Source organism: Manis pentadactyla, chromosome 16 (assembly GCF_030020395.1).
Source record: "Manis pentadactyla isolate mManPen7 chromosome 16, mManPen7.hap1, whole genome shotgun sequence".
NCBI lineage: Eukaryota > Metazoa > Chordata > Mammalia > Pholidota > Manidae > Manis > Manis pentadactyla.
Genome location: NC_080034.1, coordinates 57,779,245 through 57,923,423, shown reverse-complemented (window position 1 = coordinate 57,923,423; position 144,179 = coordinate 57,779,245). Strand labels below are relative to the sequence as shown.

The 144,179-nt window shown below is 40.6% G+C and overlaps 3 protein-coding genes across 4 annotated transcripts in view; 1 reads left to right on the top strand and 2 right to left on the bottom strand.

Annotated features, from left to right (window-relative positions):
* Positions 1-23,940: 23,940 nt before the first annotated feature.
* Positions 23,941-33,540, bottom strand: GCM2 (glial cells missing transcription factor 2). Its single transcript, XM_036888762.2, has 9 exons — positions 33,425-33,540; positions 33,232-33,367; positions 32,657-33,054; positions 32,440-32,553; positions 32,073-32,199; positions 26,572-26,824; positions 26,285-26,397; positions 25,748-25,873; positions 23,941-24,855 (listed from the first exon to the last, which is right to left on the bottom strand). Exons 1-9 carry the CDS (start codon positions 33,538-33,540, stop codon positions 23,941-23,943), a joined length of 2,298 nt encoding a protein of 765 aa, XP_036744657.2.
* A 95-nt stretch (positions 33,541-33,635) lies between these two features.
* SYCP2L (synaptonemal complex protein 2 like) lies at positions 33,636-129,163 on the top strand. The gene is made up of 29 exons (XM_036888761.2): positions 33,636-33,896; positions 35,819-36,220; positions 37,371-37,439; positions 39,028-39,165; positions 39,455-39,574; positions 42,448-42,552; positions 42,979-43,007; positions 43,490-43,571; positions 43,682-43,770; positions 45,566-45,600; positions 46,465-46,607; positions 48,735-48,787; positions 49,405-49,450; positions 51,014-51,106; positions 51,206-51,266; positions 61,114-61,259; positions 62,414-62,504; positions 63,009-63,106; positions 90,174-90,396; positions 91,000-91,049; positions 92,931-93,060; positions 94,113-94,186; positions 94,333-94,402; positions 118,674-118,775; positions 119,803-119,909; positions 120,746-120,837; positions 122,580-122,679; positions 122,781-122,839; positions 129,109-129,163. The coding sequence occupies exons 1-29, from the start codon at positions 33,636-33,638 to the stop codon at positions 129,161-129,163; spliced, it is 3,123 nt and encodes a 1,040-aa protein (XP_036744656.2).
* Positions 129,164-138,314: 9,151 nt separating this feature from the next.
* Positions 138,315-144,179, bottom strand: part of ELOVL2 (ELOVL fatty acid elongase 2) — a 17,692-nt gene continuing 11,827 nt past the window's right edge. For both annotated transcript variants that reach the window (XM_057493926.1, XM_057493925.1), the window contains 3 exons: positions 143,626-143,750; positions 142,982-143,116; positions 138,315-141,284 (listed from right to left, as the gene is read on the bottom strand). In XM_057493926.1, the coding sequence (XP_057349909.1) occupies positions 141,162-141,284; positions 142,982-143,116; positions 143,626-143,750 (383 nt within the window). In that variant the 3' untranslated portion in view covers positions 138,315-141,161. The remainder of the gene's footprint in view (positions 141,285-142,981; positions 143,117-143,625; positions 143,751-144,179) is intronic.

Genomic DNA, 144,179 nt, shown 5'->3' with positions numbered 1-144,179 from the left:
AATAAAAAACAGGTCACACACATATGCTCAGGAATCACAGTGGCAGCTGAGGCTGGAAATGGGGAAAATATCTGAGCAAATGAAAACCAGAGCAATGCCTTCAACATCTGAGGAAAAACTGATTTCTACGTTGAATGTGACCCTCAAGCCATCCTGCAAATTTGACATGTGCGCTTTTTCTTCTATGAACCCACCCATATATTCTTCCTTTCTCAGTATGCTCTTGGAATGTGATCCACCAAAAAGAGAGAGAAATAGAGAAAGAAGATATAAGATCCTGGATAAAGAGGATCTAACACAGGACAGAGGACAAAACTCCCAGGATGATGGTAGAAGGAAGAAATAGCTGCCAGGAGAAATGCTTGAAAGATTTGTAAGTATTTGCCTCAGGGTAGTGGGAATCAGATATAGGGAAAGGTATCCTACGGCTGGTAAGCTTACTATACTATGGGGCACAAAATTAAAAGTAGTTTTGGAAAAAAAATAAAATTAGCTTTCAAAATGTAATGGCTGCCTGGTTGCATTACCTACAGTAATGGGGAGTCTGGGGTCACAATACAGATTCCAAGGAATTCTTTATGTTGTCTGGCTTTTCAGTGAATCATCTTGAAATTAGCTGAAATATGTTTAGAATTTGAATACTGTAAACATTCACTGCTATGAATCTTCTTCAATAATCATAGGGTTATTCATAGTTTCTATTTCCTTTTGCATCAATTTTGGTAAGTTTTTTTCCTAGGAAATTTCTCATTTCAACTCAGTTGTTTAATTTATTGGCTTCCAGGTGTTCATAGTAGTTCCTTACTTCCCTTTTGATTGCTGCAGGTTATGTTTTTATTGTGCTCTCATTTTTGAAAAACATTTCAACTGGATATGGAATTCTGTGTTGACACTTCTTTCCTTTCAGAACTTTGAAGATATTATTCTGTCCTTCATTATATCTGATGAGAAATCAGAAGTTGTGCATATCATTTTCCCTAATTTATCTGAAGATTTTAAGCTCTTTCTCTTTACTCTTGATTTGTCAGCTGTTTGATGAAGATGATCCTAGGTGAGGTTTTCTTTATATTTATCTTTCTGAGATGAAACCCAGCTTTTTGAATCTGTCCGTTGATGTTTTCCACCAGTTTTAGGAAATAAAGTGCCAATTTTAAGTAGTCAATTACATTACCAGCTACTTATATTGAACTTGTGGCTGTTTGTATTAGACTTTTAAGGATGGGTTTGTTTTAGTTTTGCCATAAGATGTAGAGTAAATTCTTTAGACCTAGGACATAACCTCTACTCCCTAGGGCCCTTCTAGGGTTTTTAAGGAAAGCCTAGTGTGTTTACCAGATCCTTTCAACTTGGTGAGACACAAACTCCAAATTCAGTCTCCCTTGCAGTGGGCGGAAGAGGAGTTTGTTGCTCTGCTTTTGCAGCTTCCTAGCTGTTACTCTCCCCTAGGCTCCCTGGAGTCTTGTCTACGCAGAGTTCAGGGGTCAGGCAGATTTTAAAGTGAGTTTATGCACAGATTTGGGGCTTTCTGTCTGTGGCTTTGTCTTTTCCAAGACTCCCCCATCAATTTCCAGCTGCTGAATCTATCCTTTGCCAAGCCCAAAACGCCAGAGCATTGCACACTAGTTCTAGCTGCTCCATGTGGCGTGGACTGGGCTGTGCTCACAGGAGAGAAGCTTTATAAGCAAGACCAGCAGCCAGTGTGGTTCCTTTTTCTCAAGGGTCAAATCCCTTCCTCTGTCTACCTAAATTTGGTGGTTTTTCCCAGAACCTTCAGATAGTTAAACTTTGTATTTATCCAGAGTTTATAATTGTTACCTGAAGGAGAGTTAGTCTAATACAAACCACTCCACCATTTCCAGAACTAGAAATTCAGAAATTTATTTTTAAGTATTGATACTCCAAATATTTCAGAACAATATTGTATTTTATGAGCCTGAGTATTTCTATTTATATTTTTATGGATTGGCATGTAGATATGTAGAAGCAAAATGGAAAATATGTATTTTCTTTTTTGCATTTTGAGTGTTTATTACCTTTGCTTTAAAAAGTAATTTATTCAAGTTTACATAGCTTAATTTTTGTATTGATGTATAGTTGACATAATAGTGCAATAGTTTAAACTGTACAATATAATTCAGTACTAACATTATAAAATGCTCACCACTGTAAGGTGGTTATCAGTTTTAACCACATAAAATTATTACAATATTATTGCAAAATATATATGCTAATCCTCAACAGAGTATCAATATTGTGGTTTAATATAACCATTATTCTTTGGATTCCCCCATATAGCATCATCCTTGCATTTTCCATAAATTGTTTTATATTCAAATAATCAACTTTTCAATGGTTAAATCTTAGTAGAGGTTTCTTCTAATTCTTGTTGTAGGATGGAACGTTCAAAAGTGTGTATATTTTTAAACTACCAGCATGTTTCTTATCAAAGATTGGCAGTGTATCCTTCAGTACATGATGGCTGTCCCGACAATGGCTGACCTAGCAGCTTCATGCTTCCTTAAAACTGTGCATTTCACCTTTGAGCTTCTCAGTTCCCAGGAAGATAAGCATTCTTGAAGAAGATGTTATTACACGGCCATCTGAGAACTTCCAATTGACAATATTTTGCAAGCTTAAAATAAGTTGAGAACTTCTGAACTTAGTGTTTAAGATCAGCAAGAAAATAGTTGAGGAGTAGAACCAGAAAAACTGAACACTTGCATATGCCCTATTCTCCAAAAAGAAAAAACTGTGTTGCCTCAAAAATATCTTTAAAAAGAATCTTTGCTGTTCCATACATAGGGGTTAGTGGGCCAATGATGGCTGCTGTGTTATATTCATGAGTGATTGCTAAGTAGCAACGTTTTATACTTGAAGAGCATTTTACTATCTGCAAATGCCAAATATTATTGCATGCTGATTCTCAAATTAGTATCTCCAAGTCTGTGTCTCCATTCTGAACTTTATAGACTCATATCCAACTGCCCTCTATACTTCACTTAGAAATCTAATAATTTGAACATAGAATGTTCAAAACTGAGCTCTTTAAAGCTCTCTCCTTCCCCACTTTCCCAGCCTGCTCCTCCCTCAGCCTCCCCCACTTCAGTTACAGCAATCAATGACAACTCCATGATTTCACCTGTTGGATCAAATATTTGATGTGTTATCCTTGAATCTTCTCTCATTCATTAACAAAACCCATAGGCTTTCCCATTGTAATATGCCCTAAGCCAACCATGTCCGACCACCCCTGCTGCCCCAAACCCTAGTCCCAGCCAACCATCACCTCTCACCTGCTTGATTGCCAGGACCTTCTACCTAGACCCCATGCTTCTACACTTAGCCCTCCTCAGTCTATTCCCAACACATCAGCCAGAGTGATTCCATTCAAACGCACATCAGGTCTGAACCCTTCAGCATTTTCCTATGTCACTTCAAATGGAAGACAGCTCTTATTTGGACCTACAAGGCCCTGCCTTACCTCTACTGCAAGCCCTTCACTCACCTGGCTACAGAGAACTGGTTTCCAGATGTGCTGAGCACTGGTTGTTTCCTCTGCTGGAGTGCTCTTACCCACTAACCACATGGCCAGTCTTGCATTTTCTGCAGACTTTTACCCAAAGGTCCTGTCCTTGGTGAGGTATCCCCTGAACTTTCTATTTAGATTTCCTTCAAACGTACACCTTCTAATTCCCCTTGTCTGCTTGATTTTTCTTCCATAGCACTTCACTATGTGACATACTATATATTTTCTCATTGAGATCTTTTGTATTGTTAGTCTCCATAACTAGAAGATAAACTCATCAAGAACAGGAATTTGAGCTGGTACCTGCTCTTTCTCCAGTGCCGGACAGTGTCTAACTCACAGTAGGAGCTCCAAACATATTTGTTGAATGAGTAAAGTACTTTCTCACATATTGCCATCGCTGATCCTACAACAATTCAACCTCTACTTTACTGATGAGGAAGTTCAGGGTGATTACATGACTTAATCTAACGCAAATGTCAATTTCAAAGACAATAAATACACAACTTTTCTGATTCTGGATTCAGAGGTATTTTCATGGCACTATGTTGCTCCAGTCCAAACTCAAGACCAGTGTGGCTTGTGAATCTTCTGAATCCAAAGAGTAAATGCAGATGCTGTTTTTTATAAACTTCCTCCCTCCCTCACTCCCTCCCTCCCTCCCTCCCTTCCTTCCTTCCTTCCCTCCTTCCCTCCTTCCTCCTTTTTTCAGATCGTGCTATGACAATACAGAGAACAAAGTCAGAAGAAAACTTAGAGAACCCAAATTCCTGTCTGTGAATCACTTTCTTCTTTTCTAAACACATATTTTCCTACCATGTTTATTGCACTGTGGCTAAGCTCTAGTACTTTTAGGGCTTTAGAAGAAAAATATCTTCTAATAGCACAGTGAGACATGCATTTTTTTGATGTATGGTTAGTTATTACTACTTGTAGCGTATTTTTTATATTTACATTAGAATTATTCATAAATTGTACTTCATAATATCTGGTGTCTGCTAAGGGTTCCCCTTAGTCTAGGCTTTCTGTAATTTTATATTTACAAAGTCTATTTATTATTTATTTGATTAATTATATGTTATATAATGTATTGGTATTTTGTATAAATACCGTTTATTCTTGTGAGTTTGTCTCAAGAACTTACCATACTCTGTCCTGTCTTCTGACCTCTGAGGGGTTCAGTTTCCCAAATGCCATCTCTGTTTTCCATCTATCAAATTCTCTCCACACCCCAAGACCCAGGCTAACATCTGTGAGGTTCTCATCAGCAACTCAAAGTGTCACTGATTTTCTTCTCTCTCTGAATCTCTTACTGCTCTCACTGTCTGCACCACATGATTAATCCACTCGGTTACACTCTGTTCTGTCTTGTTCATTATCATTTCATCACTAGCTGCTCTGGGCCCCACTCCCTTTTCTATAGACTGAGAAGATAAAACTAGTTGCTCTCTAAAGTCTCTTCCAATTTTGAAAATTCTGATCATGTGTAACCTTTTTTCTTCTTGAATCATAAACTTGACATAGATACATTTTTTTAATCCCGTGCAAGGGTTGCACTCTAGTAAGCACAGACAGTATTTGGTATATGACTACTCATCATTAAAGAGGGATGTTTATGTGTGTTAAGGGGTGTGATATGACTTCTGAAAATGATAATGATCTGCTTGGTTAAATTAATAGAGTTAAAATGTCTAGTCTTGGAAGTGGCAGTCTTGTTACTGGTGCTGCTTAAAACACCCAGAATAATGTGTTCTATTCTGGCAGGCTTGTGCTAAGACAGAGAACTTTTGATTGGGTACAAATTAAGTTATGGAAGACCTAGCCTGGATTAGGTATGACTAATAGGAGACAAGAAAACTGTATTCAAATGCTTAGAGCTAGAGAATGAGGAACATAATATTTTGGGTGGTCCAAAGATAAATCTAGGACAAACGGATGGTTTTTCAGATAGGGGTGATTTCAGCTTAGCATCAGCAACAACATTTTCATGAGTTTCTCATAAATGAGCTATTTAACAAGAGAATTAGCAACCTGCCTCATTGGCTCTATTAATTAATTGTATAAATATTTATTGAATGCCTACTATATACCAGTACTGGTTTTGATGTGGGCAAGTGGTAGTCATGAACCCGCTATAATGAAATTTACATTCTAGTGCAACAGAGAAATGGAAAGTAAAACAATTTCCATGAAGAAAACAAGATTTCCCTGAAGAAAAGGCACCACGCCACCGTGATAGAAGGGAGGTGGAAAGGGAGCTGAGCAAGAACCGGTAGGGTGGTCAGGGAGCCCCTGTGACCACAGCACCTGTGAGTGTTCCAGGCAGTCAGCACAGCAGGGCAGGGAGCCGAGGGCCTCAGCCTCTGACCCTGTGATGGTGCAGATGTCATGGGCTAGGCTCTGGTGCACAGTTGTTCAGTCAAACATTAACCTGGATGTGCTGAGAAGCTAGTTTGCAGATATGATTAACATTTACAATCAGCTAACCTTAAGAAGGTCAACTTCCAGAGTATGGTGGGTCTCGTCTAATTGGTTGAAGGTCCTAAAGGCAAAATCTGAGATTTCACAAAGAAGAAAGGATTCTTCCTCAAGGCTTTAGCATCAAATCCTGCAGAGTTTCCAGCCTGCCAGCCTTCTCTGCAGATTTCAGACTTGCCAGCCCCCGTAATCACAGGCAATTCCTTATAATAAATCTAACCCCTTCCTGGGAGCATCTCACTACCTGGAGTATCTATGGCCCCGCAGCTGACTGAGTGGCTGTGGAAAGTAGACTCTAACAGATATGATGCCAGAATTCCTTAGGGGCCAAAGAGCTCTAAATGCAGCATTCAGAGGTGTTCCTATTTCACAAATATTTCTGCTGTCTATTGAATCCTACAGTGTAGTGGGGTAGCCCACCATTGCAAATGCCCAATGAAAAATGGAGAATTCATCCCTTACTCTATTTCTATATTGTAGAATAGATTTCTTCATTTAGAATTTCCCCTGGAGAACAACTAAAGAATAAAAGGTAATTGTGGGGGTTCAAACTAGTTTTTTTTCCATTCTTTGTTGAATTATTTAGACATACTTATATTTTTTAGAACAACTTTTATATTTACAGTCCAAAGACACTCTAGAAATTCAAGGTGGAGTCCATGATGTTACCAGACAGCAGTTTTGATTTATAACCTATTACACATATCTGAAAAATCACCTTGAAATTATTTTCATGGCATTTGCACAACTGAGACAAGTCACTGATAACATGTACTACTCTCTCACCACTTGCTACCCCCTTCGCATTTACTAAATGCCTTATATAATATTTCAGACTAAAGGTGACTTGTTCTCACTGGAGAACTGAATCTCCAGGGTCTTCTGGCCGTAACTGACAATCATAGGTATGTTTCCAGTATTTTCTACCAGCATTGCAGAGTGCAAAAAAATGTCATTAGTTACCAAATAGCTAGTAGCAGAGTACAGATTACAGATTGCTGTGGTATATTTACCACTCTGAGAAGTAGACAAAGCCTTTTCTAATAACTTTTCAGATTAGTCCTTTGTTCTTCTCCATATAAAATATGTTTTAGTTTCATAATGCATAATCTTGCCTAATCAAAATTATGCTAATTGTCAAAATAAATCAAAACTTCAAAATATGAGTATTCTAAACTATGTTTTACAGCTAGGCAGTTTGTAAGCTTGAACTGAACTTTTGTCTTGAATGAATCATGAAGGAATACAAAACACTAGGTGTGTGATAGGCATCGATATTTGCAACATTGTAGTCTCACCTCCTATCTTTAGTCTAAAGATGTACTGAGTCCCATTTTCAGAGAATTTAGCTTGATCTGTGGATTCCAAGGCCTGGAAAAGGTTCTATGATGGCAAAACGTTTTTGCTCAACCTGATGCATTTTTCTCCAGTCTTTTCCTCTGTACCTTCGGTGGGGTGCTTCTAAGCAAACTGCTACACTGCCTTCTGTGTTCCGGCTCATCTTTCCTCTTATTTCAGATTGCAAAGCATGTATTTCCTGTGTTCCTGTACAAGTCTTCCAGGTAATTTAGATCATTTGTCCCTGAAGAGAGATTTTAGGTACTTTGAGGGGAAGGAACTGAAGCTCTCAAATCGTCCCACAGAAGGAACTGCTTCCCCATCTTCACAGTGCACAAAAGTGCTGGGTTCAAATCCCAGATCCCATAAAAGAGCTGTGTGAGCCCAGCAGCATTCTTTCCCATGCTCACTATTTTCATTTCTGTCTGAAGACCATGCCCCTAAACTCCACACTAAAGTACTTAATCCTATCTCTGTCTAAATATTTCTAGACTTTATCATGTCCCATCTGAGTTTTTTCCTCTAGGTAAATATTCCTGGTTCATTTAATCCATCTTTGTCAAGTGTGATTGTTAAATTTATGAATAAACTTTGCTGGACTGTGGTCCCCAGTTGTTTGGTCACACATTATTCTAGATGTTTCTGTGAAAGTTTTTATAAATGTGATGAATATGTACATCAGTAGACTTTGAGTAAAGCAGATGACCCACCATTATGGGGATGGACCTCATCTAATCAGTTGAAGGCCATAATAGGAAAGATTAAGGTTGCCAGAAGAAGAAATTCTACTTCAAAACTGTAATGTAGAAACCCTATCTGAAATTCTAGCCTGCTTCCCTGTGGAATTTGAACTCAAGATTTGACACATTTCTAGGCTGTGGGCCTGCCCGACAGAATTCTCACTTGCCAGACCCCACAATCTTGTGAGCCAATTCCTTAAAATTCCCCCACCCCTCTCTCTCTCTTCTCTATGTGTGTGTAAAATATGTTACAGTATATAGTATATATGTAACTTATGTATATTGTATAATACATATGTAAATCCCCATCTAGATATATAACCTATTGGTCTGTTTCTCTAGAGAACCCTAATACATTAAACAACTAAATGTTTTCATTTTTCTCATCCTCCTCATTATTTTCTGAATATGTTTCACATTATTAATACCTCACCTAAGACACCTCAAGGTGTGATGAGTGCAAGGCAGAGCAATATTACCGCCTTCTTATCCTAGCTCCAGTATAAGTTATGATAAGAGCAAAGTCTTGGGTATGGAGAGAGCCAGATTTAAGCCCCACCTTACCATTTTGTGACTTAAACAAGTTACTTAACTTCTTTCAATCTGTTTCTGTAAATCTCCAGATGAGGATGATAAAAGTAACAACACTGCAGCATCTTGTGATGTGAGAATAAAGGGACTCTACCCAAGTGGCCGATGGTGCGGAGGGCAAGTCCAGTGCAAGATGGCAGAACTGTGGGAGTGAATTCCTTCATGAAGGATGTTCATTGGAAGCCACTTTCCCAAATAGCCATTTCTCTGAGTTTGTGTTCTTTATTTATAAAGCTTACAGTAATTACTCTTGGATGGGATGGGTTTTGTTTTTTAAGTTTTGAGGATTTCTATGAAACTCTGGGAGGCTAGTTTTCATTTACGTTTATAAAATAAATCATCTTGAGGAATATTCAATTTGTCTCTGCCTCAAATATCAAAAACTACTGTTGCAATGGAGTTGGGCAGAAAGGAGGCTATTTGCTGGGGACGATGGGGAGCATTGACCAGTGGAGATGGGGAAAATGGGGGTCTAATTTACATTCTTCACGAATATTTCCTAGTTATAAAAATACACATAACATTTCCCCCATTATTGAGAACATATTTGTCACAGAGAAATGTAAGCTCTATGGAGCAAGGACTGTCCCTGCCTCCTATCACTTTATGGTCAGGATCTAGAATAGTGCCCAGCACACTGCAGGTGCTCAACAACTTGCACGAATAAATGGTCTTAAGTATGTTCATGACTATCTTCAAAATATAGATTCCTTATAAATAGGAATAATGTCCAATTCATTCTTTAAAGCATGTTCTTCTTATGAGTGTATTAAAATATCCATAATCAAGAAGATTATATTAATGAACATAGTCACTGGATATATTCATATTCATGAAAAATGTTTCCATAAAGAATATTTCATGGAAAATGTTACTTCTGAAGTAATTTTGTGTATATGAAGAGTTTTTGAAGAACATCTTGATAAGAAAATACTCTTGAGGAAAATATTTTTATAAGAAAAGATTAACAATGAAGAAAATATTCATGGAGAATGTTGCTCGTCTCTCCCCTCTCTGCCTCTGTCGTTGGACTGTCCTGACTGCCCCCTTGATCCTTCGCTTGGCAGAAGGCCCCTTGCCCAGCTCCTCCAGCTGCAGAGACGAATTCAACATGCACAATTTTAATGTTTTCAACAATCCTAAAATCAGTGAGGAAAAATTCTTAGAAACATCATTATATTTCCAAATGTAAAAAATGTTATAATGCATGTGGTAATGTGGCCTTAGCTGCTCTTTAACACGCTGTTTGGTGTGTCTTATTTCTCTCGCTTACTAGAAATCTCTTGAATGCGCAGACCATGTTTTATGCCTCTCTGTGTAATTCTTATGGTGAGTGCTTAACTTATAGCTGCTGAAGGAATGCATTCTCTTGACTACCTCATGATTTTTTTTCTATAATTTTTGCAGATATATTCTCTGAGCTTAACCTGGAATTTTTTTTTTTTTTTTTTAAATAATTATTTTTTATTGAAGGGTAGTTGACACACAGTATTACATTACATGAGTTTCAAGTGTACAACACAGTGGTAGAACATTTATATACATAATTCTAGGTTCCAGCTATCACCCTACCAGGCTGTTACAATATCTTGACTATATTCCTTATGCTATACATTACATCCCGGTTACTAATTTATTTTACCATTGGAAGTCTGTCCTTTTTTTTTTTTTTTTTTTTTTTTTTTTTTTTGTGAGGGCATCTCTCATATTTATTGATCAAATGGTTGTTAACGACAATAAAATTCTGTATAGGGGAGTCAATGCTCAATGCACAATCATTATTCCACCCCAAGCCTAATTTTTGTCAGTCTCCAATCTTCTGAGGCATAACAAACAAGTTTTTACATGTAGAACAAATTCTTACATAATGAATAAGTTACATAGTGAACAGTACAAGGGCAGTCATCACAGAAACTTTCGGTTTTGCTCATGCATTATGAACTATAAACAGTCAGTTCAAATATGAATACTGATTTGGTTTTTATACTTGATTTATATGTGGATACCACATTTCTCTCTTTATTATTATTATTTTTAATAAAATGCTGAAGTGGTAGGTAGATACAAGATAAAGGTAGAAAACATAGTTTAGTGTTGTAAGAGAGCACATGTAGATGATCAGGTGTGTGCCTGTAGACTATGTGTTAATCCAAGCTAGACCAGGGCAATAAAACATCCACGTATGCAGAAGATTTCTCTCAGAACGGGGGGGTGAGGTTCTAAGCCTCACCTCTGTTGATCCCCAATTTCTCACCTGATGGCCCCCCTGCGACTGTGCCTGTCTTAGGTTGTTCCTCCCTTGAGGAATCTTACCCGTCTCTGGCTAACCAGTCATCTTCCGGGGCCATACAGGGAAATGTGAAGTTGGTAAGTGAGAGAGAAGCCTTATTGTTTGAAAAAGTTAGCTTTTTACTTCTTTGCATATTTATGCCCTGTGGCTTCTATGCCCAGCATTTGTCTTGAGGTATCTTTACCACTTGGAAGAATTATGATACTCGGTAAATTTGATATGAGGCACGAATTCTATTTAAGGGTTGTAATTAGGAAGGAAGAAGAAAAGCTATAGAAGTAGCAGGCGGAAGAAAACATGGGAAGATTGATTATTTCTTTGATATATCTTCTTGTAGAGTAACTTCAGCATGTATAGGTTTTAAGCTACTACTTAAATTGCACACACCCATTAACATAATAGGAGTATAGTTACATAACCAAAGCATATCTGTAATTACCAGCCATCTCCAGTGAAACCAAGAAAACCAGTTAGGCACCTTAGGCATTTGTGAAAACTTATCTAAGATATGGTGGATATTGTCCAACTGAACTTGAACAGTCTGAGAGAAATCAGACAAATTAAAACAACCCATTCCTGGGGACTGTTCACATGCCATATGTTCTTTTAACAATAAATAGTTTGTAGTTGTAAGACTTTGGAGCGCTACAATTTGCACTTCTCCAAATTCTTGGTTGAGTTCCAACAGTATAGATCCAGTCCAATTTTGTTGTTTTACTGTATGCACAGGCCAGTTTAGATATCTCCTTCCTCATTCCCATGGCAGGTCCAGGAACTGGTGGGATGAGTGCATCTACAGCTGTAGCAGTGCGTGGATCTTTGTTGGGGTTTTTTGATGATCATCTTCTGGCATGAGTCTTCCAGAGGGTGCAGATGTTGGAAGTTCTTTTTCATATCGTATCTTAGTTCATTTTCGGGGTAGCCCAATTAGGCTTTGATCCTCTGTATAAACACAAACAGACCCTTTGCCTACACTTTTATATGCCCTTTATACCCTTGTGTAGAACTCGTTGGAGGTTACCACACAGGAACTGCCCTTTTTTTTTTTTTTTTTGCTATCACTAATCTACACTTACATGACGAATATTATGTTTACTAGGCTCTCCCCTATACCAGGTCTCCCCTATAAACCCCTTTACAGTCACTGTCCATCAGCATAGCAAAATGTTGTAGAATCACTACTTGCCTTCTCTGTGTTGTACAGCCCTCCCTTTTCTCCTACCCCCCCATGCATGTTAATCTTAATACCCCCCTACTTCTCCCCCCCTTATCCCTCCCTACCCACCCATCCTCCCCAGTCCCTTTCCCTTTGGTACCTGTTAGTCCATTCTTGAGTTCTGTGATTCTGCTGCTGTTTTGTTCCTTCAGTTTTTCCTTTGTTCTTATATTCCACAGATAAGTGAAATCATTTGGTATTTCTCTTTCTCCGCTTGGCTTGTTTCACTGAGCATAATACCCTCCAGCTCCATCCATGTTGCTGCAAATGATTGGATTTGCCCTTTTCTTATAGCTGAGTAGTATTCCATTGTGTATATGTACCACATCTTCTTTATCCATTCATCTATTGATGGACATTTAGGTTGCTTCCAATTCTTGGCTATTGTAAATAGTGCTGCAATAAACATAGGGGTGCATCTGTCTTTCTCAAACTTGATTGCTGCATTCTTAGGGTAAATTCCTAGGAGTGGAATTCCTGGGTCAAATGGTAAGTCTGTTTTGAGCATTTTGATGTACCTCCATACTGCTTTCCACAATGGTTGAACTAACTTACATTCCCACCAGCAGTGTAGGAGGGTTCCCCTTTCTCCACAGCCTCGCCAACATTTGTTGTTGTTTGTCTTTTGGATGGCAGCCATCCTTACTGGTGTGAGGTGATACCTCATTGTAGTTTTAATTTGCATTTCTCTGATAATTAACGATGTGGAGCATCTTTTCATGTGTCTGTTGGCCATCTGTATTTCTTTTTTGGAGAACTGTCTGTTCAGTTCCTCTGCCCATTTTTTAATTGGGTTATTTGTTTTTTGTTTGTTGAGGCGTGAGAGCTCCTTATATATTCTGGACGTCAAGCCTTTATCGGATGTGTCATTTTCAAATATATTCTCCCATACTGTAGGGATCCTTCTTGTTCTATTGATGGTGTCTTTTGCTGTACAGAAGCTTTTCAGCTTAATATAGTCCCACTTACTCATTTTTGCTGTTGTTTTCCTTGCCCGGGGAGATATGTTCAAGAAGAGGTCACTCATGTTTATGTCTAAGAGGTTTTCGCCTATGTTTTCTTCCAGGAGTTTAATGGTTTCATGGCTTACATTCAGGTCTTTGATCCATTTTGAGTTTACTTTTGTATATGGGGTTAGACAATGGTCCAGTTTCATTCTCCTACATGTAGCTGTCCAGTTTTGCCAGCACCACCTGTTGAAGAGACTGTCATTTCGCCATTGTATGTCCATGGCTCCTTTATCAAATATTAATTGACCATATATGTCTGGGTTAATGTCTGGATTCTCTAGTCTGTTCCATTGGTCTGTGGCTCTGCTCTTGTGCCAGTACCAAATTGTCTTGATTACTATGGCTTTATAGTAGAGCTTGAAGTTGGGGAGTGAGATCCCCCCTACTTTATTCTTCTTTCTCAGGATTGCTTTGGCTATTCGGGGTCTTTGGTGTTTCCATATGAATTTTTGAATTATTTGTTCCAGTTCATTGAAGAATGTTGCTGGTAGTTTCATAGGGATTGCATCAAATCTGTATATTGCTTTGGGCAGGATGGCCATTTTAACGATATTAATTCTTCCTAGCCACGAGCATGGGATGAGTTTCCATCTGTTAGTGTCCCCTTTAATTTCTCTTAAGAGTGACTTGTAGTTTTCAGAGTATAAGTCTTTCACTTCTTTGGTTAGGTTTATTCCTAGGTATTTTATTTTTTTTGATGCAATTGTGAATGGAGTTGTTTTCCTGATTTCTCTCTCTGTTGGTTCATTGTTAGTATATAGGAAAGCCACAGATTTCTGTGTGTTGATTTTGTATCCTGCAACTTTGCTGTATTCCGATATCAGTTCTAGTAGTTTTGGGGTGGAGTCTTTAGGGTTTTTTATGTACAGTATCATGTCATCTGCAAATAGTGACAGTTTAACTTCTTCTTTACCAATCTGGATTCCTTGTATTTCTTTATTTTGTCTGATTGCCGTGGCTAGGACCTCCAGTACTATGTTAAATAACAGTGGGGAGAGTGGGCATCCCTGTCTAGTTCCCGATCTCAGAGGAAATGCTTTCAGCTTCTCGCTGTTCAATATAATGTTGGCTGTGGGTTTATCATAGATGGCCTTTATTATGTTGAGGTACTTGCCCTCTATTCCCATTTTGCTGAGAGTTTTTAACATGAATGGATGTTGAACTTTGTCAAATGCTTTTTCAGCATCTATGGAGATGATCATGTGGTTTTTGTCTTTCTTTTTGTTGATGTGGTGGATGATGTTGATGGACTTTCGAATGTTGTACCATCCTTGCATCCCTGGGATGAATCCCACTTGGTCGTGGTGTATGATCCTTTTGATGTATTTTTGAATTCGGTTTGCTAATATTTTGTTGAGTATTTTTGCATCTACGTTCATCAGGGATATTGGTCTGTAGTTTTCTTTTTTGGTGGGGTCTTTGCCTGGTTTTGGTATTAGGGTGATGTTAGCTTCATAGAATGAGTTTGGGAGTATCCCCTCCTCCTCTATTTTTTGGAAGACTTTAAGGAGAATGGGTATTATGTCTTCCCTGTATGTCTGATAAAATTCCGAGGTAAATCCATCTGGCCCGGGGGTTTTGTTCTTTGGTAGTTTTTTGATTACCTCTTCAATTTCATTGCTGGTAATTGGTCTGTTTAGATTTTCTGTTTCTTCCTGGGTCAATCTTGGAAGGTTATATTTTTCTAGGAAGTTGTCCATTTCTCCTAGGTTTCCCAGCTTGTTAGCATATAGGTTTTCATAGTATTCTCCAATAATTCTTTGCATTTCCGTGGGGTCCGTCGTGATTTTTCCTTTCTCGTTTCTGATACTGTTGATTTGTGTTGACTCTCTTTTCTTCTTAATAAGTCTGGCTAGAGGCTTATCTATTTTGTTTATTTTCTCGAAGAACCAGCTCTTGGTTTCATTGATTTTTGCAATTGTTTTATTCTTCTCAATTTTATTTATTTCTTCTCTGATCTTTATTATGTCCCTCCTTCTGCTGACCTTAGGCCTCATCTGTTCTTCTTTTTCCAATTTCGATAATTGTGACATTAGACCATTCATTTGGGATTGCTCTTCCTTTTTTAAATATGCTTGGATTGCTATATACTTTCCTCTTAAGACTGCTTTTGCTGTGTCCCACAGAAGTTGGGGCTTAGTGTTGTTGTTGTCATTTGTTTCCATATATTGCTGGGTCTCCATTTTGATTTGGTCATTGATCCATTGATTATTTAGGAGCGTGTTGTTAAGCCTCCATGTGTTCGTGAGCCTCTTTGCTTTCTTTGTACAGTTTATTTCTAGTTTTATGCCTTTGTGGTCTGAAAAGTTGGTTGGTAGGATTTCAATCTTTTGGAATTTTCTGAGGCTCTTTTTGTGGCCTAGTATGTGGTCTATTCTGGAGAATGTTCCATGTGCACTTGAGAAGAATGTATATCCCGCTGCTTTTGGATGTAGAGTTCTATAGATGTCTATTAGGTCCATCTGCTCTACTGTGTTGTTCAGTGCTTCCGTGTCCTTACTTATTTTCTGCCCAGTGGATCTATCCATTGGGGTGAGTGGTGTGTTGAAGTCTCCTAGAATGAATGCATTGCAGTCTATATCCCCCTTTAGTTCTGTTAGTATTTGTTTCACATATGCTGGTGCTCCTGTGTTGGGTGCATATATATTTAGAATGGTTATATCCTCTTGTTTGACTGAGCCCTTTATCATTATGTAGTGTCCTTCTTTATCTCTTGTTACTTTCTTTGTTTTGAAGTCTATTTTGTCTGATATTAGTACTGCAACCCCTGCTTTCTTCTCACTGTTGTTTGCTTGAAATATGTTTTTCCATCCCTTGACTTTTAGTCTGTACATGTCTTTGGGTTTGAGGTGAGTTTCTTGTAAGCAGCATATAGATGGGTCTTGCTTTTTTATCCATTCTGTTACTCTGTGTCTTTTGATTGGTGCATTCAACCCATTAACATTTAGGGTGACTATTGAAAGATATGTACTTATTGCCATTGCAGGCTTTAAATTCGTGGTTACCAAAGGTTCAAGGTTAGCCTCTTTAGTATCTTACTGCCTAACTTAGCTCGCTTATTGAGCTGTTATATACACTGTCTGGAGATTCTTTTCTTCTCTCCCTTCTTGTTCCTCCTCCTCGATTCTTCATATGTTGGGTGTTTTGTGCTGTGCTCTTTCTAGGAGTGCTCCCATCTAGAGCAGTCCCTGTAAGATGTTCTGTAGAGGTGGTTTGTGGAAAGCAAATTCCCTCAGCTTTTGTTTGTCTGGGAATTGTTTAATCCCACCGTCATATTTGAATGATAGTCGTGCTGGATACAGTATCCTTGGTTCAAGGCCCTTCTGTTTCATTGTATTAAATATATCATGCCATTCTCTTCTGGCCTGTAGGGTTTCTGTTGAGAAATCTGACGTTAGCCTGATGGGTTTCCCTTTATAGGTGACCTTTTTCTCTCTAGCTGCCTTTAACACTCTTTCCTTGTCCTTGATCTTTGCCATTTTAATTATTATGTGTCTTGGTGTTGCCCTTCTTGGATCCTTTCTGTTGGGGGTTCTGTGTATTTCCGTGGTCTGTTTGATTACTTCCTCCCCCAGTGTGGGGAAGTTTTCAGCAATTATTTCTTCTAAGATACTTTCCATCTCTTTGCCTCTCTCTTCTTCTTCTGGGACCCCTATAATACGGATATTGCTCCTTTTAGATTGGTCACACAGTTCTCTTAATATTGTTTCATTCCTGGAGATCCTTTTGTCTCTCTCTATGTCAGCTTCCATGCGTTCCTGTTCTCTGATTTCAATTCCATCAATGGCCTCTTGCATTCTATCCATTCTGCTTATAAACCCTTCCAGAGTTTGTTTCATTTCTGCGATCTCCTTTCTGGCATCTGTGATCTCTTTCCGGACTTCATCCCATTTTTCTTGCGTATTTCTCTGCATCTCTGTCAGCATGTTTATGATTCTTATTTTGAATTCTTTGTCAGGAAGACTGGTTAGGTCTGTCTCCTTCTCTGGTGTTGTCTCTGTGATCTTTGTCTGCCTGTAGCTTTGCCTTTTCATGGTGATAGGAATAGTCTGCAGAACTGGGACGAGTGACGGCTGGAAGGACTTCCCTTCTTGTTGGTTTGTGGCCCTCCTCTCCTGGGAGAACAGCGGCCTCTAGTGGCTTGTGCTGCGCAGCTGCGCGCAGACAGGGTTTCTGCTTCCTGCCCGGCTGCTATGGAGTTAATCTCCGCTGTTGCTGTGGGCGTGGCCTGGCTCGGGCAGCTACTCCAAAATGGTGGAGTCGCGTTGGAGCAGGAGCTGCTGGGAGGCTATTTATCTCCGTAAGGGGCCTCCCTGCTCCCTGCAGCCCAGGGGTTAGGGTGCCCAGAGGTCCCGGATTCCCTACCTCTGGATTAAGTGGCCCGCCCTGCCCCTTTAAGACTTCCAAAAAGCACCCGCCAAAACAAAACAACGACCACAAAAAAAAACAAGAGAAAAAATTTTTTTAATTAAAAAAAAAAAAAAATTTTTATTTAAAAAAAAAAAGGTGGTCGTTTGTTTTTCTTTATTCTCCGGTGCCAGCCTCAGGCCTCTGCTCACCGGTCTTTCTGCCCTGTTTCCCTAATATTGGGGTCCCTGTCCCTTTAAGACTTCCAAACAGCGCTCGCCAGAACAAAGCAGCAAAAAAGCAAAAAAAAAAAAAAATGGTCGCGCGCTTTTCTTATGTCCTCTGTCGCCCAGCCTCCAGTGCCTGCTCACTGTTCTTGCTGCCCCGTTTTCCCAGTATCGAGGGCCCTACACTCTGGCCCGGATGGCTGGGGCTGGGTGTTCGGCAGCCCTGGGCTCCGTCTCCCTCCCGCTCTGCCTGCTCTTCTCCCGCCGGGAGCTGGGGGGAGGGGCGCTCGGCTCCCGCGGGGCCGGGGCTTGTATCTTACCCCCTTCGCGAGGCGCTGGGTTCTCTCAGGTGTGGATGTGGTCTGGATATTGTCCTGTGTCCTCTGGTCTTTATTCTAGGAAGGGTTGTCTTTGTTATATTTTCATAGATATATGTTGTTTTGGGAGGAGATTTCCGCTGCTCTACTCACGCCGCCATCTTCCGCCCCACTGGAATTTTTTTTTAATTGCAAAACCAAAACATAAAGTTGTACCATTATTTTCAAAGTCCCTGTCAGCTCCATGATGACCATGATATTCTTGCAATAAGGATAGTAACACCCAAAGCAGAAAGAGATGGCTTCTGTTCAGAAGCCTGCAGACAGAGACAGCATAGATCACTTCTGCATGTGGCTTTCCGGTGTCACGATTCTGGGTGGACTTAAATTAAGGGATTTTATTGCTACATCTTGGCAATATCCAGAAAAGATCTTTAAAAGCATAGTGCTCACAGTGGTTAAGAGAAGGAATTCAGGTGGTTTATGGAAACCTGGATCAGTAATATAGTCTAGTGAATTAGGTCATTTCAAGGCAGAAGGTTTTTTTTCAATTGGGGTTTTTAAAACCTTGCCCTCAAGGAGGCATTAGAAAAGAGAATGTCTATTTTCCACAGGTAGGGGCCTCCCTCAGCAGCTAGGTGGCATTTTTATTCAAGAGTGCCCTTCTGGTCCGGCGGTAGGGAGAGTCACAGGTGGCTGAGGTCTCAGAGGGGCTTCTTCAGTCTCTTCTCCCCCTGCCCACAGCCCTGGAATGCCTCATGTCTAAAAAGATTTATCAGACAAACCATAAAGCACAATGTTGGTTGGGTAGCTCAGCTGCCTAAGAGAGGACCAGAAGATGCAGCTCTAATGGGAGGATTACTGGAAAATCCATTACTGTAGGAGGATATGAAGAATGCTTTTTGACTTTAATCAAGTGGTACGGAAATGAATAAAGAGGGTGGCTCTAAGCAGGAGAGGTTAGTGGTAGGGGCTCTGGTGGTCTGTCCAGTGTGGCTTGTAAATAGAAATGTTAAAGGGTGATCTTTGGCTTTTTAAAATCTTAAAGTTTATCTATGATGTATGTAAAGGATGAGAAAAACATATTTATTCTCTCCCATTAACTAGACTACATGGTTAAAATAAATATTATTTCCTTATAAACATTCAGCAACCAAATCATTTTATGTAAAGAGATTTTTAACTTCTTAGCTCATCAAATGTCATTTCCATATTTTGGATGAGAATGAAATTAAGTTATAATATTCCCGCCAAGTAGGAATGTCAGATAAAATTAAGGACATCTAGTTAAATTTGAATTTCAGATGAACAATGAATAATTTTTGTATTTATTCCATGCACTGCTTGGAATATACTTACACTCAAAATTTACTTGTTATTTATGTTATTTCAAATTTTACAGGGCATCCTCTATATTATTCGCTAACTCTGGCAATCCTACCACCAAGGCAAGTTTCCCTGGAAGAAATCTGAAGTTCTCAACATAGTTTTTAATCAAGCACACAGACTCTTATTTATACTGTAAATCAACTTTATGTTATCCATGGAGTAGACATGGTGTCTCTGACTCCTTGCTTCCCATGGGCTCTCAGCCCATTCCAACCTGCCCGGTAGAGCCCCACCACACTGCAGAAGCAGCTTGTGTCATGGTCTCCGATGGTTTCGATGTTGCCAGATGCAATGGACACTTTTCTGTCCTCATCTTAACTCCTCAGCAGCATGCAAAGATGTTGACCTTCCTCCTTATCTTGCAATTTCGAGTTTTGGCTTCTGGGACTCCTTCTCTTCTGTGACCACCCAGGTGGAGCCTGGTTTTCTACCTATCTGACCACTAGGTCTCATCTCCTCTGTCAGATCCTCCTGCTGTAACTACAAGTAAGGAATCCAAACCAGGTTCCCTTTTTTTTCTCTCTCTATCCCAACACTATCCACTAGAAATTTCTGTGAGGATGGAAATGTCCCATCTATGCACTTGTCCAAATGCAGTAGCCATATGGCAACTGAGAAATGTGGCTGGTGCAGTTGAAGAATCAAATTTCTAATTTTATTTAATGTATATTACCACACATAGTGAGTGGTTACCATATTGGACAGCACAACTCTAGGCTATCTTACAAGGTGAATCATTCTTGGCTTTAAAAAATAGCTTTAGGCTTATGATTTCCTGAGTTTTATCTGTAGCTCAGATCTGCCCACAGAGTCCAGGGTTATATCCATCTGATCATTTGGACAACTCACAACATTCAGTGATTGTAACTGTTACTTTCTCAGCTGCCACTATTTCAGAGAATGGCACTGCCAGCACCTCAGTTTGCTGAAGGTAGAGTTGTTCTTTATTTTTCCCTTTTCCTTACTATCTCACATCCAAACCATAAGTAACTTCCATGGGTTCTACTTCCAAACTTCATTTTGAATCTGTCCACTTCCTTCCCTTTCCCTGCTACTGTTTAATTCAAACCATTATCATTTCTTGCCTGGATGACTTGCAATAGTTTCCCTCTTTCTTAAGGGCAGCTTCAATCCATTATCTACACAGTTTCAAAATGATCCTCTCAAAACATGAGTTGGATCATGCCACATTTCTGCTGACAGTTCTTCAATGGCTTGCCGATACTCTTGGAATAAAATCTAAATTCCTTATCTTGGACATCAAGACATGAACCTGCTTTCCATTCCCATCCACTTTACACCATGTTCCCTCTTGTCCTCTGCCCTGGGTCTTCCAGCACCACGTGTGCTCTGCTGCTTCAGAGCCTTTGCACTTACTGTTTTTCTGTCTGCAGTCTCTTCCCTGGCTGTTCACCAGGCTAGCCTTTCTTATCCTTCAGGTGGTAACTCTCAGTACCTCAGGGAGCACTTCTGTGGATAAAGTGAAGGTTCCTGTGGCCAGGATTCTCACCTGGCCCTGGTTGGCTAGGTCACTACACACATGTGGGCAATATGTTGTTATTGACTCTATATAAAGAGCTCTTGGTCAGTGCTCTGGGTGATATGGTGCATGGCTGCAAGGCTGCAAGAGAGCAGAGATGAGACTGGAGTAGTGGCATTACCCAGGACAGAGACTGAGATGGCTGCAGGGGTAGAGAGGCCCAGAGGCAGAGACCAGCTTGCTGCATGCAGACTCACTCTGAGTGGACAGCATTCTAGTGATTGACCTGCCACCATGGAAATAAGTTGGGTATAATCCTTTCACCCCAAGAACGTTCTACTGTCATTTCTTTGGTCACATTGAATCCATAGTGAACTTGCCCAGGGCTGAAACCCTCAAGTGAGACACTTGGTGAGATACTCCTTATTGTCCATGTGCCCACTGGCCTATGAGTCCTACAGACAGATATAACTCACCTCTGTGTATCTAATACAAATACATCATTGATTCACAGTGGAACTCAATACATATTTGTTGAATGAATGAATGAAAGAGCTCATGATTTGACATGTAGGCAGGGTATTATATTTGATTTTGTTTCCTCCAGTTTTTAATTTGATTTTAAAGAGCAATATGCCAATGACTTGTCTCCTGCCAACCTCCTTTTATTGTTAAATGAATGGAACAGTGGTTTATAGGAGAAAGTTAGATATGATAGATTAACTCCTCTGAGAATATGATTGTGGATAAAGTGAAGGTTCCTATGGCCAGGATCCTCACCTGAACCAAAACTACTTGACGATGTAACTGGCCTGCTGCTAGGCTACTGCTTTCACGCCTGTAGGCAATTAACTATTATTGACTGAGTCACTATATAAAGAGCTCTGCCCAGTGCTCTGGGCAGAGACAGAGATGATGGTGGATTACAGACCTACAGACTGCTGGACACCAACGCGATTCTAGTGCTTGACCTATCACTGAGACTAAAGCCTCATTAGTTTCAACCTATTGCTGGGAGAACAAAACCAGGTAGTAAAATTGGTTAAATTTAATTTTGGATTTGACTACCAAAAGCAAACACAACAAAAACAAAAATAAACAAGTGGGATGACATCAAACCAGAAAGCTTCTACATAGCAAAAGAAACCATCAACAAAATGAAAAGGCAACCAACTGAATGGGAGAAAATATTTGCAAATCATGTATCTGATAAGGGGCTAATATCCAAAATATATAAAGAACTCATACAACTCAATAGTAAAAAATGAACAAAAAAAATTTTTTTAATGGTCAGAGGATCTGAATAAACATTTCCCAAAGAAGATATACAGATGGCCAACAGACACATGAAAAGATGTTCAGCACCACAAATCAGGAAAATGCAAATCAAAACCACAATGAAATACCACTGCACACCTGTTAGCATGGCTATTATCAAAAAGACAAGAGATAGCAAATGCTGGTGAGGATGTGGAGAAAAGGGAACCTTGTGCACTGTTGGTGGGAATGTTTAAGTGGGTACAGCCACTATGGAAAACCACTGTGAAGGTTCCTCAAAAAATTACAAATAGAACAACCATATGATCCAGAAAATGCACTTCTGGGTGTTTATTCAAAGAAAATGGAAACCCTAACTTGAAAAGATGTATGTACCCCCTTGTTCATTGCAACACTATAATAGCCAAGTCATGGAAACAACCTCACTGTCCACTGATGAATGAAATAAATAAAATGTGGTGTATACACACACACACACACACACACACACACACACACACGAATATTATTCAGCCATAAAAAAGAAGAAAATCTTTCCATTTGTGACATGGGTGGATCTTGGGGCATAATGCTAAGTGAAATAAGTCAGAGAAAGACTAAGACCATATGATCTCACTTATATGTGGAATCTAGAAAAAATAAAAACAAAAAAACTGAGCTCATAGATACAGAGAACCGATTGGTAGTTGCGAGAGGCAGGGTCAGGGTGGTGGGCAAAGTGGGTGAAGGGGGTCCAGAGGTGCAAAAAAAAACCCCAAATTATAAAACTGTCAAATAAACAAATATGTTTTAATCTATTATAGCAACTTTTTCTCAGGTTGTAATATGAACAATATTTTTTCCTATTTGTTTTGAAATAACTCAAGCATTTATTAAATTACATTTAATTGAACAACATTACCAATTACATTTATAAGGAGTAACAAAGGAATAGTAAAGCTATATTTGAATAAAACTTCTCAATGCTAATTTTGAAACCTAATCAGAAAAAAATATAGTTTAGTACAATAGTGATCATTAAATACATATCATTAGTCTGTCTCTGTTATGAAAACATCCATCAATATTAAGTAAATGTATTCAACTGGTACTGGAAAACAAAATTCTATAAAAAATAATTACACTTTATCATTTCAACATTACAAATTTTTTAAAAACTATAGATATACCCTTTGGAGATAAGATGATCAAAATTACTTCCTGAGGCTATTTTTAAGAGGTTGTAAATGCTAAATAACAATCTTATGAAATAACCCAGGAGATAAAATTGTAGAGCTCTCGTCCTGAAGCTATTCTGAGGACCTTTAAGGGCCAAACAAAGATTTGTGAAATTCCCTAATATGGTCAAATGGGAAAAGGCTTAGAATGAGGACCAGGATCTTGACTTTTACGTCAGCTAATAAGCTAAGTGAACTGAGCTTATTAATCTTTATGGTCTCCAGTTTGCTTACTTGTGTGTTTTTGGAGTCACACTCTAGATCTAATTCTCTGTAATGTAGTGGCTTTTAAACTGCTGTGCAAAATTCCCCTATACTATAGAAACATTTCCAGCCCATAATTTCCTCAACTAATCAGCATTTTTACTACTATATATATATATAAAATATATATTACATATATAAATATCTTTGCATACTAGGTCAATCTCCCAACTGCACAAGAGATAGTAACTATTTCACATCTCACTGCCTGCATGGACAACAGTATTGTTGTTCAAAAGTCCTCATTATCGTAGTTAAAGAATGGACTAACTCTATCTGAAAAATTGATGGCAGTGCCCAGCCCAGAGACACACACATCCCAAAGATCTGCTCCATCTGTCCTGGAGAGAGTTGACTCTTGAGGAAAAGCCAGAGTGGATCTGATGGCCCTGCAATCTCCTAGAACTTTTGAAGGAAGTGATCCTGGTGGAGAGGCTGCCCTGGCTGTTCCAGCTGGAAGGTCCAGTGCTTGCGGGTAGATGGCCACTGGGGTGTTTTCAGAAGCATAGTTACACCCCGCGAGGCTCTTAACTTCCCGTACATTGTCACAGTATTTCAGGGCAGGGGGCTGGTAGGCCTGGTAGGACACTTTGGTGGTGGTGGTGATCACAGTCTGCAGGGCCGGAGGGCCCGCTGGGGGAGTGGTGAGGTACCTGCAAGGACGCTCTGGGTTATAATAAGGGCGAGTGGCCATGGCCTGGAACTGCCCATGTTCAGTCCTCTCCGCAGTGCCAGATTTCCCAAGAACTGGTTTCCAGCCATGTTGTTTACTGGTGAAATCAAAGCTTCTCTCAAAGCTGCTGTATGAGTTGACATCATATTGTAGTGCATTCAGATGAGACCAGTCTGTGTCATTAGGGATATTGCCGGAATCTTTATAAAGGGTGGGATATGGGCTCGAATTTGTGTAACCAGGGCCTGCCAATTCATAGCTGCACAGTGGCCTTGGCAAATAGATTCTTGGATTTAGATATTTCTGAAAAGTGGCTGGGTCACAGGTACCTCGGCACACATCAGAGTTTGGGGAGGAAAAGCAAGACTGCCCTGGAATAGGGATGCCAGTGTCAGTAATTAAGTCAAAGTCTTCTGGATTTTCCAGGGGAGGTACATTGTTAAAATGTCCACCGTTGCCTTGATTCCCTCCTACCTAAAAAAATGATATAAATTTTTATTTGTAGACAAAAATGTAAATGGCATGGGTACCCTCACTTGTAACAGCAGCCAGTCAACCAAATAAAGACACATCTCCATGTGGTGGGCTCTTCGGGCATGTGGCCTGGGGCCTGCCGGGCTGGAGTTCACTCAGGCATGCACACCATGCTGCTGGGTGGCGAGGCTCCCCGGTAGTTAGCCAGGGTGGGTCTGAGGGGCAGATGGTCCTGTTCTCTTCCATCCTATGTTCATAACAGGGGGTACTCAGGAGTCTCCACATAGACTTGGGGCAAATCCTGACTCTGTCCCTCACTGATTGAGCAAGTTATTTAACTTTTCTGAGCCTCAGATTCCTAATTCTTTAAATGGTCCTCAATAGTAGCAACCTCCTCTTAAGGTTTCTGTATGCATTTCATGTGTGAAACTCTTAGACCCCACGGGCTTGGCACATCGAATTGTCTCTAACAATGTCAGTTAGCTTATCCTCAGACTCACAATGTATGCCTGGCATGCTTTGGTTGAAAAGCCAAACTGGATTAAGTTGCCAAAAGAAATTTTATATGTTCTGTGTACATAATGTAATGGACCCTCTCAAGGATGCACGGTAAAGTCACTGCCAGGTGTGCACATATTTCTTCCTTTCTTACCATTGGATAATTGCCCTGCATCAGGATGTCAGCACACAGTCTCACTATATCACTGACTGTAGAGTTTGCTTGCTTTTTTTAAGAAGAATTAGAAATCTTATCCAAAATGTTGATTCAATGATATTTTGTTAGAGACATACAATTTTCACATATGACATTCCTATTTCACATAATTAATTAGCCATGTATTTCATGATGAAAATGAACGTAGAGCATAGTGTAATGTAAGCTCCCCATTACCTCTGGTTCTCGAATTCTCTTTTTCTGGGGCTGGTAAAAAGAGGCCATTTGTCTCTTGATAGCACTTCTTCTAGCTTCTGTCTCTGATTTACTTTCTGGTCTTGGGTGGTCGTGAACTCCCTTAGCCTGCATTTGTAGGAAATGAATCATTTATTTGTTCTTCTGAAAGCAGCTGGCAATGTTGGTCAGAAATTGGTTATGCCTTTCCCAGATTGTTGTTTATTTTTTCAATTGACAGAGAAAAAATTTTGAATAAAGCAGCATCGATAATAGCTCTCTTAAAGAATTACCTAACAATCCCTTCACCATATTAAATCAACTGTAACTATAATTTGGTTCCCTATCTCTCGTCCTTACAGAGCACACAGTAGTTGAGCTAATTCCTAAGAGCGTGGTGAGGCTCTGGGAACCCCAGCACCTCATATCTGGCTGCCGGAGCTGTATTTGGTTTTGGACGGAGTTCCTAAGGCACATGGCAGGTTGTTCCTATGGTCTGATGAAAATATCCATCAGGAACTGTGATGTCTCCCCACCTACCTGAAAAAATATCATGTTGCCATCAAGCCTCCAGAAGTTGGTTACAGGGTATCCGCTGTGCCCTCGACAGGGAATCAACTCCAAGGCAGAACTACAGTTGGGGCATGCTTTTTCTGCAAAGCCAGAGGGGGCGAAATATTAATAACAACGTAGACCCCAGACTCTTTTGGAAGAAGAAAGCCTATTCCCCATTCTGACCCCAAGACCCTTTTGAAGGCGGAAAGAGGAAACTAGGGACAAGGGAACTCCCGAGTGCAAGGCCAGCCCCATCCCGGCCCCGCCCTCACTCTGCTGCTTCAGCCGGGCTTTGTCGCAGATGGCGGGGCGCAGCTGCAGGCGGGAGCCATCCGGCAGGGTGCAGGCCCTGGCACACACCACCACACCCAGGCAGGACTTCTTGAGAATGTGGCCGTTGTGGTTGTTGGTGTTACGCATGGCCCAGCCGCTCAGGTGGCGCTGCGCCTTCTTCTCGTCGCTGCGGTAGATGAAGCGCACGTAGCCATCGGGCCATTCGCGGAAGTGGTCAAAGTGCCCTGGCGCCTGGAAAGCGCGCACAAAAGGGGGGTCAAGTTTATCAACCCTAAATCTGACACATCATATTTTTTATTTTCCCCAAGCACATTATAATAAAAACTGGTACTTTCTAACTCCAGAAATGTAAAACCTGGAAACTATGCTGTCACAAAATATCACTCGTCTTGTCTGTGTATGCCTGACAACTGGTTATTAATTGATGTTTATATAGTACTTACCTCCTAAATGCTGTCAGTGTATTAGTTCATCTAGCCTTCAAAACACACACAGACAATAGGTTACTATTATTATCCCCACTTAACTGAATAGTAAATGGAGGCCAGGGAGGTTAATTGATTTGCCCAAGGTCACACAGCTAGTAAGACCCCGATTTGAGCTCCAGCAGTTTCACCCCAGAACCTGTTCATATTACCATGTTACACCACTTGCTGGTGTGTTTAAAACTGAAAACATTTTCCAATTAAGTATCAAAGTACCAGGGCAAAAAGTGATTGGAATGCTCTATCACTGAAATGCAACTCAGTCTGTAAGATATGTACTCTACTTCGAGCCAGTGCTCTTTCTTCAGAAGCTCTTGGCTTCTCAAACCTGTCAGCACATGAGCAGTGATACTCAGAGGAACATCAGAGTGGTAAGAACAGCTTCCCTCCATCCTCCCCACTTAGATCTCCCAATTTGCAAGGGCTTTGTGAAGAAGGTAAATCGAGCATTGGGTGAAGCTCCTGAGCCCTGGATTCTCCCCAGAACGCTATGGATGGTCATTGTTCCCAACGAAGAGCCATGTGGCTGAAATAAAATTACACCTAAAATGCTGAGCACTGTTTTACTATTCATGTTTGGGGGTCTTTGTCCATATAATGCATTATTGATACTGTAATATCTTTGTCGTATATTAGTTTAATATAAAACTACCTTTTACCAAACACTATTTACCCAGGAGTCTCTAGGGCAGAGCTAGAGACAAACTAAGGCCCATGGGCCAAATCCAGCCTGCCACTCGTTTCCATGCAGCTCACAAGCTAAGAATTATTTGATATTTTAAAAAATGTAATGCTTGGTTCTTCAACGAACTGGAACAAATTGTTCAAAAATTCATATGGAACCACCAAAGACCCCAAATAGCCAAAGCAATCCTGAGAAGGAAGAATAAAGTGGGGGGGATCTTGCTCCCCAACCTCAATCTCTACTACAAAGCCACAGTAATCAAGAAAATTTGGTACTGGCACAAGAACAGACCCACAGAGCAGTGGAACAGAATAGAGAGTCCAGATATTAATCCAAATATATATGGTTAATAAATATATGATAAAGGAGCCATGGATATACAATGGGGAAATGATAGCCTCTTCAACAGTTGGTGTTGGCAAAACTGGACAGCTACCTGTAAGAGAATGAAACTGGATCATTGTCTAACCCCATACACAAAAGTAAATTCAAAATGGATCAAAGACCTGAATGTAAGTCATGAAACCGTAAAACTCTTAGAAAAAAACAGGCATAATCTCTTGGACATAAAAATGAGCGACTTCTTCATGAACATATTTCCCCGGGCAAGGGAAACAAAAGCAAAAATGAACAAGTGGGACTATATCAAGCTGAAAAGCTTCTGTACAGCAAAGGACACCATCAATAGAACAAAAAGATATCCTACAGTATGGGAGAATATATTCATAAATGACACATCCGATAAAGGGTTGACATCCAAAATATATAAAGAGCTCATGCACCTCAACAAACAAAAAGCAAATAATCCAATTAAAAAATGGGCAGAGGAGCTGAACAGACAGTTCTCCAAAGAAGAAATTCAGATGGCCAACAGACACATGAAAAGATGCTCCACATCGCTTGTCATCAGAGAAATGCAAATTAAAACCACAATGAGATATCACCTCACACCAGTAAGGATCACCACCATCCAAAAGACAAATACCTTGATTTAGGGAAGGTCACAAATGAAATGTATAATGATGTTTTATCAACTCTAGTTTATCTCAATGCTAGTATCTTGTTTTTTAAGTGAACAATTAAATTTAAGGGCTTTAGTAACACATAGACAATGTTGGTGAGGTTGTGGAGAAAGGGGAACCCTCCTACACTGCTGCTGGGAATGTAAATTAGTTCAACCATTGTGGAAAGCAGTATGGACGTTCCTCAAAAAGCTCAAAATAAAAATACCATTTGACTCAGGAATTCCACTTCTAGGAATTTACCCTAAGAATACAGCAGCCCAGTTTGAAAAGGACAGATGCACCCCTATGTTTATCACAGCACTATTTACAATAGCCAAGAAATGGAAGCAACCTAAGTGTCCATCAGTAGATGGATGGGTAAAGACGAGGTGGTACATATACACAATGGAATATTATTCAGCCATAAGAAGAAAAGAAATCCTACCATTTGCAACAACATGGATGGAGCTAGAGGGTATTATGCTCAGTGAAATAAGCCAGGCGGAGAAGGACAAGTACCAAATGATTTCACTCATATGTGGAGTATAAGAACAAAGAAAAAACTGAAGGAACAAAACAGCAACAGACTCACAGAATCCAGGAATGGACTAACAGTTACCAAAGGGAAAGGGACTGGGAAGGATGGGTGGGAAGGGAGGGATAAAGGTGGGGAAAAAGAAAGGGGGCATTACAATTAGCATGTATAGTGTGGGGGGGGCATGGGGAGGGCTGTGCGACACAGAGAAGACAAGTAGTGATTCTACAGCATCTTACTACACTGATGGACAGTGACTGTATTGGGGGGTTTGTGGGGGACTTGGAGAAGGGGGGAACCTAGTAAACATAATGTTCCTCATGTAGTTGTAGATTAATGATACCAAAAAAAACCCGAAATGCTTGGGAGAAAAAATCAAGAAAATTATATTTTGTAACACACGAAAATTATATGAAATCCACATTTCAGCATCCATGAATAAAATGGTTGGGACATGGCCATGTATGTTTGTCTACATATTGTCTATGGCTGTTTTCACACTGCAATGCAGAACTGAATTTTTGCCAAAGACAGTATGGCCCACAAAGCCACGTTATGCAGCATCTATAAGCCTCATAACAACTTTGCATGATGGGCATCTTCACTCTTATTTAATAGCTAAGTCATGGAAGTTAGGTAGATAACCTTCTACAGTAGCATGGCTGGGATTTAAATAGAAGATCTGTAGCAGCCAGGCCCCCTGGCTTTATTGGTATGATAGAGACTCAGAAGAGTATCACATAAGCCAGTTGCACCTTCTCCTCCTCCAGCACCCCAGGATAATTAGACCCATTTACAAAGCAAAAACATTCTTAACTGGACAATTCAGATGTGTGTACATCCTTGGTAACATACATTCTAATGGTAATAGGTTAACTGGCAATTTTATTTCTAAAACCACAGGGGTATTGTTTAAATAGTTATTATTACTAATAGGCATTATTTATCTTTTCTCAGAAATATAACTGACGTGAATTAATACCTTGACTTAGGGTAAGTCACAAGTGAAATGTATAATGATATTTTATCAACTCTAAATTTATCTCAATGCTAGTATCTTGTTTTTTAAGTGAACAATTCAATTTAAGGGCTTTAGTAACAAATAGATAATTTTCCAGAAGAAAGTATTTCTTTTGTGCTTCCCCGTGAGGGTACAGACGAAATTCCCATGTCTCACACCAGCTACCAAAGTAGTGAACTGACAAGACTGAATTTTTAAATCAAAGTGAGAAGGGAAGACTCTGGGGTTGGGTTTCATTTGCTCTCCTGGGTGGCACAGGCAAGCGCATGCACCTCCCATCCTGACCCCCCCCGAAAGATGACAGCAGATCCGGATGAGAGTTTAAGATTGTTATCTAGTTCCATCATGTCATAACAAGTAAGAAGTCTGAGATTAAGGCAAATTCAGGAGCTATCTCAAGGTCACACAGCCAATTTTGCTCTTTCTCCTTCAGTTAGCCAGGGCAGGCTAGGACCCTAAATTTCTGCACTTTTCTTTCTATATCCCAGTGCACCTGCCCGTCTGGGAAGTTACACACAATCACTGCTTAAGAACCAGTCTCCCAAAGGAAAAAATAATTCACAGTTATATAGGAAGTCTAGAAAATGCTTGAAGGGAGCCATCTTTTCGCTTTTTGGATGTGGCTCTTTTAAAGGAAAAATGACGGTTTCTGTGGACAGAAATCAATGAGAGTGAGATGCCCTTGCTGTTAGCCTTTGAACAAAATGCTACAGAGTGCCTCAAAAATAGGCAGCCTTTCAAACAAATAAAATGAACTTATTACAAATATGTACTTCCAAAAAAGCCCTGCTCTCTTTGAGAGGCTACACAACCTTGCTAATGAGTTGCTATCCTTCTCAATACCTATATGGCACACGGTGAATGCTGAATAAACACCAAGTCTCTTGTCCCTGTGCCACCACATTCCAGGATTCCACCTCTGCAAATGTTTGGGAGACCATTCCCACTCTCTGTCCACCTACACCCAGGGCTTTAAAGTCACTCAGGTTTTCCTTTCAACCAGTATGACCAAGCTGCCCAGTATGACCAAGCTGGATTTGGCTCCAAACCATTTTGTTCGATTAAAACAAACCAAAATAAAACAAAACAAATTTGCCCTAAAAGGTTGGCGATTTACTTGTCTTTGGAGAAGAAAGCTCAGAAGTTACATTCAAATGCGGATTCCCGAGGCTCCGTGGGCGCCTGTGGCCCGGTTAGCATGGCTGCGGAGCCTCCCAGGAGCCGGGCTTCATCCCGCAGCCGCGGGCGTCCGAACAGTGTCCTGGTTGTGCTGTTTGTTTAAGGTTCCGGTCACTGCGATCTACAGCCATACCTCATAGTTTTGCTGCATAAGAAGCAGTGGCATCTATCTACATTCGACAAGATTCTCCCCTACCTTTCTTGGGGTATTGAAAGCGTGGATAAAGGAGAGAATCACCTGTTTCTGTGCTGGTTAAAGGAGAGCGAGGGACGAGGAGGCGTCCTGCGCACCTGCCCACTGGGAACTTGGAGCCTGATTAACAGATCCCGTCGCTTTTGTTGTGTTTTCCGACAAGCGCAAGGAAAACGCTGGGAGAAGACATCTCTAAACCCAACTCTCCCTTAAGTACCCCCCAGGGAAGGACGCTGCTGTGCGTGGAGTCCCTCTCCATTTGAGGGCTCTCAGGGATGTGTAGGGGGGCTCTGCCCACAGTCCCTGAAAGGACTTGACTGCCTTCCCCCGCCCCTCCTGGGTGGACAGGGCCCCGGGCGCGCCCGACCTGCACGCACCTGCGGCATCTGCGGGTCGTTGATGTCCCAGCTGAGCTTCATCCCGGAGGACCACGCACAGTCCGCCGTCTGCCCCCCTTCCGCCAGCATCTGCCCCGCCTCGCCCCCGCGTTCTCCGCCAGAGATCCTGAAAGATGGGAGAAAACAGTCCTAGAGGTGCTCGGAGCGAGTTTTCCCTCTTTAATTAGGAAACAGAGAGATAGAGTGGAAAGATGGAGAGAGAGAGACAGAGAGGAAATTTCTTGAGAATCCCAGGAGCGCGGACAAGGGTCAGGGCTCGGGCGGAGCCCAGTTCTGGCCGCGGTGTGGACAGGTCCCCACGCGGCCCGCGGGGCCCCCGGCCGCGAGTCCAGCAGCGAAGCCACACCTCCCGCCGCTCCGCCTCTCCTCGCAGGCCCGCCAGGTCCGCAGCCCCGGGCGCCACGGCCGGGCACCCCCGCCCCTACAGAGCTGGGAACGCTGCGGCCGGCGGACCTGAGCCCTCAGAAGACCGACGCCAGAAGTTAAGGGGCGAGGGTGGGGGCGGGCAGGTTGGAAAGTCTCATCTAAGCTGAAAATCATTTCTCCCCCTACCCTCGCCCCGCCTCTGGGGTTTCGGATTGGGCGTGGATGGAGGCTTCGTAGACGGAGGCTTTCCAGCAAAGTCCCCCGAGAGCCCGTGCTCGTTCCCGGCACCGCGGGAACCGTACGTGGGACCCCCGGCCACCTCGCGCCCAGTCTGGATAACTGCGCCCGGGCCAGTAGCGCGGGGCCGGCCCTGTTCCGGCGCCCACTCCAGGCTTTTGCTGCAGCTGTTGTGCTTGTCCGGGGCTCTGTGCTCGGTTTGGCTTTTGGGGGTGACGTCCGAGTGGGTGCCAAAGGTCCCCATGTGCTCACGGGTGTAGGTGCACCCCTGCTCCCGGGGGCTCTGGAGGGAATTGGCCCACAGGGAAGAGGCCCGCAGAGTGAACCGGGTGCGGGGAGGAGCGGCAAGAGAGGTGAGCTAGAGGCAGGGGCAGGCGGTGGGAAGAGGCTAGCGCTCCGGCCCGGGCCCACTCCTGCCAGGGCTTCCTCCGAGCCCCATTTTTCTTGTCTGTTTAAACGAGGGATTGGGGTTCAGTGAGTTCCCAGTCACCATCCGCCTGAGAAATCTCCTTTATTGGTATTGTCACGGAAATACCACGACAAAATCGTTTGTACTCCCATTCGATCTGCGGAGGCTTTCTGGAGACTGCAGCAGCCGGGTGTGCACTCCCCGGGACTGAGACCAAGCCTTCTTCATCGGTTCATCCGTCTCATTTGGGTGATTCCGGTACCTGAAGGCGCCCAATAAAACAAATCGATTACAATGGCTTAAGTCGTTCTTTAGCTACCCTGGGCGGCGAGCCAAGATGGGTTTCCAGAATTTATCCGCTGTGCCTTTGTTCTGCGGACAGCATGCCTCGGCTCCCGGCCCTAGCCCGAAAAGAGGCGTCCCCTGAGGGCCCATCACTGTCGGAGGAGGATGTCCGGAACCTACATCCCTGCAGACCCTAGACGGCGCGCGCTAGACCTCCTTGGCATCGCCTAGCACGCATCCGGCGCATGGAGTGCCCCTGCGTGGGACCCGGCGAGGTGGGCGCCCCCGCCAGCACCTCCTGCAGCATTAGTCTGTGCCTTTGGCGAAAGGTGGAAAAAAGGAGATCCCAGACCATCGTCCATGCTCCCAGTCCTCTTAACCTCCCCGGTCAAGGGCACCGTCAGGCCTGTTGGAAAAGTCAGTCCATTCGTGCAGAACTTGTCAGGGCCACCAGCCACTGGCAGCCGACCGTAGAGAACGGCCGTGATGGAAAATGTCGGCTTCAGGCAATTCATGAATTTTCTTCTGTCCCTAGTTTCAAGCTGGGATTGTCTTCCCAAGCAGACGCTAAAAGTCCACGCAGGAGGCAGTGGCTTGCACATCGCCCCCAAGCCTCCTCTCCCACAAAGTTCTCTTCTGAACGGTCCTCTGGGTCAGGGTTTCCAATTAAAATCACGTTCATAGAGTTGCCACAAAGGCTTGTAAGGAAAGGAAGAGAGTATCCACTCTTCACCCACTAATTTTATCCACAGACTTTCTTCATACTGACTGTCAAAGTTCCCAGCAACTCCTGCTATTCAGCTTTTTATGCTCTTTTTTTAATCTTCCAAACATTAGAACTGACACTTCATTTTTTTATACAAATCGATATTTTAACTGTGATAGTTTAAGATAATGCATATTTTAAAAATATTTTGGAATATAACTTCAAAAATAATTTGAAATCACCTCTGAGAATGCCTAGAAATTCATTTCTGGTCTTACTGTAAACTTTGTTAAAACATTTCTTATCTCTGTAATTTTGAAATGTTCCTAGAGCATTCTTACCCTTCAAAAACATAAATACAATTTTTAAATGTTAAAGCCAAATCAATTAATCATATACTTTATTCTAAATAGATTTTGGTGTCCAAAGAAATGTCATAAACTTTCCATCACATTTATTTTGAGAAGAATTAAGATATATATTCCAATTTGCCCTATAATTATGCCTGGGTAAAACATGCTGGTAAAATAAATTAATCAAATATAAAAAATTTAATTATTAGTGGAGTTGTCTGTTACGTTATTCATTTCACCTGAAAATTTGAATGAATTAACAGCCATATAATTTGCAAGGATATTTTCCCCCAGAAGTCTGAAAGTAATTGATTATAAATTTTATCTAATATTAAGAAAATTTTAGTTTTATGTATATTATACTCACGATTTACTTCATTCTCTAAAATAAAATCTATTTAAACTATTTTGATTATTGTTATTCTTCGATTCTTTCTGCACTAATATTTGCATTGATTCAGAACACTTTATATTCACAACTGGCTCTTCTTTGATCACTATTTTGATATTTTAAAAGCCCATTAATTAAAAAGCAAAGGAAGGAACCTTTGAATTTACTATGTTTAGATTAAAATAGGTAATTATGTAAGCATATTTACATGATTTTTGCCAGGAAACGAATATAACGAGTTTTGAAATAATTACCATTTTGAATGGACTGGAGGTAGCATGCGCAGTCCTGGCTGACTAGTAGAAATTCTGGTTATATTACGTTTTGCTTTGTTGAAAACAAATATCTTGTATAAACGTCATGACACGAAATACCTGTAGCATCGAGTTATAATGCAAGTTGATTTTTACATAAAGAATGTTTGGATTTGAAGGTATTTTGTTTGTTAAGAAAATGCCAGTCCAATTTATTTTTTGCCGCCGTGGTCACGTAACAGGCCACCTACTGGCCTAAACTTGGCCATAGGGCACATTGTTGTCGGGTTAAAGCACTTGGCCAGAAAACAAGCAAGCTGCTTGAAAATTTTCCTTTTTCTGGTTTTGTTTTATTTTGACTGACTTCACCAAGGTATTAACAAAACACCTTTTGTGATAGGAATATTCTCTCACAATTTCAGGTATAAATCCGGTTCCTACGGGAAAAGTTCAACTTTAGTCTAAATCAATATCAATGGACAAAACAAAAAAACAAAAAAAACAAAACCCAGCTCAACCAGCTGTTGAACGTGAAGAGACAACTGCGGGTTCCGCCAAAGGGGCGCACCTGTCAATTTAGAATTCTCAGGCAAAAAATGTTTAAATGATGAAGTTCATTCACATCCTTTGAGTAAATGCTTTCTCCTAAAACGCGTGTGGGCGCCCAGGTGGCCTGGGCTTGACAGCTAGTTGCTTGCAAACTTATCTGTCGTCCCAAATACAGGGGTCCGGTAGATTTCGGGGGCGGGCGAATCAACTAGACTCCCCGGCGGAGACACGAATTCCAGACACTGGGCCCTCCAGGCCCGCGCCGCCGCGCCTCGCGACCGCGGGGGGCTCGGGCGGCGGAACCGAGGGGGCGGAGCGCCGCGCAACAGCTCGGCGGGGCGCGTGTACGCGGCGTCGGGCCGGGAGCCTCGGCATGGAGGCGGTGAGTGACCCCGAGAGGCCTGGGCACCCGTTCAGCCCACGCCTCCGCTCCGCAGTTCACCGGGAGCTCGAGGGTGTGCGGTCCGTCGGGCTCAGGGTGCAGAGCTTTGCGAGTTCGTCCGGAGACCTGGCGCGAGTTACAGCCCGGGCCGCCGAGGACGAGTCCTACGGGGGCCCTTTGAGCGCTCCAACCTCCGTATTTGCTTGGAGTTTTGGGGAGCTTTTATTGAGACAACGGGGCAGGATAGAAACTCTGGTTCCTGGCTAATAAAGCGCTCGGGGAAGGGAAAACTGGGGAATTAACGTTTGGAAAGCAATGAGATGGTTCTCAAGTTGCTGCGGACGTTTTCCCAGCCCGTTTTCTCTCGTGCTGTGCAGACGTTGCAGTGACGTTAACTCACGAGGGCCCCAGATCTGTGGTCCCAAGTGCTGGCCCTTCAGTTGGCAGCGCTGCGAATGATAATCCCTAAAACGGCCGTGGGCCCCGGGGTGGGGGTGGATTGGTACCACCTGTGCTCTACTTTTCAGCATTTAACTGAATACACTGCTGGTTAAAAAAATAAGCAAGTCTGCATTTGGGTTTTGAATTCACCCTATTTTTCATCCTTACAAATAATGATAATTTTGTAAAAGATGCTGACGTTGAGGATTTTGATCAGGTACATATAGAAGTAGATTGTTAGCCCAAGCTAGTTTTTTAAAAGCTATTTTAGAAAATATTTTAAATATTTTTTGTGTAGTATACTTTGTTAAATTGTTGGGATGATGTGAGCAGATGAGATGCTGTTATTTATTGTAGCAGAATATGTTGTGAAAACCAGCATCCTAGACTCAGGATCACTTCTTGAAACAAATAGCGTAACAATTTATTTACTAAATATTTTAAATTCTCTTGCGGTGGTTGTTGATATTTGATCCTTGGAATTTCAGTATAAGTCCTAGAGTCACATTTAAAATTCATATAAATCAGAAACACAGCTTAAACTCATGACCGGGCTTGAATGCACTTCTTAAAACTTTATTTTACAAGCTCTCATTCTAAAAATGGATCATTAATTCAAAGCCTTGTTCTATGTATGGTTGTCGCTATGTTTAAATTAGTCTATTTTGTGTGATTATTACTATGATGTTTGCATCTTGTGATGGTTTGGATTTGTCATAGAAAGTGCTAATGAAGGTTAGATAAAGTTTTTCTTTTTCCTTAAGTAATATCTTACGTAGACCTATACTCAGTGCCACAAGCAAGAAGTTTTTGTTCAGGAAAACAATATGAACCTTTTATTTTTAAAACAAAGTGCATTTCTTTGAAATACCTTTTTTTAAAAATATCTTTTTATCATACACAGGAAAAGGAAGTTCGTTTGCAGCCTTTTAAGGCAGAAGATGGAAGTGGAATGGCCGAGGCTGCTTTCTTTGTAAAAAATCAAGTTTCTTTTATGTTTTTGTGTGTCCTTCTACTTCTGTGTTTCCTGGGCTTACCTGCACAATTGTTCTTCTAATTGCTCAAGCCAGAGGCAGAGAAATCTGCTGATATCTCTTGCCGGATCTCCCACATCCTGTGTATCACCATGTCTTATCAATTTTACTTTCACTCTCATATTGATATCCTGGTCCAAGGTGCCAGGCACTCTTCTGGGTAGGTAGACAATATCAAAACAGGCACAATTCTTGCCCTCATGAGCTTACAGCTTGGCAGAGAGCCAAGAAACAGGTTACTGACCACAGAAACAGGGTATGGTGATGGAGAAGAGTTGAGGGTGGAGGAGAGCACTTGACTTATTTTAGATAAGATCCTGGAAAACCTTTCTGAAAAAGTTACACCGAGGCTGAGAGCTCAGGGGTGACAAGGCAGGTAGAAGGTGGTGGGGAGAAGCAGTTTAGGCATAAAACAGTCAGTGCAAAGGCCCTGAGGCAAGGAAGAGCTTGACTTAATTTGGAATTCTTAGCAGGGAAGTCAGGCAGAAGAAGCTGACAGATCAAATCATGCAGGCCAAGGCAAAGGGTTTGGGTTTATTCTGAAAACAGAGAACCAGGCAGAAGCCTGAGCTTTGGAGTAAGAGAATCTGCATGAATCTCACCTGGGTGATCTCATGCAAATTCTTCACCTTTCCCAGCCTTCCATTTTCCCCAGATAAAGGATCTAACCTCTCAGGGTGATGGCGAGACTAAACAAGAACATCTTCTGCACACTTAACACACTTGGCACGAAAAGGTTCACTGTGGTAACTTAAAGAAAGTATTCTGTTTAAGTGTTTAATTTCACATGCTGTCTCCCCATTTAAATCAGTGCAAAGAATAAGGGGAATTTTGGATTGTGTAAAGCAAAATGCCCCCTTATTCAAATAATATTATATATTGTAATTTAGCCTGTAGGATTGGACTGGATTTTTAAAACTAAAAAATCGTATCTTAATAGCATAGATATTTAAGGAAGTGTCTGTTATTCAAGTATGCCTTGGCTAAAGTTCAGGCAGAAAAGATCAGTTTCATTCCTTATGGTAATTTGCATATTTGTCAATGTCCATTATCTGTATTTATTAGTGTTGAATTCATTTTCTTCTATTGTGGACATTTATGTCACTTAATGAGTGATAATAGGCTTGAATTTTTTTAGCGTTTTAGAATTTCTAATATTACTGAGGATAAAGCCTATTCTCCCACAGATACCTGTAATTCACATGTTTTCTTTAAGTTAGTGATTCTCAAGCTTTAGATGCGGGAGAGTCACCTCAAGGGCTCCACCTCCTGAGTTTCTGATTCCTAACAAGTGCCCCAGTGATGCCTATGCTCCTGGTGGCCTAGGAACCACATTCTGCAAACTACTGTTCTTAAGCCCACAAACTCAATCATTGGCTAAATGAGTGTTTACTCTTCAAGATATAACTATTTTATATGTACCCCCTATTATTTCCACACTGAATTATTATTTATGATAATAGGAATATTACTATAAAATAAGTGTTCTTGGGGAAAAAAATAATTTGCAAACTATCCACTTTGCAGCTTCAATCACTTATCATTGGTACATTCCATGATAATGGATTTCAGAAGATACAAGAATATTTTCAACAGAAAGGAGGCCACATTCCTCAAAAATATAATCATCTTGTGTTATACCATCTTGACACATCAATAAGTGAGGCAAGTAAATTGTTTTTTTACCAAAATACTAATTGTAATTATTTGTAAGGCTTTCTTCCCCCAGTTTTATTGAGGTAGAATTGATGTATAAGCACTGTATGTTTAAGTGTACAACCTAATGATTTGACTTACACGTATCATGAGATGATTGCTACCATAAGTTAACATCCATCATCTCATACAGATAAAAAAAAGAAAAATGTAGTTTTGCCCCTTGTGATTAGAGCTTTTAGGATCTACTCTCAACTCTCTTTGTAAGGCTTTTCACTTAGTGTGGTCTAATACCTAGGAACTGGATAAAAGTGAATTTGAGCATGTTTCACTGTACCTGAAATGTATTCAGCGGTTCTTCATTGATGGCCTTAAAGAAGATGAGCCTCTGCTAATTCAGCAGGGACTGATTCCAAAGATAAGTGTCATATTTTAATTGTGTATGGCTTTGGGTAACTTAAAAAAACTGGAGTGGGTTCAGTTATCTAGTTAAGTTTGGCATTTTCTGGTCCTTTGAAATCAAATTTGAAAAGGAATTGGTAACCCTGCTTATTGCCCTTATCCAATCACAAATTAACATGTTTCCTGAGTATGTGCTGGGCAGGGCACTTGGGAATGTCAGACAGTCCCCCTTCTGAATGAATGAGATACAGCCCTCTTCCCCCTTTGACAAGCCATTGAATAATAGCATGTTTTTATCATTTGAGTGAATTTTACTTGGGGGATATAGGATGAGTAGAAAAGACTATTATACAGTACCCACCCCCATGACCAAAGACTTGAATTTTAATCGACATTATTAACAAGATTGGACCTAGGTAAATTATCATATACTTCCCCTTGCCACAGCCCACTTTTGCAACTTTCTAAAATCCCATTTGAATCTGAAAAGCCAAATGGCAAAAGTGTTTTTTGCTTATTCTAAGTCAGTCTAGTTATGAAATAATTTTATTCTGCTTTCTTATTAACCGAAAGATAACATGATGAATGCCTTTATCTGGCATCTGGAAGCCAAGCAGAGTTGTGACATCTCTGGCTGTATTTCTCTTCATGAGATTTCTGTAGTACTGACGTGACTTATTGGTGAAGAGATGGTGGGAGTTCCAGAGGCAGAAGGGGGATCTAGTTGGTAATAAAATCTTTGATTTACCCCTCTGGACACTAGTACCTGAAATGTATTAAAACCAGGTTGGGTCAACAAGATCTTTCTCTGCCCTTTTTTATTCTAAGATGCCTATCTGTGCATGTCCCCCTCCAGGAGATAAAGACTAAAACGCCAGGCTTCACCTGAGAGGAGTTACTCTCAGGGACTTTAAAAGAGTTTGGGAATCTAAGGATTGTGTATATGCAAACTATATCATTTCATTTTGCATTTAGCTCCATCTAACTCCCTGATACACTACATGTGCGGGTAACTGGAAGTCAGGGAGAGGAGATAGAACTTCAGAGGAAATGGAGCAGTATGTCCAAGGCATCACTTGGAACCTTAAGCTGATATTTGGGGGGAAGGGATGAGTTGGGATCTTCCCCAACCTGAACTTCCTATTTCGATTTAAGAATACCCTCCCAAGGTTTAAAGGATCACATCAGACCTCCACTGGAGTTTTGAAATCAAACAGAAATTTCCATATTCCACTGGAATTCTAAATTGGTGATAGAAATTTCATAACCACAATTTAGATACATTCAAAGCATGTACTATTATTTCATGTACATTTTCACTAATGAGAATAGATTGATATTATCAAAGTGGATGGGATATTAGATTCTATTACTTCTCAAATCAATTGCATTTGCATGTCAACACAAAATGTGTTGGGAAGCTATTCACAGAATAAAAATTTCCCACAGCAAGGAGCATATTTTATCTTGTACCCTAAGATCCAGGAGGATTAAGTGACTTGACCTATACCATATGCATGATGAGTAGTAAGTAGCTATTGCATCTATAAATAATTACGTCCTCTGGCTATGACACAGTTGTGAGGGCAGCTGGTGCCTCTGTTAGACTATGTATGATCATGGTCCATAAGTGGGTTCAGAGAGTGACTTCCTAGTCCCAAGTCTTGATCAAATAATGCATTTCCTTCACTTGTGTGTATCTATACTCAGCTCATATATTTTGGTGGGCTGGGAAAGGCTTAGGATTTGAGGGGATAAGTGAAATAGTGACAAAAATGTATTTAACAGCATAGAATTTTGAGTATGAATATAGGGAGGAAGAATATATCATGTTAGCAGTGAGTTCTGCTGTGGAGAGGGACATTTCTTCCTTGGACAGTTGGAGAAAAGTTTGCTTCAGAAGGCAGGTGATTCAGTCTAATGCAACTATTTATCTGGTTTGAGCTGCAAGAAACATCACTCGGAACATAGTAGTGGTGCTCACACCCTACTGTCCATTAGAATCACCTGGGGAGATTCCATAGCATGACCTGGGTCCCCTCACCCAAGATTCTGTGTTACTGGGTCTGCCATTGGTCCCAGGCACCAGGGCATTTCCTAATGTGCAGCCTAGGTTGAGAGCTGGAGTGTGCTGGGGCCTCAACTGCAAAGTGGACCAAATTCCCAAGGCCCATCTCCTGTAAGAGTTGTTCAGCACAGACTTACCTTGCTAACTTTGTGTTCAACTGATGATTTCTAACTGTGCATGCAGGATTTTTTTTTTTAAGAGTAACCTCTTAAGATAGCCTTTAACTTATCTTAAAGATGGCCTTTGCTTTATTGAATAAATATGTTCTAGGATTGTTTATAGAAGTTTATTTTAAATCATACCGATTTGAGAACTTAATGTGAACTAGGATATATGTTCCTGTGTGGAAAAAAAATCTCCAGTTAGCTGGAACCTTTTGGTAAAAGAAAGGTAGCCGGGCCGGAGGCTTATTTACTGGGCTAGCATACTTCTGGAATACTTTCCAAATTCTGCATTCCCTTTGATGTCTTGTTTTCTGCAGCTGCCCAGATAACAAGAATTTCTCCTGTGTTGGGGAGATTCATTTCCCTCTTACCCCTTGCTCACTAGTCCTTTATGTATTGCCTTTTGGCGTTGGTCCTGGCTGAGTCTCCAGTTCTTGCTGTTGTCTGACAATTTACTGCAACTCTGTAGCGGATGATTCCATGATGGAGTGTTGTAGATGGCGGCCTCAGAGCCAGGCCTGATGAAAGTGTTGTGGAGTGGAAAAAGGTCTTCGAATATATTCTGCTCTAGTGGAAGAAGCATTTGTGAAATTTTATCAACTAGACAGTAGTTGTTTGGTCATAAAGGGTTCTATCAGTGTTTCTTCTCTTGTGTACATGGTTTTCTGGTTTGAAAGAACAACGGGATTTCTGACCTCGGCAGAGCCAGCCTCAGACACGTCCCTGACGCAAGTTATAGAAGACTTCTTTGACACAGCATTGGTAAGGGGGGGTGATGCTTCGCTGAACAGATGCCATTGGCAATTTGCAGGAGTCGTCGTTTTTTATAAAACTTGCACTTTTCTAAGATGTGGGTTTTGCTAAAAGTCCCCCGTATGTTATTATGAGAATATTATATGAAATAGAAATGAACATTAATATATATAACCAATGTTAGAGAAAAACAAAGTGTTTTATTTTCGAACATGCAAATTTATTATCCACCTGATAAAGGGTGATAAGCTGACTTTAATAAAATGGTTGAAGATCAGATAAGATTTCTCTAAAATCTTTTTCTACTGTATAATAAGTTCAACTCCTGCCTGTTAGAGAAATTTCAGCATTAATGCATTAGTGTTTTAGGTTGTGATGCTTTTTAAAAATAATACCCAAGTAGTAAAAAAAACTTTGCTTTTTCCTTTTTATTAGATTATTTCCAGGAGGAGTAGAAGAGGTAAGTATGTTATTTACCACAAATTGACTATTTACTTTTCATTAGTAGAATATTCCGGCATAAAGAAAATATTTATCTAAGTGATGTATGAAAGTAAAGTGGGTTTAAATATTATGTTTGAATCTATTGACCATTCTCTGGTAGTCACATTGGGATGATGAAATTAATTTTGTTGTAAAGTATGTCTTAGTTTGTCTGAGGTACATTTTAATTTAGCTGCTCCTGTCCCCATTCTGCTATTTGGCACCATTTAGGTATGGATTATGATTTTTCTCAGTGGGTGTCTATGCAATGCAAGTGTATTGTGACCTGCATTTTCTGGAACTTGAAGCAGGCTGTAACTTGTCCTCTGCCCTGATTATAATTTCTGCAACGTTTATTGCTCGCATGGCTCTTTCAGTCTCTGCCTCTGTCTGCTGTGTAGGAGTCACGTCCTTGCTCTTTTTAGCATCAGTTTGATTCTTGTAAAATTGTGCTTTCAGGAAGAATTGAAATGCTGGGTTCCTTCATATTTGCCTTAGGATTTCTGGTGACAGAAAAGACTGTAAAGCATGTGATTCAACAGGAGGTGAGTTGCACATAACAGAACTAACCGCAGCTGCTCCAGAGACCTTAGAAGAGGTTGTACATGGGTCTCTTTGTTTCTTCCCCATGAATGCCTTCTCCAACTCTGAACAGGCTTTGAAGACCTTGAACGGCATTTTGCATGGTATACCCCAGGAAGAGAGAAAAAAATTCCCTTTGTCAGAAGGCCCCTGTCATCTAATGTAAGTGACCTTGTACTCAACGATGTCATGATGTCAGGGCAAACTCTCTGGACTGTTCCTCTGACTCTGTTCTCCTTAGACCTGACTATGTCAGTCCTACCTTCAGTAAATAGCCTTTTGTCCATCTGCTGTGGATCAGGCACTATGCTAAGCGGTGAAGAAGCACTGAAAACTTAGACTTTCTAAGCTCTTCTTTTTTACTGGTGTGGGTTGGTTTTGTTTGTTGCATTGTTTGTGGGGTGAAATACATTCTCAGGTTATGCACTAATTTTTTGTTGTGAATGCAAACTAAATTAGTGACTCATGGGACAGTGTTAAAGAGTACAGACTCCAGGTCTTCAAATCCTGGTTTTGCCACTTACATTAGTTGTGTCTTCTAGAGGACAGTCTTTCTGCCTCACTGTACCTCAGTTTCCTTGCCTGTAAAATGGAGCCAACAGTAATACCTGATCAATAGAGTTATTGTACAGGTTGAATCTGGCAATCCATTGAAGTGGTGAGCACATTACCTGGTGGAGAGTAAATGCTCAAAGGTTACCATTAGCTATACCAAGATGGCATGGAATTTGTATTGCTTTTCAAGTGACAGACCTTTTGTTTTTTGGTGACCCTGTCACAATTATGTAGTTCTTGGGACAATGAAATTTGGAGGTAAGGTTATAATGTGTGACCATGGAAAGAACAAAGCCAGCACCCTGTTCTGATATTTGAACCTAGACCTATGACTGTGTGCTAACCACTAGCCAGTATCGATGACATCGCTGTCTCGCACCATCATTCCTGTGACGTGCAGCCATGGCTGGAAGGGTGACTGAGTTTACCATAGTGTAGGTGTGATGGAGATGGTGGTAAGCCTGATGTGATAGCCAAGCTCACTGCTATCATGTTTGTCCATTTAACTAGTCTTTGCAGATTTTTCACTGAGTTTTTCCTTAAAAATATTTTTTAATACAGTAGTTTAACCATTACTCTTAATGGTGTATTTAGATTTGGAAGGCAGCTGACCTTATGTTTTCTTCTAAGCTTTCAAGTTAATCATATGACCCTACCTTACTGTATGTGTGTTTTAGAAAGTCTGGAATGTTCTGGACTTCAAGTGTAAAATCTACAAGCACAAAACAAGAGTATAGTTTTAAAGCTTCTATTTAATAGTAATAAATCAATCTGTTTACTATGAGAAACTGAACTACAAGATTTCTTGACAAATCGATTCTTTAAAAAGGAAGTTCAGATGTTAACAAAGATCAACATCACACTTGCTAGCACTTTATTAAAATTGTTAAATGAATATGCAATATGAAAGTCTGTGTTGGTTACAATAATGTAATAACTTGATCCTGTTACATCTGATAAATGATAAATTTATCAGTTCTTAAAATAAATCCAAAAAGCTCATATAGGAAAGACCCACAACACCTACTGTATCATTTCTTCCAGGCATCAAACTATGTTTAGACATCCTTACCAGCTGGTGAGGTCATTATAAAATTCCAGAATCCTAGCATTTGATGAATCCTCAGAGATGATCAGAATTGACAGGAGAAACAGAGCCTCAGAATGTATAGTAGCGGTACCTTCTTTAAAAAGAAGCACATTTAGGTCTTTCATATATATATATATAAAAACTGAGAAAAGTTTTCCATAAAAATGTATTCTTGACATTGAGGAAATTTTGATGCTGAATTTACAATAGGTAATTTCAAAAATATATATGTTGGTTTTAAATTTTAATGCCAAGAAAGTTTTGCCCATTTATGTTCATTGCAGTAAAATGTAATTTGTCTCAATGTTTCAGGAAAGACCTTGCAAGGACAATCTTGACTGTGGGTGGTAAGAAGTGTTTAGAATTTTAAATATTAAATTATTAAATATTGGACACTGGGAGTTTTATGAGCATGTTGGAGCTATGGGTAATAAACTATGGTCAAATTGAAAATAGGAAATTAGGATTTTGTTTCTAATTTGTTATGAGAGACTTTAGCATACTGAAAGCCATGAAGAATAATTAATGCTCATTGACTCACCACCAGCTTAGTTAAATTTTATCATTTGCCACATTTGCTTCAAAAACCTTTTCTTAAATAGATCCGAGTTACAGGCAAAGCCCCCTGTGTGCATTTCCCTGATCCCATTCCCCTCCATTCATAGAGGTAATTCTTGGATTTATTTTTCATTCCCAAGTATATTTTTCTAATTTTAGTCTATGTATTCAGAAGCTACATACAATACTTTGCAAATTTTAGAAGCATTTCATAAATGTCATCCCGTTGTACATATCTGGTTGCAACTTGCTTTTTGTTATCCTTAAAATTATTTGAGATTTAAATATGTCGATATATGATTAACTTTTGTTTATGGTGAAATACCACAGCTTATCTTGGGATTTTATTTTTGTAGTAGAAGGATTTTTTTAAGGCTGTTCAAGCTGCTTTTGATGAATGTTTTAATATATCTAAATATAACATGCATATTTATTTTTAAAAATGCTACATGCTTATTGTTTAGATTATCTCCAGATAGTCTTAAATATTGAATGTAAATGATAGCTACTCCAGGGGAACTTCTTGCTGCATATAACTGTAAGACACAAGTCTTCTAAGATGGAATTCTTGGAGCAAGTGCTAATCTGTGGACTCATTTTTTTTTTGCTTTTTGCCCAGAATTACCCATCTCTACCATGTTTTTAATCTCTAGATTATGACCAGCAGGTTGCTCTTTCCGAAGCATTGTGTAGAATGACACTGAAAAAATCAAGGGATGACCTTGTCCACCAGTGGTTTGAAGATGATGTTATCGCTGAAGCTTTCAAAGAAATTAAGGATCGAGAATTTGAGACGGTAAGATTCCTGGTCATCAAAATTCTGTTTACTCTGTACCTTTAAAGCATCCTCTCAGTGCTTTCCTGTGCATGGTACTTAGAAGAGGAATTTTTCTTGAAGTTGCTCTACTTAAGCTTCCTGTTTCCCTACATACATAAACAGTTTGAGAACAGTGTGAATAGAATATGTGTCGGCCACATAGGAACATGCAGATAGGACTTCTCTTAACTTTGACTGGAGACAGAGTTATATGAATTTGATGGATCCAGTCAGAGATGATTTCATGGAGAGGGGAGCAATTTTCAACTGAACCTTAAAGGATAGAGTGGGTTGTAGAAGCAATGACTGTACATTTCAGTTTTGCAGAGAGCAGCTGGGTAATGACTGGAGGTAATGACATGGCATGCTCTGGTTGCAGAGAAGTGTTATGGGATGGTTGTGCTGTGAGCCATCTAGCCTTTGGAGTTTGGACAAATAATCATTTTTAGTGTCTTCAGTGTAATCTGGGCTAACTGTGATTGTGTCCTCAAGTAGGACAAAAAAAGCTTATGGCTTTGCTGCATACCCATCATTATCCTAAAATAGCTAAAATGCTTTCCCGCTTCTTTAAACAAGTTCTGAAAATGAGGATTAGACCCTTAGGAAAAGGTAAAATTCTTAATGACAGTGCTCATGTTGAACAAAACCTCTCTGGTCAGAATGGTTATACAATTAGGATTTTATTAAATATGAAACTTTAAATGGATTATGAGATATGTTACATTTGAGTCTGTTGGCAGATTTGTGTAAGGTTGGAGGCACCGGAGGGAGGGGTGAGCAGGTTGGACACTGATGACGTGCCAAAGTCCCCGGCTGCTGCCCCCTCCCAGCCTGAAAAATGTGCCTTAGGCTGGCCAATCCTCACGCCGCTGTAAATCTAAGCTCTGCCTCCCCCTACCTTCTTTAAAAATTCGCCTGCCCTGCTGAGTGCGACTTCCCTGGCCTGTGACTAGCCAGACCGGGGAACATCGCCCGGGATTGCGCTCAAATAAACTGCCTGGCCCTTTGTTGCCTCTCGTCACCTGCTTATTTCGGTTAGAATTTATCTTACAATTTGTACTAGTTGTTTAGCCAGGATTCAGTTTGATCTAAATGGAAAGACCCTGAGCTGCAGGTTTGAGTCCCATCTCCCTGACTTACATGATGCGTGCATTTTGGTAAGATAGTTGACTTAGGAAGCTTGAGTTGTCCTCATCTGTGAAATGGGAATAAAACCCACTGAAAATTGTGAGAATTAAATAAGAGAACTTCGAAGTGCCTGGGATGTTGTTGACACTCATATGTTAGTTTCCTTTCTTCTTCACATAAATCCCTTACCTGCAGCAAAGTTTGGTGAAAATATGACAGAAGTAATTATCTTGTTTCTCAAATTATTTATCCCCCATAGCCATTAACTTCTTAATTGAACTACTTTCAGATCAAGGCTTAGTGCTATCTACTCAGTGTAGAAAAGAGAATGTGAGGATTGATCACAACAGCCCCTTCTTGCTAACAAAAGGCAGTGTCTTTTAGCTTTAAAATTTGGGTGACAACACATTCACCTTCCTAATAGCTTTTGGTTAGGAGGACTCTAAAAATATTCATTGTTCTTGGGATATATACCAGAAGAGAGAAGCCAGGAAGGAGTGGAATGGAGAACTCCAGTAAGGAAAATTGGCAGTGGATGACACACAGATAAACCCAAAGTTTGTAAGTTTCATGGATTTGTGTTTGGCTTGTACTGGGCAGATGTTAATGAGATGGACACCCAGTGGGTTAGTGGAGTATTGTAATCAAGGTCATCAGTTAAATGTATTTCTCTTGCTTACTTTTATAACCCAGTGAAATGTAATTGTGCATACAGCTTTTGAAGACCTAAACATTTCTCAGCTGAAAAATCTCAAAGCTGGGCAGGTTCTTTCCAGAACTCGAGGCTGAAGCCTCCTCTGTAACACAAAGTATTGTTTCAGTTAACATATGATAATGAATCTTTGTGAAGCCTTGTGGTAATACTGGATCCTGGAAATTTAGAGGTGAAACCTAGCCTCTACATGCTGGTAAGACTAGTATTTAAATAATCAACCATCTTCATCTTTTCTTAAAAAGTTTGTATTATTTACTTTGAAGGACAGTAGACTGTTTCTCAATCACCTAAACAACAGACTTGGTGACAAAAGAAGGTAAGATATTTCTCTGAGCACTACTTTATTGACTAGTTTGTATTCTGAAAATGTTTAATATTAAAAACAAAAATCTCAGATTTGTTTTATTTCAGGAAAACATATAGGCTACATAATTTATTGAGCATTACTGGGTTATTCATTGAGTGGAAACCTCAAGATTAGATCCATTCTGCCTAGTAATTCATGTATGTTTAAAAATGATCTCTATCAGTCTTCCGGCCTATTTATTTATAATGTGGTGTATTTTTAACATTATGTTCTCCTGGAGATTTTATGAAGAGTGATGTCCTATTAACTTGAGGTCTCTGGAGATAGGCAAAATGCCTATCAAAGTAAGGTTTTGATGAGAAAATGTTTTCTAAATTTACTCCTTTCATTGGGAATCTTGCTAAGCATCTAGTATGAGTAAGCCTGGCTTGAAGACTGTCAGATGGAGATTTGGAATCTACCCATAGTAGGTCTCCATTTACAAGTTTGAGACCTCTCTCCATACTTTGTACAAAGAGACTTAATGGCATCCCTTGTTATAAGTGCTTGTTTGTAGACCATCTGTAGGTTGTGTTTGGGGTCCACCCAAGTCTTATGTTACTTTTTAACTGTGATCTCTTTTGCAGGGTCTATTCATTTCCGTGTATTGCTGCTTTTGCTGATGAGCACGAGGTATGTCTGTCTCTTTGGGGTGTCGTGAGTGGTGTGATAAAAGCCAGAGTTAGGTTTACATAATCAGAACAAACAGCTCTTGGTACACCGAAGGGCTTTTCAAAAAGGAAGCTTCTGTCTCATAGAGGCCTTACCTCTGAAGCTTATTGTCCCTTTCCTGAGTCGTCTTTCATACCATAACCCGGATGTATTACTGGTAAGTTTAGGGGCCCCACTGATACTACTGGATAAAGGAACTTCCGGGATGATGCTGAGTTGATGAGGCCACTTCAGAAACCTAGCCTTATTTTACCCTATTAATGGGTAGCATCACTCATGCCTGGATTGGAGGGAAGAGGGCAATTCCTTTGCTCTTTCCATCCAATTGATGTCTCCCATTGTATCCCCAGACATTGGAACTACTTTTCTTTTGCTAGATCATTTTACCTTGTACTTTATTGCCCAAGGTTAAGTGGTCTCTTTTCACCCTGTTTTTGGTTTCCCGAGGAACAGGGTCCAGAGGAGCAAGTGCCCCAGCTTAACAACATATCCGTCTTGGGGTAAAATTTTCAAAGGTCTCTGAACCTTGACTCCTGACGCTTCCTGGACCCTGTCTTCAGAATGCCCTAATTAATCATTTCTTTGTTTTGAGTTTCTGAGCCCCCTTCTTGGCCTCTGTGAGCTGTTTTCAGCTCATGAGTATACTGTAAGTTCCTTCTCTCCACAACTGAATTTGGTAGCCTGATCCTTGTATCTCAATTCAGTGCCTTTTTTTGTTGTAGTTGTTTGAGGTTTATATACTTTGTAGGTTAAAATGTTCACTCAACTCTGTAGCTATTAAAAAGTAGGCATATATGATGGAAAGATGTCCAAGACATACTGTTTATTGGAAAAGCAGGTGGTAGAATAGGAAGTCTAGTGTTTGCCACATTGTTGAGGAATAAAAGCTCTCTCTAGATACTTCCTGACATATGTACAGAAAACGTCTAGGAGGAAACAGAGGCACCATTAGCAGTGTCTGTGGACAGAGACCCCTGGGAAGTTGAGGGCCAGAGGAGGGGACAAGTACTCTTCCTATAAACACCATGCCGTTTGAAGCTTTCTTTTTTAATATAAGCATATAGTTATTTTATACTCATGAATTAACATGAAGGTAATTTGGAGTCAGGTTTTCACTCTAACAGATGGACGCAGGGTGGCAAATCATCACATATTTGATCACAATACCTTCTTTAGAAGGTTTCATCCATGGACAGGGTGGATTGTTACTGCGTCAGTGTAGAACTGTTTTCTTTGATTCTCACCAGAGAAAGAAAATTATGCGGATAGTCATCTGATACATTTAAACATCTTTTAAATAGACAAGGATAGTGTTTTTTTTCCCTCAGAAATAGCTTAGTTACATAAAATTGAGACTTTTGTCCTGTTTTGTAGAAACAAGCAAGACAATAAATAGAGATCCTACCAGCATCAGGGTAGTGGTGTTCTAGGACAAACAGAAGTTCTGTTTTTAATGGGAATAACTTTCATATGCCACTTTAACAAATCTATGTGTATAATTTATGCTGAAATTATATCTTACAGATGAGAAAACCAGCAGATGAAAAATTAGAGAAATTTTGGATTGATTTCAACCTAGGAAGTCAGAGTGTAACTTTTTATATAGACAGAGATGAGGTAATCATGTGTGATTCTGACTTAAACCTAAGCACTTAGAGATTGTTCATATGCTAGAATGAGTCACGTGCACATGAATTTCGCTTGTTTGTTTCCAAGAGTGCTCTGTGGGACTCAGTGAGACTTCTCAAGGAAGCGATGGTTGCTTTCAGCGTCATAGGTAAGATGATAATTTGCAACTACCCCACCTTTAGTTTCAAGTATTGTTTCTGTTTCTGTTCTTGTATATATTCAGTTAATTCTGGAGCAGAGCAGGTCAGGCCTTATGGTAGAAGGGAGGCAGTATAATGTGGTGGAAGGAACCCTGTGCTCAGGCCCAGGAGTCACCTGGGTTGGTGACCCTTCACTTTGTGACTCTGGGATTCAATTACTTGCCTGGTTTTCTCATTGTCAAAATGGTTATAGTTCTTCAAAAAATGAAGAATAGAATCACTGAATGATCCAGTAATCACACAATATGCAGAAGGTCTGAAAGCAGGACTGGGATAGAGATAGCTGCACACCCAGGCTCACTGCTGCATTATTCACAACAGCTAAGAGGTGGAAGCAACCCAAGTGTCCACTGACAGATGAATAAACAAAATGCGGCATATCCATAAAGTGGAATATTATTCACCTTTAGAAAGGAAGGAAAATCGGACATTTGCTGCGCATGCATGAACCTGGAGGACTGAGTGAAATAAACCAGACACAAAAAGACAGATACTAATTCCACTGGTATGAGGTACCTAGAGCAGTAAAACTGAGACAGAAAGTAGGATGGTAGTTCTAAGGGCTGGGCGGAGGGGCAGATGGACGCTGTTATTTAATGGGGACAGAGTTTCAGATTTGCAAGGTGAGAAAGTTCTGGAGATTTGTTATATGACAATGTCAATGTACTTAATCTTGCTGAACGTCATGCTTAACAATGGTTAATGTGGTGTTATGTTTTGTACCACAATTAAAAAAAATTATAGTACCTGCCCTCCCCCCTCACAGATTTATAGTAATTATCAATGAGTTTACATGAGTATGTCCATCTGTATTTAAATATCAGCCCTCTGACTCTGTACTCGTAAACCTCCATTCTTCACTTTTCCTCTTGGTGTGGTGGAGTTTAGGGGCATGAGATCAGGCGTGATCCTCTCCTGGGTAGGGACGAGTAAGTAGTTAGTCCAGGACAGCTTTGCAGCACACTAAACATACTTGATTAGGATTCCTGAATTGTGTCTTTAAAAAGTTCACATTTTAGAAGGTTTGCACATCGTTTTTAAGTAATTGGGTTTACTAAAGAGTTATAATCAAATATTAAGTAATTATCTGGATATTATGCTTCACGTCTTTCCACCGAGGATTTAGGTCAGCTTGCATATTCATACTGAAATAAAAGAAATGGAAAATTGGAACCACAGATAAGAATAAAAATGTCTATCATTAAGGCTAATCTAAAACAGCCACCATGGAGTTTCAAATTTGGTGCTTAGCTTCCTGAAAGTCAGCGTGAAAACTGAAACAAGATCTGTAACATGATTCTCATCATACAACTCTTGGGGGGAGCAAATCCTTCTCAGCCTTGAACTCCCAACTAACTGTAGGTTCTCCCATGGGTCTTTTAGGATAAATTAATCCTTCTTCAGGTTGAGTTTTTCTTGCTGGGATTTCCTGTGTACATAACCTCACTGTTCTGTTCAAGGATAATTTTTGAAAAGGTAAAATCACGACCCTCATACAAATATAAAATGAATTTGAAGGTTTTGTTTAATTCATTAATGAGGAAATCAGTAAGATGTAATAACTAGTTCAAAGGAGAACTCAACCACACAGATACAAGCAACCTTGAAATCGATGTACAAATAGATGTAGGACTGTTGTCGTGCTGTCCAATCCGGGGACATCTCCCGGCGTGCTAGGTGAGAGCTCAACCCTGGAGAGGGTTCTTAACTCTAATTGAGAAAGAATTCACAAACAGATCAGACAAGTCTAAGGAAGGGAGGAATTCATTAAAGTGAGAGTAGTAGTGATGGCAGCAACTGAGCAACTGGTAGAGAGCAAGGAGAAGCAGAGAGAGGAAAGGGAAGCTCACTGAACTGCTCGGCATAAAGATCCCTTGCAAACTCCTAAAGCCAGTGTCACCTGGCATCCAGTGTCCACTTGAATTTGCATGGCAGTGTAGGAACTAAACCCCTACCACTCCAGAATTTGGGAGAGCTGCAAAGGACTGGATGGAGTGAGATTATGTTCTGAGAACTTCCCAAAGCAAAGAAAGGACTTCCTGAGCAGGCTGCTAAAGAGCATGATCGTAGAGCTGCAGTCTCATCTGGGTCACCCAGGTGACTGGAACTTGCGAGCCTAAATCAGATCTCAGTAGCCCTTCCCTACTTGTCTGAAGTAGAACAGAGAGTAGACTCATGCTTGACTAGAAAATTGAATGAAATAGCAAAGAGAACAAAGACATTTACTACCAGAAGTGGAGGTTGGTAAGTTATTGTCTTTATTATGAAAAAGAGTTTAGAGACAAGTGCAATAGGCTTATGCAACAAGAAAGTTTATTTGATAAGACAGTACACACTCAGATGGGAGTGCAGGCAGTCTCAGAGGAGGTGCTTGTAAAGGTTTAGGATTTGAGTTTTTAAGGATTTCAAGAATGGGAGAAAGGGCCAGGGGAGTGTAGGCTGAGTGTAGTCTCTCATGATGTCTATCTCCGGTGAGAGGCACTATGACATCCATAGTCAGTCCTCTGGATATTCTGTAAGATAAGCTTAACACAGGGATTTATTGATCCTATTCTCCAGGATAAAGATTAACCTCAAGCAGTGGAAACATATCACTTAGAACTGCTTGCCCTGCCCTAAGATAGGGTTGATTGTTGGCTAATTACCATAAAATGTTAGGAATCTTACCTAACTTCCTGGCTTTAAAATGGAATCTTAGCCTTAAGATATAGTCCTCCTGTTCTTACTGTACTATTTATATCTAGGCATTTTTCATCATAGGCAGGAAAAGTGGATCATGCTGTTTCTCCCATGTCCCTGCTCTGCCTCAGGACTAGATGATTGCATTCCACAGACACAATTGATTTGAATTCCTATGGATAAGAATCACTTGCATTGCGATCAGTTTTCTACAACTCAGAGTTGTAAAATAGCTCAAAGACGACAAAAGGTGCAGATAGCCCAGGAAGGTGCCTGCTAGACAGGCACCAGGTACCTTTTTGGTCCATTTCAAAATCTTTCAGTTTTCTCTGTGTAGTTCTTTTCAGTGCCCATAAGAATTTGTTTCCATGTGTGGGAATTTTTTATTTCCTCTTTTGGGTATTATTAGATAAAGAGGGAAATTTGGAATACGGATAGATTAGGCAGTAAGGTGAGTGGCAGAAGAGGAGAGACTAAACAGTGAGGCTCTGAGAATGAGGGGAAAATGAGAAGTGAGCCTGGATTTTGGAACACCACCTGAAAGGGTATCTCGCTGCAACACTCCTTACCCCAGATCGACTCAAGAGACATGGGCCCACACAAGAGATTTTCTTAGCTGAAAGAGAAAATGGCCACCCCCGGAGAGAGGGAGCAGCATCACGTGGGTGAGGAAGTGCATTTTTAAGGAGTAGGGGTGGGGTGTGTTCTGCGTTGGTGATTGGATCTTAAGGGGTGGGGGTCTTAGCGCACCAGAATTTGCCTTCATTCCCATCTTTTTCTTTTCTTAATTGGGCCTCTGGGGAACTGGGCAAAGAATCTCATTCTCTAGCTACTTCCTGCTGGAAGGGGGCACAGATCCTGGGGTTAGTGAGGCCATTGCTGTAGAGTTGGGGAAGGGCGGGCATCCGGAGATGATTTGTGATGTCATCTAGCTGGTTTTGTTATTCTTCGTGAGAAGGCCTTGATAGCCGTGGAGGAGTAACTGGTTGACAGTATGGTTAGAAATTTTCAAAATCTGATTTTGAATGAATTTTTGAAATAGGTTAATGAAGCAGGGAAGGAAAAGGAGAATAATAATAAAGGTAATAGGGGCTAGGAGGGGCAGGAGCCAATTGAAAGGGTAAGGAAACGGATTGTTAAGGGAGTTTTCTAGGAGTTTGGAGGCTTGTTCATGGAGGTGTTTTGCACCATCCCGGACAAGACCGGATTTGTTGGTGTAGAAGCAGCATTGTTCTTGGAGTCTGGCACACATGCCGCCTCATGCAGCTGTGAGGAGGTCGTGTTTGGGTTGTAGAGTACATTACTGGAGGATTTGTAGTTTGTAGAGTTGAAGGTGTAAGTGGTCCCATTGGTATGGAGGAGAATCGTGAAGAATGCATTTTTTAGGTCAAGGATGGAGAAGTAAGTAGAAGAGGTGAGGATAGTGGGTAATAAAGTATAGGGTAATAAAGTATAGTGGACTACTGGATGGATTGGAGTAACACCTGCACTGATAATTCTTAAATCTTAAACTAGCCTATAGGAGCCATTAGGTTTTCTGATAGCCAGTATCAGGGTGTTGTGAGGGGAACTGGCTGGTCATAGTAGCTGTTTGTATAAAAGTTCTTGGATAATTGGCTGCAGGCCCAGTAAACTCCTGAGGGGCAGCAGGTACTGAGGTTGAGAGGGAAAAGAGGCAGGGTCTTTAAGTCTGATAATTACTGGGGGGCAGGTGGCAATAGAGGGGGTGAGCTTATCCCAGACTACAGGGTTCACCAGATGGGGTGGCAGAGGAAAAGGAGAGGGAGGTGGGTTTGCAGTGGGTTGGAGGGCAAGTAAAAGTGGGATTGAAGGCGAGTCGGGGTTGAGGTGCAGTCCGGGAGCGAAAGTGATGGAAGCTCCAACCTTGTGTAATGGGTCCCTTCCCATAAGGGGGACGGGACACTGGGGAATCACCAAGAAGGAGTGAGAGAGGGCAATGCCTCTAAAGAGGCAGTGAAGCATGGGGGTTTGTAAAGGTTGATAAGCTGTGCCCTCTACCCTGACTATAGAGGACTGTGAGAGGGAGGTAGGTCCCCCAAACTCCTTCAGGACTGAGTAGGTGGCCCCAGTGTCCAAAAGGAAAGAGATGGGCCTACCCGCTACCACAATGGCTACCCTGGGCTCCTGTACAGTGATGGTAGTGGTCGGGTGGAGGAGTCCCGGGCCCCCTCAATCATCAGTTGCCAGACCCAGAAGGTCTATGTGTGGAGTATTAGACCTGGAAGGCCTGGCACCTCTCGGTGTGTGAGGACAGTCAGCAGCCCAGTGTCCCTCCTGATGGCACTTAGGGCATGGACTGGGGGGCTTCTGGGGATTTGGGCAGGCTCTAGTCCAGTGACCCGTTGGACCACATTTGAAGCATGGACCGGGAGGTCCTCCTGGCTGCCTCCTAGGAGGTGAGGACACCCGAGCACCAGTGGTTGGGGTAGGCTGAAAGGCCTTAGCTGGCATTGGATATTTTTGTTTATGGGCCTTTTCATCTCTTCCATTATATACTTTGAAGGCCACTGCCAGGACTTCTGCCTGAGGAGTTAAGGGTCCCTTCTCTAGACGTTTAGGTTTAGCCTCAATGTCGGGGAAACTTTGGGTGAAGAAGTAGGTCATGAATAATTGCCTCCCATCTGGGGTCTCAGGGTCTAGGTTTGTATATTGTAAAAGAGCTTTGGTGAGGCGGTCTAGGAACATAGAGGGATTCTCATTTTTATCCTGAATAACCTCTTGGAGTTTTTCATAGTTAATGGCTTTATTGGCTGACTTCCTGAGACCCGCCATGAGGCAGGTGATGAATTGGTCTCGACTGGTGACTCCCCCTGCCGTATTATAGTCCCAATTAGGGTCTCGGTCAGGAACCGCCTCAGCACCAATTGGGTGAGCTGGAGTAGTTTGGTGAACCTCATTGGCATGAGTTGTAGCCTGTTCCCAGACTCGCCTATGCTCCTCGGGCAAAAGTGTGTTGGATAGGATCATGTGAATATCATGAAAGGTAAGATCATATGACTGAGTGAGGTACTGGAACTCTTTTATGTAAGTAGCTGGGTTGGAGGTGAAAGAGCCTCTTCTTTTCTCAATTTGAGAAGGGTTGGAGAGAGAGAAAGGGACATGGACCCGGATGATGCCCTCTGTACCGGCTACTTCCCGTAGCTGGGCTAGGATCTGAGTTCGAGAGCAAGTGACTGGAGGGCTTGGCACGGGACCGGGTGAGGGAAGGGGAACTGGTTGTGGAGGAGGAGGAGGTGCTGTGGCTCCTGCAATGGCACTAGGGGAGCTGGGAGGGTTGGGATTTCATTCTTGCAGAGAAGAAGGTTGGGGTGGGAGAGGAACTGGTGGTTGAGGGGGAGCTGTAGGGGTTTGAGATTGGTAGGGAGGAAATTCATCAGCAGGATCAAAGTCAGAGGACGTGGTGGGAATTGGTGGGTGGTGGGGTGAAGTTTTTTAGAGCAAGGCGAAGATGTTTAGGATTGCAAGGGAGACAGAGGGCGGGCTTGGTGGTTCAGAGGTAGGAGAAAACCTGGATATATGGGATCTCTTTCCATTTGCCTGTGCGCTCACAGAACTTGTATAAGTCATGGAGAATTTTAGGATCTAAAGAGCCATTGGGAGCCCATTTAGATCGATTGTCCAAGGAATATTGTGGCCAGATCTCATTACAGTAGCGAATAAGCTTTAAAGGTTTGAGGTCTGGAGTGAGGTGGAGGGGTTTTAGATTATTGAGTAAGCATCCTAGCAGTGAATCTGCGGGAATTGAGGGGCCAGATCCCATGGTGACAATGAGACTGTTCAGAGTCACTGAGGCGTCCCAGAGCGATTGAGAAGGTTGCGGAGAAGACCAGACACAGTTAGGGGTCATCACCGCCTCTAAGTGAGCAGTCGAGATGAAAACGCTGAGGAGGCTTGGTACCTGGTACCAGGAGTTTACGAGTAGATAAAGGGAGACCGGGCCTCAGTGAATGAGGATTCTCACCATGGGCAAGCAGAGAAGGGTCGACTATGGGGATCAACCATGACTCTGAATGTCATGATTGGGGGTGCCCCTGTCCCAGAAGAGTCCTTGGGGATGCCGAACACTCAACGGTCACTTCCCAGGTTCCAAAGGGACATTTAAGTCGACCGTGAAGGGGAGACTTACCAAATTGAAGGCCAGTGTTGGGCGAGAAGACAAGCGACTGGGGAAATGGACTGTGAGCCTGTGGAGGAGGATCGGGCAGTGAGGGTTCCCAGAGCAGCTCAGGTTCCCGGAGGGAGAGCAGAGTCAATGGGAGAACCTCAGCTGAATCACGGCACCAATGAAAGGGTATCTCGCCGCAACCCTCCTTACCCAGAATGACTTAGGAGACACAGGCCCACAAAGAGATTTTATTGTCTGAAAAGTGGCTGCCCTCAGAGAGAGGGAGCAGCAGCACATGGGTGAGGAAGCGCTTTTTTAAGGCGTAGGGGTCGGGTGTGTTCTGCGTTTGGTGATTGGATCTTAAGGGGTGGGTGACCATCTGGTCACTGGTGATTGGATCTTAAGGAGTGGGGGTCTTAGCACACAAGAATCTGCCTTCACCACCTACTGACGTCTGAGGATGCTAGAGTTGCAGAAACTGAGAGATGGTAAAAGAAAACTTGTTTATTCACAGCACTTGTTTACTCACTACACACAAGACACCAAATGTGTAGGTTTTCCCATCACATTAATCAGTGCTGGCACTGACCACCTGACGTTACTGCACACCCCAAAGGCTGAGGGCTCAGTCCTGCAAGACTGCCCCCACTTCCAATGTGACACTGATTGTAAGTGCCAGACTGCCACCTGTACTTCTGACTGACTGGCTACCAGGTGGGAGTGCCCACAACCTCTCTCTCAGGTTTGATAATTTGCTGTGATGGCTCACAGAACTCAGGGAAACACTTACATTTACTGGTTTGTTATATAAAAGATGCAGATGAACAGCCAGGTGAGGCAATAACACAGGGCGAGATCCAGCAGGGTCCAAGTGCAGGAGCTTCTGTCCCCACGGAGTTGGGGAATGTCCCCCTCCCAGCGTGTGCATGTGGTCACCAAAGGAAGCTCTCCCAACCCTGTAGTTTAGGGATTTTTATGGAGGCTTTTTCATGTAGACATGATCAATTAGCTCATTCTCCAGCTCTTCTCTCCTCCCTGGCGGTTGGGGTGGGGCTGAAAGTTCTAACCCTCTAATCAAGCCTGGGTCTTTCTGGGACTAGCTTCCACCCTGAAGCTACAGGGGCCCCAGCCAACAGTCATCTCATTAGCATGCAAAAGACATTCACCGCTCCGGATTCCAAGCGTCTTAGAAGCTCTCATGTCGGGAACCAGGGTAGAGGCCAGATGCTTATTTCTTGTCTGTCACAGATGGGGAGCTGCAGCAGCCAGCAGTACATCATACAGCATTGGGAAGATGGTCTGCACTGAGTTGGAAGTGCCTCCTTCCTATCTGCAGGAAAGGAGTTTATAAACATCTTATTAGAAATGTAAATTAAATGTAATCATAAATATTAATTAAAAGTAAGTTAACATATGGAGTCATTGTCTGTTACTATTAACATACGTAAAATATCACTGGTACTGTTACAAGTCAATACTTTATAAGGACTTTTACAGATTTTCTGACTGTTGTACTCCTCATGCTGCTTCTCATAGTTAAAGCTCCTGAAATCCAAACTTTGCTGCTATAGTAGTTGGCAGTTAACAACTTGTCAGTTAATATTATATATTTCCTTAATACATCATATTTCTGTGAGACTTCATAATTTACAAAGTGCCTCACAGTATCTGGAGGGAAGTAGATGTTACCTTCTATCTTATGCCGAGAAAATGGAAGGTTGTCTAGCAAACTGTACAAGCAAGACGTATGAATCTATAGCCCTTCTTGCTAAGGAGCAGTCAGCGTTTTAGTAGCATGTTAAGAGGTAGAAGAGCCCTCAGGCTGTTTCTTCTGACCCTAGTGTGTTTGCATTGAGTCCCACAGCCCAACTAGCGATTTACTTCTGCAGATATCGTTTAGAATTACTTTGGTGGCAGGGAGAGACTTCCCCTGCAGTGACTAAAATGTCTAGAAAGATCAGCATTTTGGGAGATTGTTAAGCTTTACTGTAGACCAAAACTATCCAATGGTAATGTGAGCCACGTGTTTAATTGCAAGTTTTCTAATGGCCACATTAAAGACGTTAAAAAGTGGATTAATTTTAATATATTTTGTTTTATCCAATATATCCAAACTATCAACATTTTATCACTATAAAATATTAATGATATATTTTATTTTCTCTTTTTTGTACTAAGCCTTTACAAACTGATATGCATTTCATGCTTATAGCATATCTCAGTTTGTTCTAGCCATATTTCAAGTACTTGATGGCCACAGATCCAGACCCATGTCTGTGTTGCTCTTTTTTCCTCTTTCCGTTGTCATCAGTTTGCAGGCATTAGCTTTGCCTGCTCTTTCATGAGCTTTACTCTCTTTTCTCTCCCACTGCTTCCAGCTCAGCTTGTACTTAGTGTGGCTTATTCTTGGACTCTCTGATTTTAGTTTAAACTGTTTTCTTCCTAAAACTGTGACTATTTGTCAGTAAAGGGCTAATGTCCTGGTGGGACCCCTCCAGGAAAAATACTCCTTGTTCTAGGATGTTTCCATTCCTCCTTTTTAAATGGAGTATTGGGAAACAGTGAAGTTTATTATGACTTTTTAGAAATGAGTAGTATCTGAGAGATAAAGAAAGAACGAGACTGAATGTTGTGCTTAATATATTGGGAAGTAAAATACCTGTTGCAGATGATAGTGTTGAATTCACAAAATGCTCTTTAAAAAATGGATTGAATTTTGGAAGTCAAAACCATCTTCATTGCTTCACTGCTAAAATAAGTTACTTCCTGTTTTTGCAAGATCAACACCTTAATCATATTTTGTGTTTGTATGTATAATAGAGACAAGGATGTGCATTTAATAAAAAATAATTTTGAAGTTGTTTTATATAATTCAGTTTCTTTTCAACTTTTTGCCAAAAAATCTGGACAGTGGACAAACATTCCACTATAGTTAATTAAAATTATAAAACTTTCAATGTGTTGATACACATTTGTATAATTTTTGTTAGAAATGGAAAAGATGAACATGCTCATCATTAACCTGAAGAAGCCTATTGATATCAGCAACAAAGAAGTGATGAAAATAGAAATCCATTTCGATTTGCAATTCAACATATCACAAGCTTCCATTAAAGCTTTAGGAGAAGACAAACAGGTGGGAGGTTTAGTTGTTTGTGAGTACTTGAAAATGTTTAGTATGTTTTCACATATCTTAAATTTCCTTGTTGGGCTTTCATGTGAACATTTGAGCAGAAGGCTTGATCTTTTGAATACCATGTATAAGAGTAGAGAGGAACAGGTTCTCTCAGGGAGTTTTCCTAGAGTTCTATCTATTGGTCTTTTCTCATGGAAATGGCCTGAGCCTCTTCTAGACTGTGAGGGTCTCCATCTCGACTACAGTGTTTTCTATTTATATACAATATAAATTGTATTTATAGCATGTATATATGTTGTGTGTATATATATATATATATGCATATTTACAGCATTGTATATGCCTTGTATATATGAGCATGAACCCTTTATTACAGAAGATAGAGCAGAGAAATTTGTGATGGAAGACATAAAATATTGTGGTAATAGGCAATAAGGGTAAAGGCCAATTAAGAGGTCAGAGACCTGAGAGAGGAAGCCTAGGGCTGGTTTCCTTTTGGCAGTGAGTTGTATATGAAGGCATTTTATACTATACAGTAAAATACTCTGCAATATAGTGTCCAAAGACTCACCCCATGAGAAGACCATTTCATGGATGAGGATGAGAAATAGAGTCAATCACTTAACAAAAAAAAACCCTCCTGCATCATATTACATATGAATTGGCCTGACGCTATAGGTTTGACTTTACTCGTGCAAAACATCAGAATTTTATGTGTTTCTACGTTTCACACAATGAATAGAATGTTTTGGAAGAGAATGGGGTTTGCATGCAGTTAAGTTGCAGTTCTGGACTGTGAGGACCTTGGGAGGAAAGGGTGGCGTTGGAGAGAGCCGACAGGCAGGACCTCACAGCAGACTTATTCTGAGAGGTTCAGTCTGTGTGAAGTGGGGATTAGAGGTTAACAAGTGCTCAGGCTTGAATCAGAGGAAGGGGAGGCCTTGGAGGCACTAGGATGCCGAGGCAAAGAGCAGGGCAAGGCAGCAGAGCTAGTCCTGGAGGAAGGAGGTGGTCAGAGCAGCTGGAAACAATAAAATGACAAGGACAAACTGAAGACTGACTTATTTATTAGTGTGCTATATTCTGAGCTTGATGTTTTCCTTCAAAAATCTTGGACTCCTTTAAAAGTCATGTGGCTTTGGTTTGCATTTCAGATGTTGCCTGACCAGGCAAACTCCTCAGAACTTCCTGGTAAATTGGGGGAAGAAGATACTGAGCTTCCTAGCAGCCATGAAAGAGAGACAGGTATATTGGGAAATGAAGTTTCTTACTCTGGCTTCCCTATAAGAACAATGATAAAACTTACTTGGAAGAGGTCACTGAAAACCTATAGCCATGTCAGAGTTATCAAAGTACCACTGTACCTATGACAGAAATTGCTGCTAATTGCCATGAGTCATTTTCCCCATATGATACAGTCTCTCTGGTGGGTCAGTTGTAATGACAAAGGAGAAAAAATGATAGAGGTGCCAGAGGCAGGATGTGGGGACATGGAGAGCTCTGTCTACCCACAAAGCTGGACCTACACAGAGCATGTATCTCTTACGAGTTACACCCCAATGCTGTTTTCAAAGTGCCCATAGATTTCTGACTGAAGGTTAGCAGCAGAACCTAATGACCAGCTCTTCCCGAAAGATGGCCATATATCTAAAGTATGGGTCCCATGAAGAGCAATTGGAGGATGTGGCCACCATTATTATGCACGGTGCTATTTACCATTTTTAAATGTCCTTTCTGTAATGTCTGTAGAGCTGGCAGAAGAATCTACTCATCTGGCAGAGTTAATGAGTGCTGGAGACGACCACCGCCAAAGACCTGTCCCCTCAAGTGACCAGGCAGAGCCTGCCGTGAGTACGGGGACAAGCTCTGAACTGTGTCCACTAGGATGCTGATAGACAGAAGCCGCCTTTCCTGGCTGGCGGTCTGTTTTCTCCTGGCCAACCATCTCTCTTCTAGCCAGCCCCTCCTTCATACGATTTTCGCCTGCCATGCTTGTGTGTTCCTTTTCCTTCCACTTGGCTCTCCCGTGGGATGCATGACTTGACTGGCCCTGCTCATTCCCTCATTTGGGACCTGGACTGAACAGTAGGGAAAAGAACTGTCGCTACAGGAGGAGGGCATTTCCTGCTGGAGGCAAGCTCCCTATGAATTTGGTGAGACCAAATAAAGGCAAGGGCAAAAAAATTGGGCATTTAAAAAGGGGTACCACATTTATTCTCACAGAAGCAGGTTGCAGACTCTCCTGGTGCTGCTCTCTCCTGCTCCCCAACATAGACTTAATCCTCCCCAGGCACCGGGGCTCTGTGGCTTTCTTCTGCCAGCTGTGGCCCTCTCCTAGTTTTCCCTGCAGGCCTTCAGTCTTGCACCCTCTCTCCCTGCTCCCCCAGCTCTCTGCTTCCCCACCCCTAGCGCTGGGAGGAACTCTGTGAGTGGATCTCTGGTGACTGGCAGTCACCTGACCAATCACATACCAGGAGCTGAGGAGAGGAGAGAATGGGTGTTTCCTCTCCACCCCTCCCCTGGGCGGGTGTTCCCATTGACTGACCAGCCACTGCATCCACAGTGAACATCCCATAGATGAGCAAACAGGCTTATATATATATATATACACATACACACACACACATACATACATTATATATATATATACATACATACATTATATACATACACATATGTTGTATATACACACACACACATACACATACAACGGGTACTACAAAGGCAGGCGGGAATCCTGGTCAGAAATTTTCATTTTTCTCTACAAGAGCCTAATGTTAGGAGTCAGATCTGGTTTTCGTTTACAAGCTCTTGGAATTTGGAAAAAATGCTTAATATCACTGAGTCTGAGGCCTCTCATCTATAAAAAAGAGGTCAGGAGGGTTCGTGATGTGATTCTCTTAGGGTTAAAAACAGTATGTATGTAAGACACCCAGCACACTGCTTGTCATATTATCAGTATTCCTCATTTTCTTGATGCTTGATTACATGGATGCATCATACAGAAGCATGATGATAGTGTCACACTTAATTAATAATAAATATTTTTTACATAATTAAATATTTTAAATTTATATTTGTGGGTAAAATTGTAATATTTCCAGAATATCTCACCTGGCTTTAGAACATCTGCATATCAACAGGCGCTCAAGGGTGGAGAGAAGTATGGCTTTCCTGCATTTGCATCATTCCTCAGGGGTGGAGAGAAGTTCATCTCCATATCAATGGATAATTACCTGGGCAACTGGAGGGCTTATCTGTACCCGAGAGGAGAGGGGAGGGGTGGTTTTGCTTCTGCCAGAGCAGGAGAGAGAAGGCCTAGGAATTCAGTTTGTAAGCACTAAATGGGTTTTTAAACTTTATTTCTCCCTTTGACTGATTTCAGTTTTTAGAGGTATTTTGCCCTGGGATTTCCTCTCCCTGGACTTACAATATTTTAAATTAAAATAAAATGTTTTAAAAATTAAATTATTTAATTAAAAATTAATTTTTCTACAGCAAACAAATACAGCTGACAGTTCACATGAGAAATTGAAACTGGATGATACACAAGGTCAGTTATTAAAAAATTATAAATAACACTTGAGTAGTATACTTAAATGCTTACTTGAGGAACTTAATAATTTTTTTAATTTTCGTGATTGGCATTGTAGGGACCAAGGGCAGGCTGCCCCAGGATGTGCCATTGTGACATGCAGATTATTTCAGAGTTGAGAACAATCAAGGCCCAAAAGACTAAGAAAGAAACTTTGACCTCTTATCCACCAAATGCATAAAAAGAATTTAAATAGAGGAAATGCTTCAGGAAAGAGAGCTATCACCTTAGATAGCTGTATTATAATATAAATTAGGAGTGGTAGCCAGGGAGGGGTGTGGCTAAGTCTGTTAAAATTCCTCTTTGTGCCCCCTCATTGTTTCTGTGTGGCCTAACAAACATTTGTTTATGAAACATTTACTCTTTTCATATTCCTGTGAATTACTTCCCTTCTCCTTTGAAGCCCTGAGACCCCACCCCCTTCTCCTTGGCTCAGCATGACATATAGACCTCACTGTCCCTGGCTGTCTTTGGAACCCATGTCTTTGGCTTCCCTGGATGTCTATGATTAAATTTTGTTTTTTTTCTTCTCTTGTTAATCTGTCTCATGTCAATTTGATTTTTACACTGGTTAGAAGTACCTCAAAGGGTAGAGGAAATTTCTTCCTCACCAACAGAAGTTTCTTCAAAACATGAATATTCTCCAGGTTTAGAAGAACCATCAGTTAAAATTCAGGTTCCTGAATTAAATGACAAATTGAGGTAAGTGATTATCAAAACAAATAAACCATGTGCTGTTAATGTGACTATTTAACATATTAGTCAATTAAGTTTTCCCCCTTTCCTGCATCTGGCCATGCCCCACACAAGGACAGCATTGTGTGCAGTTTTCTGTAGAATGACTTGATAAGTGCTGGAATGTTCTGAGCTCTAGATGATATGTTCGGCAATGTATTTTTCTATAGCAAAACACTGAATATTCCCAGCCAGAAAATGTATCTCATTTGGTGTTAATTTACTTGCCACTTTTCCGCGTAGGCCTGTAATGAACGGATCATAGGACAAGTAATTTTTATAGCTTTATTGAGAGAGACAATTGACATAAGCTGTACATAGTTAAAGTGTACAGTTTGATTAGTTTGACCTGTGTCTACATCCAGGAGCCATCGTCACAGTCAAGATAATAAACATGTCATCATCTCCAAGAATTTCCCCCTTTGAAATCCTTGCCTCTTGTACTTCTCAACCTTCACTACCCCACAATCACTGATCAGCTTTTTGCTGCTATAGATGTATTCAGTTTAAAAAATCTTACATAAATGGGATCAGTCTGTACACCTTTTTTCCCTAGCTTCTTTCATCGTCATTATTTTGAGATCCATCCCTGTTATGTGTATGAACAGTTTGTTTTTTATCTTGCCAAGTAGTATTCCTTTGTATGGATAGACCACAATTTATGCATTTACCTTTTGATAGCCATGTGCGTTCCAGTTTTTGTTGTTGTAGATAAAGCCCTTAGGAGTCATATTAAGTCTTTGTATGTACACATACTTTCTTTTCTCTTGGGTAAATACAAAAGAGTGGAATGACTGGATAATGATTGCTGTATGTTTAACTTAAAAAACACCCTGCCAAACTGTTTTCCAAAGTGGTTGCAGCATTTGACTATTCCCACCAACAGTCTTTGAGAGTTCTACTTGATAGCATTCTTGCTAATACATGATAATGTCAGTATTTTTACTCTTAGCGATTCCAGTGAAAATGTTATTTCATTGTGGTTTTGACTTGCATTTCTCTAATAATTAATGGTGTTGAGCATCTTTTCATTTATTTATTTTCCATCTACATATATATCTTCTAGGATAAAATAATTTGCTTTATTACTGAGTTAAAAGAATTCATTTTTTATTGAACTATAGTTGATATACAATATTATATTGGGTTCAAGTGTATAACACAGTGGTTCAACAGTTACCCACATTATTAAATCCTCACCCCCAACTAGTACAGTTGCTATCTGTCAACCAGAAAGATGATTTTTACCTGTTTATAGCTGCTTTCAGTACCCTCTCTTTATCCTTGGTCTTTGTCATTTTAATTATTATGTGTCTTGGCATTGTCTTCCTGGGGTTCCTTTGGTTAGGGGCTCTCTGTGCTTCCAGGACCTGGGTGTTTTATTTCCTTCTCCAAATTGGGGAAGTTTTCAGCAGCTATTTCTTCAAAGAGACTTTGTTTCTCTCTTGTCTTTCTGTTACCTCTATTATGTGAATATTGTTTCATTTGGAGTTGTCACACAATTTTCTTAGCATCTTGTTTCTAGAGATTCATTTTTCTTTCTGTTCCTTAGCTTCATTGTGTTCCTGTTCTCCAATTTCCATCTCATTAATTTTTTGAGGATACTTCATACTGGTTATGTAACTTCCCATAGTAGCTATACCAATTGACATAACCACTATTAATGCACTGAGGTTCCCTTTTCTCCACATCCTTGCCAACAACTATCTCTTATCTTTTTGATACTAGTAATTCTAGCAGATGTGAAGCGATACCTCACTGTTGTTTTGATTTTCATTTCCCTAATGATTAGTGGTACACACACAAACATGTATGAATTTGAAACAAAAATTTCACACAGCAATATATTATTTTACTATGTACAATAATTTTAAAAATTCTAATGTAAACTCTAATATATTCCATTAAAAATTACTCACTAAGTTTATTTTAATAATGAGTCATAACCTATATTTTGGAAAGACTTTAAAAATCCCTAATATAAGCAGTACATTGGAGGCGTTAGAGATGGAATCAAAACAGAAAGGTTGATTAATGAATATAGAAGTATTCAGGCAAGAGATAATGGTAAGTCTATTCAAGAGAGTTTCTGGAGAAAGGATGGATTTGCTGATGGATTGAGTGGATATTGTGGAGTAAGAGAGAAGGTGGAGGCTATGAAAACTCCTAAGGTTCTTGGTTTGGCTGACACGAATTGGAGAACACAGGAAAGTTCAGATTTCAGCAAGAAGGTTTATAAATGTCGAATATAGGTGCTAGGTTGTATGTTAGCCATGGTTGAGAGCTTAGGGGAAAGATCTGGGTTAGGGAAAGAAACTCAAGTGACACAGTGTCTAGATGTGTCAGGCATTACCTTTCCACTTGAATTTAACAATACTCTTTTTAAAACATGGTCCTCATGACTGAACCCCTATTCTGGGCATGGTCTGGTTAAAGCAATTGGCTGTTAATTGCCTTGCTTTTAAGTTCTACATTTCCATTTATGCTAGCTAAAACTGTAATGTACAGATTTTATTTATCTATATTAAAATTTACCTTCAGTTTTTTTCTTCGTCCTGCCCTTTTAAATTCTGATTCTACCATTTCACGTATTAGCTTCCTCTCTTAGGCTCTTGTTTGAGAGTGCGATCAGCTGGCCTTTTGGAGTTTTTTATTATTATTATTAATCTACAATTACATGAGGAACTTTATGTTTACTAGACACCCCGCTTCACCAAGTCCACTCCATGTACCCCATTACTCACTGTCCATCAGTGTAGTAAGATGATGTAAAATCACCACCTGTCTTCTCTGTGTTGCACAGCCCTCCCTGTGCCTCCCACACACATTATACATGCTAATCGTAAGGCACTCTTTCTTCTCCCACCCCCTCCCTCCCTTCCCACCCATTCTCCCCAGTCCGTTCCCTTTGGTAACTGTTAGTCCATTCTTGGGTTCTGTGATTCTGCTGCTGTTTCGTTCCTTCAGTTTTTCTTTATTCTTATACTCCACATATGAGTGAAATCATTTGGTACTTGTCTTTCTCTACCTGGCTTATTTCACTGAGCATAATACTATCTAGCTCCATCCATGTTGTTGCAAATGGTAGGATTTGTTTTCTTCTTATGGCTGAATAATATTCCATTGTGTACATGTACCACCTCTTCTTTATCCATTCATCTACTGATGGACACTTAGGTTGCTTCACTTCCTTGGCTATTGTAAATAGTGCTGAGATAAACATAGGGGTGCATCTGTCTTTTGCAAACTGGGCTGCTGCATTCTTAGGGTAAATTCCTAGGAGTGGGATTCCTGGGTCAAATGGTATTTCTATTTTGAGCATTCTGAGGAACCTCCATACTGCTTTCCACAATGGTTGAACTAATTTACATTCCCAGCAGCAGTGTAGGAGGGTTCCCCTTTCTCCACAACCTCACCAACATTTGTTGTTGTTTGTCTTTTGGATGGTGGCCATTGTTACTGGTGTGAGGTGATATCTCACTGTGGTTTTAATTTGCATTTCTCTGATGACTAGCTATGTGGAGCATCTTTTCATGTGTCTGTGGGCCATCTGAATTTCTTCTTTGGAGAAGTGTCTGTTCAGCTCCTCTGCCCATTTTTTAATTGGATTATTTGCTTTTTGTTTGTTGAGGTGCATGAGCTCTTTATATAATTTGGATGTCAACCCTTTATCAGATCTGTCATTTATGAATATATTCTCCCATACTGTTGGATGCCTTTTTGTTCTATTGATGGTGTCCTTAGCTGTACAGAAGCTTTTCAGCTTGATATAGTCCCACTCGTTCATTTTTGCTTTTGTTTCCCTTGCCCAGGGAGATATGTTCATGAAGAAGTTGCTCATTTTTATGTCCAAGAGATTTTTGCCTATGTTTTTTTCTAAGAGTTTTATGGTTTCATGACTTACATTCAGGTCTTTGATCCACTTGGAGTTTACTTTAGTGTATGGGGTTAGACAATGATCCAGTTTCATTCTCTGACATGTAGCTGTCCAGTTTTGCCAACACCAGGTGTTGAAGAGGCTGTCATTTCCCCATTGTATGTCCATGGCTCCTTTATCATATATTAGTTGACCATATATGTTTGGGTTAATGTCTAGAGACTATTCTGTTCCACTGCTCTGTGGGTCTGTTCTTGTGCCAGTACCAAATTGTGTTGATTACTGTGGCTTTGTAGTAGAGCTTGAAGTTGGGGAGCGAGATCCCCCCACCACTTTATTTTTCCTTCTCAGGATTGCTTTGGCTATTCAGGGTCTTTTGTGGTTCCATATGAATTTTAGAACTATTTGTTCCAGTTCATTGAAGAATGCTGTTGGTAATTTGATAGGGATTGCATCGAATCTGTAGATTGCTTTGGGCAGGATGGACATTTTGATGATATTAATTCTTCCTAGCCAAAAGCATGGGATGAGTTTCCATTTGTTAGTGTCCTCTTTAATTTCTCTTAAGAGTGTCTTGTAGTTTTCGGGGTATAGGTTTTTCACTTTCTTGGTTAGGTTTATTCCTAGGTATTTTATTCTTTTTGATGCAGTTGTGAATGGAATTGTTTTCCTGATTTCTCTTTCTATTAGTTCATTGTTAGTGTATAGGAAAGCCTCAGATTTCTGTGTGTTAATTTTGTATCCTGCAACTTTGCTGAATTCCAATATTAGTTCTAGTAGTTTTGGAGGGGAGTCTTTAGGGTTTTTGTGTAAAATATCGTCATCTGCAAATAGTGACAGTTTGACTTCTTCTTTACCAATCTGGATTCCTTGTATTTCTTTGTTTTGTCTAATTGTCATGGCTAGGACCTCCAGTACTATGTTGAATAACAGTGGGGAGAGTGGGCATCCCTGTCTTGTTCCCGATCTTAGAGGAAAAGCTTTCAGTTTCTTGCTGTTCAGTATGATGTTGGCTGTTCATTTTTCATATATGGCCTTTATTATGTTGAGGTACTTGCCCTCTATACCCATTTTGTTGAGAGTTTTTATCATGAAAGGATGTTGAATTTTGTTGAATGCTTTTTCAGCATCTATGGACATGATTTTTGTCCTTTTTGTTTATGTGGTGGATGATGTGGATGAATTTTCTAATGTTGTACCATCCTTGCATCCCTGAGATGAATCCCACTTAGTCATGGCTTTTGGAGTTTTATTCATGATGCTGACAAGTTTGAATTAGATAGAATCAAAACCCTAACTGGTTTGCCACTTGACTCTCCTCTGTCTCTTTAGATGCCGCCTCCTTTTTTTTTTCTTTTTTAAAATAGGATAAGATTTCCAGTACTTCCCTTCCTTAATGAGTCATCTTCTTTTTCACATTATTTTCTCTTATCTTTCTGAAAACTGACTTCTTATTTTAGTATTTAGGTAGAAAATGTAATACAGTCCTAAAGCTTATGCTTTGAAATTGAATTTGTGTTCAATCGTGCCTTTTACCTACTAAATTGCACATGTTACTTAGCTCTTGAGAATTCAGTTTTCTTGTCTGTAAAGTAGTAAGATTAAATGAAATACTGTGTGATTAAATAAAATACTGTGTGTAATTATGCTTAGCCATAGTGCCTGGCTTTTAGTAAATGTGCTTTTAGTGAATGGTATTTTATGTGTGATAAAGGCAGTAAATAAACACAGGGTAAGAGCATGGACTTAGGAGCCAGGCTAGCTGAGCAGGTTCACATCCCAACTCTACCATTTCCAGCTGTGTAATTTTGGGTGAGTTACTTTTCCTATACTTGCTCCAATTACATTATTTGTAAAATAGTGATGACAGTACCTGACTCATTCAGTTTTAACAATTAAAAGAAGACATTTAAAGCAGTGCCTGGTATATAAGGAGCAATCAGTAAATGGTAACTACGTTACTATTGTTAGTACTAGTACTACTACTTGCCTGTGTAAACCCTTTTCCTTGTTGGTTATTTAAAAAAAAAGCCCTAAGTGATAAGATCCTCTTCTCTCAAGATTTCCATCACTTCTATTTTCATTTGTTGGCCAGAACTAAGACCAAAGGATTTATTGTTCTCATTGCTTCTGAGAGATGCTGTCAACAAGACAAACGCCAAAGATGTCAGATAAAGATTTTTTTTTTAAATTATTTTTTATTGAAGGGTAGTTGATGCACAGTATTACATTACATTAGTTTCAAGTGTACAACACAGTGATAAAACATTTATATACATAATTCTAGGTTCCAGCTATCACCCTACCAAGCTGTTACAATATCTTGACTATATTCCTTATGCTATACATTACATCCTGGTTACTTATTTATTTTACCATTGGAAGTCTGTCCCGTTTTTTTTTGTTTTTTTTCTTGTGAGGGCATCTCTCATATTTATTGATCAAATGGTTGTTAACGACAATAAAATTCTGTATAGGGGAGTCAATGCTCAATGCACAATCATTAATCCACCCGAAGCCTAATTTTCGTCAGTCTACAATCTTCTGAGGCATAACAAACAAGTTCTTACATGTAGAACAAATTCTTACACAATGAATAAGTTACATAGTGACCAGTACAAGGGCAGTCATCACAGAAACTTTCGGTTTTGCTCATGCATTATGAACTATAAACAGTCAGTTCAAATATGAATACTCATTTGGTTTTTATACTTGATTTATATGTGGATACCACATTTCTCTCTTTATTATTATTATTTTTAATAAAATGCTGAAGTGGTAGGTAGATACAAGATAAAGGTAGAAAACATAGTTTAGTGTTGTAAGAGAGCAAATGTAGATGATCAGGTGTGTGCCTGTAGACTATGTGTTAATCCAAGCTAGACAAGGGCAATAAAACATCCACGTATGCAGAAGATTTCTCTCTGAATGGGGGGGTGAGGTTCTAAGCCTCACCTCTGTTGATCCCCAATTTCTCACCTGATGGCCCCCCTGCGACTGTGCCTGTCTTAGGTTGTTCCTCCCTTGAGGAATCTTACCCGTCTGGCTAACCAGTCATCTTCCGGGGCCATACAGGGAAATGTGAAGTTGGTAAGTGAGAGGGAAGCCTTATTGTTTGAAAAGGTTAGCTTTTTACTTCTTTGCATATTTATGCCCTGTAGCTTCTATGCCCAGCATTTGTCTTGAGGTATCTTTACCACTTGGAAGAATTATGATACTTGGTAAATTTGATATGAGGCACGAATTCTATTTAAGGGTTGTAAATAGGAAGGAAGAAGAAAAGCTATAGAAGTAGCAGGCGGAAGAAAACATGGGAAGATTGATTATTTCTTTGACACATCTTCTTGTAGAGTAACTTCAGCATGTATAGGTTTTAAGCTACTACTTAAATTGCGCACACACATTAACATAATAGGAGTATAGTTACATAACCAAAGCATACCTGTAATTACCAGCCATCTCCAGTGAAACCAAGAAAACCAGTTAGGCACCTTAGGCATTTGTGAAAACTTATCTATGATATGGTGGATATTGTCCAACTGAACTTGAACAGTCTGAGAGAAATCAGACAAATTAAAACAACCCATTCCTGGGGAATGTTCACATCCCTTATGTTCTTTTAACAGTAAATAGTCTGTAGTTGTAAGATTTTGGAGCGCTACAATTTGCACTTTTCCTAATTCTTGGTTGAGTTCCAACAGTATAGATCCAGTCAAATTTGTTGTTTTACTGTATGCACAGGCCAGCTTAGATATCTCCTTCCTAATTACCATGGCAAGTCCAGGAACTGGTGGGATGAGTGCATCTACAGCTGTAGCAGTGCGTGGATCTTTGTTGGGGTTTTTTGATGATCAACTTCTGGCATGAGTCTTCCAGAGAATGCTGATGTTGGAAGTTCTCTTTCATATCGTATCTTAGTTCATTTTCGGGGTAGCCCAATTAGGCTTTCCTCTGTATAAACACAAACAGACCCTTTGCCTACACTTTTATATGCCCTTTATACCCTTGTGTAGAACTCATTGGAGGTTACAACACAGGAACTGCCCTTTTATTATTATTATTTTTTTGTATCACTAATCTACACTTACATGACGAATATTATGTTTATTAGGCTCTCCGCTATACCAGGTACCCCCTATAAACCCCTTTACAATCAGTGTCCATCAGCATAGCAAAATGTTGTAGAATCACTACTTGTCTTCTCTGTGTTGTACAGCCCTCCCTTTTCTCCCACACCCCAATGCATGCTAATCTTAATACCCCCTACTTTTCCCCCCACTTATCCCTCCCTACCCACCCATCCTCCCCAGTCCCTTTCCCTTTGGTACCTGTTAGTCCATTCTTGAGTTCTGTGATTCTGCTGCTGTTTTATTCCTTCAGTTTTTCCTTTGTTCTTATATTCCACAGATAAGTGAAATCATTTGGTATTTCTCTTTCCCAGCTTGGCTTGTTTCACTGAGGATAATATCCTCCAGCTCCATCCATGTTGCTGCAAATGGTAGGATTTGCCCTTTTCTTATGGCTGAGTAGTATTCCATTGTGTATATGTACCACATCTTCTTTATCCATTCATCTATCGATGGACATTTAGGTTGCTTCCAATTCTTGGCTATTGTAAATAGTGCTGCAATAAACATAGGGGTGCATCTGTCTTTCTCAAACTTGATTGCTGCGTTCTTAGGGTAAATTCCTAGGAGTGGAATTCCTGGGTCAAATGGTAAGTCTGTTTTGAGCATTTTGATGTACCTCCATACTGCTTTCCACAATGGCTGAACTAACTTACATTCCCACCAGCAGTGTAGGAGGGTTCCCCTTTCTCCACAGCCTCACCAAAATTTGTTGTTGTTTGTCTTTTGGATGGCAGCCATCCTTACTGGTGTGAGGTGATACCTCATTGTAGTTTTAATTTGCATTTCTCTGATAATTAGCAATGTGGAGCATCTTTTCATGTGTCTGTTGGCCATCCGTATTTCTTTTTTGGAGAACTGTCTGTTCAGTTCCTCTGCCCATTTTTTAATTGGGTTATTTGTTTTTTGTTTGTTGAGGCATGTGAGCTCTTTATATATTCTGGACGTCAAGCCTTTATCGGATGTGTCATTTTCAAATATATTCTCCCATACTGTAGGGATCCTTCTTGTTCTATTGATGGTGTCTTTTGCTGTACAGAAGCTTTTCAGCTTAATATAGTCCCACTTACTCATTTTTGCTGTTGTTTTCCTTGCCCGGGGAGATATGTTCAAGAAGAGGTCACTCATGTTTATGTCTAAGAGGTTTTTGCCTGTGTTTTCTTCCAAGAGTTTAATGGTTTCATGGCTTACATTCAGGTCTTTGATCCATTTTGAGTTTACTTTTGTATATGGGGTTAGACAATGGTCCAGTTTCATTCTCCTACATGTAGCTGTCCAGTTTTGCCAGCACCACCTGTTGAAGAGACTGTCATTTCGCCATTGTATGTCCATGGCTCCTTTATCAAATATTAATTGACCATATATGTCTGGGTTAATGTCTGGATTCTCTAGTCTGTTCCATTGGTCTGTGGCTCTGCTCTTGTGCCAGTACCAAATTGTCTTGATTACTATGGCTTTATAGTAGAGCTTGAAATTGGGGAGTGAGATCCCCCCTACTTTATTCTTTTTTCTCAGGATTGCTTTGGCTATTCGGGGTCTTTGGTGTTTCCATATGAATTTTTGAATTATTTGTTCCAGTTCATTGAAGAATGTTGCTGGTAGTTTCATAGGGATTGCATCAAATCTGTATATTGCTTTGGGCAGGATGGCCATTTTGACGATATTAATTCTTCCTAACCACGAGCATGGGATGAGTTTCCATCTGTTAGTGTCCCCTTTAATTTCTCTTAAGAGTGACTTGTAGTTTTCAGAGTATAAGTCTTTCACTTCTTTGGTTAGGTTTATTCCTAGGTATTTTATTTTTTTTGATGCAATTGTGAATGGAGTTGTTTTCCTGATTTCTCTTTCTGTTGGTTCATTGTTAGTATATAGGAAAGCCACAGATTTCTGTGTGTTGATTTTGTATCCTGCAACTTTGCTGTATTCCGATATCAGTTCTAGTAGTTTTGGGGTGGAGTCTTTAGGGTTTTTTATGTACAGTATCATGTCATCTGCAAATAGTGACAGTTTAACTTCTTCTTTACCAATCTGGATTCCTTGTATTTCTTTATTTTGTCTGATTGCCGTGGCGAGGACCTCCAGTACTATGTTAAATAACAGTGGAGAGAGTGGGCATCCCTGTCTAGTTCCCGATCTCAGAGGAAATGCTTTCAGCTTCTCGCTGTTCAATATTATGTTGGCTGTGGGTTTATCATAGATGGCCTTTATTATGTTGAGGTACTTGCCCTCTATTCCCATTTTGCTGAGAGTTTTTAACATGAATGGATGTTGAACTTTGTCAAATGATTTTTCAGCATCTATGGAGATGATCATGTGGTTCTTGTCTTTCTTTTTGTTGATGTGGTGGATGATGTTGATGGACTTTCGAATGTTGTACCATCCTTACATCCCTGGGATGAATCCCACTTGGTCATGGTGTATGATCCTTTTGATGTATTTTTGAATTCGGTTTGCTAATATTTTGTTGAGTATTTTTGCATCTACGTTCATCAGGGATATTGGTCTGTAGTTTTCTTTTTTGGTGGGGTCTTTGCCTGGTTTTGGTATTAGGGTGATGTTAGCTTCATAGAATGAGTTTGGGAGTATCCCCTCCTCCTCTATTTTTTGGAAAACTTTAAGGAGAATGGGTATTATGTCTTCCCTGTATGTCTGATAAAATTCCGAGGTAAATCCATCTGGCCCGGGGGTTTTGTTCTTTGGTAGTTTTTGGATTACCGCTTCAATTTCGTTGCTGGTAATTGGTCTGTTTAGATTTTCTGTTTCTTCCTGGGTCAATCTTGGAAGGTTATATTTTTCTAGGAAGTTGTCCATTTCTCCTAGGTTTCCCAGCTTGTTAGCATATAGGTTTTCATAGTAGTCTCCAATAATTCTTTGCATTTCCGTGGGGTCCGTCGTGATTTTTCCTTTCTCGTTTCTGATAGTGTTGATTTGTGTTGACTCTCTTTTCTTCTTAATAAGTCTGGCTAGAGGCTTATCTATTTTGTTTATTTTCTCGAAGAACCAGCTCTTGGTTTCATTGATTTTTGCTATTGTTTTATTCTTCTCAATTTTATTTATTTCTTCTCTGATCTTTATTATGTCCCTCCTTCTGCTGACTTTAGGCCTCATCTGTTCTTCTTTTTCCAATTTCGATAATTGTGACAGTAGACCATTCATTTGGGATTGCTCTTCCTTTTTTAAATATGCTTGGATTGCTATATACTTTCCTCTTAAGACTGCTTTTGCTGTGTCCCACAGAAGTTGGGGCTTAGTGTTGTTGTTGTCATTTGTTTCCATATATTGCTGGATCTCCATTTTGATTTGGTCATTGATCCATTGATTATTTAGGAGCGTGTTGTTAAGCCTCCATGTGTTTGTGAGCCTCTTTGCTTTCTTTGTACAGTTTATTTCTAGTTTTATGCCTTTGTGGTCTGAAAAGTTGGTTGGTAGGATTTCAATCTTTTGGAATTTTCTGAGGCTCTTTTTGTGGGCTAGTATGTGGTCTATTCTGGAGAATGTTCCATGTGCACTTGAGAAGAATGTATATCCCGCTGCTTTTGGATGTAGAGTTCTATAGATGTCTATTAGGTCCATCTGCTCTACTGTGTTGTGCAGTGCTTCCGTGTCCTTACTTATTTTCTGCCCAGTGGATCTATCCTTTGGGGTGAGTGGTGTGTTGAAGTCTCCTAGAATGAATGCATTGCAGTCTATTTCCCCCTTTAGTTCTGTTAGTATTTGTTTCACATATGCTGGTGCTCCTGTGTTGGGTGCATATATATTTAGAATGGTTATATCCTCTTGTTTGACTGAGCCCTTTATCATTATGTAGTGTCCTTCTTTATCTCTTGTTACATTCTTTGTTTTGAAGTCTATTTTGTCTGATATTAGTTCTGGAACCCCTGCTTTCTTCTCACTGTTGTTTGCTTGAAATATGTTTTTCCATCCCTTGACTTTTAGTCTGTACATGTCTTTGGGTTTGAGGTGAGTTTCTTGTAAGCAGCATATAGATGGGTCTTGCTTTTTTATCCATTCTGTTACTCTGTGTCTTTTGATTGGTGCATTCAGTCCATTAACATTTAGGGTGACTATTCAAAGATATGTACTTATTGCCATTGCAGGCTTTAAATTCGTGGTTACCAAAGGTTCAAGGTTAGCCTCTTTAGTATCTTACTGCCTAACTTAGCTCGCTTATTGAGCTGTTATATACACTGTCTGGAGATTCTTTTCTTCTCTCCCTTCTTGTTCCTCCTCCTCGATTCTTCATATGTTGGGTGTTTTGTGCTGTGCTCTTTCTTGGAGTGCTCCCATCTAGAGCAGTCCCTGTAAGATGTTCTGTAGAGGTGGTTTGTGGAAAGCAAATTCCCTCAGCTTTTGTTTGTCTGGGAATTGTTTAATCCCACCGTCATAGTTGAATGATAGTCGTGCTGGATACAGTATCCTTGGTTCAAGGCCCTTCTGTTTCATTGTATTAAATATATCATGCCATTCTCTTCTGGCCTGTAGGGTTTCTGTTGAGAAGTCTGATGTTAGCCTGATGGGTTTTCCTTTATAGGTGACCTTTTTCTCTCTAGCTGCCTTTAACACTCTTTCCTTGTCCTTGATGTTTGCCATTTTAAATATTATGTGTCTTGGTGTTGTCCTTCTTGGATCCTTTCTGTTGGGGGTTCTGTGTATTTCCGTGGTCTGTTCGATTATTTCCTCCCCCAGTGTGGGGAAGTTTTCAGCAATTATTTCTTCTAAGATACTTTCCATCTCTTTTCCTCTCTCTTCTTCTTCTGGGTCCCCTATAATACGGATATTGTTCCTTTTGGATTGGTCACACAGTTCTCTTAATATTGTTTCATTCCTGGAGATCCTTTTGTCTCTCTCTCTGTCTGCTTCTATGCGTTCCTGTTCTCTGATTTCAATTCCATCAATGGCCTCTTGCATTCTATCCATTCTGCTTTTAAACCCTTCCAGAGTTTGTTTCATTTCTGCGATCTCCTTTCTGGCATCTGTGATCTCCTTCCGGACTTCATCCCATTTCTCTTGCGTATTTCTCTGCATCTCTGTCAGCATGTTTATGATTCTTATTTTGAATTCTTTTTCAGGAAGACTGGTTAGGTCTGTCTCCTTCTCTGGTGTTGTCTCTGTGATCTTTGTCCGCCTGTAGCTTTGCCTTTTCATGGTGATAGGAATAGTTTGCAGAGCTGGGACGAGTGACGGGTGGAAGGACTTCCTTTCTTGTTGGTTTGTGGCCCTCCTCTCCTGGGAGAGCAGCGACCTCTAGTGGCTTGTGCTGCGCAACTGCGCGCAGACAGGGTTTCTGCTTCCTGCCCGGCTGCTATGGAGTTAATCTCCGCTGTTGCTGTGGGCGTGGCCTGGCTCGGGCAGCTACTCCAAAATGGTGGAGTCGCGTTGGAGCAGGAGCTGCTGGGAGGCTATTTATCTCCGTAAGGGGCCTCCCTGCTCCCTGCATCCCAGGGGTTAGGGTGCCCAGAGATCCCGGATTCCCTACCTCTGGATTAAGTGACCCGCCCTGCCCCTTTAAGACTTCCAAAAAGCACCCGCCAAAACAAAAAAAAAAAAAGAAAAAAAATTTTTAAGTTAAAAAGAAAAAAAAAGATGGTCGCTCGTTTTCTTTATTCTCCAGTGCCAGCCTCAGGCCTCTGCTCACCGGTCTTTCTGCCCTGTTTCCCTAGTATTTGGGTCCCTATCCCTTTAAGACTTCCAAAAAGCACTCGCCAAAACAAAACAGCAAAAAAGCAAAAAAAAAAAATGGTAGCGCGCTTTTCTTATGTCCTCCGGCGCCCGGCCTCCAGTGCCTGCTCACTGTTCTTGCTGCCCTGTTTTCCCAGTATCGAGGGCCCTGCACTCTGGCCCGGATGGCTGGGGCTGGGTGTTCGGCAGCCCTGGGCTCCGTCTCCCTCCCGCTCTGCCTGCTCTTCTCCCGCCGGGAGCTGGGGGGAGGGTCGCTCGGCTCCCGCGGGGCCGGGGCTTGTATCTTACCCCCTTCGCGAGGCGCTGGGTTCTCTCAGGTGCGGATGTGGTCTGGATATTGTCCTGTGTCCTCTGGTCTTTATTCTAGGAAGGGTTGTCTTTGTTATATTTTCATAGATATATGTTGTTTTGGGAGGAGATTTCCGCTGCTCTACTCACGCCGCCATCTTCCGCCCCTCGTCAGATAAAGATTTTAAAGAGACATTTAGATACATAAAGTTCCTAATTCACAACTTTGTTACTTTTGGTCAGTTTTGTGATATGATGTGATAAAACAAGGTTTCATTTCTTCTGTCAGGTCAGATAGTATATTCCTACAACCACGTCATGTCTGTTTTGTTCTTTGCTCTGTTAAGTTCAGTAGTATGTCTATGTCAATGGATGGATAAGTGGAATGAATGGCTCTGATATTGAGGTGGCTGTTTCTTCATTCCTCTGCAGAACTGTAGGTTTGAGCTGGAGACTAGTCTTCCACCAAAGGTTCCTGTGGGATTACATTTTCCTCTGTGTATTCTAATCTTCTTTATTTACTTCATTAATTTTTTAAAATTCATTTTATTATCATTAATCTACAATTACATGAAGAACATTATGGTTACTAGCCTCGCCCCTTCACCAAGTCCCCCCGACAAACCCCATTACAGTCACTGTCCATCAGTGTAGTAAGATGCTGTAGACTCACTACTTGTCTTCTGTGTTGCACAGCCCTCCCTGTAACTTCATTAATTTTTATACATTATATGGCTCTACCTCCCCAACACCATTCTTCTTTTTAAAATTACTATATATCTTTGCTGTTGTTCATTTGTTTCAGCATATGTTGTTTGGGTGCCGTAAGGGCTTACTATCTATGTCTGAACAGCTGTATTTCTCCTTTTATGGTGTCAGTGTAAAGTACTTTTTGTTGCACTGTGGAATTTGTTCCTTCTGGATCTTCAAAGATGAGGTTTAAGCCAGGAATAGTGCCTACCTTTCTGTCAGGCCATGATCCAGGAAATAAAAATTTATATTCTTACACCGTCTCTGTAGCTAGCTGTTACTTTTTCTGTGGGTGTCTGTCAACTAGAAGAGAAATTCTGCCATCTCTACCCATGTCTTCCTCCCCAGGCATTATACTTCTCATTCTTGTCTTTGTGATCCTTGGAGCACTCCAGGTTGCTCCTGGCTTCAGCTCTTGCTCTCACATCTGCTGCAGAAGAACCAGCCAGCAGGCAAGGCAGGGGGATTGCAGCATGTTTGGAAGTGTGCTTCTATAAGGCAACCTTGCAGTTTCCCTGCCTAGGCAGTGCTCCTCCCAGCGACCCACTGCCAGGCTCCATATCTCTCTGTTCTGCCATGCAACAGTGAGGGAATAGCTCAGCCCACTGGAATCGAGAATTCTTCTTGTTCTGGGAAACAAAGAATGTTGTTGCCCTTGTTCCTGTAAGTTCAAATTCATTTTCCACATAGGAAATATTTCCATGTAGAGTGGAAACTTAGGTCTTGGACTTCTGGAGGTACTTACTTGCCCTAGCAAATCTAACAAAACCATAACAGAGTAACTTAAGGATCCTTGACTGGAGAAATCTGTTCATTTCTTAGTCTGCACATTGGTACTTGTATTAAGAGGGGATTTTCAAATGCATGATTGCTGAGAATATTGGGTAGTGCTCAGAGTTCTTAGCTCCTCCATATTGGGATAAAATAGCTCCTGCAACCACTCTTAAGTCTCACTACACAATCACATGACACACACTCTTAGTATCAGCATGACTTTATTGTGGCAAAGTATACATAAAACTTACCATCTTAAGCATTTTTAAGTGTACAGTTCTGTGGCATTACATACATTCACATTGTTCATTCATTCATCACCACCATTCATTCTTGAACTTTCTCATCTTCCCAAACTGAGACTCTGTCCTGAATAAACACTAACTTACCATTTCTCCCTTCCCCCAGCCCCTGGCAACCACTGCTTTACTTTCTGTTTCCAAGAATTGGCCTCTTCTAGGCCTTCATATAAATGGAATCCTACAGTATTTGTCTCTCATGACTGGCTTATATCACTTGGCATGTCTTCAATATTTTCCCATGTGGTAGCGTGTGAGCACTGACATTTTTAAATTCTTTTTTTCTTGTGCAGGCCTTGTATGCCTATTCATCTGTAAAATGGGGTTAGTAATAACTTTCTAAGGATGTCTGCTGTTGGCCTGGGTGGAGTAACAGCAACCAGATCTATTCCCTATGCCAGAAACACCTTAAGAACTAGAAAAAATATATGAAAAAATGGTTTTCAAAATATTGGACTTTAGACAGCAAAGGGCAGTGATCCCTGAGAGGCTGGGGGAGAAATAAACCAAGTTGAACACAATGGTTGCCCACACTTCCCACAGTGAGAGATTTATCAGATCATGGTGGTAGGAGGAGCGCATGCAGAGGCTGATCTTTCTGATAAGAGTCTAGATGAGGAGATGGAGCTGAAGATCCAGGGTACCCAAGGTAGCTGGAGTGTGCATTGGGGCATCTCAGAGAGAACTGGGATTTTCAGTATTGGGCAGAGTACTAGTTGATGCATGCACAAAGGGAAATTGTGAGGCTGGGCAAAGAACCGCTTGACAGGATCAGAGGAACAAGTACTTAGACCACATAGGGTAGGAACAGTGGCTGTTCTCATCAGCCGACTGGAAGACTTCATAATTCATGGGCTACTGAGTAGGGTCCTCAGAACAGTCTTGCCTCAGTAGTGAGGAATAATCAGCCCTAGAATAAACACACTTCTACTATTGTCTGAAATACCTTAAAGCAAGAACTGAGAGAATCAAACAAGTAGCAAACAAGTTTCCAACTAACAAAATTCAAGAATGTTTAGAGGAATATTAAAATATATAGCACCCAACAAGGTAAAGTTTCACAATATCTGACATCCAATAAAAATTACTAGACATTAAAATAAGAAAATATGATCCATAGTGAGAAAAATTAACCCACACTGGCAAAAATTGATGCAGATGTTAGAATTAACAGAAAAGTATACTAAGACAGGTATAATGACTGTATTACATATGTTAGAAAGTTAGAGGAAATATTGAGCACTTTAAGTAGAGAAAATCAGTAAGAATCTAGATTTCAGTGCTTTCAACCAACTTGACCTAAATCACATTTATAGAACCCTCCATGCAACAGCAGAATGTACTTTCTTTTTAAGAGCACATGAAACATTCACCAAGATAGACCATATTCTGGCCCACAAAACAAGCCCCAATAAGTTGAAAATAGTTTAAATCATACAATATGTGTTCTTTGATCGCAACAAAATTAAGTTAGAAATCAATACAGATATCTTGAAAATCTTGAAGTATTATGAAATGAAATATCACATTTTTAAATAACCATTGTCAAAGAAGAAATCAAAAGAAAAGTCAGGAAGAAATTGTAACTCAGTGAAAGTAACAATACAACAAATGAAAATTTGTAGGATACAGGAAAGCAGCACTTGGAGGAAAATTTATAGCACTAAATATTTATATTAGAAAAGAAGAAAAGTGTCAAATCAATTACCTTATCTTCCACTTTAAGAAAGTTGGGGGAGTAGGGGAAGAAAAACCCAAAGTAAGCAGAGTAAAAGAAATGAAGAACATAAATTATTGAAATAGGAAATGTTAAAACAGAGAAAAAATTAAAACATGTTCTTTGAGAAGATAATATAATTGAAAAACCTTAAGATAGAGTGATCAGAGAAAAAGAGAAGACAAAATTACCAATAGTAAGATTAGAGAGATGACATCACTGAAGATTCTGAAAATATTAAAATGTCAATAGGGGAATGTTAGGAATAACTTTATGCCAATAACTTCAATGAAATGGAGAAATTCTCTGAAAGACACAAACTATCAAAGCACAATCAAGAAAAAGTTATATATTACCAGAATAGCCCTATGTCTTTGAAAGAAATTGAATTTTTGTTAAGAATCTTCCCATACAGAAAACTTCATACCAGGGAGCTTCACTGATAAATTCTACTAAACATTTTAGGAAGAATAATATCCTTGCTACACAAACCATCCAGAAAAGGAGGAGGGAATTTATATTGGATAAGAAGAAAAGTCTCAGAAATAACAAATGCTGGCTAGGATGCGGAGAAAGGGAAACCCTCCTACACTGCTGTTAGGAATGTAAAATAGTTCAACCATTGTGGAAAGCAGTATGGAGGTTCCTCAAAAAACTCAAAATAGAAATACCATTTGACCCCGGAATTCCACTCCTAGGAATTTACCCTAAGAATGCAGCAGCCCAGTTTGCAAAAGACAGATGCACCCCTATGTTTATCGCAGCACTATTTACAATAGCCAAGAAATGGAAGCAACCTAAGTGTCCATCAGTAGATGAATGGATAAAGAAGATGTGGTACATATATACAATGGAATATTATTCAGCCATAAGAAGAAAACAAATCCTACCATTTGCAACAATATGGATGAAGCTAGAGGGTATTATGCTCAGTGAAATAAGCCAGGTAGAGAAAGACAAGTACCAAATGATTTCACACATATGTGGAGGATAAGAACAAAGCAAAAACTGAAGGAACAAAACAGCAACAGACTCACAGAAACCAAGAATGGACAAACAGTTGGCAAAAGGAAAGGGACTGGGGAGGGTGAGTGGGAAGGGAGGGAGAAGGGGAATAAGGTGCATTATGATTAGCACACATAACGTGGGGGCGGGGCACAGGGAAGGCAGTATAACACAGAGAAGACAAATTGTGATTCTATAGCATCTTACTATGCTGATAGACAGTGACTGTAATGGGGTAAGTGGTGGGGACTTGATGATGAGGGGAATCTAGTAACCACAATGTTGCTGATTGTATATTAATGATCCCCCCCAAAATTTGAATCCCCCCCCCAAAAAAAAGAAAAGTCTTAAAGAGGAGGGAATACTTATGAACTGATTTCATTAGGCTGGCATTACCCTGACACCAAAACTGGACACAGATATAAGAAATCTATAGACATATAGGCCCCATGAACCTGGATGCAAAAGTGTTAACAAAATTTTAGCAAATCAAATTGAACAATATAAAAAGGAATTATTGAAGAAATGAAGGGTTGATCTAATAGTAAAAAATGGCAGTATAATTCACCAAGTTAACGAAATTAAAAATATGATCCCAGTTGACAAAAAGTGTTTGACAAAAATCCAATATCCATTCCTGATTAAACATGTTTAGGAAGCTAGATATGAAGGGGAACTTTCTCAATTTAATAAAGGGCCTTTATGAAAAACCTATAGTTAGTAGTGCACTTAATGATGAAAGACAGTAAGGTAAGAAAAAGAAATAGAAAGCTTTCGGGTGAGAAAGAATAAAAACCGTCTTTGTAGGCGATATGATCATCTAAGTAGAAAATTCAGTGGTATCTACAAAAAGGCTTAACCTAACATAATTTTTTAATGCATAATTCTAAAAAACTAAGGTAAACTACACATAAAATAAAATTTACCATGTTAACCATTTCTAAGTGTACAGTTCAGTGGCATTAAGTGCACTCATTTTATTGTGCAACCATCCCCACTAGTCAATCTACAGAAATCTATTCATTTTGCAAAACTGAAACTCTGTACTGATTTTTCAGTAATTCCCCATTTCTGCCTTCCCCTAGCCCATGGCAACACCATTTCACTTTTCGTCCCTCTGAATTTGACTACTATGTATACCATCTAAGTGAAATGACCAGAGTTTGCTTTCTCTACTTAGATGATCATATCGCCAAAAAGACAGTGCCTGGCTTATTTCACTTAGCGTAATGTCCTCAAGGTTCATCTATTTTGTGGCTTGTGTCAGTATTTCCTCCCTTTTTAAGACTGAATAACATTCCATTGTATGTATATAACATATTTCATTTTTCCACTCATCCATCAATGGGCACTTGGGTTGCTTCAACCTTTTGGCTATTGTGAATAATGCTGCTATGAACACGGGTGTACAAGTATCTGTTTGAGTCCCTGCCTTCAGTTCTTTTGCATATATGCCCAGAAGTGGAATTGCTAAATCATGCTTGTTCTTGTTTTAAGTTTTTGAGAAACTGCCATGCCATTTTATAGAGTGATTGCATCATTTTGTATTCATACCAATAGTGTACAAAGGTTCCAATTTTTCCACATCCTTGCCAGCACTGTTGTTTCGATAGTGGCCATGCTAATGGATATGAGGTGGTATCTTATTTTCATTTTGATTTGCATTTCCCTAATGGTTAGTGATATTGAAGATGTATTATGTGCTACTTGTCCATTTGTCTATCTTCTTTGGAGAAATATCTATTCAAAACAATATGGTATTGTGTGTCTATACAAAAAAGTATATATTATTGTATGATTCCATTTATAAAAAACACTAGGAATTGCAAATTCCATTCCTTTGCCTAGTGTTAATAGGATGGGGTTTTTTTGTTGTTGTTGAGCTGTAGGAGTTCTTTATATATTTTGGACATTAACTCCTTATCAAATATGTGACTTGCAAATATCATCTCCCATTCTGTGGATTGCCTTTCAATGTGTTAATTATGTCATTTGTTGCATGTAAGTTTTTATTTGATGAAATCCCATTTATTTTTTCTTGGATGTGCGTTTTTGTTACAGACCAATTTTCTATGTAAATAAGTCTATTTCTCTACTTCTCAGTTTGTTCTACTTATCTGTCATTATGTCAATACCATACTCTCTTAATTGCTAGAGATTTATAGTAAGACTTGAGAACAGTGTATTAGCCCTCCCAGTATATATTTTTTTGAAATTTATTTTGGCAGTTATATCTTCTTTAAATTTCCATCTAAAATCTAGAAATACATTTTAATTTCCATCTAGGGAAGATATACAGATGGCAGATAAGCACATAAATATTTGCTCAATATCATTAGTTATTAGGGAAATAAAAACTAAAACTAGAATGGATACCACTACACACATAGTAGAATGGCTAAAATGAGAGGTTCTGACTGTACTAAGCGTTGGTGAGGATGTGAAGTGACTAGAAGGTTATAACTGCCAGTAGTTTCTTAAAATGTTAAATATATACCCACCCTGTGGCTGAGCTATTTCAGTCCTAGATATTTAGCCAAGAAAAATGACAGCATATGTCCACACAAAATTTATTTGTAATAATTCCAAACTGGAAACAACCCAAACACCCATCAACAGGTGATAAATGGATAAAGTTTGGTATATGCATACAGTGGAATATTACTCAGAAATAAAAAGGAATTAACAACTGATTAATATGACATGAATGAATCTTAGTATCATGTGAAGTAAAAGAAGCCAGACAAAAAAGAGTATATTATTGTATGATTCCATTTATAAAAAATATTAGGAAATGCAAATTAATCTATAGAGACAGAAAGTAGATCAGTGGTTGTCTGGAAAAAGGGATGCATTTGCTTTTTCATTTGTTTTTGTTTTCTGTTTTTCTCTTTTGTTGTTGTGACAAGAACACTTAATATGAGCTCTAACCTCTTAAAATAGTTTTAAGTGCACAATACAGTATTGTTAACTCTATAGGCCACAATGTTATGCAATGGATCTCTATAACTTACTCATCTTGCATAATTGAAACTTTATACCTGTTGGAGATCAACTCCACGTTTCACCTCCCAGCCCCTAGCAACCACCACTCAATTCCATGTTTCTTTTAGTTTGACTATTTTAGATGCCTCATGTAAGTAGAATCACGTAGTAACTGTCCTGTGGTTGACTCATTTCACTTAGTGTAATGCCCTCCAAGGTCATCCATATTGTCTGATATTGCAAAATTTCCTTCTCTTTAAGGCTACTGGTATTCCACTGTGTGTACATATCACTTTTAAAAAAATCCATTCATCCATCAATAGCCTTTTAAATTGTTTCCACAACTTGTCTATTTTGACCTAATGCTACAGTGTACATGGAATGCAGATATCTTTTGGAGAACCTGATTTCAGTTGTTTTAGATAAATACCCAGAAGTGGGGCTGCTGTGTCACATGGTGGTTCTATCTTTTATCTTTTCTAAGTTAAAAAAAAATGTCCCATAGTGGCTGCACCAATTTACATTTCCACAAACAATCTGCAGGGCTTCCAATTTCTCCACATTCTCACCCACACTTGCTATCTTTTTTTTAATATTAGCAAACCATACATTTGATAAGGAGTTAATGTGCAAAATATGTAAGGAATTCCTACAACCCAATAGCCAAAAATAAAAGTAAAATATAAATAACCCAATTAAAAAAAAATGGGCAACAGACTGAATAGACAATTCTCCAGAGACATACAAATGGCCAACTGGTATATGAAAAGATGTTCAACAGTCACTAATTATTAGGATATGCTCCCTTTTTTTAAGCACCCCAGTTGGTTGTAAGGTAGGGCCAGTTTGGAAACACCGCTCTACAGCGTTGCCACAGCTCAGATTCCGCCCTGCCTGCCTCTTTGTATGCCTGTGTAAGATGAGCTCAACCCACGCCTTTTCTTTTTTTCTTTTGTTTTTTAAAAAAATAACCAGTTGTCTGGCAGAAAGTCAGCAGAAACAGGTTGCAAGGTGGGAAGTCTGTATGCTGGATGGGTACTTCTGGTGCATTGGGCTTACAGTCACCACAGAGCACAGGAGGGGAAAATCTCGGGGTTGCAAAGAGAGGGAAGGAAGAGGTGATGTGGTGCATTCTGTTAATTTGGTGTATTTTGTTTTAGGGCAGATTCTGCTTCCAAGGGTGACAGAAAGCGAGAAACTCGGATGTCGGTATGAAATGACTTCTATAGTTTAAAGGCAGTACTTCCCAAATTTCAGTTATGTACATACCATCTTCAAAATATATCACCACTCTGCTCTTTATTATGTCTATTTTTAATTAAATTCATCTTAAACTTACCATAAAAGCAATTATTTCGCTTTCAAATGGGCCATTACTTGTGACAAATAGTTTAGCCCAAAATGAAAGCAATAGAAAATAGCAGTGCTGTCATATTTCAGTGTCTTTGTATTAGACTTGGAGTCTAGAGCTCGTTCTTGCTTTTGTTTAAAAAGGTTAGTAAGTAGAGAGAATTAAAGACCTTCTAGCACCTGAGGCTTATCCTGAATAGAATCGGAAGTGTGAATGAATTGAAAAGAAATGTTTTACTCTGAGCCAATGACGTGGATTCATCCCTGTGTGCACCAACTTCTCACCAGCGTACCTCTGACTTTGGAAAGCACAGTGCTCAAATTCTGTAGTCAGTGCATTAAAAAAAAGAATCTCTGTAATAAACATTAAATGAAATTTAAAAAATTGAGATCATGGCTTCAAACAAACGAGTTAAGGCTCCTTCTGGCTAGATTTTAGCATTGGTTCTCATTCCCCACTGCCCAGGCTCTGAATTGGAACCACCAGGGTTGCTGAGGAGCGTCCTGAGGCCTGGATCCCTTCCCTGTAGACTCTAACTTAATTGATCCAGGTGATAACCAGGCACTGGGATTTTTTTAAAGCCCCCTCCTGGTGATTCTAATATGCAGCCAAAATTAAGAATCCCTGCTCGAGATTCTGTGGTTTTGTAAATAAATTTCAACACCTGTTTATATAAAAGCCAGAGACACTAGGAGAGCCTTGCTGTGTGGTTATTGTGTACATTTAACGATGCATTTAATGTATTTAACTTACTTGCTCTTTACAAGACACTGGGCTGAAGAACTCTGGAAAAAATGTGGGGGTTCCCTTAATCTTTTTTTTTTTTCTTTGTAAGAGTAAAATGCAAATAGGCCTGGCTCACAAGGTTTCCTTTAAAAATGACCTTCTCTACAAAATGTCGTTGAACTGCTGAATATTTTAAAGTAGGAGTAATTGGGTCTTCAAAAGTGAATTCATTTGAAAAGTAGCTCCCACCACCCACCTTAAAGGCTGTGGATCATGCTGTTATAAACGAGGGTGATGCTGGTTCTCATCCTGATGTAGCGATGGCCTTGGGGGCTGATTCTGCACTTGGCCATTTCGGACATGGGGTGTATCATCCAGCTGATGCATTTCATGTTTGAGAAGATTATGAGAGATACTACCACCACGTGGTATGTTTGGATTCACAAGAATCCTCCCTGGCCTGAAATGAGAATGCTCTGTTAGCAGCTGAAAGGTGGAGCCCCTCTAGCGTCACGGGGTTTAAGGATGAGGCCCTTTGGAGGGGCACAGTAACAGAGCTCCAATAGTTCTTTGTTTAAATCAAAACAAATTCCACATTAAACTTAAGCATAAATGTTATTTGTCACAGCATTTATAAAAATGAATCCAAAACCAGAAAAAGACTTAAACATATATAAACATCAAAGTACAGTTGACTGAACCATTAGAACAGATTCAACTTGCCTTACGTCTCTAACCTTTATTGTCCAGGCTCAATTGCAAAATGCCCTACGGTTTAAATAGCAGTGACCCTCTTGTTTTTGTTTTAGTTCCTCTACAGTGCAGACAAGCATGTCTTGCAAAAACTATTTTCATAATTTTCTTTTGTCACTGAGGTGGAGGATTGACTCATGAAATAATCTGTTTCTTCTTTTTTTCTCCTCTCCTTACTTCTGAGCCTTTTATTGTGTAAGAGAGCCCAGTCTTCTAGGAGGGGGAGTCACCTCTTTTTTGTCTAACTTTGCAGTGGTATGTTAAACTGGACATAAATGGCACTGATGACCCTTTAATAGTTCTCATTCATTGTCTGTACTTGGAAAAGGTTAATTACAAGAAACACCTCTTCTCAGAGAGTAACGAAGATTCAAGCACTAGTCCCAGTGAACAATCTTGGACCAGTAACCAAAAGAGGAAATCCCTAAAGCCATATCCTAGCAGAAAAAAGACAAGAGTCAGAAGTAGCCTACGAAGTAAGTTTGCTGTTTATCTTCTTCCAATTTACTTTTCAAATAAATCAAGTACTTATTTTTCACTGTGTGGTGGGAGAGGGAGTGTATGATCATGTGACCTTCCTTCCCTGCTACAATTACATTGGAAAGACAAAATACACATACATGAAACAGCACAGAAGAATATAGGATTGACCAGTAGTTGTTACTTGTGAGCTGTAGATACATGGAGTCAGAGTTCAGATAAGAGGACCAAGACATGAGCTGGAATCATCAGTAAAAGCTTCAAGGAAAAGACAGGTAGGGTTTAAGCTAATCCTTTGAAAAAAAGGAACAGGATTTGAGGAGGTGTGGAGAAGGGGAAGCATCTAAAACTCAGGTAAAACTATGAGGACAAAATGAGAAGGTGAGGTGAGGGCAGCATTCAAGGGTGGAGAATTCATGCTGGGTGGTGAGGAACAGTGAGAATAGTTGGAAAGGGATCTTCAGAGCTAGACACTTAAGCAAGCTGTAGGAATGGGGGATTGTTTCTAGCGTGGCCACCTTGGGTCTAAGAGAGGGAGAAATGAATGAATGCGTTTCTCATAAGTAAACATTGCGTTGTACGCGTTTCCTCCATTTTAGTCTTGCCACTTTTCCCGGCCAGCAGTGGCAGTGACCGTGAGAAAGACCAAGTAAGTATATTTATCTGGGCTGCCAGGTGCCCCCATGGCATTAGCATGAAACAGGCCCCTCTGTTTAGGGTTAGATTGCACTTATTTCTCAAAAAACTCTTCAGGACAATGAGTGTAACAACCCATTGGTTTACTGGTGTTTAAATCACTGCCAGTAGGAACTGCAAGGGCTTCTAAACATTTAATATGAATCTTGGATAAAGATTTAGGATCTTTTCTCAGTGCTCCCAAATTTGCTGAAAGAAGTTTATTGTGAAGGATGCTAACAATCTCGGCTTTTCTGATTTCCTGCAAAATTCTTTCGAATTTACATTTAAAAATAAACTTGGTTTCATTCTTCCCTTCATTTCAGTTTGTTGACCAGTTACTTCCAAGACTTAATGACTTACATATTTAACTCTTTATTTATTTATTTATTTTTGAGAGGACATCTCTCATATTTATTGATCATATGGTTGTTAACAGTTAACAACAATAAAATTCTGTACAGGGGACTCGATGCACAATCATTAATCCATCCCAAGCCTAATTCTCATCAGTCTCCGATCTTCTGAAGCACAACGAACATATTTAACTATTTTGCAAGTGGTTGAAATACCTTCAGACTTATATAAAATTGAATAAACCTTCAAAGTTTCTTAATTTCCCTCATGTATTCTTGTGTTACAGCAATGTAGCTAAGAATACGGACACCAGTGTCCTCCAGACAAATGCAAAGCCAAGTTTTTACCTATTGTAATTAGCTTCATTACCTCAGCAGCTGGCTTTTGTTCCTCGTCAAATGAGATAGAGATAGACAGAAACTGCAGGGCATAGGGCCAGGTATGGAATCATTTTCTAAGCGGATGGCTGGTGGGATTGGGAGGCCGTTGTCCGCCCCCTGCCTACCTGTACAGAAATACAATGTGGTTAATGCTTCCATCAGATCTAGTTAATGGCCCCCCACCCACCTTTTTCCATCAACCTGAGGGGTATTGCTCTCAGTGAAATCTAAGGGGCTCTCGTGTTCTGTAATGAGAATGAGAGTTGATAGTTTAAACCTGTGAGCCAGAATAAAGACCTGCATATTTGTGGAACAGATCAACCTGAAGTAATAATTTATCGGGTGGAAATAGGCCAGAAGAACAGTTTTTAGTAAATACAGCTTTTGTTTTAAAGAAATACCAAAGAAGCGTCAAAGCTTTGAGAATTCATAGATTTAAGTAAGCTATGCAACTGACATCAGTGAGGGCATTGCTGACTTTGGGCAAATACTGGTGTTCAGTATTCTCTCTCTTGCATTGGAGCATAAGAGAATAATTTAGAGCAGGAGTTGGCAAATTCTGTGAAGGGTGAAATAGTAAATATTTTAGGCTCTGTGGGTTGTATGGTTTCTGTGACAACTGTTCACTCTGCCGTTGCAGGATGAAAGCAGCCATAGACAGTACATAAGTGAATGGGTGCACTGTGTTCCAATAAAGCTTTATTTACAAGAGCAGGGAGTGAGCTCTAAGTTGCTGACTCTTGATTTAAAGCAGCGGTTCTTAAACTGTAGTGACTGTCAGAATGATCCTGATGGCTTGTTGAAATGCAGATTGCTGGGCTCTGCAGCCAGAGTTTCTGACTGAGTAAATCATGGGTGGAGCTGGAGAATTTGCATTTCTGCCAAGTCCCAGTGTTGCTGATGCTCTGGTCCAGCACCACACTTGGAGAACTTTGATTTAGAGTTACCTTTGAGTGAGTTACCAAGTGTGCTTCTGACTCTGGGACGTTATGGTTTCAGGGTTTATTTTCAAATGGAGCAAATTCAATAGTTGAACTGAAAAAAGGATATTAGAAATGTCTTGGAATTTTTGAAAACTTGTTTTGAGTTAACACTTTTTAAAAAGTACTGTATTTTAGGCTAAACTTCAAACACCGCCATGGAAAGACACCTCCAGGCAGAATAATTCCATACCTCCAGAACTTTCTGAAACAACATTTCAGGGTAGTTCTGCCTTTTTAACATCTAAAGATTCTGCCCAGAAAACAGGTACCTGATTTTCTGTTGATTTACATTAAAAAGTTGTATCTGGGAAAAGTAGTTTGAAGTAAACAAAACATATTTCTTTAGTATCTGTTGGAGAAAGTGTGAAGATATGATCTTCTCTTTAATGTCCTCATTAGCTAAAAATAGAGGATATTGTGTTTTAATTTTGCTTCAACACTTATGATCAGCTTGTACATAAGATCATAAAATTGCTTGTGCTTTTCCACTTTTAAAGAAGCAAGAAAACTCAAATGACGACTTATCACAGGGGTTGGTAAACATTTTCTGTAAAGGACCAGATAGTATTTTTTTGCTTTTGGGCCCTTTCAGTTCCTGTTGCAACTCTTCAGCTCGGCAGTTGTAGCCCAAAATCAGCCACAGACAAGATGTAAACCAATGGGTGTGGCTGTGTTTCAATAAAACTTTATTTATAAAATCAGGTGGCAGACTGGATTTGGCCTGAGGAGCCAGAGTTTGCCAATCCTTGCCCTTTAAGGTTGCTCTTAACCCTCACTGTATTTTATTAAAATTATTCTCATCTTTGATAGAACTGTAAGAGTAGGGACTTTGTTTCATTCGCCTTTATCATCCGCAGCTTAAGCATGTTGTCAGGCACATAATGGCACGTAGTGTGCATGTGACTGACAGCCTCTTAGTGTGATTGCCACTGGCAGAAAAGAAAAGAGAAACGAGGAGAGTGGAAAATACAGCAGTAGAGGGTAAGAGGAAATAAGGAAGCAGAATCAAGAGAGAGAAGAAAGAGAGGGTCGCAGGTTGACTGGCAGAAGCCTTGCCCACATATTTGGGGCAGAGGGACAGCGACTCAAGTGCTGATCTAGTTGGGATAACTGGCTGTTTGTTTTGTCTACAGATCTACAAACTAATGACCACACATACCCTGAAAGACATGGTTTTTTGTTTCGTTTTTTTCGTTTAGAACTGTGTCCCATTTTTTTTTTTTACGGTGAGATTTAATATATAGAGTGATAGTGAAATGTTATTGCCTGAACTTGCTTCTTAGCATGTTTATCTCTTGAAACTGTTCTAATACTCAGAACTGCAAAGCCCCGAGCCACTGAGCCATCTCTCTTCGGTGGAGCCCTCAGAAGCTGACAAAAATGTATCTGAGGTACTGTTGAATTATTGGTGATCAACTGTAATTAATATTACATTTGAATAACTTACTGGCTGATTCCCTGTTAAGGGGTAATGTAGCAGCATTTGTTTCTCGTTTTCACATTCATACATGTATGTATGGCCTTATTTATTTTTAAGACTTTGAACCAAGAGTCATTGATGAAAAGTACCAGCTTCAAACATAAACTGCCAAACTTGGAAGATGGAGGTAAGAGAATACTGAATTCTTTTTGCAGAATAAAGCAAAATTAATCTGATTTTTGCAGGCCAGCTCTTAGCAGATACAATCGCCTTGCAGAGTGACCCTTGCCAGGCCTTGGAGAGAGCAGTGTGATCTGCTTACTAACTCCATGCAGGCGTGAAGGTCAAGGGGAGGAATGGGAGGCTTCGCTCAGGAGCAAGAATGTCTTGTGTCAAGAAGTATACAGCCTGCGCCTCAAATCCCATCAGCCAGCACACCTCCTCTCTGGCCTGAGGAGGGTTGCTGGGGGGGCGCTTTGCTAAGGATCTGGTCCAGGGCTCTTTCCCAAAGTGATCAGGTCACTTGTAGTTTATAGCAATGTTCCAAAATGTGGTGTGGTCAATGTATTAAAACTTCCAAATTCATCATCTCATGATAACAGTGAGAAGAGGATTTCTGGACCAGTTCACATGCCATGAATTAGTATAGCACCTAACCATGTTTTAGGATGTTTCAGAACTATTTGCTTTTTCCTTACATTTTAAATTAAATATCAGTAAGATTCAAATAGTTATAAATATTTGCATTATATTTAGTATATCAACCCAACAAACATCTGCAAATCACCATCCAGGTTAAGCAATACAACGTTACTATTCTGAAGTTTTGGTAGGCTCCACCCCAAACTCATCCCTGCCCTTTCTGCCATCACAGAGTCTGTTAACCTTCATTTTATGTTTGATTCCACTGCTTTTATTTTTCACTTTTGTATTGTGAAAAATATAAAAAATTCAGAAGAGTGAAGTATGCAGTTTAGAGAATGATTATAAAGTGAGCACATGTGTAACCACAACTCAGTGAGAACTAGGAACTTGCCATTGACCTAGAATCCTCCACACTGGGTCATAACCTGTTAGTTCGCTCTATCTGTCATCGTGGCAACACAACCCTGAATGTCGTGAAAATCTTTCTGTTTTGTTTTTTTTTTTAATTTACCAACTTTGTTTTAAAATTTCATTTTATTATTTTTATTTTTAATTCAAGTATAGTTGACATGCAATAATGGTTTCAGGTGTGCAGCATAATGTTTTGATAATTATAGATGTTATGAAATGCTCACTATGATAAGTGTAGTCATCATCTGTTACCACACAGAGTTATTACAATATGACTGTATTCCCTGTGCTGTATTTGATATCCTGGTGACTTATTTATTTTGTAATTGAAAGTTCTCACTTCTTTATCTCCTTCCTACTACTTTTTTTAGTTTACTACCTACTACCTACCTACGTTGCCCACCCTCCTACCCACAACTACCAGTTTGTTCTCTGTATTTATGAGTCTGCTTCTATTTTTTGTTGTTGCTATTTGTTTTGTTTTTTTTAGATTTCACACATAAGTGAATATTTGTGTTTGTCTTTTTCTCTATGACTTCTTTCACTTAGGTCAAATATCTAACTTACTCATGGTACATTTTTTCATTTTGTGGTTACTGGTTATTTATGTACTTTCAGCTTCTAATTTTCCTTCAAAATTATTTATGACAACTCTTTGAAGCCTAGGATGAAGAGATTTCCTTCTTCACCCTTTTTGTTGTTCTTTTGTGATTTAATGCGTTTTGGCCAGATTCTGCTTCATCTAGAATGAAGTAGATACCCATACCGTGCAATATAATCTACTCTGAAGGTATTTGTCTTTGAGTAGGTGATTTAAGCCCTTCATTGATACAACACATTTTTGTCTCAGTTCTGTCACTATTGTATATGATGTTGCATTTTTAAGGTTTTACAAATTATTTTATCATACGGTCTTCTTTTACAAAATATTTGATTGTAGCTTTTAATTTAGACAGCTTGATTGGGCATAAATCTTTGAGTTATTCATTTTTTGAGGACCTTGTAACATTCCATTGTCTCCTAGGGTTGGATTGTTTTCCCTAAGTAAATTGAACTTTTTGTTTGAGGGCTCAAAGTATTTCTGTGTTCTCTTTTGTTCATATTTCCCAACCTGTGTCATAGCTCCCTATCTGATAGGTAAACATTGTAATATATTTGTTTATTTATTTATGTTGTTACACCTGGAGAGACTTTTTTCTGCTTCCATTGATCCATGGATCTTGTTCTTTTTCATGTTTATTGAGGTATGGTTGACATAATAGCATGTAAGTTTAAGGTATACACTGCATTGATTGGTACACTTACATATTGCAAAATGATTTTACCTAACACTTCCATCACATCACATAATTGCCATTTCCTTTTTGTGGTGAGAACTTTTAAGATCTATTCTCTCAGCAACTTTCAAGTGTACATAATACGTATCGCTAGCTCTAATCACCATGCTGTACATTAGATCCCCAGAACTTACTCATCTTGTAACTGGAAGCTTATACCCTTTGACCAGCATCTCATTTCCCTTAACTTGTAGTATGTTTACTGTTCGCCTTTTATTTATATATGTTCTTGTAAACTATAAAAAAGTGCATGCGTGTATTTTTCATTTATATAAATGATATTGTTATATCTCATTGTTTCACTCAACTTTTTTAAAGATCTGTCCACATTGCTCTTGTACTCCTGTGATGCATTCACCTCTCATCGCCCGTGTCCTCTCTCGGTGACCGAAGGCCTTCAAATCCGTGCCCTCACCAACAGTGGCACACGCCCTTCTGTCTCCTTACACACTTGAATGAGATCAGTTCACCTGAATGGTCATATCATTCTGAGTTCCCACCAGAAGTGCAGAGTGTTTCTTAATTTCTGTGCTCCCTCCCTCCCTTAAGAGTCAGCATTATGCAACTTTCCAATTTTTAGCAGTCTAATAGAGCAAAGAGATAGGTCATTTCCATTTTTCTGATAACTAAGCTAGACGTCTCTTAATATGCTCATTTCTCTTTTGGGCTTCCTCTTAGATAAATTGCCTTCCCGTATCTTTTGTACTCTTCTGCTGAAGTTCCTGTCTTTCCTTGTTTTAAAGTAGTCCCTTGTACATCCTTTGCTTTGTTTTGGTATCTGCCTACTAGAAATTGTCCAAAGTGACTTTACAGGGCAGAAATGCTTGATTCTTATGTAATCCAATTATTTAAACTTTTCTTTTATTTTTGGTGAGGTTTTAATTATTTCCTTAGATAACCAGGATGTTTTCTATTATTTTTCTTCTATTAATTTTAGAGTTAATATATTATACACTGAAATCTTTTACCCAGGTAGAGTCCTTGTTTTCATATGGCATTGGTAGTGACCCAGAATTTTAAAATTATATAGTGAACTAGTTTACTCTCTAATATCTCCAAATAATTTTTGCTGTCCCCCTGGCATTAAAGTGCCTCCTCTGTTAAACAGTAAGTTCCCATGTAAATGTGGGTCAATCTCTGGGCTCTCTCTAATGTTTCATTAGAAGAATGAAAGGTTCATTTGTCTGGATTCTTACACTAATAATACCTTTTTTTATTACTATAATTTCAAAGTAGGTCTTGATATGTAATGGAGAAAGCTGATCCTCTTTCCTCTTCTTCAGGGCTGACTTAGTTGTTAAAGAACCTTTTATATTTTCATATAGTTTTTATTTTCCAGCTTTATTGAGAGATAATTAACGTAAAATTGTAAGTTTAAGGCATACAATGTAATAATACATTTATTGCAAAATGATTACCACAATAGAATTAATACATCTGTCTTCTCACATAGTTATGATTTCTTTTTGTAATAAGAACTTTAAAGATCTACTCTCTTAACAACCAACTTTCAAATATACAATACAGTGTTATTAACTATAGTCACCATATTATTTATATGTTATCTCCCCAGAACTTATTCATCTTATAACTGGAAGTTTATACCGTTTGACCACCTTCAGCTGTTTTCATCCACAACCACCCCTGGCAATCACCAATATACTTTTTATTTCAAGGAGTTCCTTTTTTCTTTTTTAGATTCCACATGTAGTTGAGATCATACAATATTTGTCTTTCTCTGATCTATTTCAGTTAATACAATGCCTCAAGGTCTGTTCATGTTGTTATTACAAGTGGCAAGATTTTCTTCTTTTTTATAACTGAATAATACTCCATTGTGTATATATAACAAATTTTTGGTGTCCATTCTTCTGTCAGTGGACACTTGGATTGTTTTCATATCTTGGCATTGTTAATAATGCCGCAGTGAACATAGGGATGCAGATGTCTCTAAAAGAGAATGATTTTCTTTCCTTAGAACATGTACCTGGAAGAATTGCTGGATCTTGTTATGTAAATTTTAGGGGTAAATTGATAATGTACTTAAGAAGGTCACTGAAATTTTGATAGGAGTCATATTAAATACATAAATTAACTTGAAGAAAATTGATATCTTTAAAATAATAAATCACCCTACACAAGAAAATGAAATATATCTATTGATTTGTATCATCGTCACATCCTTTATCGAGTTCTACTGAAGTTTTCTCCATGAAGGGCTTATGTATTGTTGGTTAATTCTTGGATATTTATAATTTTGTTACTACTACTACTGCTGCTTTTTAGTTGATTATTGCAAAGTATTGAGATGCTATTGGGGCTTAGTCTTGTGTCTGGCAACCTTGCTGAATTTTGTTAGGTCTGAAAATTTGTTGATTCTCTTGCGTTCTAAGTATATGATGCTATCACTTGTAAATTGTGATAAATCATCTCTTCCCTTCCAATACATGTATCTTTTGTTTTTTATTCATAGTGCTGGCCAATATTTTCAGTATGTATTAGGTATAGCAGTGAAAGTCTGCATCCTTGTCTTATTCCCAGTTTCATAGAGAATGCATCTGAAATTTCTCCATTAAGTAAAATGTTTGCTGTAGATTTTTTATATATAATCTTTACTTATATAAGTCAATTTAAAGAAGTTTCCTTCTATGCAGATACTTTTTTATTGAGGAATATTTGATATATAACATTACTTTTGTTTTACAGCACAATTAGGTGTACAACATAATGATTCAGGTATTTGTAGCTTTGTGAAATGATAACCATAATAAGTCTAGTTAACATTCATTACCACCCAGTTAAAACTTTTTCTTGTGATGAGAACAATGCTGTATATAACATCCCTATGATGGACTTATTTTGTAACTGGAACTTGGTACCTTTTGACCACCTTCATTCATTTTGCCTACTCCCTCACCCCCACCTCTGGCAATCGTCAGTCTGTTCTCTATGTCTATGAGTTCAGTTTGCGGTGGCTTGCCGGGGCGGTGGACTTTTTATTTTCATTCCACATATAAGTGAGATCATATGGTATTTGTCTTTTTCTGACTCACTTAACTAAACATAGTGCCCTCAAGGCCCATCCTCATTGTCACAAATGGAATGATTTGCTTCTTTTTTATGGCCAAATAATATTCTGTCACATGTGCACATGCGCGCACACACACACACACACACACACATTTTCTTTATCCATTCATCCACCAGTGGACACTTAGGTTGTTTCCATGTCTTGGCTATTGTAAATAATATTGCAGTGAGCATGGGGAGTGCAGGTACCTTTTTGTGTTGGTGTTTCCTTTGGATAAATACCTAGAAGTAGGAATGCTGGATCATCTCATGGTTCTATTTTTAGTCTTTTTGAGAAACTGCCACACTGTTTTCTATAGTGGCTGGACCAATTTACATTCCTATCAACAGTGCATGACTGTTCTCTTTTCCCTACATCCTTACCAACACTTGTGATTTCTTGTCTTTTTAATAATATCCATTCTAGCAGTTGTGAGGTGGTACCTCATTGTGGTTTTGATTTTAATTTCCCTGATGATGAGTGATGTTGAGCACATTTTCATGTATCTGTTGGCCATCTGTATATCTTCTTACAGAAAATGCCAATTAAATTGCCTATTTTTTAAATCAGAAAATTACTTGCTTTTTGCTACTGAGTTCTTTATATATAATTTTGGATATTAATCCCTTACCAGATAAATAAATTTGCAAATGTCTTCTTTCACCCAGTAGGTTGTTTCTTCATTTAGTTATTAGTTTCCTTTACTGTGCAGAACCTTTTTAGTCTGTCGTCATCCCACTTGGTCATTTATGCTTTTGTTGTCAAATCCAAAAACTCATCTCTACGGTCAACGCTAAGGAGCTTACCACCTATGTTTTCTTCTCAGAGTTTTATGGTTTCATGTCTTATTTTCTGAATTAATGTTAAAATTAAAATATCTTAATCCATTTGAGTTCATTCTTTTTGTATGGTAAAAGATACAGGTCCAGTTTCATTCTGTGCTTGTGGCTGTCCAGTTTTCCCAACACTGTGTTTTGTAGAAATTATCCTGTTCCCATTGTATATAATGTTGGCTCCTTTGTTGTAAATTAATTTACCATATGTGTGTGGGTTTATTTTTAGAGTCTATTTTGTTCCATTGATCTATGGGTCTGTTTTTGTGTCAGTATCATACTGTTCTGGTTACACAGTTCTGTAATATAGTTTGAAATCAGGGAGCATGATGCCTCCTGTTTTGTTCTTCTTTCTCAAGGTTGCTTTCACTACTTGGGGTCTTTTGTGGTGCCATACAAATTTTAGGATTGTTTGTTTGAAAAACACCATTGGAATTTTGATTGGGCTCTTTAAATTGCTTTGACTGGTTTTAGCATTTAGACATTAATGTCTAGTAGTTTTCAGTGTACAGGCCTTTCATCTCCTTGGTTAAATGTATTCCTAGGTGTTTTTTTTTTTTTTTTGATGCAGTTGTAAATGGGATTGTTTTCTTAATTTCTCTTTCTGATAGTTCATTATTAGCTCATTGAAGTACAACTGATTTTTTGTATATTGGTTCTGTGTCCTGAAATTTTACTGATTTTATTTGTCTAATAGTTTTTTCAACAGTATCTTTAGGGTTTTTTATATACAATATGTCATTTGTAAATAGTGACAGTTTTATTTTCTTTCTGATTTGGATGCCTTTTATATCATTTTCTTGCCTAATTGCTCTGGCTAGCACTTCCAATATTATGATGAATAAAAGTGATAAGAGTGAGCATCCATGAATTGTTCTTAATCTTAGAGGAAAAGTTTTCAGTTTTTGACCATTGAGTATCATGTTAGCTCCTGGCTTGTCATATATGGTCTTTTTATGTTAGGTACGTTCCTTCTCTACCCTCTTTTTTGAGTTTTTGTTCATAAATTAAGACTGAATTTTGTAAAATGCTCTTTCTGCATCTATTGAGATGATTATTTGAACTTTATCCTTCAGTTTGTTAATATGGTATCATATGTAATATCATATTGATTTGTGGATGTTAAAGCATCTTTTCATCTCTGGAATAAATCCCACTTGATCATGGTGAATGCTCCTATTAATGTATTGTTGAACTTGGTTTGCTAACATTTTGTTGAGGATTTTGGCATCTCTGTTCATTGAAGATACTGGCCTGTAATTTTCTTTTCATGTGGCATCCTTGTCTAGTTTTGATATCATTGAAATACTGGCCTTGTGAAATGAATTTGGAAATGTTGCCTCCTTTTCACTTTTTTGGAAGGGTTTGAAAATGATTGACACTATTTTTTTTTAATGTTTGGTATAATTCACCACCTGGTCCTGTACTTTAATTTGTTGGGAAGTTGTTTGATTACTGATTTAATCTCCTTATTAGTAATTGGTATGTTCAGATTTTTTCTTCATGATTCAGTTTTAGTAGGTTATATGTTTCTAGGAATTTATCCATTTCTGTAGGTTGTTCATTGTTTTGGTGTATAATTTTGTTCATAGTGTTATGATCCACAGTATTTCTGTGGTATCAGTTGTAATACCTCCTCTTTCATTTATTATATTTATATTTGTCCTCTTTTTCTCTTGGTGAGTCTAACTAAAGGTTTGTCAGGTGAGATTTTCTTTAAAAAGAAAGGCTTTAGTTTCACGGATCTTGTCTGTTGTCTTTTAAATCTCTTTTTTCATTTACTCCCATGTGATTTTTGTTCTTTCTTTCTTCCTATTAACTTTGTACTTTGTTTTTCTTTTTTCTAGTTCCTAGGGGTGTAAAGTTAAATTGTTTATTTGGGATCTTCCTTATTTCTATATGTAAGTATTTTTTGCTATGAACTTACTGCTTAGAACTACTTTTGCTGCATCCTGTAAATTTTGGTATGTTGCATTTCCATTTTCATTTGTCTAAAGATAGTTTTCTGACCTGTCATTTAATTTCTTCTTTCACTCTTTGGCTGGTTGGTAGCATGTTGTTTAATCTTCACATATTTGTGAATTTGCCAGGTTTTTGTTTTTTGTTTTTGTAATTGTTTTCCAGTTTTGTACTATTGTGGTTAGAAAAGATGCTTAATATGATTTCAATCTTATTAAATTAATTAAGACTTGTGGCCTAACATATGATCGATACTGGAGAATGTTCCATTTGCACTTCAGAAAAATGTGTATTCTGTTGCTTTGGGGTGGAATATTCTATAGTTTTCTTTCACTGCTTAAACATAATATGCCACTCTTTGTGGCTCACAAAGTATCTGCTGAAAAATCTGCTTATGGTCTTGGAGTTCCCTTGTATATAACAAATTGTTTTTCTGTTCCTACTTTTAAGAATCTCTTTTTGTCTTTAACTTTTGACCCTATATAATGTATCTTGGTGTGGGTCTCTTTGGGTTTTGGGTTCATCTTTCTTGGACCACCTGTGCTTCCTGAATATGGATGTCTGTTTCCTTTCCCAGGGTAAGAAAGTTTTCAGTCATTACTTCTTCATATCAGTTTTCTGCCCTTTTCTCTCCTCCATCTGGGACCCCTATCATGTGACTGTTGGTCTGCTTGATGATATCCCATATATATTTAATATGTCCTGTATAGTGAGCTAATAAATATTTGCTCTTTTTTCATTCTTTTTCCTTTTTATGCTCTGATTAAGTGAGCTCTGCCCTGTTTTCAGATCACTAGTCCTTTCTTATGCTTCATCTAGTCTGTTGTTGAACCCCTCTCTTGTATTTTTCAATTCACTTATTGTGTTCTTCAGCTCTGTGACTTCTATTTGATAATTTCTTATATTTTCTGTCTCTTTGTTGAAATTATCACTTTTTCACCCATTTTTCTCCCAACTTTGTTGAGCATCTTTATGACCATTACTTTGAACTCTTTATCCATTAAATCACTTACCTCCTTTACATGAAGGGTTTTTCCTGATGTTTTATCTTGTTTCATTTAGAACATACCCCTCTGTCTCATTTTCCTTGACCCTCTGTGTTGTTTTCTATGCATTAGATAAAATAGTCAGCTCTCTCAGTCTTGAAGGAGTGGCCTCCTGTAGGAGATGAACTTTATCATTCACCCTTGCCTTAGCTTTTGGTTGTCTCTCAAATTTTGTGATTCTCCAAGCAACTGGCTTTGTTTTTAGTGGCTCTTAGTAGTTGAGGATGTGCCAAGACCTGACAGTGTCCTAAAGAGGAGGATCTCAGTCAGCATCTAGATTTAGGCTGATTGGAAGTCAGAACCCCCAGGCAGCAGATTTTAAACATGCAAATATGCTTCTTTCAGGGTAAGACTGGGAGATATACATTTCTGTCTACTCCCCTCTTCTGAGCCCTGGGGTGATAGCCACTTAAGAACTGTTTCTTTCTTTGCTGTCATCTTGTTGAACTCATGAACACAAGCCCTTCCAGTCATCAGAGCTAGGTGACCAAGGGGTGTCCCCTGGGTGGCCCCAGAAACCAGGGTACTAGATATTAAAACTATAATACTAGACAAGTTTACAGGCTCCCCTCTAGGAGCTAAGGGTGCCTGGAATATGTCAGAGAGAGAGAGAGTGCAAAGGTAGTACCTCCTCTCTGGGGTTTCTGGAGAGGATTATTGTCTGCCTTTAGATATGTGTTTAGTTAGTTAGGCCACAGCTCTGAAGATAAACTAAAACTCCTCCTTCACAGAAAGACTGGCTGCCTCAGTCTGCTGCCGCTCTGCTGTGCCCTGGGGTGGCAGTTGGTCAAGAACTCTTCCTTCATTTGTTACATTCCTGTAGAGCCCATGAACATAAGCCTTGCTGGCCACCAGTGCCAGGTGATCTAGAGGTGTTCCCTGGGTGGCAGCCACAAAGATCAGGGCCCCTGATGGCCTTTCTGGGAGATAAATTAGATGGAGTGAGGAAGAAAGTGAAGATGGCAGCCACTGGCTTCCATCCCCAGAAAGCACCAAGTAGGCCTCTAGATGTTTGCCAAACCAGAAGCCTGCCCCTCAGGCTAAAACTCCAGTACATGCAAATGGGCCTCTTTCACAGAAACAATGGGATATGTTCCATCCTGCTGTCTGTGCTGTGCCCTTGGGCTGGTAGCTGGCCAGGAACTGTCTCTCTGTTTGTTACAGTCCATTCAGATCCACAAATGCAACCTGCTGGCCACCAGAACCAGGAGATCTAGAGGAATCCCCTGGGTGGCAGCAAAAGGGTCTTGGTGCCAAACAAGGGTACAAGCTCCTTTCCAGGAGATTCTGGTGGAAAGGAAGAGCAGAAAGATGCCACCAGCTGGCTGCCATCTTTGGAGAGTGTTTCAGTAGATGCCCAGGTGTGTGTTAAATTAGATGCCTGTCCCTCAGGCCAGTGCTTTAAGATAAGCAAATAAGTCTCTTTTAGTCAGCTTCCTCTGTGCTAGGCCCTGAGTCGGGGTGAGTTCATGCCTGTAAGCCTGTTAAGAACTGTTCCTCAGTTTGCTGTAGCCTGTGGATGCAAGCCCCATCGGTTTTCAAAGCTAGATGTTTTAGAGGCTCATCTCTCAGATCTTAAAAGTTAGGGTTCCCAAAGTGGGGTTAAAACCCTCTGTCCTCAGGGAGAAGATTGGGCTTGTGAGTGACCTCCTGATTGTGGGTCACCACTCCATGGGTGGAGTTTATGCCAAGATTGTGTCTTACCTCCTACTTTGATATGGGTTTTTCTTATTTTGTGCAATGGTAGGAGTTGCTCAGCTAGTTTTTGTGTGTATTTCAGAGGAAATTTTTCCATATGTAACTGCAGATTTGGTGTGTCTGTGGGAGGAAGTAAATTCTGGATCCTCTTACGTTACCGTCTTGAGTCCTGCACCTGAGTTTTGAAACCACAAATGGGTGTTGAACTTTATGAAATGTTTCCTGCATGAACCAAGATAACCAAATACATTTCTTCCTTTGGCTTATTAATGTAACAATTGTTAGGTATTATGATTTGAACCCTACTTGTGTTCTTGGGATAAGCCCCACTTGATCATGGCACATTTTTGAAAATACAGTGTTTGATTTGTCTAGCTTATATTTTACTAATGAGCTCTGAATCTATATTCACCAGTAAAACAAACTTATAATTTTCTTCTAATATTGTTGTCTGGCATAGGAATCAGTGTCATACTAGCCTGGGAAGGGAGGCTCTCTCTTTATCAGTTTTTTGGGTGGAAAAGCTTGTATACAATAAGAATTAACTGTTTCTTTTACCACTTGCTCCTGGAAATTTGGGGGAATGGAAGTGTAAGATAAATTTTAGCCAAAATAAGCAGGCCAAGGGTGGCAACAAAGGGCCAGGTAGTTTATTTGAGTGCAACTTCCCAGTGATGTTCTGTGGTCTGGGTATTACAGGCCGGGGAAGTCACACCTGGTCAGGGAGGTGGGGGCTTATAAAGGGGTTAGGAGGGGGAGGAATGGGCAAGCTATCCTAGGGGGCGTGGAGAGGTATGATTGGCTAAAGGTGACATAATAGACAACCAGAAACTTTTTTTCCTTCCAAGAGGGAGGAGGCTGACATCCGGGTCTTAGTTGGCACATCAGGATGGAATTCAGGGAGAGCTGTCCCCTTTCCATATAAGGCACGGACCTTGGGGTCTGGTCTGTTCTCCCCCTATGGCATCTCTGTTCTGTTTGCATGTCCTTGTTTTTCCTTCCTCCAGCCTAACAGGAAGGACTTTAACTATTATTTTGATTCCTTGGTCATTGATATATTTTAGTTCTTTATTTGTTTTGGGTCCGTTTTGGAATTTTGTATTTTTCTAAAATGTGGGTATCTGTTAACTTAGATATTGTAAAACATGTGCTTAATAATATTCTTATTTAACTAAAATCTTTTTTGTGTCCCTCTATTTCAAATTTGCTTATCTACATCTTCTCTTTTGTTAATAAATTTTGCCAGAAGTTTACTTCATTATTGTTTTTGATGTTATTATAGATGTGATTATTTTCTTTATTTCTTTTTCAGATGATTTTTTATTAGTGCATAGAAACACAACTGATTTTTGTGTATTGGTTTTGTATCCTTCTGCTTTACTGAACTCATTGATGTTAGGAAAGAGTTTTCGGAGGTTTAGTGTGTGTGGCTGAGACGTGTAATCTCAGGGTGTGTGCAAGAAACTTCCATTATGGGGGGTTGAGTACACAGGGATCTCAGACACAGGGACCTCTTGAAGGATGGGAAATACAAATTCTAGGCCTCGGGAAGCAGGGAAAGGGAACCAGATGAGCTCCCTTGGAATTCCCCCCAGATAGCCTGCTGGGGTGAAGGTTACGGTACTGGGGGGACGCCTCCTGTACTGGGTTAAGGACAAACAGAAGATGATCAATTTTGCTGTTTTGTCTGGATTAAAGTTAGATCAAATGAAAACTGGCTTTGCCAGGTTTAAGTTATTTTTTTGATGGTAATAAAGCCTCCAGTTCACCTGAGGAATTTGTCGGTTACCAAGGGTGCCGCCCCTATTTCCCCTCAACACCAGGGAAGGGAAAGCTAGGGAGGAGGAACTACAAGAGACCTCCCAGGACAAGCCCTGTTGTTGGGGGAGCATTGTGTTATTTTCCTCAGTGCCTTTCCCAGCCACAGCCGCAGCGGAGACTTGAGGGGCAGGGACACGGCGGTGAGGCGGAGTGAAAATTTTGTTTGGAGTTACTGGGGGAGAGAGAAAGTGCAGGCGGCCTCGGCAGGGAGGGGCGCCCTGGGAGGTGGGAGAGATAAAGTTTTAAGTTAAAAGGTTGTGCACTTTGCAGGTGCCTGTGGCCTCAGAGAGAGGAGCACCCCAGGGTTTGGGGGTTCCCTTTTCAAGGATTCTTTAAGAGTGTGGCCGGGACCTGGAGGTGTAGACTTGTTAGGTGGTCTGAAGTATCTTTGATGAGACATTATGTTTCTTATCAGTCCTCTAGGTAATTCTGCAAAATTAGCTTAACACAAGAAATTTACTGCTTTTAGTCTCCTCCCAGGATGGCAGGTTCCTGGTTTGGGAGCATATCAGGACTGGCTGCCCTTCTTCCAAGGAGGGCAGAGTTATCTGTTTGCTAATGAATAAATTGAGAGTCTTGCCTCTTGACCTCCTGGGTATTAAAATGCAATCTTTGGGATGAAATCCTTCCTGCCTTTTGCTATGTTGTTTACCGCTGCACCTGCATGCTGAATTGATTGCCTGGGTTGCAGACTATTTGATTGGGGTCAGAGAGAAAAGAAAAAGTTAAAGAAGAAAAGAAGCTGGGCCTGTATGATTAACATAATAAAGACAGGCTATGCTGAGGTATCCTCCTTTATCTGAGGAATATTCACACATTCCAGGCCAAGTTGCTCCGGTCTTTTTGAGCTTTAATCAATTAACCAATTAGTGGATTTTCCTGGCCTTTTTCTCTTTCCACCCAACTCAGAGGTGGAAAGAAATATGGCTTTAGTGCATTTGCATCTTTCCTCAGAGGTGGAGAGAAGTTCATCTTCATATCAATGGGTAATTACCTGGGCAACAGAGGGCTTATCTGTACCTGAGAGGTGAGGGAGAGGGCCGGTTTTTGGCTGATGCTGGAGCCTGAAAGAGAGAAATGGTCCCAGACTGCAGTTTGTGAGCAATAAATGGATTAGAGGTATTTTGCCCCAAGATTTCCTCTCCCCAGACTTAGAGTTTCCCCACGCCTTCTGGGGAGTCCACCAGGAATCCCAAGATGTTTCCAATGAGAGAGGTCCCACTAGGACAGGGGGAAATTTGTTAATGCTCCCCTCATGGGTACTGAGGTGAGAAATTTTAAGCATTGCTAGAAGATCCCCTTGGCCTAGTGGACCCACTAGATCAATTCCTGGGACCTAATATATATAGTTAGGTTGAACTGATGTCCATCATGAATATCCCATTCCCTGGTGGTGAGGGGGGGTGATCAGGAGAGCTGCTGTGTCCATTTGGGAACAAAAACACCCACCGGGTCAGGGTGTCCAGTCAGCGGAACAAAAGTTCCCAAATGTAGATCCTAGATGGGATAATAATAATTAGGGGATAGAATTAAAATGCGGGATCTTCAAGGGCTAATTTTAAAGGGAATTAGGGAATCAGCACCAAGATCTCAAAGTGTTGCTAAGGTATTTGAAGTTCAACAGGAAAAGGAAGAGACCCCAACTGCATTTTCACAGAGACTCAGGGACCAGATGAGAAAGTATTCAGGACTTGACCCAGAAGCCCAGGTAGGACAAGATCTTTTAAAAGTCAATTTTGTAACCAAAAGTTGGCCAGATATATCTAAGAAATTACAGAATTTAGATGGATGGAATGAGAAACCTATAGAGGAATTACTGAAAGAAGCTCAAAAAGTGTTTGTTAGAAGAGAGACTAGAAGCTTGTATTTCAAATTGTTAAGAGGGAGAGCGAGATCCTCTCCAGTGGACCCAGGGGAACTGCAAATTCTAGAGGAATTGAAAGCAAATCTTGAGTCACTGCCCAGTCCTGGCACTCCCATCTTTAGAGAAGCCGTTTCACTGGTTTGTTACTGTTGAACAAGGTTCCCTGTAGGGTTTTGACCCAAGCCTGGGGAGGAAAGAAACAACCAGTGGCCTTTATGTCTAAACTATTGGACCCTGTCTCTTGAGGATGGACTGAATGCATTTAGGCCATCACAGCCACAGCCTTACTGGTGGAAGAGAGCAGGAAATTGACTTGGAGGAACCCTCATGGTCAGTAGTCCTCACCAGTTTCCAGTCATACTTACTCAATCAGTGGGCTTGGCCCTGGCTAATAGATTCTGAAATTTTAAAATATGAAGCATTTACTTGAAAAAGATGACCTGATCTTAACCACAGACACATCTCAATGCGACCAGCTTCCTATGTGCAGGAGAGGTTGAAGGCCAATCAGAATTGAGCCATAGTTACATAGACCTCATAGAATATCAGACTTGGAGTCTATACCTTTGGACAAATTTGGACAGAAAAAAGCCTCATAAACAGTAAAGAAAAGGAATTGATTCATGGAGAATTATTTAAAGAAGTTCTGGAAAATCTTGTACTTCCAGCTGAGATTTCTATAATGCATGTGAATGGTCACCAGAAAGGAAGTTCTTATGAAGCAACAGGTAGTAAGATTGCTGATGTAGCTGCTAAAGAGGCTGCATCTGAAGATAAAATTAGATTTTTGAACCTCACCCCAAATATCCCTAAAATCTCATTGATCCCAAAGTTTTCTGAGAAGGAGATTAAGAAGCTACAGGAGGTGGGGGCATCTCAAGATGAGAGAGGGAGGTGGGCTTTACCAGATGGGAGAGAAATGATCAGCCAGTCTATTATGAGAGAGCTGATGAACATGTTACATAGAGGAGCCATTGGGGTCCCCAGGCGATGTGTGATGCTTTGCTAAAGGTTTATGGGTGTATTACCATTTACACCATTGCTAAGCAGGTTTGTAGGAGCTGCGTAATGTGCCGAAGAATTACTAAGAAGTGTATGAGAAAGCCAGTATCTGGAGGGAGACTCCCCAGGAATAAGGCCATTCCAAACTATTCAGACTGATTTTACTGAGATGCCGGAAGTGGGAAAGCTTAAATATTTAGTAGTGATTGTTGACCATCTCACTAAATGGGTGAAGGCCCACCCATTAACAACTGCAACAGCAGTATCAGTGATAAAGTTACTTTTAGAGCAAGTTATTCCTAGGTTTAGGTTAATAGAAAATGTTGACTCAGATAATGAGAGTCATTTTACTTCAAAAGTACTACAGGGAATAATGATTATTATATGAGCTACCATATCGGGAAGGACAACAGATTTGCCCATTGTGGAAACAAAAAATCAATTTTTAAGGGAATATGTGCTGGCCATGTCTTCTAACTATCTTCTCTCAAGCTGAAAGGACTCCTCGCCCAGACTCCCCCACTTGAGTTCTTTGCTCACTGCTTTCCAGCCTTGAGAACCTGGTGGTAGTAAAATCCTGGAAAGAAGTTCGACTCCAGCCCAGCTGTAAGATAAATTCTAGCCGAAATAAGCAGGTGAAGAGAGGCAACAAAGGGCCAGGTAGTTTATTTGAATGCAATTCCCGGGCAACGTTTCCCAGTCTACAGAAATGGAGGCTGGGGAAGTCGCGCCCAGCAGGGCAGGCAGCAAGTTTTTAAAGAAGGTAAGGAGAGGGAGAGCGAAGGTGTACAGTGGCGCAAGGATTGGCTTGCTAGGGTACATGGGGGTCTCTCATTGGCCTTTAGCCAGGTACTGGACAGTTACCATTATTCTTCTAGCCTGGGGAGGGCTCTAGTTAGAAATGTTATCTGATAAGTCTTTGGAATGTTGTCAGACCGGAACCTGTTGGTCTCTTCACCTTGTTTGGTGAGGCCTGAGCTTGTCCAGCAGGCTCATCCCTTCCCCTGGTGCCTCCAGCCTTACATTCCAGCCTTTTGGTCATAATGGGTGCCGATTCTATCTGGCTACTTCCGGCTGACAAGGGGCGTCGTGGGGAGGTGTTTAAGCCTGTTTGATGGCTGGAGGAAGCCCAGTTGGGAGGGGCACGTACTTGTGCCACAACAGTTGACTGACCTTTATATGTGATATTTCTGCCATGCCCTGTTGAAGGAACTTGAAAACACATGAGGCAATTAAGAGTAAACCACAAATTATTATGAAGGGGCCCAGCAGAGGCATTAGCCAGGCCATCAAGGGGGACTGAAGCCACCCATAAGGGCTGCCTTCAGGTACTCGTGTTTTGTGGAGGTCTTTTTGTAGTTCTTGCAGTTTTTTTATGCTTTGTTCTACGACCCCAGACTCATTGATATAGTAGCGGCATTCTTCCTGCAAGAAAATACAGGTTCTGCCCCTTTCTGCAGTAAGCAGATCTAGAGCCCGCCTATTTTGAAAGGTGACTTGGGCAAGGGAAGTAAGTTGCTGCTGGAGGGAAATAAGAGAGGTGGAGGTTTCTCCCAGGGTCAGGCTCACTCTATCATCTACTGCTGCTAGTTGACTTGCGAGACTTTAAGAGCTGACTAGGCTATGGCCTAACACTCCTGCCCCTGTGGCAGCCGTGGCTATTGTGGTGACTAGACTTACACCTTCTAGTATGGGTAGGAAGACAGCCCTCTTTTGCCTAGCTCCCGGATGCATAGACCATCCGTCTAGTGCCTGCTTTACTTCAGGTTTGTTGTATAACGTCAATTGGGGAACTAGCATTACTGAAAAGCAGGGCCCTACTGTGGTGCTGTTGATTCACTTGATAAGGGTATTGTTGCACCAGAAAAACCCACCCCCTTGAAGGGAGATTGGAGTGTCTACGGTTACCTGTTCGTCTGCATTGGCTTCTCATTGACACCTCCGAGATGGTGGAATGCCAGGTAAGGTAGCAGGTCAGTGGGGACGATGGTTCTCTGTACCGTTTTCTGGTGGCCCTGGACCTATGTCAAGCTTTGGGCTTAAGGCTTGTTTTCCACATCCGTACCTCACTTAAACGGAGGCTGCAGTCATTTTTAGTTTACTGGTTGGGCCTGGAAAATACTAACAGGAACTGCCGCCACCGGGGGGCGTTGGAGGGAGGCGCAGAGGAAACAACAGGACACATTGCTGAGAATATGTGAAGCATTAGGAAACCGTATTGTTTCTCTAATGACTCTGGCCCAGGAAAGTGGTGCTCTTGCTGGTTGTAGGGAGCGGGGGTAGGGGTCTGACTGAATCTTCTGTTTTAGTGCCTGTTCTGTTCATAGAATATTACTCAATACCTGTGCCTGGGTGTTTAGAACTTCACGTGAGAGTGGGATTTACCGTGGTCCATTCCCTCTTGATGTATACTGTGCCCTGTGGGGACCATTGGTAACTATCGTACAGCTTGCTCTGTACTCCCTTTTCCCAGCGTGGATCCCATGGGTCACTAATGGTGATGTATAGCTTATCATGTACTCTGAAGAACATGTTGTCAGAGACTCCTCTTGCTGTTTTATCTGCTGCATGAACTGTACATGTGTCTAACTCAGGATAACATCCCCCATACATGTCAGACTGGAAGATACATGTATGAGAGATTTGGTCATATGGAAAGCACAGCGTAGGGTTTGAGAAAGTGTTTAAGATGTCTGTGTGTACCGGTCTTTGAATCGGTGCCTGACAACCTACACGTGGGCAACTTTGGGTGCCTGCTTCTCGGTTGATCCCATAAAGAGTTAGTTGGAGTTTAAACTTTCATGCAGAATAACTGCCTGGAGACCACCAGGCTATTCATCTGGCTGGTTGTACTTGACACAACTAACCCACAGCTTAAGAGGACCCACCTCACAAGACACCCAGTCATCATGTCTGTGTGCCCGTTTGAGCCCAGAAAGGTGATACCAGGAGGAATGCCTGTGTAGTTTGACTGCTGAGGGCGTAGTGAGGATTACTGTATAAGGCCCTGTCCAGCGGGGTTGGAGAGATTTTGGCTGGAGTTCTCTTAGGAGTATAAATATTTGGTATAAATATTTTAAGTATTTTTGTCCTTTAACCTTTATACTAGAGTTAAGTGACTAGTGTATGAGCATATGATAGAGTGGTCTGACTGACAATATACCTGCCTTTACCAGTGTTTTTCTATATTTATAAGTTCTCAGCTTTTTAAATATTTTATACATTTTATATATAATTTATATATTTTTATAACTCCCTCAGCTTTTATATGGTTGGGAAAGTCTCTCTCCTTCAAGACAACTTTTCTGTGTAAAGTATTCTTGGTTGGCAGTTTTTTTTCCTTTCCGCACTTTATATATATCTTCCCACTTTTTCTGGCCTGCAAGGTTTCTCTGATGAGAAATCTGCTGAAAGCCTTATGGAGGTTCTGTTATATGTGAGGAATTTTTTTTCTGCTTTTAAAATTCTCTTTTTCTTTGATTTTAGAGAGTTTTATTATAATGTGTCTTGGAGAATTTTTTAGATGAAACTTGTAGACTTATGATCTTCATGAATTAGGATATCCAGATCTCTCCCCAGATTTGGGAGTTTCCTAGCCATTATTTCTTTAAGTAAGCTTTCTGCTTCTTTCTCCATTTTTTCTCCTTCTGGAGTTTTGATAATGCAGAGACTGTGTCTATTTGTGGTATCCCATAATTCACGTAAGTTTTCTTCACTCTTTTTCATTCTTTTTTCTTGTTTTCCTGTGACCGGGTAATTTTAAGCAGTCTGTCTTTGACATCAGGTTCTTTCCTTTGTTTGATCAATCTGCTGTTGATACACTTTGTTGAATTTTTCATTTCCTTCATTGTATTCAGCTCCAGAATTTCTGTTTGGTTTTTTTCTATGATTTCTGTGTCTGTGTTAAACTTAATGTTTGTTTGCATATTGCTTTCCTGATTTCACTGAATTTTCTTCCTTCGTGTTCTTATAGCACACTGAGGTTCCTTAAAAAAACTATTTTGAATTCTTTATTGGGAAAATCACAGGTGTCTGTTTCTTTGGAGTTGGTTACTGTATAACTATTGTGTTCCTTTGGGGATGTTGTTTCTTTGAGTTTTCATGTTCCTTGAAGTTTTGCATTGCTGTCTTGATATTTGAAAAAGCTGTCAATCCCTTCAGTCTTTACTGACTGGCTTTGGGAGAGAAATAGCTCTGCTAGGGATTCTGAGGCTTTCTCAGAACTTTCTTATTGATACACCTGCTCCACACTTCTTATTCCCTTTGTGGGGGAATTCCTAAGACTGTATGCCTTCTCTTAGTCCTGCAGAGCCAGCCTAGGTGCTGACAGCCTCCTGTGGCTTTCCTTAGGGTAGTGCTGAATGCTGAAGTTGTGTCCTTTCTCCCAATCTTGCAATTATACCAGCTTTCTGCAAAGACTTGCAGGCAATGCCCTCAGATGGTGTGCGGATGGAACTGACGACAGGGTGGCGCTATGTGTAGGTGAGGCACGTGGAGTGTTTGTTGTGTCTGGGTACTCTATAGGTGAGGTATCCCCAGTGGCTCATGTGCAGGCTTCCTGATGGAGTCTGAAGTGGTCAGTAGGATCTGCGTGCCCTTGATATAGTCCAAGAGCCCTGGATTCTGTTCTCTCAGCCCTCCCAATCCCCCTAGTCATATAGTTTTCTGGATGGGAAACTGCTCACTCCAATACATTCACTTTGTCCTGTAGGAGGAATCATGGGCTAAGAGGTCTCTCTTGGCACTGAGCTGTGCCCCTGGACGAGTGCTGATGTGGATAAAGTGAAACTTACGGTTATTCTCTTCAGAGTGTCCAATCTTGGATTTATTTTTATTTATATTTTTGCTCAATTGTGCTAGAACTTCCCTGCTATTGTGCTAGAATTTAGATAGTCCCTCCCAGACTTCCACAGACACTCTTGTCTGCAGGTGATTTTCAAAGGCAGTGTTCTTTGGAGGGAAGAAAGTAAAAAAAAAAAAAGCCCTCATATTCAGCTATATTGATCATCAGCTTGTGTTCTAATATTTACCCTGGAACTTCTAATGAGTTATGTTTCCAGACTGTAAGCAAACAAGATAACTTATAGTTCTGCATTTTTCTAAACAAACTTCTTGGAAAAGCCTACAGAATTGGGAAGGAGTCAGGAGGATAGTTCCTTTGTTCCATTCAGTGCTATGAATGCCTAGTTTGGTGTCTGTTGTATAGAACATTCAATAATGTTTTTTGCCAAAGGACCAGTGTAAGAAACTTAGAAAATCCTAGAATTTAATGGTGAACCTCTGCATAATTCCATTTTCAAATAATCACTTATTCATAGTCAACAGATATTCTTAATTGATTTACAGATATTAAAATGTATTAGTCCATACAAACGATAGTTGAATTGTCCCCATCAGAGGACAATTACCAGTACAGTACACATTGGTAGAGTAATTAAAGGAACTGGTGTTGGGAAAGTGCTGTAAATGTTACAGGGAGGATCTTCTAGTGAAGAAGTCTCTGTTCTTGCCTAGTGAAGGCTGTTGGCCTTTATCATTCTAGGCCACAGGGTGTCACTTCAGCATAAGATTTTAAAAGTCCCTTAACTTACAGGAACTTGGCTGTTAGCCATAGGGTTGGTTCTGTGTAACATTAAAAATAGTCTTATCCGAAGTATGAATAAATAAATGCAATATAGACAGCAAACTGTGTTCACTGAAAATTGTGTCCCATAGTCCACCCAAAATAAATCCAAAAGCTCCTTGAATTGAAGAAGTCTTCAGTTTTCATGGAAATGGCGAAAAGCAAGATCATGCCTCCTCTGCCAGCCTGCTAGCCAGTCAATAAACAAATGGAGTTAGCATTTGTTTGGGAACACTCTACTTTCAGCCACAATGACTGTTTTGTTTTCATCTGTGAGGTGTACTGTAGTGTAAACCCTTTTGTGAGAAGGTTGGAACACACTGATTAAAACGGGCACAGTTACAATGGAAACAAAGCTGAGCCAGCCGCACCACTGGTGACTTGCGGCTTCTCGTGAATGTACTGGTTTCTCTAGAGGGGCTTCTTTTCTCTGGAGAGCCACTCCTCTGTTACCAGCAAAGTGCTTTACACTATTACTTCCTCAAAAAGCATTCTACATGCCAAACTATTTTCATTTCCCTGAAGGGGTCCATCTGGATGATCCATTGTTAGTAAGTTCACAAATTCCAAGCAACTCATTTATGGGGCATCCAGGTGATGTACAGTATTCCCGGATTCCTCTCTCCAGGGGACGCAGCTATTGTCTGTGCTGACAGACACCCTGCCTTACCATGGGTGGTGCATGGATGCAGTAAATCAAAATTCAAGGCCATGCTTTGAGCTCTTACTACAAATATGTTGTCAGAAAAAAAAAATCTAGAAGGGGCAGGACAGGCAGCAGGGAAAGAGATATAGCGACTTTCCATCAGCATGTGGGTGGATCTATCTGGACTCCTTTCTTTGGGCCCTGACTGAATGAGAGATTCAAGTCAAGATTTGTACCTTGATTTTTAAAAACCTTTTCCTTTTGAAGCAATGAAACCTGCTAGAAAATATCCATCCAGACTTTCAGCTGAACACGCCTGAACCTAAGAGCAGTGAGAAGGAAGAGATGGTGGCTCCTTCCTGCTTTATTTTTATTACAGAAAGGCTGCATATTTGCCCTGTCTTTTCCAAGTGCTGTGGAGTGGGAATGTGCACTATAGTGAGATTTTCAGCTTGGTGCAGCCAACCGAGGTCATCATTCAGACGTGATCATTTTGCGTATCTCTCCGGTATTGTTACTTTACTCTTGCTCTTGAGTCATCCTTTTCTTTCAGTTCGGTATTTATTAACTCTCGTTTTGCTGCTTCCTTTTTTTTTTCCTTTAATGGAAAATAATCTAAATTGACATTTAAGCCTAGGTGATTCATTTTTCTGAAAAATTTATCTTCTATTTTACCACAGAGCATAAGCTGCTTTAACACTGAGTGTTCTTTACTTTGCATAATTTTAACAGCAATATTCTTTTTCTTTCCCTTGTGTCCCCTTGAAGTTAATGACTGATATTTCCTATTTTGGCTCTATTTCTAAAAATTAAAATGTTTGCAATTCCTCCCAAAAGTATATTAGCAGATCTTAAAATGCTAAATTGTATTAATTTCTATTTAATATTTATGTAATAGTTATTCAAGTCTCTAAAGTTTTTGATATCCATCTAGGTCTACTCTCCTACTCTGTAAAGACAATTAGAATAAATTCTTATCTATTTTACTGAGATCCTCTTTTTGGATATAAGTTATATTATATCTTATTTTGTAGGAGCTTGGATATTCTGCAGTAGTCATGCATCCATTCAGTGAATGCCTTCTGAGTGTCCACTATGTACCAGGCACTTTTCCTGGGTGTTAGAGAGTCTAGTGGATGAAACAGGCAAGATGCCTGCCCTCACTGGAGCTTACCCTCTAGTGGGAGGCACAGATTGTGCACAAAGAAAGTAAGACATGTACTGTGTCATACTGTGCTAAAGGTTGGGAAAATTAGGCAGGGAAGGGGGTTAAGAAGATGTGGGGTTTGTAATGAGATTTGAGCTTGGTTGGCTATAGGAAACCATACTGCGGATACATGGGGCAAGGATTTAGAAGGGCAGCAGGTGCAGAGGCCTGGAGGTGAGCATGGGCCTGGGTTGTTTGAAGAACTGCAGGAGACCAGGTAGAACCAGAGTGGAGGAAGAGAACCGTGCTCTTAGCTTCTCCACTCTATGCCCTCCAGATAATAACATTCAAACATTCACTGAGTGAATTAATGAAATGGGATTCTAGAACTTTCAGAGGGAAAATCATTAGTGTCCAGCAGGGCATGTGAGGAGAGGGGCAAAGCCAGCCGACGTCCCAGCTAAGTGTGTGTGTAGCCTCTAAGTGAGTGGTGAAGAGAGAGTGGTTTGAGTGGGGAGGAACAGAACTGAGTGGGTCTTGTGATAGGCAGCCAGCAGTGCAAATTCCCTGCTGAGGAGAGCTGGGAGGTGACAGCTGAAGGAGGCATGGGAGGGATGAGATTGGACAGGGTCCCAGTGTGGGAATGCAGAAAGAGGTATGGATTCCTCTACAGGCAGGACCTCAGGCCTTGGTGATGCAGGAGAGGTGGACTGTAAAGAGAAGTGGGAGTCCAGCCTGATGCTCCTGCTCTACTGACAATGGTGGGGCCAGTGACGAGACTGGGAGGTCTCGGATCGACTGGGGACATGCTTGCAGTGAAAGCATTGTAGGAGCTGAATTGAAAAGAGTCTCTTTAAACCTCGTGAGCAGAAGCGCTCAAAGCCACTGAGCTAGCTAGGAAGAGCCAGGCAAGACGAGGCCGCCCTCCGTGCAGAGCTGAAGCCCCAGCGTCACCAGCAGGTGGCGCGCTCCGCAGGGGGATCCGGCGAGCTCCCACGGGGCCCTCAGCCTGGAAACCTCAGCCGCAGCCCTGGGAGTGTTTTTGGTGCCAACAGTTACCGCGTTTGGTTGGAGTGAGCCTGTACCTCGCTAAGCAGAATGTTCCTAAATGTTACAGATCTCATCAAAAGGCACGCCTGTTCCCCTGTGTCCTCTTTCAGGCTTCAGTAGAGTTAGTGCTTTGATGCTCGCGTTGTTCTTAGACAATGTGCCAAATGTTAAGTTGTTGGTAACAAGTAGATAGCAAGTTTCACTGGCTGCTCCTCAAGGTTACATGTTAACTGGTGAAAAGAGGACAAGGTAAACGTGAGATAAAAGCACTGTGTGTGCGGTTTAATGTGCTATGCTTGCCTTTAGACATAGCAGGTGATAGTTATGCGAAGTGGAAACAGTCAAAATTGGAAGACGGTGATGCTCCAGGATCCCTTTCCTTGGTGACAGAAGAACCAGGCTTGGCAGGTAACCTCATGGGCCCAGGCAGCTGCTGAAGCAAGAGCGTGGCAAATGTGTAAGCACTGAGTGTACCAAAAAGAATTGCAAGAGAGTTACAGTTGTAAGATCATAGTAGCTGCAGGACCCTAAAAACTAAACATTTTGTCCTTTCAGAGACAAGTAAATTGTTATACAAATTATAGATAAAAGCAGGCACCATCTCCTTCTCACAGTTCGATTTCTGTCCCTTAGCTCTTCTGTGGCAATTTTCAGGGCCTAAGCATTCTTAAACATACAGGTTTCTACCTTAGTTGACAGTGAGTAACTAAACTTTTGTGTTAGAATCATTCACTCCAGACCAACGCAGGAGACTGATCTGAAGTAAGTGCATATGAGGGGCTGCTTTCTGATGAGTGATGCCCCTGTAGCTTTGAAGCCCAGGGGTACTAGCAGGCATTGGCTAAGAGCCACTTGGCCTGGGTTCCAGTTCTGGAGCTGTTGGCACCAGCTCACGCAGGTTATTAGATCTCTCTGCTAAATGTGCACAAGAACAGTGCCTACCTACTTCACGAGGGCTTTGTGAGGATTAAATGAGTTGATATATGTAAATCCCATAGAATGGTACCAGACCCCTCAGGAGCCCTCATAAAACTTCTGGACCCAGAAGGTGGTGTGCCGGCGTTCGCCCATAGAAATGCCCTACCCATCACTTTCCCCATAAAACCTCTTAAAATGGCTCAGCCCACTTCTTAAACCTAGTATCAGTTGCTTCAATTAAAAGTGCTGGGGAAGTTTGGATGACATGAGCACTTGCCAGAGAGTGAGGTTTTTACGGGAAACAGCCTGAGGACTCTTGGCCCTGGCCAGCCTTGTTCCCCGTGGCCGGGGTCAGCTGCACGGCCGTCACACCCAGGCAGCCAGAGGGGCTTCCGTGGTTCGTATTTGTGTTTTTGTGCTCTGGCTGACTGTCCATCCTCTGGGGAGCTGAAGGACTGGGTGCCCTGACTTCGAGCACTTTGTTAGTTTTATTTCGTGTTCTCTTCTTATTGCTCAGAAGGCATTTCTACTCCATCTCTAGCTGTTGTGCCAGAGAACTCAAATGCTTCTGCTGTTGTCACAACCTTTGAAAACTTCACAAGAGAACTGAAAAGAAAATATGAGGTAAAAATGCCCCCAAAATGAAAAGCTATCTCATCATGCCTGTCAAGTGACCAGTTCCTATTATTTGTTGGTACTGTTATTATCTATTATCCTGCTTGTGTGAAGTCTGTTGGGAGGTACATTTCCTTAGCTGTGGTCACTGATTTCGGTGCCTTTGTGCTGTGTGGTTTACCTATTTCATTTGCTGCAGTGGGACCGGATGGGCCTGTATGGGGATCAGACTCTCTGTTTTGGTTTGTCGGTGGCGTTCTCCGACTGAACTGCCGGGAGGCAATGATTTGGTCACAGTGACAGAAAAGGAGGCGGGAGAGGGAACTATGTGGATAAGGAGGTGTCTGGGAAAAGATGCAGGTAGGCAGTGGGTGGGCGGTCAGAGGAGTGTGGCAAATCTTTGTACATTGCCCCAGAACCTTGTCCGCAAGATGAGCTTTGGAAAAATTTCAGTCCTTTCTTTTTCTTTTTCGCTATTGTTTATAAATCCCTAATGAGTTGTTATTAGCACACTTGACAAAAGTGTCTTACCCTAACTTACATTCATTTAACTAACCTGGAAGATCTCTAAAATCTTATTTTCTGCAATATCAATGTAAGCTAATTTATAATGGGCTGTTATTTCAGTATGTGTATTGAGAGCCTGAATATGAGTTCTGCTGCTTAGCTTATCTTTATTATATAGGAAGGTAATTAACATGGTGCCTGATCACAGTTCTTTAGCAGTAACATTTGCTATGAATATTATGTGCTGGTGGCATCTTTTTAATGTAAAGCCTGAGCTCAATTTATGTGGTTTTGGTTAACCCAAATGTGATCATTGTGATTTTGTTGTTATGATTTAGCTTAGGTACAGAAGGAGTACACTTTATTCAAAACGTGCAGAGCAAGCCCCGGATTGCCTAATAAAACTTTTAAACCAGATACATCAGTGCAAGTAAGTGTTTGGTTTCAAAACAAGTTCCTAAGTATGATTGTTCACAAACAGCATTGATGGAACCTTGAGTTGAGAGTTGAGCAGATGTGAGGTTTGATACGTGCTTACTTACCACTTCCAGGGTTTGGGTTCTTCATTCATATGATGAGGGGTTGAACTAAAGGGCCCCTTAAGCCTCTTCATGGTTGGCCACTGTACAATCTCAAAATACTATACTGTCCTTGAAAATTCATAGTCCAGTTGTCAGGCAAGGTAAGCAGCCCAGACATATATGTAAGAAATGCTAGGTCAGTGATAAGTGGTGCAGTAGGATATTACTCAGCCTTGAAAAGGAATGAAATTCTGACACATGCTAGAACATAGATGAACTGGGAGGACATTATGCTCAGTGAAAAAAGCCAGACACAAAAGGATAGTATTATATGATTCCACTCATAAGAAATATCTATCATAGGCAAATTCATAGAGATGGAAGGCAGAATGGAGGTTATCAAGGATTGGGGGAATGGGAAATGGGAAGTTAGTGTTTAATTACTCTGAAGTCTGTTTGGGATGAAGGAAAATTATGGAAATGGATAGTAATGCTAGTTGTACAACATTATGAATGTACTTAAGACCACTGAAATGTGCACTTATTAATGGTTAAAAGGGTGTATATTATGTTATGTATATTTTTCCACAATATAAAAGACCACACATTCATGTGCACAGATGCACAAGTGTGCAAATGCACACACCCCTGTGACCATATTTCCCATGGCAAGAAACACAAAGGTGCCAAGATTTCAGAGAGATGTGAAAGGTGGGAAAGAATAGTGGAGAGATGGATTTCTGTAGTGATTCGAGTTAATCCAGAGCCATTACAATGGAAGTGCTTCTGGAGGGAGCTTTGGGAAACAGACTTGAATGGTATAGGGAGGGCAAGTACAGGGACGGTTCCTTGTTGGAGAGAATGGCCTGTCAGTGAAGGAGGGAGAAAAAGCTATAGCAGATCAGTTCGCTTAACTGAAGTAGAAAGTTTCTTTGGGCAGAATATAAATATGAATAGAAATTTATTTCCTTTCAAACTTTCATCCATGCAATGTCATTTGATTCTCAAAACAGGCCTATGAAGGACTTTGGAATTGTGCAACTGTTGTCTTTTAGGGGGCATACGTTCATCCATGTTTTCATTTAGCAAAAGCACACTGAGGGGCACTGAGGCCTGGCCTCGTGCTGAGTGCAGGAGAGCCGTGAGAATGAGCGTTAGGAGCTTTCTTGCCAGCGGGCAACTTTCAGCCTAACCTGGGAGGCAGAGCTGAGCAAGCAAACAAATACACAGTTTATATGGTGGTTAGAACAGCGGTGGTAGAAATTGCAGAACTAAAATGTAGAGGTGGAAAAGGGCTCATCAGCCAGTGGCAGCTTTAGGGGTGGGTTGTGGCAGGAGAAAGGGGAGCAAGTGGAAGGAGGAAGAAGCAGTAGAGCCGTGGTGATGACACATTGGCTTCTTGCCCTGCTGTGGCCTCCACCTCCTTTTCCCAGGAGTCATCTCTCTTTTGCCCTGCTAAGTATGATTTTGAAATACCAGCTTCCCCTGAGGATGGGCCAGCAGTAAGGGGAGGGAAAAGAGACATGTGTTCTCAAAACAGGAGCTGTCTAGAGAAGCATATCAAGTATTCTTGCAATAAGCAGATTCATTAAGAGTGTCCTTTGTCACATCCAAGCAGTCCCAGTGAAATTTGTTGCTTTTCCTTTATCAGACTGAATAAACTAGAGCAGTTTCACAGTTTCGTTCTTCAAGAGCTGAACAATCTTGAGCAGGACATTCAGGCTCTGAAACACCTTGAGGAGGATGTTCTGGTAAGTTCTTTTGGTTTGGAACATTTTCTACTACTTAAGAGGATCTGTTCCAGCATAGAATAACTGCTAACTACTTAAACAAACCTTTTGTTCAATTTTAGGAATTTTGGGGGAAACAGTCTGATGATCTGAAATCATTCTGTGATCTGCAAGTGCTGAGGTATTTTTTAAAAATATTTTTTCTAGAAACATCTTAGTTGATGTATGAGGTAATGCTTTAGCTGGAATGTAGGTGGTTGACATTGGTAAAACTTCATATAAGTGGTTAACTAGCTGCATCTTTTCAACCAGCCACTTCTGAGGCACTCTGCGAATATAGAGAGTGGCTCAGGATATCAATCTAGAATGTAAATTTTGGAAAGCATAAACAGGATCATCCAAACTTTAGTGGTTTTGCTCCAAATTGTTTTATTTTGAAGCAATTTCTTTAGAAGTTAGAATGAGTAGATTTTGAGGAAAATATTTAATTTCTGAGTAAACAATCGATTTTCAGTTATATATTGAATTGTATTCTTGATACAATGTACTCTAATATCCTACATATGTATATATATGTATATTTAACAACAGTTGGGTTTATCCTGATACACGTCCCTTTCTCTGAAATCACTCAGTGCATATCCTGAGGCCACGGCTTCCTACCCATTTGGAAGATCCCCCCATTCTCTAGATGCAGGGAGTGGGGAAAGGACAGTATGGCCCTTCACTGCTCTGCTTCTGTGCTGGGAGAAATTCTACTGCTTTCTTCCTGTTTGAACAATCAACAGGAGTCCCTATGTACAGTTGTAACTAAGGCTTTACCTGCCAGTAGAGAATTGGCTTCTGTCACAGAAATTGAAGTCAAATAGTTTAGGAAGAACATTATTCTGATCACACCATATATTTTGAACAACAAAGGAACTTTAAAATATTAAGTTGTCCATCCTTCTGTTACTACAGTTAGTTCATTAATAATAACAACAGTATGGACTATAGGTTTTCAAAATTCTTTCACACACAGTCTCCACCCATATACCATTGTATGTGATTGAAGGGGATATCCTTTTAAAACCTTTTTACTACCGAAAACCTTTTAAACCTTTGGTTGTGAATGGTTCTCAAATTTCTTGATTTCAGGACTTCCTAATACCTTTAAATGCATTGAGGATCCCCAAAGCGCTTTTGCTTTATGGGTTAGCTCTATGGATATTTTCCATGTTAAAAACTGAGACTGAAAATTTAAAAATATTTATTTAAAAATAATAGATATAAACCTTTAAATATAGATACAAATAATAGATTTTTTATGAAAGACACCCAGATTTTTCAAAACAAGAAAAACGTGAGAAGAGTAGCATCATTTTACGTTTTTGCAAATCTCTTTAATGTCTGGTTTAATAAAAGATACCTACCTTCTCATTTCTGCTTCTGAATTCAATGCCTTGTGATACCATATATCAGGTAGCCTCTGGAAAACTCCACTACATGCTTGTGGGAGAGTAAGAATGAAACAGCAAATAGTGTCAGCATTATTACCATATTTAACAAAATAGTTTTGACCTCATAGAATCTTTGGAAATTTAGTTTTCTTAGTGGTCCCCAAGGAAAGGTATCCCTTAAGGGGGGGTCCCAAAGGTTCACACTTTGAGAACTGCTGATATAAAGCAATGTTATAGTAAGCATGAGAGAGGATCATATCCCCTTAACTTCTGGAACCTGGAGAATTCACTTATTTTGTTTGAACCCAAGATTTTCAACAACTGTCTCTTCAGTGATTTGTTACACAGATTACACTGTAGCATGTTAGTTACCATTTGCATCCATCTCCCTTGATAACATGTGCCTGTGTAAATTTACAGTACCTCAGAGAACAAAAATAGCTTCTAAATAAACATCTCTCAGGGCTTTGCATTTGCTCTCCTGTACTGCAAACACCTAAGGAGACCACCCTGTGGCTTGCTGATGGGGTGATGGCGGTCCTCTCAGCTCACACTGGGGACTCACCGTGTACTGGGGTCTGGGCTAAGAGCAGGGGGTGCCCATGGGACTTAGGCTGGTTAGCTTGGTCGAGATTTAGTGTCTGGATCTGGTTGGTATCCAGTGTCTCTCCTTCTGTCACATTTGCAGGTCAGTGAGGCTTTACCTGTTTTTCTAGGGGGATAAGGATATCCATCAGACTAAATTTCATCTCCTAGCACAGTGCTGCAAGGAGATAGGGATTCAGTGCTTTGAATGGTGGTCATGAGATGCCTCAGCATGCGTAGTGGGCTAGTGATGATGACAGAGATAATGAATAAAATAGAAGCAAATGAAAATATCAGCCTCTTGTGCTGATTTCCTGGAGTGGTCACTGGCCCTCCTTGGCCAACACCCAGTATAGCAGTCTATGAAATAACTCTGTGGTATGTGTGGGTACATATATGTATTCTTATTTTTAAATTTCCTAATATGAATATAATGAGGTGGACCGATTTTAGGCTTGATCAGATTCAGCCTTCGTGAGGAAAGCCAAAGCCCACTTTCATTCATCCTGGGGTAGGTACAAAGGGTTGCTGTGTTCCGCTGATGTGCATTGGAGCAGGAGAGGTGGGCGCTGCCCTGACACTGTCCGTACCACATCCCTTCCCCTGGGCTTCCTCCTCTTTCACAGTATCTCCCATCCTAGAAATTATCCTTTTGGATCTGGGTCATTCTTTTATTCACTAAATATTTATAACTGAGTTATAGCACTGTGCTTCGAGCACTGTGCTAAATAGGGAGAAACAATAGGTAACACACAGACGTGTTCCTACTTGCATTACAAATAAATGCCTGGAGGAAAGACAGAAGAAAGATAAACAGAATAATCTCAAGTTGACTAAGTGCTTTGATGAATACTAACAAGGTGCTTTGGCAGAGAGCCACAGTGTGAAGTATTAACTCATATAGGATGTGGCCTCTCTGAGAAAATGGCATTTAGGATGAGGTTTCAAGGACAGGAGGAACTGGACTTGTGAACAGTTGAAAGCAACAGGATTGGGCAGGAGGGAAGTTGACGTCTCTTAGGAACTAGACATCCTTGGATCACACTGGTGTAAGTGGGCAGTCGGATGAAGTTGGGAACATAGCCAACTCTCAGGGAGGTAAGGCCTCACTGACCACGGTGAGGAGTCTGAATTTTGTACCAAGGGTGAAGGCAAATATTGATAGGTTTTGAGCAGAGGCATTGGGGATGAGGGTCATATAATTTGATTTATATTTAAAGAATTTGTTCTAGCTGCTGTGTTGAGAATTGATTAACTGAACATTATAAGAAGGAAGATCTACTGTAGGACTTGGAGGTGCTGAGAAATGGAGAGATTCCAGATACATTTTGGAGCTGTATCAATAAATCCCTGACAGATGGGAGCCATTAGGTAAAAGAAGGAGAAATAAGGAAAACTGCTGGGTCTCTGTGTTTAAGCAGTTTGATGCTCGGTGCTGCCAACGAGAGAGAGAGGGTGGTCTTGCCGTGGGAGGAAAGTGTAGGCCTGGCAGAAGTTCATTTGTTAAACTTTAGCTTTCAGATGTCTGTGGACATCCAGGTTTTAATGAGAACCTGGAATAGTGGATAATTTTCCAGGAAAATACAATATAACAAAACAGACACAATTTAACAAACAAAATAGATGGGAAAACTTAGGCAAATATTCACAGAATAGAGAAAGTTGATTAAAAAAATAACTACCCCATAAACATATCACATAAAATATATGTGAACCAGACTGCATCACTGAGAAATTCTACTGGTCCTTTGAAGAAGGACTTTACAACTTTGTCTATTGACCAAATAGTGCTTTAGTACTATTCCATTACATCGAAGAACAGTGGAAATCCCCATATCTTTTTATGAATCCTGCATTACAATACCAAATCCAGCAAAAATTCACATAGAACCATAAAACAATCTCACTTAAAAACTAAGCCAAAATTCCAAGCAAAATATTGGCAAACATAATTTGTAGCAACTTATTAAAGGTATAATATGTCATTGCCAAGTGAGATTTACGCCAGTAGTACAAGATGGTTTGGTGTTAGGGAATCTATTAATACACGAATTACTAATAGAAATAGTATTTCAAGAGGCATTTGAAAAAAATTTGTCATCTGTTTGAGTTTTTATAAATATTGGTAACTAGGTGTTTTGTAGTGTGAAAAGCCAGTCTCATGCTTAATGGAGAAATGCTCTAAGTGCTTTACTCCTAAAATCAGGACCAATGGATGAGGAGACTCAGTAACGTAACAGTGTCGATTCTCACAAGGGAGGGAGGAGAGAAAAGAAACTGAGACAAGGAAACAAGCTCTCACCTGACTATTAGGACACTAACCCCACTCTCGAGGGCTCTACACTCACGACCTCATTTAACCCTAATTACTCCCAATTACACTCCACTTCCTGATACCATCACGTGGTGGGAGGGGGGTTCAGCATATGCACCTGAGAGGTGGGGGACACAAATGTTCAGTCCATAAGGGGCCGTCAGCGGATTGACAGTCTCAGTGGGTCAGAAGCTGTGGGGTGGTGAGCAGGTGACTTAGAAAGGCCATGAAGGTGTGGCTAGAAAGTGAGGTGCCGGGAATCAAGATCTCGGAGGTGGGAGTCTGATGACAACATCTGCAAGGGCTCAGCCGTGGCGAGGCGAGGAAAACGCTCTGAGGGGGCGCGGAGCAGCCAGAGTGCCGAGCTGTGTCCTTCCAGACGGTGTTGTGGTAACTGAAGGCTGGCAGGGACCGGCGCCGAGTGCACAAGGGTGCAGGGGGCAGGAGCATCACTGAGAGGGATGGCCTAGTGTCAGGAGGGCAGCTTCTACAGGAGGGGGAGCCGCAGTCGGCCGTGGGGAGCAAGGAGGGCCCTGAAGTAATAGGACAGCAGGGGGGGAGAATGCTTGGAATTGAGAGGTGGCACCCTCAGCAGTCAGCCACATGTTAGTCCCAAGGAGGAGGCAGGGAGGTACTCTCTCCCGAGAAGAGGCCGAGGGTATTAGGGGGTGTGCTGACAGCCGGAGCTGTCGGGGCGGGAGAGGGAGCCGCAGGGAGGACGGGGGTTGGGGGCCCGGGAGGCGGGGTCCAGCAGCATTCATGACCCTGGCCATGGCCCCAGCTGTCTTTCCGCAGTTGCTGAGGCAGAGAGGGGTTCCGGGCTGGATGGCGCTGACTTTGAGAGAGTATTAAGGGAAGATGTTTACAGAATTAGTCCTGTGAGTCCTAGTGCTTCCCTGGAGGGGCCTGTGGCTCACGGGCCCCATTCCATGAGCCTTCAGGCGGTGTGGTGAGGCCCACCGAGTAAGTAAATACGGGCTGTGTAGGATAGGCACTGACTACTCCGCTCTTGGATTTTGTCACTTTAAGGGCAACCCTCTTGCCCCATTGGACCCTTTGAATAGTTTCGCTCATTCCCACAGCACTGAACAGTGGGGCTTCTATACAGATACCGACTTGAGATTTTCTTCAATTCAGAGGTCTGAACTAGAGTCCCTAAGTCCACCATATCCAAATGCATTTTTATAAGAATACAATTCCATTTGCCTTAAAGAGTACAGTAATTATACTAACAGGCGTGTTTTGTTTCATTTTACTTGAGAGCAAAAGAAGTGGGTGCTTTTTTTTTTTAAAACTCCCACCGTGTCCAAAGCTGTGCATTCTGATTTTTGACCCAGCAATTCCACTGATGCCTAAGCTAGCAGGTATTTGTCTCCATTTACTGGCCCAGACTGGGTCGCCTGGGCCTCCCTCACCGGGAACAAATCGGGGGAGGTGAGAATTTAACTGTTACTGTCCTCCCAAAAAGTGGGGTTCTGCAAATAAGGAAGAAGGGGAGAGTAGATGCTCAGTAGCTATCTAGTAACGTCTGTCAGGCCTCAATCAAGTCACATGTGCTGAACACAGAGAACATGGGAGAAAGAATTTAAATGACACCAGTGATTTTGCCTGCATTCTTGTCAGTAAGTGTGCACCCTAGTCTGTGCATAGAACAGGAGAACCTGTTCCGTCATGGATATCAGCTCCTATCTACCTCTTGTTTTATGAACGCTGAATTGGGTTCCATGCCAGTTGGTTATTAACAACATGCATTTTCACACAGCGTGGCCCCAAAAGTCAGCGCAGGCCCCTCATCTGGTACTCTACCCAAGAAACAGGTGCCTTTCCTCTAACACCAGAGGAAAAAATAATCAAGTGTGTTAGTCTGTTGAGAGGCTGCACGTACATCTTCAAAGTGGCACATGTATGAGTTTTTTGACCCTGATTCTGGCTCCAGCCTGTCTCCACCCAGTGCACTGACTAGCTCCCAGCAGCCACATAAGGTGATGTCTGAGTTGGGGACAGAGACATTGTCATAAAGGCTGACATTCCTCTTGGCTCACTGACTTCTGAGGGACCAGAAGGGGATAGCCTGGGCTCACCTAACTGCTCTTTTCTTTCCCTTCCCTCCAGCCTGAGTCTCCTGGAGAAGACGCAGCAGTCCCCGGACCCAGAGGCCCTGCTTTAGCCCTGTGCGCGCCTTCATTTTGCTCCACTCCTCCCGGGAGCCTGGAGAGCTGCCGAGTTAGAATAGAACAGACCGTGTTGTTAGTTTGTGTTACTGTCCATTTGTTCATGGAAGTTATCCTTTGTATTAAAATTTGGTCAGAAAATAGGATGTTCAGGATGTTTATCAACTTGCTTTTTTTTAAAAAAAATGCTTTTAGAAGTAAATTTGATTTGTGAGGTGTGTCTTCAAGTTTTGTGGGAAGAAAAACTTAGCAGCTTCTGTATATATTGCTATTTAGTGTGTCTTTTTGAGGGAGAATTTAATTTGTGAGGAAAATAGCTCAAGGAAAATGGTGTCGTATTTTGAAATAGTTATTATTTAATTGATTTGCAAACATCCTAGTTTCTCCAGCACTATAACAAAACTTCCGGCTTTAGCAGAAGAGAACTATTCCTCGTGTTATAATTACTAAATGCTCCAATAAAGCCTCAGTGCATGACATTATGTATACCGTTGAATGTTTGAATTTATTTTAAAGAAATGAGATCTACATGGTTTAAAGCCATCTACAAAGTAATTTTGTTCAGGATTGGATAAGTACTAAGATTATAGACTGAAGATAGTTTTTCATGATATAACTTAGTCATTGATATAATGTAGCTTATTTATTTATAGTTAAGTCTGCCAAAACAAATGTTTACAACCCCGATTTCTTTCTCTTTTTAGAATTTTTTAATGGGTTATGTTTTAGTATATTCATTTAAAAAATGTTTATTGAAGTGTAGTTGACGTACTATATTTGTTTCAGGTACACAACATATTGATTTCAACAAATATATACATTACAAAATGCTCACCATGATATAGTTACCTTCTGTCCCTGTACAAAGTTATCACAGTATTATTGATGATATTCCCTGTGCTTACTTTTCATCCTTGTAACTTATTATAACTGGAAGTTTGTAGTTTCTATTTCACCCATCCTTCCACCCTCTCCCCTATGGCAACCACCAGTTGTTCTCCGTACTAATCTGTTTCTGAGTTTTTGTTTTGTTTTTGTTCCTTTTTGTTTGTTTTTTAGATTCTACATATAAGTGAAATCATTCAGTGTCTGACTTATTTCATTTAGTATAATACCCTTTAGTTACATGTTGTCAAAAATGGCAAGAGTTCAATCATTTTTAAGGAGGAGTGATATTCCACTGTGTATTTGTAGCACATCTTCTTTACCCACCCATCTATAGATGGACACTTAGGTTGCTTCGATATTTCGGCTATTGTAAATGTGGCGATAAACATAGAGGTGCATGTGTCTTTTCAAATTAGTGACTTTGTTTTCTTTGGATAAATACCCAGAAGTGCAATTGCTGGGTCATGTGGTATTTCTGTTTTAAATTTTTCGGGGAACCTTCATACTCCTTTCTCCAATGGCTGCATCAGTTTACATTCCCATCAACAGTGCACAAGGGTCTCTTTTCTCCATGTCCTTGTCAACATTTGTTATTTCTTGCCTTGTTGATGTTAGCCATTCTGAGTTGTGTGAGTTAATATCTTGGTTTGACTTGCATTTCCCTAATGATTAGCAATGTTGAGCATCTTTGTGTGTCTGCTGGCCATCTGTATGTCTTCTTTGAAAAAATGTCTATTCAGCTCTTCTGCCTATTTTAAAATCACATTATTTGTTTCTTTGGTGTTTTGTTGTAAGCTTTCTGCAGTAAAAGAGGACTTATTGTTTCGAGTCCAAAGGATCTGTTAGCCTCATTTCATTTAGGTATGTCCAATTCAGGGCTTGCAATTTCTGGTGACCTGGAGTTTTATGGATTTTAGTGCCACTACACTGATTATCTTCATTGAAGGCCATCTAAAGAATATATATGACTTCTGATAACCAGCGAATATATATTTGAGTGCTGTTTTCTCCCAGGCCTTGAGTTAGCTCACAAGGTGGATGTTAATATGAGTGAGATGTGGTCTGAGCTAGTAAGAACTTAATCTAAAGACACCCAGGTAACTGGAAATCTCAAGACCGTGTGTGGCAAGTGCCATAAATGACATGTGAACTGAGCACTGTCCGAGTTGTGAGGAGGGAGAGGTCGTTTTCCTTGGCGCCCTGGAGGAGAGGTACTATCTGAGATAGATCTGGAAAGACTTAGAGAGGGTTTTTCTAGGGTTAGCAAAGAGGGACTAACATGAACAATGGAACAGAGGCAGGAAGATGCAGAATTTGTTTGAGGCCAGAATTAGTGGAAATTAAATTAGGCAAGGCCCAAACTGAAGAGCCTTGACTGGCTTGATCAGAAGGACTTGATTCTGTAGATGAAAAAGAGCCGCTGATGACTTTGTAAGGAACGATAAAATGAACATGGCGGTTTAGGATGATTAATCTGGTAGCAGTATGAAGACTGAATTGAATTTTCCAGAAGGTTATAATGGCAATAAAGATGTCCACTGGAAGAGAGGTACTGGGGGTGAGAGGGAAGGGACCTCTGTGATTGCTCATGGCAGGTGCAAGATTTTAAGAGCAAATTTTGAGGAGGGGTTGATGGAAGTTGCAAAAACCATGAGCTTGAGATATTGGGGTGATCTCCTTGCACATTCCCCCCAAAAGTCTCCATTCAACAACGTTTGGTTCAGTGACTCTGTATAGAGCCCTCACTGTGCACCAAGCTCTGTGCTGGCATGGATGTGGTCCATAATGATACCAGCGCTGGCCTCGGAGCCAGCAGAGTGACGGGAGCAGACACCCAAGGAAACACGGGAAGCAGGGTGATGAGTGCTGAGCCGGGCTGTGTGGGAGGAGTGAGGGGTGGCGGGATGCAGGGAGGAGGCTCTCCTTGCCCGACCCTGGTGACTGAGTCCCACTCCTTGGGGACCATGCCCAGCTCTGGATCATTGCTCACCTCCTTTCTGACCCACACAGCCCACTGAACCCCATTACCCAGCAGTGGCCCCAGCCCTATTCATCATTTCCAATATTCCCCTGTGCTCGAACCATCCATCCTCTGGAGTGGCTCTTCCCAGCACTCATTTCTGACCTCACATTTCTGCCACACAGGCCTTCTCCTAAGTTTCACCCCTTTGAACATGAGCCAGGGGCCTGGACTACCCTCCTGTCTTCCCGCCCTTCCACCCTCTGGGCTCCTTCCCCGCCTTCCTGGGCCAGTTCTCCAAGGTTCAGGGCTCCACTGGGCTGCCCTCAGTGTGGGCTTTCTTTGAGGGCATCGATGAATGACTATAGGGTGAAGTAGCAGTGGAGCACGTTCTGAGTGTTTCCTGCAGAAAGAAGGCGGACCCCAGGCACGGCTTTCCTGCTGCCCTGCCAAAGGGCGGGTCAGGGGTTGGCCACTGGCTCCTTACCCCCAACCTGCAAATGCAGCCAGACTGCCTCAACTCTTTGTCGAGCGTGCACACACACACACACACACACACCTCACTCACACAGGATCATTTGATCTGTCAGCAACTCCTATAGCTGTTCCTTTATGTCCCCAATTCTTAGACATTATTTTCATGTGGCTTCTTTGATTTTTTTTTTTCTTTGCATTCAGTCTAAAGCCCCCTGTCATTTGCTAATTGCTTCCCATTAGTTCTCTGGGAAGGCTGGCCTTCTCTTTCTCATTTCCTTGTCTTCTTGCAAGCATGGTTGGCTTCCTGAGCCCCAGTGCATTTGCACCTGCCTGCTAGACAGGCCCCACGTGGGAATTGTGTGTGCATCTTAAACTGAATGTCCACAACTGCCTCTCCTCTGCTGCCCCAACCCCATCTCCAGCCCAGCCCAGACCTGCCGTGCTGAGCTCATGGAGTCGCCATCCATAGTCTCTAAGCTCAGTGTCCTGGGTTTCACTCTTCCTGCCTCAGTGTTGCAGTAGCCCCAAATAAAAATCCCCTGTATGATCTGGCCTAGATTTTCCCCAATTCTCTGCTCCGGTGTTTCCTAGCTCCTCTCTGTTCCCAGTAACTCAAGGCATCTGCCTGCAACACCCATGTAGCCCAGCCCCCCGCCAAATACCGGGAGGGCTTCTGGTTGCCATGGCACTCACAGCTGTACAAGTTCAGCTCACCTCCTACCCCTACCAGCTCACCTCCTACCCCTAACTGTGGCAAAATGCTGAAGCCTGCTCTTTATTACTGGGAGTTTCCGGAATGTGCTATGACAGCGCTGTCTCTTGTCGCTCCCTATCTCTGCTTCTGCTGGAAAAGTGGAACTGCTCTTCACACAGTTCTCCCCTAACTGTGCTTCCAGGCCTAGCTCCAGGTCTGTTTCCCAGCCTCCCATCCCAGGAGCCAGTTAACCAGCCCCTCCTCTGGGCTTGCTCAGCAACGTTGCTCAGTGAGATCCTGCTTGGCTCGTGGTGTGGTGGGAGCTGGCTTGCTGGTGCATGGCCTGACCTGCTCACTGCTGTGCCTCAGCAGAAATGAAATGACCTGATTAGCAATCTCAGGAGGAGACAGAAGCAAGAGAACCTCCAGGCTCCTTCAGGATCTTAGAAGCCAAAGGACAAGAGAATTTGGAGAATGAGGCTGATAACCTTTTCGTGTGGCAGTGAGGTCAAGAAAGGTAGGAACAAGTCCTGGGGTCTTGGTTGTTTTACCAAGGGTGTGTGTGATGACTCGTTTTATGTGTCCTAGACTGTGGTGCCCATTTGCTTAAACATCAGTGTGGGTGTTGTGTGAAGGTATTTTTTAGATATGATTGACATTTAAATCAGTAGGCTTTGAGTCAGCTGAATACCCTCCATCGCAGGGGTGGGCCTCATCCAGGCAGCTGAAGGCCTTAAGAGCAAAGACTGAGGTTGCCCAGGAAGCAGCAGTTCTGCCTTAAGGTTGCAGCATCGAAACCCTGCCTGAGTGTCCAGCCTATTGGCTAGCCCCACAGCTATCACACTTGCCAGCACCTACATTTGTGTGGGCCAGTTGCTTAAAATAACACCCATTTTACCTCTGAACAGCAAGGTTTTGAACTGCGTGAGTCCACTTGTATGTGTATGTTTTTCAATAAATACATTGGGAAGTTTTTTTGGAGATTTGAGACAATTTGGAAAAAAACATTTTTTTCTCTAGCAGAGGTATACACTTGCAGAGCTTTTATTGTAAGTACATGTAATACATATAACATACAGAGAATGTATTAATTGGCTGTTCATGTTACCAGTAAGGCTTCCAGTCAAGGCGGGCTAAGAGTACAGTAGGGGACTCAAAAGTTATATATGGATTTTTGACTGTATCAGGGGTTTGGTGCCCCTAATCTTTGTATTGTTCAAGGGTCAAGTGTGTGTGTGTGTAGCTCTCTCTATGGATCTGTATCTATATCTCTTGTTGCTTCTGTGTCTCTGGATAATCCCAGCTAATACAGGGTGGCTCTTAAGTCAGTTTAGCTGGACCTTTCCCAGGAGCCCAAGAGATGAAAGATGGTGTGTGTAGGTGTGGATAAAATGAAAGTTCCTGTGGCCAGGATTCTCACCTGTCCCTGGTTGGCTAGCTCACTACATAGGTGTGGGCAATACATTGTTATTGACTATATAAAGAGCTCTGCCCAGTGCTCTGGGTGACACGGTGGCATGGCTGCAAGGCTGCAGGAGAGAGGCGGTAGAGACACTAGTGCTCAACCTACCGCCAGGAGAACAAGCTGGGTAATAAACTCTTTCACCCCAAGGATGTTTTACTGTTGTTTTCTTTGGTCACATTGAATCCATAGTGAATTTTCCCGGGGCTGAAACCCATTGGCAAGACAGCATGTATTATAAAGCAGGGTGAGTGGATAGTGGGTCAATGTGGTAAGAATATATGGACAAGTGTCAATGAATTTTGACACTTTTTTAATGCTTTTTAGAAAACTAGTTTATGGAAGTAAAGCAGTAAATTTCCAAGGTGCAAAAACTCAGCTTTGCATTAGGTGAAGAGTAGCTGGGAAAGTTGCTTCCACATGGACTGAGATTTATTCAATAGAAGGCTCAGCAACGCTTGGGCAGGCTCTTAATTTTTTTTGTCATTTAATGGATTGATTCTTCCACTTATGATATGGTCATTATTATCCACCTGATGATGGAGAAATAAGCTGTGTCTGCAATCCAGAGAACTGGTCACGATTGGCTGAAGCCCTTTTTACTGGGGCTCATAAGCTAGTCAGGTGCTTGCCGTGCGGTTTTCCCACGGGGCCGCTGTGCTTATTTATGGGGCACAGGTGTTTTTGATTGTTTTAATAGGATGTGGTGGCTTTGTAGTGTGCTGACTTCTCTAGGCAGAACTGGTTTCCCAGAATCTCTGCTCCTGTATGATTTAGTTAGAGTGGATCACAGAGAGAGTCCAAGTGGAGGTTTGGAGGGCAGAGTAATGGGACTGCGTTTTGTAGTGCACGTGAGGTGTTGCCCATCTGCTGACTCACCTCCATGTTGGGAGGCCGCCCCTGGGCCCGCGACTCCTCTGCCTTACGCATCCTCCGTCAGCGTCTCCTCCTGGACCAGGTGTGCCTGGAGCTCTGTGATATGGGCCCAGGTGTGTGTGCAGCTCTGCAACACAGGCCCTAGCTTCTGCAGGACACCCGTCCCCAAGGTGTGAGGCAACAAGCCTGACAGGGACAAGCCTGTCCCAGGGGACTGCAGCTCATGCTGTGGGCTCCAGCTTGCTCTCGATCTCACCACTCTGCACCCATCTTCCCTGGCCAATTGCCTGCACTGTGGATGTCAAGCTGTAACATCAGACACTGGGACATCCTCACAGAAGCTGCTTACCCACTCCGAACCGAGTAAGGTAGAATCCCTTTATGGGTGTATGTGAGTATCTCCTAGAGGTTGTACCTCTCAGATTCGGGACCTTAACACACAGGGCAATAGATTCTCCTTTTGTAATCACAGAAAAATTCTCCTTTTGTTACCCCAAGGAGAAACAAAATATGCTTCAAAAGTATTATTATTCAGTTTTAGTGAGGTTCTTTTGATTGTCTTTGTCATTTTCTCAAGCCAGGAACAGTAGGGGCACTGTGAGCTGGATCAGAAGTAAATAGTCGTCTCCATACCCACATGCAGTACCCCATGCAAATGATGTGGGTCTGTGAATCCTGACATGTTGAACGGTTAACATAAATAGCACATTCTAACAATGTGATAACTGCCTGTTTTCCTTCTAAGAGGTGTCTGCTAGACTGAGCTCCTTAACAGCAGAGACCTTGTCTGTTTTCTTCACTGTTTGATCCCATACCCCAGGCGTGCAGGGGAGGCACTCAAGAAATGCTGGTGGAACTGTAACTCCTACGAGAATCCTAAGTGTTCAACCTCTGGAATTTCCTTGATCAAAGTTCCCTCCTTGTCTATTTGGAGAATTATTTAGCCCTTAAAACTAAGCTCAGGCATTATCTCCTTTAGGAAAGTGTTCTTGGTAAGCTGTTTTCAACACTTTCATTATTTTACAATGGAATATTTCTCCATCCACTTCACCAGATTGTGAACTTGAAGGGCAGATATTTCATTTGGGTCACTTCTGTATCTCTAGCGTAATACACACCACTGGGCAAGGTAGATTTGATAAATTTTTCAGTTGAACATGACCATTTCCAGAGTTTATCCAAGTCCATAGGACTAAACTAGCTTTAAAAAAAAAGGGCAAGCTCTACATGGGCTATCTTTGGTATGCTTATATCTTTCAGAGAAATTTGGAACTTCTAATATTTGTTACCAGGGTCACAGCCAACAATGTTAAGTTCATTTCCCTCTTGGTGTATGCAAAACTGCAGAATTGTTCCTTTTGTTGTTCTATGCTCAGTAGTCACAGATTCAAACGCCTTCAGGGGTCAGCTAGGTTAACAGGCTGAGGGTCAAAAAATGAGTGGTTACTGTGGCAAATACAGGAGCAAAGCCCATCTCAGGGCTACAGACAGTGGTGCCTGCAAAGAGCCAGGGTCTGTGCCCAGAGCTGGGAGTGCCAGGGGCTGGCTGAGCTTTGCCTCGCCCTCAATATGCATGGGCTCCCAGTGGGTTGCTCCAAAGAGCCGTAATGGCTGCATCTGCAGATTGCTCAAGGAGGGTATGACTTCAGATTGACTTGTTCACTTGGCGTATTCCCAATGTTCCCTTGGTACAGTTTAAGACAGAAAAATGACCTACAAATCAATAGGTTTTACTTTTTTCTTCCCCATGACCAAAGGTCAGGTACTCTGAAAGTCAAGGGGGTAGGTGGCTGTGGTTGGTCTTATAAGAGTCATTATTTCCTTGCATGCTCTGGAGTAGAATTCCCCTCAAATACAGGAATGTACTTTGATTCTTTAAGAAAACCTGCTGTGATAAAACACACTATTATACAAAGAAACAAACAGTGCTTATTATGAATAACCAATTCTTTTAATTTGCCATCTTTTAAATTATAGTTATTAACGAATTTATGATAAAATTTCATTATTAAAAATTAGCACAAAATTTTAAAGAATTGATTCCATGCACTGTTTAACATAAGGAAACACCAGTGAGTTAGGAGGGGGCTCTTTAAAACGTCCACTTTCCCCACTCAGATAGTTTCCCCCTGAGTGCCCCCCCCTTGTTTTCTTCTCCACTCCTGCCCCATCCCTGTTACTTTCCAGAAATTTCTAAGTTGACTTTGAGTACATCTTTTGTAGTTGTTAGTACCTGCATCTTGTTCTCTTCAACGTCACATTAAAACTCTACTCTGCATGTCAACACAATGCCGATCTGTGACCCTGCCCCACAACCTTGGCTGAAGTCTCCCCTGGCCTCACCGTGGTCACATGCAGCTCACATGCTCACTCCTGAGCTGAACAGCCTCTCTGCCTGTCTGGGGACTCTGCAATCCAGGTGTCAGAGCATTGCTGTTGTTTCTGCCTGACTTTGTCTTCTCCGCCAAACCAGTTCTCTCCCAAACCAGTTCTCTCCCTGGGGTTATTCGATACAGCAATTTGTTCATTATAACCTTTTTATCCTTTGCACATCTAACTGGTCCTGAAGTGTTGTGAATGACCGTTTTTTGAAATAGTTTAACTTGGTATATGAATACTATGTAAGGGTACATAAAAGGCTGTTGCTTATTGAAATGGAGGAAGAATTAAACTTCTAAAATTAATTGCTAAAATATTGTTTTATTGTTCAAAAAATTGCTGAATTTTTAGCATGCCATGCAGGCATACATTTTAACTTCTTTGAACCAAATAAGAAAAATTGCAACATGCTTTAGTGTAAAAATCAATTTATTGTACAATTATACAGAATGCTTTTTATCTACAAAGAAAAATGGCTTCTCCTGCTGCCCTGTCCACCCCAATCATGATATTATGTTCTTAAGATACAAGTACTTTCAAAGGAAAACCAAAAAAGTGGTATCTTTCTTTTCCAAATAAGGAAGCCCCCAGAAATATCATAAAATTATACAGAAATATTAGAATGGCTTCTTACATACAATGTGTTGGTCTGCCCATCCTTATCTCTAAATATGCCTAAAATATTCAACATATATATTCATGATGGGTTGAAAATTTAATTCCACTAAACATTCCATTTTGTTTAAAAAATTGGAATTATTAATAGATATGCTTGTAGCATTAAGGGTTTTTTATTCCCACAAGTAGTGAAATTTATTTGGGAAAAAATTCCATTGTTTAGCAGATCATACTTTTCTTTAGGAAAATCACATTAAAAGTAAACATTGTTTTTTAAATCGGTAACACTTAATGACAGGTTAAAATATTTACCTGATTCAATTTTTGCAGCTAAGATTTCATAGCTCTGTTTTTTTTTACCAGCCCTTGAATGTTTAAGGTTTTAAGTGTTTTATTAAACTTTACTCGAATTAAAGACCAAATTGGAAATAAGAATCCTGAAACCTTGAACTAAATTGGGCTTGTAAGTATAAACAAGCCAAGTTTTTCTCTGTGATCAGAGAAGCTTCAAGCTGCCTTGTACACACAGCTGTTTGTCTCTTGATTCTACTGAAGGGTGGCTTCCCTCCTTGCTCTGCAGGCATGACATCCATAAAAGCATCTGAAAGAGCAGGTGTGGTGCTGAGTGGCGAGACTTCAGGGCCTTGTTGACAATTAAAAAGCGAATGACCAGTGATATCTGTCTGCTCCTTGAGCCTCATTTTTACCTGGAATGCACTTTGATAACGGACTGTAGCTCAGGTTTCAGACCTAAGACTGGATTAGAGTCCAGTTGCTCCAAGGGGCTTTCTTTTTAGTCCATCTGGCTTTGTTATAGAGGAACACAAATGGTCATCCTGGAAGCTAGCCCTTATTTTAAAATGAGTTTCTGGGAGAGAACAATACTTGTAACAAAACTGTGATGATGTTATAAGGTGATAGGAGAAGGGGGTGAGCACCCTAAAACAAGTTAGTTTTAGAAAACTACTTAGAAAAACAAGTCCAAGGATAAGAGGGCATTATGTCTGTTTAAAAAAATGGATCAGCTAGCAGACAAGAGGACGTTACAGGGCACACGCAGTCACCGTGCAGCTGGACTAGACTGGCCGCCTTTCCGATAGCTGACGGGATCCTGAGGGACAGTTACAGGAATGAGGAGTAGGAAGAGGCGGTGTGGTGTTAGTACAATGTCAGCCCATGGGTCAGTGTTTTTTTTTGAACAAGCAAAATAATTTTAAAACTGGAGCTAGGGTAAAAAATGGCAAAAAAAAAAAAAAAAAAGGACAGAAAGGCACTGCTGACCAGACTGTAACGTGCTGGGGCCACGGTGACAATGCTTTTGGGCACTGATGAGTTTGATGGCAACATCATGACCTAAAACTTATTTAAAAAGGAAGGAAAGAAAAAGTGTCAAAGTTGGCAAATCTTGTTTTGAGTATAAATAATACTCACAGGGTATAAATCTTCATCAGATCTTCAGAAAATACAGTTTCCATTCCTTCCACAACTTAATAATAAGTAGCAGTCCAATACCTAGATGCAAGGACTTACTCATGTGGCCGCTCAGCGTCTGCGCCCAACATTCCCTGAGCGGGGAAGGGCGGCGCCATTCTTGCTGAAGGGACACTTCTCTCTGGGGCCCATCGCCAGCTGCGGCTCAGTGTTGGAATCTTTCCACGGTCCTCAGTCTTTCTCTTCCTGTTTTCAAAAACTTAACCTGCAAAGAGTGATATCAGGTACTTGGGGCCGATGCTCACAAGCAGGCTCACAAGCAGTTACAAACTCAGTGTCTGTTTTGCCCCCACCGCTCTGTTCTGATATTCTGGCGGCGTACCATTCAGCGGAAAAGGAGGACGACTTGGGTCCTTGTTCAGAAAGGAAGCGGGCAGCCAGATCTTGATCCTGCTTGAAACTGAGCATGGCATCTGCCCACATCCTTCCGCTGGGTGACTTAACATGGGAGGAAGGCGCGAACATGCGAATAGAGAAATGAAATGAAAACCAAGGAACAACTATCCAAAGCCCCTGAGCCGCGAGGATTTGGCAGAAGATGCTTTCTTCTTAGAAAAACTAATCTTCAAAATGGAAACATACAAATTTTATCACCGTACACTAAGAATTAGAATTAATGTGGGAATTTGACGTTCTAGCTAGGTTTTTCGATCTTTTATGATCCCATTTTAATATTTTTTGGGGGTTGGTTCCTAAAGAAACAAATGGACCAATTACACTATTCACTGGCAATTATTGCTTAATATAGATTGGGATGCTTCCTGCATTTAGAAGACAGTTAATGTTTTGTTTTAAACATTTTAATCTGAACAAAACCCTTAACGTTTTATTTGAAGACTTGCTGAGAAAAGTAAGGTTCCAGGTTTCCTGGCTTTGTGTGTAAGGCCTTAAAAAGACAGTTTCTGGTGAGGGGTCCAGTCTGCCCGCAGGAAGGAGGGACGGGTCGCGCAGGTGCCCCACGGTGCTGACTGAAGCATTCAGTTAACAGGTGACCTAACAGCAATGTATTGACACATTCCAGGTACAAATGATTTATAAACTCAAAAGAAATTAGTTTATGCTAAAACATATGTAACTTTGAATTCAGTCTTTGCTTTAAAACAAGCGAATCTGTTAGGCTATTACTTATGTGTGTCGGTTACTCCATGTTTATTGTGCTTTCTTGTTTATCACTCCATTAGTTGCAGTGAAGTGGGCTTTGGAAAAACCATTCACTTCTTTCCACGCAGGTGGCTCTTCCTTATCCTTCTTCACTGGCTTTTTTCGGTATGTCTGGGATTTGTATATTTGGAAGAGAAAAGGAAAGAAAAAAGGATTCTTCATAAGACCTTGTCTCTAATGTGACACAGAATCTAAAACAATTTATGATTTTGTTTGGTATTGGACTTTATAATAAGAATTGCTTGTAATATGAGTTTTTAAGCTTCTGGTTAAAAAATAAAAATAGGGTAAAAACTAAGACAAGTGCATGAATTCCAATGACAGGTCATTTCTTTCACCTTCTCTACATTAGGCTAGGATTTATGTATTATCAGATTAGCACTGAAATTATTCTGCATTAGTTGCTTGCTTGGACAGGATAACATTTTTAAAAAGTACAATTCAAGTGAAAAAGTACTGTTATTTTTAAAATCCTAGTACTTGTGATTTTGGCTTACTTAGTTTTTGGCATGTCCTATCTATTTTGACAAAATACCTGGTATCCTTTTCACCTGTGTGTGTGTGTGCACGCACGTGTGTGCATGTGCAGTAACAAGGGTCAAGACTGAAATTATGTATTCGACTCTAAAGGACTGAGATCCAATTTGAACCAGCATGTAGGGGCAAAGCTGTGAGTGCCCAATACCCACCTCTGCTAGGTTATAGCTTCTCTTCAAGTTTCAACACTAAGCTCCCTTTTTCCTTTAACAGCCAGCTGTGTGTGTGTGCACGTGTGCTGGGTGGGGTGGCAGGGAGCTTTGTTTGGTTCCATCAATGGTTATTTCTCTCAAAATTCTCAAAGGAAACTTTCATCTCTTATAAAAGACAAAGCCTTGCCAGTCCAGTTTCAGAAACACAGCCTGAAATGCTGTCAAAAGTGCTGTTCCCACAATTGTACTTTGTTTAAAACCACAACGGATTAACTTTCAACAAAAAATAAGAAAGCACTTCTTGTTGGTCTGAAGAAGAAAACAGTTCAATACAGTTTCAAAAATACTGTTTTGAATATAAATGTACATTCTCATTTTTTTTTATTTATGAAACTATTTCCCCAGCCCACCACGGAGAACAAGTCAAATCTACAACTACCTGAGGCTTGTGCTTGGTTCTGGCGTTCATGGGATCTTATTTGACAGAGCGCTTTGAAATTGCATTTGGCAGCTTTCTCCCATTTAAATTGTCAATTAAGAAGAAAATGACAGTGAAGGACAAATCAATGTGACCTCACCACTGGTTTGCTTTAAAAGAATTTTTCCCAAAAAAACAAAAATAGTGACTTTAGCTGATATAAAGTACATTTATATCACAGTAGCTGATATAGAAGCTGATATAGTAGCTGATATAGAAGACATTTTTTAATATTAAGTTCGTTTAGTCCACGTTTTTCTCCAGTTAAAACTTCCTGGATCTCTCTTCTATGTACAGTGTTTTAACTTTCAGATATAAGACTTTCCTAGCATGGTGCAAATATGTGATACAAATGTAACTTTTATATGTAAATTAAATGTAAAATTAAACTTTATATGTATGCATTGAAAAATGTTCAGTGGAATACCTACTGGACTATTAACAATGGTTATCCTTTGAGGGGGAAGGTGTGGGGAGAAGAGTTAGGAATTAAAAGTTTTACTTTTTGCTTTGTGTACCCCTACTATTTGAATTTATCAACAAGCACGTGCTAATATTTATTTGGTAGAATTAAATATATGATGCAAATGTGCATGGTCTATTATGTTTTGCCACTGAATATTTACTTACATTTCACTTACCTGAACATAAAAATTTAAGAACAGGATAACTAATGTAAGCATGTACGAGGACTGGAAGATGAGACAGCCGAAGGGGAAGCCACAGGGTTTCACGACGGCACTCATGGTGTGGGTGATGGTGAGCAGGAACTGGACCTGCAGGGCGGCGGAGAGGGCGTCACGGGGTGGGGCCAAGCCGAGCCACGTCAAAATCACTCTCATGTTTTATACATTTATTACAAATCAACTATTACTCCCTAAATTTTGCAGGAATAAAAAAAAGAAAATGCTGAAGCATCCCACTATCCTATCTAGAAATTTGATTTTTAATTATATTAGCAAGTATATATAATTGTCCTGTATTTAACTTTCTCATGAAACAGTAGGTGAATTTTTCAGATAAAAATGATTTTTAACAGACACAATTTAAAGAGTATTCATCTACACGTCAAAGCAAGGAATCAGCTAATTGTAAACACAAAGGCGATTTGGAACACAAGATTTAGAACTTTTAGTTCTTAAAAGGACATTTTTAGAGAAAAATAGCTTCATCACACCTAGAAAAGCCTCTGCCTTCTAAGACAAGATTCTTATTCCCTCTCATGCATCCATGAGAATATGCAGATGCTTCACATGGAGAAGAGCGGGAAGAAGGGGTAACATACCAGTTGAGCCTGTGTGAGATATTTCTTCCACCAAAGATACTTGTGCATGGATGGGAACACAGAAAGGCCATAGTAAGAGTACATAAGGATGTGGATGAAACTGTTCAGTGTGGGTCCAAAGAAACCTGTCAAGTACAGGATAAAAATGACTTTAGAAAGTAGGATGTTTATTCTTTATCCAGCAAGGTTCTCCCTGTGCATTATAACTGAAGATGAGTAACAGTATGGTGCACAAACAAAACTCACACTGAGAAATTCACCCAATTGTTGTCATGACCCGGGATTCAGCACAAGTCACCTAGACGGACGGAGTGAAGTGGGATAGTTTTTCAGTCACAGTGCCAGCCATACAAGGTAATTCCTTATTTGCAAAGGCTTTATTGTCTCTGTAATGGTCATTACTATGAGCTAATCAGGTAGAAAAATAAATATTGATAAAGCTAGTGGCAGAATTCCTTGGAAAGAGAAGTGTCTTTGCTTTGGTTAACTTTTGATGAACTATTTTGAGTGTAGGAAGAGAAGTTTCAGTACTAGTACTTGTGATTTTGGCTTAC

Excerpts from the sequence above, each read along its gene's own strand:
- SYCP2L (XM_036888761.2), top strand. The coding sequence starts at position 33,636 with ATGGAGTGCCCCTGCGTGGGACCCGGCGAGGTGGGCGCCCCCGCCAGC. Across the intron at positions 37,440-39,027 it reads TGGCCGAGGCTGCTTTCTTT|CTTCAATCACTTATCATTGG; the intron begins GTAAAAAATCAA and ends TCCACTTTGCAG. Across the intron at positions 49,451-51,013 it reads CTTTTGCTGATGAGCACGAG|ATGAGAAAACCAGCAGATGA; the intron begins GTATGTCTGTCT and ends TATATCTTACAG.
- GCM2 (XM_036888762.2), bottom strand. The coding sequence starts at position 33,540 with ATGGGCCCTCAGGGGACGCCTCTTTTCGGGCTAGGGCCGGGAGCCGAG. Across the intron at positions 33,055-33,231 it reads GTACAAACGATTTTGTCGTG|CTCACCTCTCTTGCCGCTCC; the intron begins GTATTTCCGTGA and ends CCCTGCCTCTAG. Across the intron at positions 26,825-32,072 it reads ACGACCCGCAGATGCCGCAG|GCGCCAGGGCACTTTGACCA; the intron begins GTGCGTGCAGGT and ends CGCGCTTTCCAG.